This window comes from Leptidea sinapis, chromosome 1, assembly GCF_905404315.1.
Source record: "Leptidea sinapis chromosome 1, ilLepSina1.1, whole genome shotgun sequence".
NCBI lineage: Eukaryota > Metazoa > Arthropoda > Insecta > Lepidoptera > Pieridae > Leptidea > Leptidea sinapis.
The window spans coordinates 16,663,838-16,802,320 of record NC_066265.1 but is presented as its reverse complement, the minus strand read 5'-3'; the positions used below and the strand labels follow the sequence as shown (position 1 = coordinate 16,802,320).

General features: G+C 38.0%; 8 protein-coding genes and 1 long non-coding RNA gene across 17 annotated transcripts; 5 read left to right on the top strand and 4 right to left on the bottom strand.

The window, feature by feature from the left end:
- The first annotated feature begins 23,699 nt into the window (after window positions 1-23,699).
- LOC126966125 (NHP2-like protein 1) lies at window positions 23,700-24,694 on the top strand. Its single transcript, XM_050810049.1, has 2 exons — window positions 23,700-23,973; window positions 24,229-24,694. Exons 1-2 carry the CDS (start codon window positions 23,971-23,973, stop codon window positions 24,616-24,618), a joined length of 393 nt encoding a protein of 130 aa, XP_050666006.1. The 5' UTR covers window positions 23,700-23,970; the 3' UTR covers window positions 24,619-24,694.
- On the bottom strand, window positions 24,685-28,229 carry LOC126965994 (chitobiosyldiphosphodolichol beta-mannosyltransferase). 3 transcript variants are annotated; one of them, XM_050809859.1, is made up of 4 exons: window positions 27,567-28,229; window positions 26,314-26,585; window positions 25,513-25,798; window positions 24,685-25,281 (listed from the first exon to the last, which is right to left on the bottom strand). In XM_050809859.1, exons 1-4 carry the CDS (start codon window positions 28,112-28,114, stop codon window positions 25,071-25,073), a joined length of 1,317 nt encoding a protein of 438 aa, XP_050665816.1. In that variant the 5' UTR covers window positions 28,115-28,229; the 3' UTR covers window positions 24,685-25,070. The 3 variants fall into 3 exon arrangements, with proteins under 3 accessions (XP_050665816.1, XP_050665833.1, XP_050665824.1); XM_050809876.1 differs by having other exon boundaries at window positions 28,004-28,183; XM_050809867.1 differs by lacking the exon at window positions 25,513-25,798 and having other exon boundaries at window positions 25,131-25,281.
- A 3,721-nt stretch (window positions 28,230-31,950) lies between these two features.
- LOC126966021 (RNA-binding region-containing protein 3-like) lies at window positions 31,951-33,420 on the top strand. Its single transcript, XM_050809899.1, has one exon. The coding sequence runs from the start codon at window positions 32,129-32,131 to the stop codon at window positions 33,416-33,418; it is 1,290 nt and encodes a 429-aa protein (XP_050665856.1). The 5' UTR covers window positions 31,951-32,128; the 3' UTR covers window positions 33,419-33,420.
- On the bottom strand, window positions 33,413-35,806 carry LOC126965957 (nucleolar protein 11). The gene is made up of 4 exons (XM_050809785.1): window positions 35,525-35,806; window positions 35,267-35,431; window positions 34,610-34,985; window positions 33,413-34,538 (listed from the first exon to the last, which is right to left on the bottom strand). The coding sequence occupies exons 1-4, from the start codon at window positions 35,654-35,656 to the stop codon at window positions 33,454-33,456; spliced, it is 1,758 nt and encodes a 585-aa protein (XP_050665742.1). The 5' UTR covers window positions 35,657-35,806; the 3' UTR covers window positions 33,413-33,453.
- Window positions 35,807-35,989: 183 nt separating this feature from the next.
- On the top strand, window positions 35,990-39,416 carry LOC126966129 (uncharacterized). 3 transcript variants are annotated; one of them, XR_007729665.1, is made up of 6 exons: window positions 35,990-36,236; window positions 36,654-36,856; window positions 37,122-37,205; window positions 37,841-37,909; window positions 38,382-38,455; window positions 39,192-39,416. It is a non-coding gene; the product is annotated as an uncharacterized LOC126966129 (long non-coding RNA). The 3 variants fall into 3 exon arrangements; XR_007729667.1 differs by lacking the exon at window positions 35,990-36,236 and adding an exon at window positions 36,260-36,570; XR_007729666.1 differs by lacking the exon at window positions 35,990-36,236 and adding an exon at window positions 36,260-36,583.
- Window positions 39,417-52,178: 12,762 nt separating this feature from the next.
- On the top strand, window positions 52,179-53,556 carry LOC126966073 (alcohol dehydrogenase class-3). Its single transcript, XM_050809951.1, has one exon. It carries the CDS (start codon window positions 52,310-52,312, stop codon window positions 53,438-53,440), a length of 1,131 nt encoding a protein of 376 aa, XP_050665908.1. The 5' UTR covers window positions 52,179-52,309; the 3' UTR covers window positions 53,441-53,556.
- A 4,903-nt stretch (window positions 53,557-58,459) lies between these two features.
- On the bottom strand, window positions 58,460-104,630 carry LOC126965929 (regulator of MON1-CCZ1 complex). Of its 2 annotated transcripts, XR_007729634.1 has the most exons (13): window positions 104,400-104,630; window positions 103,957-104,327; window positions 101,328-101,449; window positions 100,962-101,080; window positions 99,097-99,207; window positions 97,950-98,082; window positions 96,574-96,674; window positions 93,937-94,094; window positions 92,816-92,957; window positions 83,188-83,430; window positions 70,549-70,753; window positions 60,803-61,641; window positions 58,460-58,567 (listed from the first exon to the last, which is right to left on the bottom strand). XR_007729634.1 is itself a non-coding variant. In XM_050809727.1 (12 exons), exons 1-12 carry the CDS (start codon window positions 104,517-104,519, stop codon window positions 61,586-61,588), a joined length of 1,881 nt encoding a protein of 626 aa, XP_050665684.1. In that variant the 5' UTR covers window positions 104,520-104,630; the 3' UTR covers window positions 60,570-61,585. The 2 variants fall into 2 exon arrangements, 1 of the variants encoding a protein (XP_050665684.1); XM_050809727.1 differs by lacking the exon at window positions 58,460-58,567 and having other exon boundaries at window positions 60,570-61,641.
- Window positions 104,631-104,683: 53 nt separating this feature from the next.
- On the top strand, window positions 104,684-126,008 carry LOC126965878 (coiled-coil and C2 domain-containing protein 2A). Of its 3 annotated transcripts, XM_050809654.1 has the most exons (11): window positions 104,684-105,402; window positions 105,775-107,571; window positions 112,133-112,326; window positions 114,476-114,596; window positions 116,361-116,520; window positions 117,790-118,347; window positions 118,429-118,743; window positions 119,948-120,025; window positions 120,577-120,731; window positions 122,089-122,206; window positions 125,784-126,008. In XM_050809654.1, exons 1-11 carry the CDS (start codon window positions 105,020-105,022, stop codon window positions 125,985-125,987), a joined length of 4,083 nt encoding a protein of 1,360 aa, XP_050665611.1. In that variant the 5' UTR covers window positions 104,684-105,019; the 3' UTR covers window positions 125,988-126,008. The 3 variants fall into 3 exon arrangements, with proteins under 3 accessions (XP_050665611.1, XP_050665624.1, XP_050665619.1); XM_050809667.1 differs by lacking the exon at window positions 105,775-107,571; XM_050809662.1 differs by lacking the exon at window positions 125,784-126,008 and having other exon boundaries at window positions 120,577-120,746; window positions 122,089-122,203.
- Window positions 126,009-128,701: 2,693 nt separating this feature from the next.
- On the bottom strand, window positions 128,702-134,691 carry LOC126966123 (diphosphoinositol polyphosphate phosphohydrolase 2). Of its 2 annotated transcripts, XM_050810033.1 has the most exons (4): window positions 134,572-134,691; window positions 134,274-134,412; window positions 134,010-134,165; window positions 128,702-132,097 (listed from the first exon to the last, which is right to left on the bottom strand). In XM_050810033.1, the coding sequence occupies exons 2-4, from the start codon at window positions 134,370-134,372 to the stop codon at window positions 131,882-131,884; spliced, it is 471 nt and encodes a 156-aa protein (XP_050665990.1). In that variant the 5' UTR covers window positions 134,373-134,412; window positions 134,572-134,691; the 3' UTR covers window positions 128,702-131,881. The 2 variants fall into 2 exon arrangements, with proteins under 2 accessions (XP_050665990.1, XP_050665979.1); XM_050810022.1 differs by having other exon boundaries at window positions 134,274-134,685.
- Between the last annotated feature and the right edge of the window lie 3,792 nt (window positions 134,692-138,483).

Sequence of the window (138,483 nt, the reverse complement as noted above, 5' to 3'; positions counted from 1 at the left end):
AATAATCAGCATCACAACACAACACCTTAACATCAATATATTATATTACTGAATAAGTCGTTTATTTATTAACAATAATAATATCCCAGTGATGCTTGTTTTGCACACCGTAACAAAGAGACGCTGTGACGTCATCGACGTCAGGTCCAAGTATAACCTGTAAGGTGACATGTTTAACGCGACCATAGCACTTCTACAACCTTCTTATTTAGATTATATGCTAAACGTGTTGTGTCTACGCCAACCGCAGTAGCAAATGAAAAAAATTTTACTCCCATCATCTGTCTGATGATTACTGGATATGCCGAAGGTGCTCCGCCCAATGAGGCTTTTGAAATTGATGATAAAATTGTCGGGGGTTACGAAACGCATTTCCCTACCAAGCACTTATGGTGTCTAAAACTAAGGATGTGTGGAGGGTCCATCTTGAATAATGAATATATTCTTACGCAACACATTGTGTCGTAGGGTAAGTATATAATATTATATTTAAGTACTAGCTGATACCCCGCGACTATGTCTGCGTACACACAATATTGGGCTACTACGTTAGCGAAATTTCAATTATATTTAAAAATATATGAACTGTTATGAGATATTCTGTCGCGATACTTTATGTTAATGATGTGTTTTTCAAAGCCGTTGTACATTATTTTATGCTATCATCAATATCAAATCAGTTCTGTAGTTTCGGAGTCTATTCAGTGCAAACAAACAAACAACCACATCTTTCTAATATTAGTATAGATATGCTCCAACCATGTGACCCCGTTCAACGTAGAGCTTCGAATTTTTGGGACTTACCTTACTTCTTTGTTCAGTAATCTGTGACCAGCTCGATCGCTTGGCTTGCGTAAGGGCGATGTTTTTCCTTGTATTTCTACTATTGCGATACTTTGAGGGTTCAACAAGAATAAGTAAAATAGTCACCAAGAAAGCCCAAATGATTGAAAAACTGGAGTAGCCGTAGGCAGGGCACAAAGTTCGAGGAAAAGATGACCGTTGGGGCAGTAAAGTCCTCGAATTGTGACTACGTACCGGAAGACGCAGTGTTGAGGGCAGGGCAGGACCGATCGTCGTGGAGATTTTTAGGGGAGGCATTTGTCCTGCAGTGGTCGTCTTCCGACAAAACAGAACGAGTAGCATTATAGTTTGCTTTGCCACGCAGTGTACTTCTAAACAGCTGCTACGAAAAAAGGACAATCTAGCAAATGGATCTATATATATATATATACTAGGATCAAACACCACAATAAAACTACCCCAACTAAAAATACTAGACCATGGTTCTTGTCAAGGCTAACTCAAAATGTCATCGATTGACCAAAAATCTAATTTATATTACTTTTATTTAAATAACACTAGTTAAGAATTTATTACCATTAATTATAGCAACCTCAAGACTCACAAAGGTCGACAAAAAAATATGCCAATGCACGGATTATGTGCAAAATAAGCAAAAGGAAAAATATAATAACTCTAAGATGCTCGCCAGGCTTTGCCCAAACTAATAACTAAAACTTGAGTTAAATCCCTTGTTAAAGCAAAAAATCTACAACTAACAAACTAAACGCAGTATCACTATTTAAAAGTAATAAGCACCCCTCAAACGATGACGCTTAAGGCACAAAATTTCATACAATCCTCACAACTAAAACTGCAAAATTTTAGTTTGAGAATGATTACACTTTAAACTGATTGAATCTCATCGTTATACGTGTGTTGTTTCGATCTGAGAGGAGCGTTCGAGAGTGTGCATCATGCCAAAAATAGTAATAAATAAGTGTTATAATAATTTTATTTTGAACACACTGTATTGTGATATGCCTTAAGTAATAATATTCGAACGACTGAGCTCGGATTTTTAAGAATATACAAGACTTGAACAAAACAAACTAATAGTACTAGAACTCGGGGTTTTCTGCTTCCCGGATCATCCAATATCGCATCTGAGCTATTATAGTCTTGTATATGGTGGCAAAATTTACCTTTTTATTCTAATGTTATTGTAGCTGTTTCTCATTAAAACACGGAAGAAACTGCATTTTTTAAATTGAAACCTAGCTAGATCGATTTATCGTCACTCGAAATCCCCTGAATACTAAACTTTACGAAATCCTTGGAGCCGTTTTCGAGATTCAGATTGTACTCGTATATAAACAAAAATTGCTCGTTTATATAAAGTAATATGATTTATCATTTTTATATTTATATTTTTCAGTTGTAATAGTTTATATACCAAACTCTTGCTCTTGCATTTGCTCGAACTCTTGACATTACGAAGATATGGTGCTTCAATATTTATCTCCGAAATATTTTCAACCTGGAACTACAAAATGTGGTTTTCTAAAACAAATAAACTGTGCACAATAAAATTTGGAAAAAAAAAATTATGAACGATGCGGGATTCCAATCTACGACCTCCGGCATTCCGTGCCGGTGCTTTAACCACTGAGCTAACCGTTCGAGTACCGCATCGTTCATAAAATTTTGTTTTCCAAATTTTATTTGTGTATTAATCCTAGAAGTGAGGGTTATCACTTTAAAAACATAACATATTGTTTAAATAAACTGTGGAATCAACTTTCATTTGCATTGTCTTTCAGGTTGATACAAGTATCTTAAGGCCTAAAAGTTTGTTCAAATAATAATTTGTTTTATCTATATCTAGGAAAGAAGTTACGGTGAGGACAGGCATCACAGACTTGGCGGAATCTAAGGATGTAAGTTAAACATAAATACTCAACATCATTATCCATCCACAGTATTGAATAAATTGTACAACGATATTAATATGTAATACGGACAGCCATGGAGATTCTTTTTCTTATTATTCTTTTAAGTTGAACTGATATACTTCTATGGTTTTTTTTTAACTCGCATCACACCATTTATGTCTTCTACCCACATTGTCACTTGCGTCTAAAATAGCTCTTAACATAATATTTGGAGTAAATCTATATATTTTATCCTCCGCATATGTCAAATTTTCTTCAACATGACTATTTATATTCGTTTTATCATGTCTTCTTTGATTTCTTGATTATCTACACTAACACTGTTTCACAATTTATGTTATAAAACATTTTCTCATGCTTTGGGGACTCTTTTATTCAGCTTCATTTCCTATCTATTATTTTTGTGTTTCTTTATTCATTTAATATGAAATATAGAATTACAATTTATTAATATAAAACAGGCCAAAAACCACACAAGTTTGTACTGGACAAACAACTGAACAAAATGGAAAATAAACTGTAAGACTAGACCCCTTAGCGACATTACTTGCTTTTTTCTTACTCTGTTCTTTCAATGCTACCTTCATACTTACCAACTATTCAAAAACTTTTCAAATTTGCCTACACTTAAACTTCTTTCTGTTTCTGTTCCATCTATTATATCACCTTATGTTATTGCATTAACTGACTTTGGTACTTTACTTGATATAATTTTGTTCTTTTCGCTTCTTACGACTCAACATCATTAGAAATGTATTATTTGTTTAGAACCCGGGAAATGGGAATTTAGATTTATCGCTTATTGATTGTTGTCTTCTAGGCCTATGTTTACGGCCCATGTGATTAAGTTGTTTGGACACAAAAACAAAAATATCTAAAGAATCAGGTTAAAAACCAAGGAGAAAAGAGTTCTCAAATCAACGTTTTACTTAATGTTTTCCCTTAAGTCAGTACTTAGTATTTAATGATCTGATCTTTTGCCGTTTTTAGAACGCACCAAATATACCAGGAACATATGAGGTTTAACCAAAATATAACGCCAGTACTAATGACTATGAAATTGCCATAATAAAGCTAAAAACCAAATTGAAACTGGACGGTAAAATTAGGAAAGCCGTTGAACTTATAGAATCTGGTGCTGATATTCCAGCTGGTACAAATTTAACTGTTAGTGGATGGGGTCGTACTGTTGTAAGTATATTCCTATATTACACACAATCGAGCTGCAAAATATGAGGACGTTTGACCCGGAGATTGATTGTACTTCGGACAAAGTTGACAAATAATTGCATTGCAAACATAAACTTAGTATACTTGCTTGAGTAATAGTCGAACCCTGTGTGAGAGTGAGATAACTATCCTTACACAAAAATCTAGGTGTGAAAAAGAGACGGAATAGATGGACCATGAAACCGTTTTGAAACAATTTATCCATTTTTCTCCTTTCAAATTGGAACGTATTTTAATTTTAGTGTTTTTATCGTAAATGTTCTGTGTTTTAACGGATGTTAATTAAAAGATAATAATATAATGGTGTCATGTTCTGTATTAGATGTGTTGTTATCTACAGCAACAATCTAAATAAAGAAACATTTCACACTTATTTTTCTATACTGATTACGCGATGCTTATCTTCGTAGAACTTCGTAGAACATTTTCACTAAAATATTTTGTATTACATTTTATATACGGAGTAAACGCTCTATTTTCTCAAGATTATATTAATTAAAAATATATGTTAGAAAATAAAATTTTGTATACTTGAAAATACACTTCACTAGCACACTAGCACATATATAAAGCATATATATATGTGCTAGTGTGCTAGTGAAGTGTATACACTAGCACACATGAACATTTTTTTATTTAGTCTCGCCGTAATGAGGAGAGTTTTTGTCACTTTAAGAATCATTTTGCTATAAAGCACCATTCGATGCGAAATTTATGCAAGATGGTTTTTGGCTACTTATTTTTCGAAATCCAACGTTCCTTCATTAATTTATTTCCTTTTAATATTCGCCCAGCGAAGCGGGCGGGAACAGGTTGTTATTAATAAATATACTACTATTTAATATTTTAGTAGTATAGATTGATGTAAAGGTATTAAATTGGTGGGCTGTGATATTGATAATAATGATGAAAATCAATGAAAGAACCTAGGTAAGGTAAAAAAAGATTTTATTTTTCTGGTAGAACTATTATAGTAACACGGTTCAACAAATACTATAGAACTATAAACAGCAAAGTAAGAACGTATTATATATTATAACACGAAATTATCACGAATTATCTAACGGTAATGATACTGCACACTGTACTAACACAACAGGACGAGCACGAGGGGGTGAAAGCGGAGCAAGAGGGGGTTCTCGTTCCAGTGAGGTCCAGAAAATGTGAGCGTGTAACATTCTCACATTATTTCATTAAATAGAACGTCTAGTGCAGAGTGGTGGCTTAAAACAATTTAATTTAATTAATTTTAATGATTTTGGTAAATTTTAGGAGAATGGAGGAAGAGGCAGTAGATACTTACAGGCTGTGTCTACGACAGTGCTATCGGAAAAGATATGTAAACGACGCACAAGTTACATGACTAGAAAGATCTGTGCAGGAAGATCTGGAGGAGGCTACAATGCTTGAAATGAAATTAGTATGATTTCATTTTCAAATTTACAAAGATGTGTGTTCCAAACTGTTTACCATCAGGATATCAGTATCCCGCCAAACTGATCTGGCAGTGGGCAGGTCACATAGCTAGACAAAAAGAGAGCAGTTGGGGCAGTAAAATTCTCGAATGGAGACCACGTACCGGAATACGTAGTGTTGGTAGGCCCCCCACAAGCTGGACCACCGATATGGTCATGATCGCCGGAGAATGTTAGATGAGGGCAGGGCAGGACCAATCGTCATGGCGATTTTGGGAGAGTCCTGTTGGAGAGGTTGACATCTTCCGGCTGAAATTATGATGAATGATGAATATTATTTTTATTCGTGTTACACACATGCTTATTGATAGATAAAAATGAACTAGATGGTTTCTATAAAATATCCGTTTCATATTTACGTACACTGATGTAATCCTCATGTAGCTGACGCCCTAACAGAAGTTGAAACTATAGTTCATATTTACCCTGCTGCCGAGTAACGTTTATGACAACAAACGATGTTCCTTGTCTTGACTTTTGTTCGTGAGTGGTACAGTTCTGTACAGTAGTACTATTAGTTATTCGGGTTGGACTTAGTATCCCGTAGCACGAATTTGGAGGTAAAAAATATTGTACTTGATAGCTTTAGTTCACGATTATAATGATATCACGTTATTCAACATAATTGTTAAAAAAAAGTTTGTGTGGTAAAGGTACTATTACTATAACATAAATGACTTTCTTAATGATACCACAGATTGGGAATGGAGTGACCGCCCCCAGGCTATTAAATAATAAGTTTAATTGTACAATATTATTTTATGCCGTGGGGTATCCGGCAGAGTAGAATAGACCTCCCTCACTCTTACCGAGGCGTCGTAAAAGCCGACTAAGGTATTTTGACGTCCGTAATATCATCAAGCTTTTGACGTCTCCGATCTTAGAGAAGGAAAACTTGAAATAAACCCGGTATTCTGTCCCGCCGCTTAGGGGCTGGCTGTCAAACCCCAAAGACATCATACAGCCTAACAAACAATTACCGTCGGGAACATGGCTGTAGGAAAAAATACTGTAACTGTACCCCAGGGGGGTACCGGCAGAGCCGGAGAATCCCCTCCTCCTCCTGTATCTGCAGGACGAGGCTGCTCCTCGTATTCTGGAGCAACCTAACAGCTGTAGGTGGCGTCGATATTCGCCATACGTCACGCCAAAACCTAAGTCCAAATTGTTCTCGCCGGGGCGGAAAGTGGGCATCGGAATGCCGTTTTGCGACGTTGAATGTTAGAGGAGGAATGAATGAGAAACTGGAGGAAATTTACGAGTTAATGAATGAAAGAAAATTAGATGTGCTGTGTGTGAATGAGACAAAACGTAAAGGGAAAGAGATACTGACGCGCGGCCCGTTCACAGAAATATGGTCGGGAGTTCCAGATGAAGAAAATGGCAGTAAAGGCGTCGGTATACTTCTTTCAGAGCGAATGTCAGAATGCATGCGAGAGTATGAGTGCGTAAGTCCCCGCCTTATCTGGGTCCGATTGAAAGTAGGTCTGACACCTCTATTTTTGGTAGGTGTATACGCTCCGGACTCTTCCCATAGTAAGGCGGTAAGAGAAGAATTTTGGGATCAAACGAGAGAGGTTTTGTTATTGCGTAAGTTGAATGAACGTATTGTCATGCTTGGAGATTTCAATGCAAGGGTTGGAGTGGAAGCGTGATGGGTATGAAAATGTGCTTGGGACGTTTGGGGATAAGAGTGTGAATGACAACGGCGTATACTTGTTAGATATATGTGTGGAGATGGGTCTGTCTGTGATGAATACGTGGTTTCAGCATAAGATGATACATATGTACACGTGGCAAAAGAAGGAAGGCAATGTTGTGTTAAGGAGTATGATAGATCTTGTGATAGTCGATGAAAGAATAAAAATGAAAGTAGTGGATACTAGAGCCTATCGTGGACCAGATGTCGGCACAGATCACTATTTGGTAATTAGCAGAATAAGTGGTTTGTTTAAGCGCTGGCGGCACAGATCAAAAGGGTCAACTACTGAATTAGACCGTGTAAAAGTGGAAAGATTGAAAGATCAGCGAGTAAAAGAGATGTATAAAAAGCAATTGAGTGAACAGCTAGAAAAAAGCTGGAGTGATGTTAATGAGGAAAGTGTGAATGATGTATGGTCGGTATTTAAAACCAACATTATTAAATGTGCTGATGATGTATGCGGTGTGAGTAAAAGAAGGCGCAAGAAATGTCAAAATGCCGACTGGTGGGATGATGAAACTAGAAGAATGGTTTAGGAAAAGAAAAAAGCATGGCTGGATGTCTTGGCAATAGAAGCAACAAATAGAGCGAGTGGCGGTATGAATGAAGATAATGTTAAAGAAATCAAGGACAAATATAGATGCGTGAAAGCGAAAGTTAAAGAATGTATAGAGAAGAAAAGGAATGAGAAAAAGGTGAAATATAAGGAACAATTCGGCGCAAGTTTCCGAGATAATATAAAACTGTTTTGGAAACTCGTGAAAGAAGCGCGGGGAACAAATATAAATTCATCTATGAAACTGATTAGGAATGAACAAGGTGAGGTCATACATGAAGAAAGTATGATACTAGAGTGCTGGAAGAATTATTTTGAGAGCTTATACGAGAAAGATGTAAGTGAAAAAGAGCAAGAAGAGATAATAGATATGTTTGTGGACCCGAGTGATGAAATAGGTTTGGATGAAATTATGAAAGCGTTAAGAGGTATGAGGTCGGGAAAGTCTGCTTGGTGCTGCGAGTGACGACTGAAATGTTGAAGGCTGGCGATGGACTAATAGTGAGCCTGCTGCATCGCCTTTTTAATTTATGTTGGAAACAGGGCCAAGTTCCAGACGATTGGACGAAGGCAGTGATTGTCCCAATTTATAAAGGCAAAGGCTCGCAGCAGAAATGTCAAAATTATCGCGGGATCAGCCTTCTTAGTGTTGTTGGAAAAGTGTATGCTAGAATATTGATTGAAAGAGTAATGAATGTGACAAATGACAAGGTATGGGATGTGCAAGCGGGATTTCGGAAGGGAATGGGATGTACGGATCAAGTCTTTTCCTTACGCTGCATCACTGAAAAATGTCTGGCAAAAAACCAGAAAGTATATTGCGCGTTCATAGACTTGGAAAAGGCATATGATAGGGTGAATAGAAAGGAATTATGGAAGGTCTTATCTATGTATGGGGTGGACAATTTTCTGATAAGGGCTCTGAAATCTCTGTACAGGGATTCTCAAGCCTGTGTTCGTGTTAATGGTGCCTATACGGGCTGGTTTGATATCTCCAAAGGTGTCAGACAGGGTTGTGTAGCGTCGCCTTGGTTGTTCAACCTATTCATGGATAGATGCATGAATGATGTGAGAGAAATGCAATGTGGAATCAATATGGAAGCGTTGTGTGTTAAGTGCCTCTTGTACGCCGATGATCAAGTCATTTTTTCATCATCGGTAAATGAGTTGCAACAAATGATTGACTGTTTGAACGGGAGCTTTAAAGAGAGAGGTTTGAAAGTAAATGCAAGAAAGACGAAAGTGATGGTATTTGAGATGGATGAAAGGTTGACTGAGTGTACTATCACGATTGAAGATGAAAGGGTAGAACAAGTTACAGAATTCGTATATATGGGTAGCATGTTTACAAGAGACGGAAGATATGAAGGTGATATTGAAACGAGAGTGACTGCGGGAAATTGTGTGAATGGAGCGCTGCATGCCTTTATAAACGGTTAGACTGTGCCAATAGAAGCGCGAATGGCTGTACATAATGGAGTGCTTGTCGCCACGTTAATGTATGGAAGTGAGAGTTGGGTATGGCAGAAGAAGCATAAAAGCAGAATTAACGCAGTTGAGATGCGATCACTGCGTAGTATGTGTGGGGTAAGGCCTACTGATAGAATTCCGAATGCGGTGATACGAGCGCGCTGTGGTTTGAAAGAGGATGTTGTGACAAGGACTGAAAAAGGAATGCTTAAATGGTTTGGACACGTGGAGCGAATGAGTGAAGAAAGAATGACGCATCAAATATATAAGGCAAGTGTGTGTGGGCAAGCCGGTCGCGGGAGACCTCGTAGAACATTCGTCGATCAAATTGGGGACGTTTTGAGAAAAGGAGAGGTCCGAAGCACCCGCAACCGGCGAGCATGTATGAAAAGAGTAATGAATGTAGAGGAAGCGCGTGAGGTTTGTAAGGATAAAAGCAAATGGCATTCTATTGTCTCTGCCTACCCCGACGGGAACAAGGCGTGAGTATATGTGTGTGTGTGTGTGTGTGTGTACAATATTACTTTGTAAACATATTTTTTCGATGAAAAAAAAACCCGCTGAGTTTGTTGCGCCCGTTCTTCTCAGGTCTGAGGCATTCATTTTGGAATGGGTTTTTGACATTCAATAAGTGATGTCACATCCTATTTTGAATAAAAATATTTGAATTTGAATTTGCGCTATCCGTCGTATTTCGCTTATCTATATGTTTAACTGAGGATTGATAAATCAACCCTAAAAAGCTAAGCATTGTCAATAAATTTTTATATAATTTACCTACTGATAAACTACATTAGTTTATCAGTCGCTACGAAAACTTGACCTTGCACCTCCTGCCTATTTTCTTTTTTTTTTCAGATCTTTAATTATGTAATAATTTTGTAAATGTCCAGGACTTAAAAGAGACCTCGCAATTATTGCTTGATATTTTTATGTTTATTAAAATTTTATCGAACAGTACAGACACAGTGTAATGTAGCTTTTACACGAGGCCTTATAAGGGGCATATCTATAATATTTAATGGTTTAAAATACCAGCACCATATCAAGTCTTGAAAAAAATGTTAAACAAATTGAATTTGAGTAAGATAGTATAATTTAACCATATTTTATAATGATAAATCATAAATCCTTTATTTTGCCAGAAAATATGTAACAATGGGTATAAATAATTTTAAGGTATCGGCCATTTCTGGCATGCAAAATTATTATTAAGTATTAATTCATTTTTCATTTCATTTCAATCATTACAAAATTCTAGTTATTATAATAATTGAATTATCATTAATATACTCTATATTTTATGCACTTAGGTCAATTAAACAATATGTGTTATTAAATATAAGTCATTATCTTAAGACTAGAATTAATTTATTTTTTTAAAGTCAATTTCATTTATGGAATGAAAACATTTATCTATAAGATATGTAAAAAGATCCTTCTTAAATCGTTGGACGGGTAATACGGAGAATACGTAATTCTTTAAGCAGTGGTTCACACGAATCTAAGTAATGAACTTCTGTCATAGCTCTTAAGCATCTCTTTGGGCTATGAAAGCTCTATTAGCCTCGCTCCACAAGATGAGTCCATATCGAAGTACTGATGCGACATAACCATGATAAGCTGCCAGGGCTGTATTTAGTAAAGTCCTTTTACGTAATCTATAAAACACACAAACATATCTATGAATTTTTGGCATACTAGTAGACGTGCTCTTTCCATTTTAGATTATTATCTAGAAATACTCAATTGCATAAATGCGGTTTTTTTCAATATTAACTTGAAAATTATTATCCTCCAGCCAATTAACCACAGTATTTATTTCTTTATTAATTTAATTTTCATAAATATTAATCTCATTTTTATTATTACATATTTTCATGGTTATTGAGGTTATCAGCGAATAAATAACAGTAATTTTTGTCACACTAGGCAGGTCAATAATATAAATAATAATACTATAATAATATCTTTATTTGCAAAAAACATAGTATACAATAGTATTATAATATTATAATAATGAGCTCATATGTTTTGCTCGCACTATTCCAAAAATAATAATGGTCCAAAGTTTCTTGCGGAACACCAACTCTTTTTAATTTAACTCTAACTTATCCAACCAGATGTTGTGTGATACGAAGTCAAAAGCCTTACTCATATCAAAAAATATTACACACGTCGGTTTTTTTGAACCTATATTTACTGATAATTAGTCGACTTGTTTTTTTGAAAGCGAAATTGTTACTTGTTTATTATAATATAATTTTTTGTAAAAAAAAATGTTAAACAGCCATAATTGCTATCTCAAAAACTTTTGAAAAAAAATATATAAGTTCAATTGGGAGGTAGATATAAATTTCTTTTTGTCATCTTTTTTATGTAACGGCTTGACTACTGATAATTGTAATGCGTCAGGGAATTCACCACTTTCAAACGACAAATTGACTAGGTTAGTACTATGTTCTAACTGGTAACTAGTTCATCTCTGCATATTTTAATAATTATTGTGAGTATTTCATCATAGCCTACTTCTTTAGTACTCCGCAACAAATATTGTATTATTTTTAATATTTCGCTTTCTTTTACTGGATTGAGAAAAGGACAACTTCTAGTTTTATTTTGATTTATACTAGATGTCAACTTTCGGTTTGTCAAACATTTATCACTGCTATTAGTCAAATTTATGCAATAATCATTAAAACTATATTATGCTATATCTTTAGTGTTATTCATTTCATTGTTATTGTTATACTATAACTGATTTTTTTGTAAATAATTTTCCACGTTGTTATAACATAATTATATTTTACTGTTTGCTACATAATGGGTATTACTCAAATTTTTTTGATGTGGCAATACAATATTTTAGTGTTCTTGCATATTTTAAGTAATTATACTTATTGCTATCGTCTTTTTTACATATTTTATCAATATTACTAATGATAATGATAATGTGATCACTGCATGTGTTATTTTTGTTGATAGATTAATCTGTAATTTAGTTAAATTTTGCACGATTTGCTGTAACTGTTCTGAAATTTTATAACAATGTAGTGTATTTATTTTAAAATTACCTGATATGATAATTTTTCTATTCTTTTTACAGTATTTCCGAAGCAAAATTCTTAGTTTTTCAAAAAATATGCTAACATCAGATGTTCTAATATACAAATGATAAACAGATTTTTGTCCAACTATATCTATCCCACAACATTCAAATACTTTCGGTTCAGACAAAGTATGTAGGTATTCTAAATTTTTTGATACTATCCCTTGTTGTGTTAATATACAAACACAACCCTTTCTTTTTATTCTACTTTAATTTGATGTTACTAATAGTTTTTATTTTGTCAGCAAATTATTAATCAAGCAACCTATTAGAAGCTATGATCATCAGCTGTTATTCTGTTATTATAGTTAACGTCAATATTTATTACTAACTCGCACTTCCTTGGAATGCTGTAGCATTTCAGTATATAGCGTAATTGTCATTTTACATTTTGACCGTTACAAGAATTTCAGTATCACTACTTTGAATTTTTAGTTTTCTCTATTTAACCACATAATTTGTTATTATTATTAAATATGTTTATTTATATTGTGAACATCATAACAATTTCAGTACTATAATTAATAGATAAATCGTATTTTCGTCGAGTTTGAAGATTTAATTCTTTGTAGAATACTTATGTACCTATTGCTTTTATATTTTATTTGCACTAAGTATATCATGTTTTGGATAACACTATTCTTAGGGAAATAACCACACATTTTCGTATGTTTTATATTTATATAAGTGCATATAACAATTTAAGCACAATTAAAACGTATTTTTGTTGAGTTTACAAATTGATTTATTTATAGAATTATTATTTAATTTATACTTTATATGCGCTATATTATGTTAAGATAACATTTTTATTAGGAATAAGCAGTTTCTCTAGCGAATTATAACATTTTACCGCTCAAACACTACTGTTTTTGAATTTATATGCGGAGTACTTGTTTACATGACTACACTAGCGTCGCGGCCGTGCCTCCAATTTGTACGAGTTTTTTAAAAGCTATGTCTAACGCGAGCATAAAAGCAGTTTTCATGCTAAAACTGTTGCGAATGTTTTTATGAATATTTCATAGTCTAAAAGGTAATTCCATTGAAAAACTTTTAGTATACGACATTTATTCTTATTGTGTTTCATATATCAAGGTGAATAAATTTTTCAATAATCTAGGGGAAAATGAATCTTTTGTGGCTTTTGCGGGCTGGTGGCTATGACTTGTTTGATTTAATGACTACTGTCACGATAATATACTAACGCTCTGCGTATATACAAATAATATATGCTATAATTTTTTTTATGATAATAAGAGACGAGACGAGCAGGACGTTCAGCTGATGTCACAGAATTCAATAAATTTTCAAATGAGCTCTAGCTGTTATTGGATATGTACAAATTAATTTTAAAACTGTAGATTTTTTTATCAATTATTGACCCTACCAAAGACTGCGGCCCATGCGGCCTTCATCCCCTCTTTCTATAAAAATGTAGTAAACAATTATCCATACCTCTAACGCCTCTATTTTAGAGCTCCCTCGGATTAGGCATCTTACCAAAGATTTGGAAAAGATCCATTATTGTACATATTCACAAAAGCGGCGATCTTAGTTAAAATAACGATGAGGATAAGATCTGAGTTAAGAGTAACGATGAGGAAAAGATCTGAGTTAAGAGTTACGATGAGGGTAAGATTTGAGTTAAGAGCTATGATAAGGATAAAATCTGAGTTAAAATAACGATGAGGGTAAGATCTGAGATAAGAGTTACGATGGGTATGAGATCTGAGTTAAAATAACGATGAGGGTAAGATCTGAGTTAAGAGTTCCGATGAGGATAAGATCTGAGTTAAAATAACAATGAGGGAAAGATCTGAGTTAAGAGTTACGATGAGGATAAGATCTGAGTTAAAATTACGATGAGACAATTGAGACAGTGGATCCGGCTTTTAGAGCGAAATCCAAAAAATATAACTCATCATCTGACGTTTCGGGTTCCAACGGGGAATCCGAAATGGAATTAGGTAATGACTCCGACTCAAGCTCCGTAGCTTCGGTCAAACCAAGGAAAGTGATCACCCGATCAGCCCGTCCGCCTGTCCTTCAGGCGTACTTTGACGCGCAGGTGACCCCTAAGGTCCCCGCGGTCAGTCCTGACCGCACGGAAGCCCCTCAGGCTTCCAGTGCTTCACCGGCCCAGCCGGAAACAGCTCAACCGTCGAGAGCGGAGAGTGTCGCGTCGGATGCTGACGGCTTCATCACCGTCAGTCGCAAGAAGAAGCGCGGTCGCGAATTGCCTTCTCTTGATGGCACACCCGCCAAGAAAGCCGCGGCCACGACTGGCTCCACTCCCACGTCCGCGCCCGCGCCCGCTAAAGCCCGCGTACCGCCTCCGACCAAGCGCCCGCCTCCTATTTTTATAGGAGACCGAGGCCGCTGGTTGGTTATCAAAAATAGAATCCCGAAGACGCTCTCCTTCCAGGCGAGGGCGTACCAATCTCTCATCAAATTAGAGACCAAAGAGGTAGCGGACCACCGTGCCTTGACATCTCTTCTTAGAGAGCTGAGTGTGGGTTTCAACACGTACGCCCTGCCTGAGGAGAAGCGTCTGAGGGTCGTTATTAGGAACGTCCCCAGAGAGTTAGACGAAGCCGACATTCTGTCGGACCTCAAAGAGCAGGGTTACCCTGCACACGAGGTGCACCGTATGCGCGGAACCACCAACAAACAACCATTTAACATGGTTCTCGTCGTCCTCGACCTCACGCAAGAGGGAAAGGAAATTTTTAATATAAAATCGGTTTGCTCCCTTCAAGGCATCCGGGCCGAAGCTCCTCGCAACCGCGGGGGGCCTGGTCAGTGTCACAGATGCCAGTTATACGGGCACTCGGCACGCAACTGCGAACACACCCCGAGGTGTGTGAAGTGCCTCGGCAAACACGGCACGCTGGAGTGCCCTCGACCAGCGCAATGCGCGGAGCCCCCGGCCTGCGTCTTGTGCGGGGAGAAGGGGCACCCCGCGAGCTATCGCGGGTGTCCCAAGGCACCCAAACACAAGCGTCACCCAGGGCGCCGCCAGCCGCAAGGCAGAGCAGAGAAGGTGGAGTTCACTCCGACCTACAAACCTGCGCCGCCTCCGAAGGTAAACTGAGCCTGGGCGAGGTCTCCTCCGGCTGCCAACGCTGCCACAGAGGCCACTCTCGCGGCTCCCACGCCCCTCCGGCCACCGCTAGCGTCCCGCCCGGCGGCGTCGGTCCCGCGTCCGAGGCCACCGGCGCCCGCGTCCGCGGCAACAGGTAACCAAGGCGGCAGCGCCTTTGCCTTCATGTTCGAGCTGTCAGAGCTGTTCGACATAGATGAAATCACAGCCCTGGCCAGCAGGCTCGAGGCTGTCCGGGACGACCCGCCATCGCTCCTGCAAGTTATGGCAGACAACGCCAAAATTTTCCGAGCCCTCACCGATATAGGGCGAAAGTATAAAAACATTTGCGATGCCTAATCACGTAAGCGGACGGGTTAAACCACATACGCTCCGTATAGCGTATTTTAACGCCCAAGGCCTTAAGCCTTAAGGAGTTCGCTCACGAACATCAATTAGGCCTATTCTTAGTGCAAGAGACATTTCTAAAACCACGTATACGCGATCCGCGTATCGCTAATTACAACTTAGTCAGAAATTATCGCACCACCCGTATGGGCGGTACCCTCATTTATTTTAAAAGGTCTCTACACTGTATACCTATAGATGCTCCGGTCCTCACTAACATCGAGGCCTCTGCCATCCGAGTCAGTATGGCGAATCACCAGCCGATCACTGTTATTTCAGCTTTTCTTCCGCCCAACAAACAAGTATTAGACACAGATATAGAAGCATTACTCGGCCACGGGGCCGCAGTCATAGTGGGCGGCGATCTTAACGCCAAACACTCCAGCTGAAACAGTAGAGTCACAAATAGAAACGGAATCTTATTAGATTCGCTGACAGACACGCTGAACTTTTCAGTAATAGCACCCGACGAACCAACACGTTATACGGATGACGTCGCGCACCGACCCGACATTCTAGACGTTGCGTTACTTAAGAACGTAACGCTCAATGTAAATTCAATCGAGGTTTTTCACGAATTAGAGTCAGACCACCGGCCCGTCGTCCTACATCTAGGCCCACCGGTTAACTTTCAACCACCGACGAAAACAGTGATCGACTGGCAACGGCTGGAAAAGGATCTCGAGTCTATCAAGTCCGATGACCTTGACCTTATACCGGACGTCATCGACTCGGTCGACACGGCTCACAGTGCTATCTCTCATGTGACGTCACATATACAGAATAGGATCAAGGCCTGCTCCAGGCAGGTTCCGACGATGCAACCGCATCGCCTAAACCTGCCTCCAGAGGTCAGGAACTTACTCACACAGAAGCACAGAGCCACTAGACTTTACGATAGGTATCCGTCGGTCGAGAACAGGCGCCACCTCCGCTACCTACAGCGGGTGGTACGGGAACGTATCGCGGAACTCCGCGGCGAACGTTGGGACCGCTTGCTCGGCAACCTTAAGCCATCACATGTGGCTTTCTGAAAGCTGCCTCGCGCGTTCAAACAGGAGCCGCCCACTGTCATGCCTCCTTTGGACAGACCGGGACTGCAGCCGGCGCTCGATGACGATGAGAAGGCTGAATGCCTCGCCGATAGTCTCGAGAGTCAGTGCTCTCCAAATGCAGCAGCCGACCCGACACACGTTGACGAAGTTGATCGTGAAGTTGAACGTCGCTCCGCTCTGAGCCCTTCAGGCGATGTAATAAAGAAGAGAGACCTCTTACGAAGAGGTGAAGCTTATCATTAAGGAGCTTCACTCCAAGAAGGCCCCGGGGCCCGACACTATAAACAATAGGGTACTTAAAATCCTACCCTCGACTCTTATTACTTTATTGGTTACCATTTTTAATATTCTATTGTCTAATAGCGTGTTCCCCGAACAATGGAAGGATTCCATTGTTATCGGTATCCTAAAACCCAATAAACCTAAAGCTAATCCGAGTAGCTATAGGCCTATTAGCTTAATTAACTCGATCGGGAAACTTTACGAAAAATTAATTCTCGCGGGTCTTAATCACTACATCGCGGAGCTTAACCTGATACCCGACATACAGTTCGGATTCAGAACCGCTCACTCGTGTCCCCAGCAGGCTCACCGACTCACCGAGTACATTCTCATACGGCGTCAATTTCACGCTACCACGGCAGCCGTGTTTTTCGATGTCGCGAAGGCCTTCGTCAAGGTATGGCACAACGGCTTAGTATTCAAGCTGTATCAACTGGGAGTGCCAGACAGGCTCGTGCGCATCATTCGAGCCTACCTTACTGATCCCTCCTTCCGATATCGAGTAGAGGGCACCCTATCCTCACCCAGACCCATCAGGTCTGGCGTGCCACAGGGTTCGGTCCTCTCTCCCACTCTTTTCTCGCTCTTCACGAGCGACATTCCCAAGTTTCCGAGTGTCCAGCTCGCTCAGTACGCTGACGACACGGCACTCTACTTTGGCTCCAACCGCTCAACCTTGAGCAAGAAGTGCTTCAAGCCGCCGTCGATGAACTAGGCAACTGGTTCAGAAAATGGCGGATTGAAGTGAACCCCACCAAGAGTGCAGCGGTACTCTTCGGTAACGCGAATAGCATCCACGCTAAAAAACAACCGACCGACGTTATTAAACTGTATGAAACACCCATACCGTGGGTGAAGGATTACAAATACTTAGGAGTCACGTTCAACAGCAATATGAACTTCAAGAAGCATATTGATACGGTATGCAATAGAGCCCGATTTGTCCTCAGTCGCCTTTATCCACTTGTGTGTGGGCGAAGCAAACTTCCGCTCAAACTCAAAGTGACGCTGTACAAAACCATCGTACGGCCCATACTGTCATACGCAAGCGTCGTTTTCGCGCACACCCGACCGAGCTACTTAGGTCGTTTGCAAGTAGTTCAAAATAAATTCACGCGCATGGCAACCGGAGCCCCGTGGTTCATCCGAAACGTTGACCTTCACCGCGACCTAGAGCTTCCGACGATAGCTCAACACTTTAAAGAGATCTCGCGACGCTTCTTTGACAAGGCGCCTAACCATCCCAACATCTTGGTTAGGAAGGCATGCGGGTACACCCCCCTTCACCACAGTCTCAACCCAATAAGACGTCCCAGACACGTAACGGTAGACCCGGATGACGACATCACCATCGCGAACGCGACACCCACACAGACACGCACACACCGCCTTCGCAGTCGTAGGCGCGGTCAACCACCGCAAACCACTGACACTCGTCACTCTGACGATGGTCAGCGGCCCGCACCCTAGACACACCACACATTGTTTTGATACCCGACGAGACGCTAGTCCTCGTCCTGTAATCGTTTCACTACACTCACTCACACACGGACTGACTGACGGACTGACATACACCACTTACACAATCACAAACACACTCCACAAACAGACACAAACACAAACATACATGCACACTAACATTTACACTACTTGCACACATACAAACATACATACATACAATCATAAACACATACACACACACTTACATACACTACACTAAACATCACCACACTCGCCGGCGAGTGTGTTCTTCTCATCTTTTCATCTTCATTTTCATTTTCATTCTCTCTCCTTCCCACAAGCACACAGCCGGTCTGAGGTTCGAGTCTCCTTAGGAGACGCCCCGCGACTGTTGTTGCGTAGTGTTTACTGCCTCCACGGCCCACGTCCTACTTCGCTGTGAAAGCCAGAGATGCTAACAGCACAGAGGAGGTTGTAGTCGGTATGGGGTGTCCGCTTACGCGGACACTCGAGTCCGACATATTACGCCCCGGAACGGAAAAATACGTAACAGTATTTCCTCCTCTCAAAAAAAAAAAAAAAAACGAGTCCCGACGCTTCATTCGAGGACGCTTGGCCTTGCTGTGCGGTTGTGTAACGCGGAGCATATGACTGATCACGTGAGTATATCTGCGATCGTCGAGAGAAACTACGATGCTTGAAACTTTACTGGTGATCTAAACTGGTGATCTGTATGATTCTATGAGTTGATGTACAGCATTATGAAATGGTTCTTATCAGAGCTAATATTACGTTATACAAAATAAAATGTTCTTATCAGAGCTAATACTACGTTATATAAAATAAAATGTTCTTGTCAGAACGAATCTTTCGGCATACGCTTATTACAGTTATTATGCACGATTACTATTTCTACGATCTATAATGCTACGTTATAAGTTAGATATTAGACATTTGTGTTAATTGATATAACTTGTTGTAGGCAGACAGCTACATAAGCAACTAAACATTTTTTAGCAAAATGAAATTTCTAAAGAAAATTAATTTATTGTGAAAAAATAGGATAATTTAATACAAAGTATGGCCTCCTCTGCTATTCAGAACTTGTCGGCAACGAATAATCATTGAATTAATGAGACTGTTTATGTCATCTTGTGGTATTCGCTCCCAATGGAATTGTAGCAAATCCTTCAGCTGTTGGGTTGTTGTCACTCCGTCCAAGACCTACAAAACACGTCTCTGGAGCATGTCCCATGCATGCTCGATGGGGTTGAGGTCTGGCGAATTAATGAATTTGACAACACAATTGACTTTGACCAACATAAAACATATATGTTTTTAACAAGTATTGTTAATTTTATTGAAGTTTATGTATACTAATTATTAAAAACAAGTTTTGTACTCTATCCATGCTTGGTGGATAAAGTTTTAAACATTTACCGGACAGTCCGTTTTTATTCTAGTGGAAAAGAAGAAACTTTTTTTTAAAGGTACCCATGTCGTATCGTCCCGGAAACACCGCACAAGGAAGCTCATTCCACAGCTTTGTAGTACGTGGAAGAAAGCTCCTTGAAAACCACACTGTGGAGGACCGCCACACATCCAGATGGTGAGGATGATATCCTAACTTGTGGCGTGTCGTGCGAAGGTGGAATTCGGCGGCAGGAACCAGGTTAAACAGCTCTTCGGAACACTCCCCGTGATAAATGCGGTAGAAGACATACAATGAAGCGACTTCTCTACGCAACGCCAAGTGATCCAGCCGTTCACAGAGCACTGGGTCCCCCACAATTCGAACTGCTCTACGTTGCACGCGGTCAAATGGATCGAGCTGATACTGGGGTGCAACAGACCAGAGATGACAGCAATACTCCATGTGTGGCTGGACCTGCACTTTGTAGAGCGCTAGTATGTGTGCCGGCTTGGCTTTGCCCTCCAGATGACCACGAAATTGGCAATCCCTCGAGATTTCGAGACCCAGTATTCCGATACTAGGCGAGGCTTTAAGGGAAGTGTTGTCGAAGAGCGGTGATACGACAAATGGGGTTTTTTTAAGTGGTAAACGCGCAAACTTGACTATTCTGGGGGTTAAATTGGACAAGGTTTAATTTGCCCCATTCCGCGACCTTCTCAAGAGAGGACTCGATAGAAGACACAAGTTTCTCCCGGCACTCGTCGACGATTTCCCGAGAGAGACCTGCAAGGCCCATGTATACGGTATCACCAGTGCTGTCATCTGCATAACAATGAATGTTGGAGGCTTCCAATATATCATTGATATGCAGAAGAAACAGCGTGGGAGATAGCACACAGCCTTGGGGCACTCCAGCATTCACGGGCTTCGGGTTCGAGCAATATCCGTCGACAACGACCTGTATGCTGCACCCAGTGAGGAAGCTGGAGGTCCACTTGCACAAGCTTTCGGGAAGCCCAAATGATGGAAGTTTTGCGAGGAGCGCCTTGTGCCATACACGATCAAAGGCCTTCGCTATATCCAGGCTAACTGCCAGGCCTTCCCCCTTGCTTTCAATAGCCACCGCCCATCTATGTGTTAGGTATACCAGAAGATCGCCAGTCGACCGACCATGGTGAAAGCCGTACTGCCGGTCGTTGATCAACTGGTGACCCTCAACCCGAGAGCTGGCGGTTAATTATGCTCTCCATGATTTTGGAAAGCAGGGAGGTAAACGCTATAGGCCTGCAGTTTGCCGGATCCGAACTGTCTCCTTTTTTTGGATCGGATAGACAATGGCTGACTTCCATGAGTCAGGGACTACGCCTTTAGAATAAGAGTGCCGGAATAAACGCGTTAGCACCGGCGACAACTCAGGGGCACACGTTCTAAGCACGATTGGAAAAATGCCATCCGGCCCGCTCGACTTCCTGACGTCCAACGAAAACAGAGCTCACCTAACAGTTTTCTGTCTGAACTGTACTTCAGGCATTAAGCTCTGACACCGCGGGATGGTCGGCGGTGTTTTTCCGTTGTCGTCAAGAGTCGAGTTGGAGGCAAAAAGAGCGCACAAGAGATCGGCTTTCTCTATTGCCGTATGGGCCAGGGTGTCATTCCTCATGTGCAACGGCGGCATGGACGGCTGGCTGAAGTTACCAAGAGCATATTTCGACAACGACCAGAACTTGCGTGTTCCGGTCGGGTAATTGGAAAGCTGCTCGCCGATTTTGACGACGTGTTTTGACTTTGCACGGTCGATTTGCCGTTTAAAAATGGAGTCAAAGACGTAAGCTTTATTAGCAATATTTATCTCGGCTTATATTAAGATATTCGATGCTTTTATAATCGTCTCGCAAGCATGAGTAATGCATTAACTACATTTTACCTTTGATATCCAATGCAAATACAAAGAGAAATATGAGTCACCAGTAGCTGGAAATCTCAAATAAACAGCTAAGTAACAAAAAAAGGCGGTAAGCCTTCCTTCAAGGCTGGCAATGCTCCTGTGGTTCGTCTGGTATTGCAAGAGAATGTGTGCGGCGATGATCACGTATCACCAGGTGACCCGTGCCTACGCTCGTTTGTCCTCCTTTTCCATAAAAAAAAAATAATTGCGCCGTTGGAGTGATGGCATCTCGATACAGTGAATTCTGCTAAGAAAAGTATGGTACAACTTTTTGAATCAAATTGTTCAAATGTACTGGTCTCATTCTAACAAAATTTCTGAATCCATCGTCTATTCTTCTATTCTTAAATCATTCAATAAACAACGCCCCTTCTTGCTGTCGTCTCCTCAAAAATGATCGCTCCCACTTGCGTGGTTTTCACGAATTTCCTTCATTCTGTATGATGTACAAGTATACTGCACTCATTAAGCAAAGTTCCGCAGTACCTTCACTTTCTATTGTCTGTACCAGTAGATCAATTGTGTTGTCAAATTCATTAATTCGCCAGACCTCAAACCCATCGAGCATGCATGGGACATGCTCCAGAGACGTGTTTTGAAGGTCTTGGACGGAGTGACAACAACCCAACAGCTGAAGGATTTGCTACAATTCCATTGGGAGCGAATACCGCAAGATGACATAAACAGTCTCATTTATTTAATGATTATTCGTTGCCGACAAGTTCTGAATAGCAGAGGAGGCCATACTTTGTATTAATTTATCCAATTCTTTCACAATAAATTAATTTTCTTTACAAATTTCATTTTGCTAAAAAATGTTTAGTTGCTTATGTACCCTTTCCGCATCGCACGTGCCCGCGGGCACTGGTAATTCAAAAAACAATGAGTGCGGCTGTGAGGCACTCTTTTACCTCACCCAGATTTCACCCTTATTAGGTGTACAAGATGGTTTATTTGCCTACGCAGTTATGAACGAGTGAAGTCCCATACACATTTCGATCCGTTACGATTCAAGGCCACCAATATTCGACGTCATAGCTTTACGGACATAGCACTTTTGTGTTCACTTGTTCCCGGGCGGCGCAGCGAGCGGTCGTTATCAAGACTTTGCACGAAGATTGTTCTTTGTGGAGATTTTGGCTTTATTTTATAATGAATATATGATGTTCATTACAAAAACATAAAAGGAAATAAATAAAACAAGTAATTAATAATAATAACAATATTTATTCTAAAATATACCTATTTTTACACTTATTGTCGAATGAAAAGTCTGTGTGAAATAAAAAAGAAAGACAATATGAATAATTTATACATGGTCTTATAGCTTGTTTCAATAGCTTTCAGTGACAGTCACTCAAATCACCCTAGTTATAAGAATTTTATAAGTACACGTAAAATAATTCGCACGGGGAAAACGCTGCGCAAGCGCTAAACGCTTGCCGATCTAAGGTGTACATCGAGCGGCAGAGCGCGCCGATCCGGAAAGGATTTGTTTCTGCAGTATATTCTAATATTGTTAATTTCTGTTATTAAAAGAACTTATAACGACAACAGCTGTCATTTTTACATCATAAGACCCTAAAAGTATTATTTTAAAAATATAATACAACGTTATAATGTGAAAAACCATCGTAAAATTTAAATTAGTACATTACTTAGACTTTTTTGATGAGTGTACATATGTATATATTATACTCTGTGTTTCTTAAATTTCTTTCTTCGATCTTTTTTTGTAGTTTGTACTGAACGTAGTGTTTAAATTCTCTTTGGCTCAACGCTTGACAAGGCAAGCGAGACAACGCTGAAGTAGAATAGAGCCACGCTGCTTTCTTGAATTTTTAAATAATAGTTATTTGTTTTTGACCTTTTCTGTAAATTTATAATAAAAAATCGTGAATTAAATGGTAATTGTTTGGTTGCAATTGAGCTGACAATTCAAGCAATCCTATTCAAACCTCAGTGACGCGAGGAATCGCTGAGAGGTTGATAATATTATATTAGATCAACACGTGCTAACGTAGTAAATCCGTTTTAAATATGGTATGTTTGTTAATTCATTATATAAAAAACATCTTGTTATACTGCCTTTCTATACTTATCTCATAACTTTCACGTAACTATTAATTTTTTTGGTTATGTTTACGTTTGATTGCGTAGTATTGCTCATCATGCAGGTACACTAAACTAAAACTTTATTGAATTAGCATAAACTGTTATCTACTTTCATGTACTTTATTAAAATTTATCAATTGGCTATTCTATCAACTCACTGCTATATTTTTCTTATATTTTCAGTCAGAAGCCGAAGCTGCTGTGAACCCGAAGGCATACCCACTAGCTGATGCTACACTGACTGCTAAAATACTTAATCTCGTTCAGCAAGCTGCTAACTACAAACAGCTAAGGAAAGGTGCAAATGAAGCGACTAAAACACTAAACAGGGGTCTCTCTGAATTTATCATTATGGCAGCAGATACTGAACCTCTGGAAATTGTATTACACATTCCTATATTGTGTGAAGATAAAAATGTACCTTATGTGTTTGTGCGCTCAAAGCAGGCTCTAGGCAGAGCATGTGGTGTTTCTCGCCAAATCATCGCCTGTTCCATTACCATAAATGAGGGCTCTCAATTGAAGCCTCAGATTCAGAGCATTCAACAAGAAATAGAAAGACTTTTAGTTTAAGTATGTGTGTGACACAGTACAAAGTATTGTTATGTATTGGTTAATATGTGGGAAATAAAAACTATATTTACCAGAATTGATTATAATTATTCTTATACTGTCTACATACATTTAACATCATATAACAAAAAATAACTCATAAATAACCTCTTATTTTTTTATTCTTATGTATATATGTCTTCAGTTTAAACTTCTTTGCCATATCCATTAAATAATAGTGGTTGTAATCCAGACACAAATCAATCCTATCCATATTATAAAACTTGAGAAGACCTCGTCTTTTAGCTGGTCAGCCTCATTTTCACTTGCCTTCAGTATTTCCCATAACTATAAACCTCTCTTAACTTTAGTCTCACTTTCTCATTATATCTAGGTTTAAAACTAGCAATATATTATTTAATAATCATACTAGTATGTAAAACCTTTTTTTATTGTTAAATTTAATTTCTTTACTAATTAAAAAATTTCCTAGCTCGTAATTGCCAGTTATCCTCCCATCTTGATTCCTGAAATTTATTCAACTCATTTCGCATTCTTTGAGCAATTTCATTTTGTTCAATATTGTTGGGGAATTTATCAAACCATTTAATTATTTGTTTTGAGAGCTCATCACTAGTCTTGAATGTGTACCCGTTTGTTCCATCTTCAATTAGTTCATTAATGCTAAAAAACCAGTAGTATATATAGAAAAAGTAATAATATGTATAAACATGTAAAATAACTAAATATTTATTGGATGATCTTTATAGATAATTTTTTTAAGTTAGTATTAGCATTTATTCTTATATACACCTATAAATACTAGTTTATTATATGAATACTTCTTAGCTGACCACTAAGCAGAGAAGGATAATCTTTGAAAAAAAATAGATGTAAAATAAATCAATAATTTACCATTTAAACTCAAAAGCACATACAGGTAGTCCAGCTCCAAACATATCAACAACTTTCATAGGCAGATCCAAGCCTGAGGAGCTTGTATGGAGGCACACACCTAAGTCTGCACTGGCTACCATTGTCGGATAGTCGCAGGCATCAAGCCACGGAGTTACAACTTTTACATGTTGCCAATTTCGTGATGCTATCTGCTTCTGATAATATTCCTTCATGGGGCCTTTGCCAGTAATCACACATAAAAGCTTTGGTAAGTGTTTTGATAAGCTATAAGATGTTTCATATACTGTAATGATATAATATATATTTATAATACATTTATGACGACCCGTATAGCCCAGTACTTTTGTGACCCTGCCTACTAAGGTAGAGGTCCCAGGTTCAAATGCCGGTAGGTGTGTAGGTTTGTTTCCAAGTCATGGATTTTTATATGTATTTATATATGTTTAAGTAAGTATATTGTATTAAATATTATTTTTGTTTTGCACCCATAGTAGTGTCGATGCCTAGTTTGGAGCAAGATAATTTGTGTAAGAGTGTGTCAATATTATTATTTATGAAAGGTTTATTACAATAGATATCTGAAGTTATAAACAAAATATCTTGTAGTTTCATTATTTTAAAATACATAATTTTGAATAAAATGTTCCAAATTAAAATTGCTGGCACATATAAATAATTGATAATTACTGACAAATCTTACTACTTAAAAACTCCAATAAATCTTTAACTGCATAATTGAGTGTATGTTGTATTCTATGTGAAAATAATAATTATTACAGTTCTATCTGCTCAACATACTTTGTAAAGCTTCCAATAACACACCAAAATCTTCATCTGGCGTCCAGCTTGTGCTGCTAAAGAGCAAGCCAGGTCTCCCACTCCTTAAAACAATATCAGTGCCAACTATCTCTGTAAATAATGTTTTTGTACCAACATCAACACAGCTTTCTGCATTATTTTCCTTCATAAATTCACTAAATTGTGCTCCCAATTTTAAAAACCAATTATGTTTCTCTTGTACTGTTATTGGATGAAATATTTTTGGAGGTCGATCATACAGAACAGTTGCTCTGTAATTTATAAAATAAACTAATATTAGTGTTACATTTGACATACTTTTTGATCTTTCAGTGATTTCTCTCACAACTGGGTTTTATAGTTAAGTTGGTCACCTGGTGTTAAGTGATCACCGCCACATTCTCTTGTAATACCAGTGGAATAACATTAGTGTTGCCAGCCTTAAAGGAAGGTGTACACACTTTTTTTTAAGATATCCATGTCATATTGTCACGGAAACTCATTTCATAGCTTTGTAGTATGTGGAAGAAAGATCCTTGAAAAGCACACTGTGGAGGACTGCCACACATCCAAATGATGGGGATGTTATCCTAAGTTGTGGAGTGTTGTGTGAAGGTGGAATTCGGCAGCACAAATATTCTTGCTTTACCATGACTGTTACCAAATAAAATATTTATAATACAGTTCAACCTGAATAAGACAACTCTATAAGTGACAACAATATTCAGGTTCCTTCATTAAAGTCTACTACCACATCCAGTGTAGGAAACCTCAAGTCTTAACATCTAAATTGAAGTAAGACTCATTCAGACATAATTTATGTATTAACATAACTGCCCATTCAAAATTATTTAAATATGAGGACAAAAGGAAAAAATTACTGATTTCTTTAAATAAATGAAATACATAGAGAAAATAGTGTACTATTATTATTCCTTAGTACTTGCATCATTCTTCACAATCTTTAACTTCTTTAAAGGAGAGTAACTCCAAAAAGTATAATGTGACAAATTGTTTTAATGGTGAGAAAACTTTATGAGAAAGAATAACATTTGGGTCCCTTGACTTTTCTTTTATACAGGTTTGACTGTTTAAGCCTATATTTTGAAAATTAATAAAAACAAGATAATATATTTTAGCAACACATAATTATGGTAAAGGTAGTTTATTTATTAAGGCTTGTACTAATATAACTGGAGAATAATGTTCATAATGATATAAATGTCTTCATGTTATTTATTCAAATTACTCACACTATACCCCAATTTTCAATTAAGTCATCTTTCATGGCACATGTCACACACAGATTGTGATCAGAAGATTGACCAAAGCATTTCTCAATCCCAGTTGCAAGCCTTAGTAGAGGATGACTTGGCTTTAAGGACAGGGCCATTATTGAATATGCATAGTTATGCCAGTCTATAATAAACTTTGTTTTGGTAACTAAACAGTAAAATCTGCATACAGGTAACGTAGGGATTGCAGGTGGATTTTGGCATATAAGATAATCACAACTTCTAGTAATTAATAACGTAAGAAAAAGACTAAATGTTTGCCACAAAGTCTTTGCAAAATATTGAATAATTTTGGGAGCATTAAGTTTTAATGAAACCAGCTTTGTAACAGTTATATTAGGGTTATTCAGTATTTCAGGGAGGGGTGATGATTCCAAGTAACCTATTATATTTACATTAAATCCGGAATGTGCGAGCGACAGTGCATGATATTGCATTCGTGGACTTCTTCCTATATCACCTAAAACAACAACTTTAACAACTTTCTTGGAATAATTTTCTTCCATTTTTTAAGTTGTAGAGAGTGAATGTAAACTGTACTGAGCCGATATCAATGAATGAAGCAAAAATTAAGATTAAAATATAAATTAACTAGGTAGGTACTCTTAACGATTTGCCAAAATTAAAAATAACAAAGTGTTTTTTTTTAATTATGGGCAGGTTATAGTCTGTGCTATAGTCGTTTAACCTTACCACAGAACACTATTATTATTATTATCTATAATTATTTTAACCTTTCCGCATCAGCCGTGCCCGCGGGCACTGGTAATTCAAAAAACAATGAGAGCGGCTGTGCCGCGGGGCACTCTTTTACCTCATCCAGTTTTCACCCTTATTAGGTGTACAAGATGGTTTATTTGCCTACGCAGTTATGAACGAGTGAATTCCCAAACACATTTCGATCCGTTACGATTCAAGGCCACCAATATTCGACGTCATAGCTTTACGGACAAAGCACTTATGTGTCCACTTGTTCCCGGCCGGCGCAGCGAGCGGTCGTTATCAAGACTTTACACGAAGATCGTTCTTTGTGGAGATTTAAGCTTAATTTTATAATTAACATATACTATTCATTACAAAAACATAAAAGGAAATAAATAAAACAAGTAATTAACAATAATAACAATATTTATTTTAAAATATACCTATTTTTACACTTTTTTTCGAATGAAAAGTCTTTGTGAAATAAAAAAGAAAGACAATATGAATAATTTATACATGGTCTTATAGCTTGTTTCAATAGCTTTCAGTGACAGTCACTCAAATCACCCTAGTTATAAGCATTTTATAACTACACGTAAAATAATACACACGGGGAAAATGCCGCGAAAATGCCGGAAGCTTGCCGATCTATAGTGTACAGCGAGATCCGGAGCGCGCTGATGCGGAAAGGTTAACCTTTCCGGATCGGCGCGCTCCGGATCTCGCTGTACACTGTAGATCGGCAAGCTTCCGGCAATTTCGCGGCATTTTCCCCGTGTGTATTATTTTACGTGTAGTTATAAAATGCTTATAACTAGGGTGATTTGAGTGACTGTCACTGAAATCTTTTGAAACAAGCTATAAGACCATGTATAAATTATTCATATTGTCTTTCTTTTTTATTTCACACAGACTTTTCATTCGAAAAAAAGTGTAAAAATAGGTATATTTTAAAATAAATATTGTTATTATTGCTAATTACTTGTTTTATTTATTTCCTTTTATGTTTTTGTAATGAATAGTATATGTTCATTATAAAATAAAGCTTATATCTCCACAAAGAACGATCTTCGTGTAAAGTCTTGATAACGACCGCTCGCTGCGCCGGCCGGGAACAAGTGGACACATAAGTGCTTTGTCCGTAAAGCTATGACGTCGAATATTGGTGGCCTTGAATCGTAACGGATCGAAATGTGTATGGGACTTCACTCGTTCATAACTGCGTAGGCAAATAAACCATCTTGTACACCTAATAAGGGTGAAATCTGGGTGAGGTAAAAGAGTGCCTTAACTTTAGAGTTAAATATCCAGAGTATTTTATACCTCAATGTCATTCTTATTTCTTCACGTAGCTGTGATTATTAAGTATAAGTATAGGTAATAAGATTTTCACACTGCACCCGTCACCCTAAGACTACACAATACTCAAATAACATAAAAATCAGACACATATAGCAATATTCTTATATTTCTCTTGTAGATAAAATTTTCTTAATCTTCTATTTGTTTCTATAGATTTCGTAGTTAGGTAGGAACTGCAAAAATAATAATCATTCAGTACCTACTTACTCTATAGCCGGAACGTACATAAAAACCGAAACTTGTTTTGAAAATAATTTTGTTAAAAATACCTAAAAAAGAAAACAATCACTGTGTAATTACTATAAATATTATGTATCAGTGCACAAACGAACTCAACAGAGAATGGTGTGAAGCACAAGCAATAAAATACACAGTTTATATTGTTCTCCCAGAAAAATCAACAACATTACTCGTTCTATTTTAATGAATGGATTTTCTACGACAGCATGCAACATCCCTATTCAAGTTTTGTAGGTAGTTGTTATAACGCTATCAAATTAAAATGCTACCTAATATATTTGTTACTACTGCAGTATCTTGGTACTTTTGAATTTTGCAGACATTAACGTGTACAGTGTACTTTATATCTTGGTACCGTTCTGATTTCACAAACACAAACTAAACGCAGTTTTAGCCTTCTTCTTAATCAGTCACTCTAATCACTGCTGCACCTTAGTGGTCGCCGCCGCTAAGATAATGCGACATAAGTCGTCGTTGGTCTCCTTAGTTTTCGGTCGCACTGCCTCCCGCGCGATGTTCCTCCACTTTGGCGGTTTGTAGCATTGCGGGAGCATTCCACCACAGTTGTCTGCGTCACTGCTTTGATTAGATCCGTCCATCATGTGGGCGAGCATCCTTTCGCTCTTTTCCCCTCCACCTAGCCCTTACCGGTTGGTAGTGCAACCGCTCAAACAATACTTAATTTGGAGTGATCAAGGAACTTCAGAATTCATAGTTGTACAGTCGTCGATAGTCTTTCTTTTATCCACAGTTCTTTCAAGATGGAATTGTTGGTTTGGAAAGCCGTCCAAGGGAACTTCAGGAGTGTCGCCTCCAACACAACATCTACAAGGAACCAAATTTGCGGCGGTAGAGGAAGATTGGAAACACAGTCCTCATAAGTCGAACCTTTGTGGTTCTGGTGATACTTCTGTCCTTCCAGATCTTATTGAGCTTCTCGTGGTTATAGCACATTGCCTTGGAATTTCCAGTTCACAACCCTCGGTATTGGAGATAGTAGTTATAGCCTAAACGCTTTTAAATATCAGTACGTCAAATATTGTGCGTCCTACATATTTGACAAATTAACTCAGTTTACGTCAACTTACGTAAAACTGAGCTTTGTTTAACTCAATTTGAAGTGTAATTTGTGAAATCGTGGCTATGATGTACATGAAACATAGGGTAGGTACTTTAAGTTACACTAGACATAGAATATCTATACCATTCTAAAGATAATCGTCGACGCTTATTGCTCTAACCCGTAGCCTGTGAACAAATTATCTTCAAGGAAGCTCGGCGTCATAAATAGAACACGGCATTACTTCAAGCCCACCCTTATTGTAGCGCTCTACACCACGCAGGTTATAGGGCTGATATATGGAGTTTTGCTGTCATCTTTGTTATGGCGCACCCCAATTTCAGCTCTTACCATTTGACCGCAGAGCTGCTCAAATTGTCGAGGTTCCACTGTTCTGTGAACGGCTAGATCTCTTGCGGTTGCGTAGAGGCTTCATTGTGTGTCTCCTACCGCATTTGTCACGGGATGTTCCGAGAGCTATTCCTGCCGCCGAATCTCATCTTCGCACGACACATATTAGGATATAAGTCCCACCATCTGGATTGTGGCGTTCCGCCACAGTGCGGTTTTCAAGGGAATTTCTTCCGCTACAACCAAGCTTCCATGTGCGTTTCAGGACGATACAACATGGGTACTTTAAAAAAAACACGTACATGTTTGTAAAAGGCTGGCAACGCTCCTGTTGTAGGTAGCGAGAAAATATGGGCTAAAATGATCACTTAACATCAGTTACTTGTTAACTTGACCCTCTTTCTTAATAAAATCCCGTGTAGCAGAAATTTTCAACTTGAAGCGTTTACTTTCCCTGCATTTTAAATTAGCAATTTGGGAATTAATATTTTATAGGTTTAATTACTTCGATCTAGAACATGCAAGAAAACTTGAAGCATGCGAATATAGCGAACGTCCGAGCCATAAACTCTGAGATAGGAGGGAAAATGAAAAAAAAAGTATTAATAAATAATAGATTAGAATTTAAAGGTTATGTTTGTATTTACATTTTACTCTTACTGCAGTTTTTAATTCAGTACATAATTTTCTTAATAAACCTCCAATTAAAACGTTTCATATACAAAATACTCCTATGAAAGATCTACCAAGTTTTTTAAAGACAGCCTACCTGCTTAAATTTAAAATATAATTCACCAGAAGAATTATGTCTAAAATATTAATAATAAGACATTTACCCCAAAATTTATCCTTCCAAGACAAGCAACAACTTCTAAAGCACTTTGGTGCTGACAAAGTATGGGAAACAAATAAAAAACGAAATTATATATTTGCTTCATTTTCTACATTAGAGAAAGCAAAATCATCGCTACAAAGATTACATCAGTTAGAAATAGCAAAACGACGTCTCGTAGTAGAATATTCATTTGAAAGTCAACCATCCTCTGAAAAAGATCAGGAACAAGTAAAGGAAACTTCAAGTACAACAAATAAAGTTAAGGATTTTCTTCAAATTTTAAATGCTTGGAACCCTTCGGTTAACTTTTATCAACCACCTCTTCCATACCTTAAATATAAATATCCAAATATAGATACAAAAATTGCTGTCAACATTATATATTCACTATTCCATCATGAACCATTTTACATCCAAACACTACATCTCATGAATAAGATGAGTTTAAAAGAACCTTTTAGTGAAAACATAGAAGCTTCCATTTTTTTTAAAGATACCTTTAGACCTATGTTTATTGATGAGATAGCTGTGCCCCCTCCTGTTGTGTCTAGTGATGTAGAATCAGAAATTGAATCCTGTGATGAAAGTGTAAAACAAAAAACCATAGTTAAAATTAAGAAAAGAAAGCACACCCTACCAGTTACTAGAAAAAGACCTGCTGCTATATTGGCAACAGCAAATATTCCAGCAGCGAAGAAAGTTCACCTAAATCAAGAAGTATTTGACATCACACCTGTTGCAGAACCGAAAAAAATATCATTAGTAGTACATCAGAATGCATTAGTAAAACCATGCGAAGAACCAGAGATAATTGGAGAGCTTGGGAAATTTGCTAAAGAAGAAAAACCTGTCGAACATAATATTGAAACTATTGAACCTGACAAACCTACAATATCTAAAAGAGAGCTGTTACAAAATCGCATTTCACATAGTGATATGAAGATCCTTCCTGTATTTAGGCATTATCATCCTGGACAGCCATCACTGAGACTTTATATAAAGAATTTAGCTAAATCAGTAACTGAACAAGATGTTAAAAGGATATTCAAACGTTACATTGAACATTTACCAGAAGAAGAACAGAATGGTTTTGATGTACGGGTGATGCAGGAAGGGCGCATGAAGGGGCAGGCATTTGTTACCTTCCCTACATTAAAGTTAGCTGAAAATGCCCTAAATGAAAGTAATGGTTATTTACTTAAGGATAAGCCCATGGTTGTACAGTTTGCAAGAGCAGCAAATAAAAAGAGTGTAGATTGAAATATTTTGTTTTTATTTAAATGACTCCAATGAAATTATATTTTTAGAATCTCAATTGAATATGATGTTTTATCTTTTGGCTCTGACACTGGTTTCCCGTTAACTAGTTTATTCAAACTTGGCATTATTGAGTTAATTGAATACAATTTTTCTGTTAGGTTTGTTACTACAGCTCTCGTCTTCTCCAATACATAAGCTACTTTTACATCATTTGTCATCACATACTGTTGGTAGAAAGAATCAATTAATAATGCACACCAGTCATACAGTTTGCTTTCATAGTGAAATATTTTATCGGATTCCATTAATAAATATCCTATATATGTCATGAGAAACAGAACTTCATCCAAAGTTAAGCTATTCTTTATATATGGGATTATAAGTGCATCACTAAATGATATTTGTAGGACATAATTCAATAGTTCAAACCTAGCTTTACTCATTATGACTTCTTTCTTGGAATCTTTCTTGCATTGACATAAATTAGTAAATAGTTCCTCATTCATCACGTCAATATTATCTGGGTTAATTATATTAATTGAATATTTAAGAACTAATATTAATATTGATTCTGGAATATCCGTAAACTCTTTAATTGTTCTAAATACTATTCGAAAATCATTATTTTCTAGTAACGGTGGTATGGTTTGTGCACAGATGCTTCTTTCAGAGATGCCCACTTTCAACAAATCTCTAAGATCATCATTTACTTTAAATAAGAGATCCACTGGTGAATCCCAGTCAGCAATTTCAGTAGAATTGTCTAATGTTATATCATGGGATCCCAACAAACTTGACAAGTTCCGATCTGTCTCTAAAATGTAGGGTAACATTCCAATGTGGTTCGATGCTTCGAGGATGATTCTTCCATTAAAGCAGTACAATTTTGCACCTTCAGTATACATCTTCATTGGATATCTGCAGGAGCCAACACCCAATACGGTATTGTATGCTACAATAATAGCACCATCTTGATCTAAATTGCTGCCAAATAAAATGAGATGACTCTCCCCCATCCATGCAAGAGACACACCACTCTGAGTATTAATCCATGGTACAGTGCCAACTGTATTCCACGACTTGCTTAACAAATTATAGGCAGTCATCTTTGAGTCATTCCCTGTAAAATAGTAAATAATTAATATTATATACTTAATGGCCACACAGCAGATCTGATAAACACACACTTACACAAAAAGTAGACTTGATAGTTGTGTGCGCTTAACAAGTATCCAACTACAAACTGCTGTTCTGTTCTTGTAACTTTAACTCTATTCAGTTTCGCCATTTCGAGGTCTCCCAATTCATCTCTGAGTGGACAATTAATAATTTCATATCTTCCTTTCTGATTTTTAACCACATGGCAAATATAATCTTTATTTTTTACCGAGTATGCAATTACATCTACAAGTATGTCTGTGTCTTTGATGAATGATTTTACCTCAAATGTCTTTCTATTATCTATTCCATAGGTTAAGGAAGCACAGTTACCATTTTCAAATATTATGATAGAAGTCTTGTTGGATCCATTCACGAATGGAATAAGTTTTGATATATTTGCTGAAAACTTAAGGTCACATAATTTTTATATAAATGACACTAACTATATAAATAGCAATATGCACAATGCTTAAAGGAAAATCAGATGGTGCTACTCACCAAAATCAACTAACAGCTAATAGATTTTGAAACAAATGGTATTAAGGTAAAAACTAGTAGTTTGTAACATATTTGCCAATGTTTCTTTTTATACCAGTGACAGTTATGGCTAGAATTGACTTTTTCGTAATATGACCATACAACTTGAACATCGTAAAATATCATGTCTCAAGTTAGCTGGATACTTACTTTGTATTTTTTTAATTTATCTAAGTTGTCCTCTTCACTGGTCCACATTTTAATAGTATTTTTATTGAAAATACCTGCGTAACATTGCTTTTCCTTATCATAAATAATAGCAGATGTTATGTGATCCTTTGAAGTCCATCCTGCTATTTGTTTTTGATCTGAAAGCTTAAGTTTAAAATTAATATAAAATTATTAGGTATTGAAACTTTTAAAGTTTTACGAGGAATAGTGAAAGACTTATCGAATTATACGACTTACTCTGTATTTGTTTACAACGTTGCGGCCTAAAGTTACAATAATATTTTCATTTTCTCTATTTTCTGTAACACCTAGGAAACTTTTTTGATCAATAAGAGGGCAGAGCACATAATAGCTATGAAATTTAGCCATAGCTAAATCAATTAACACTTTAGCGTTGAAAAAGATAAAATGTGAATAACTAATTGATTACACTTGAGTATTGACCATACGAATCTTAACTTGCCATATTTTCAAATATTTACTTATTAACATTTTATAGGTTAACTCACGAGCAAGGAAATTGCTCATAGAGTAGGTAACTTATTATGGGGAGAATAGTCACCAGCAGGGGTGGGACAGTCGCCTTAAAGAGACGTTTTCCGAAAACTGTAGTGCCATCTGATAGTTGGTCCCAAAATTAAAGCCTTGTCAGCTGTCACTCGCTTTGAAACCTGCCCACTGGTCATAAAATGGCGGCTACTTCTAGCGTTTGCACTTTGCGCATGTATGTAGCTCTCGTGTTTTATTTTGCATATTTTTGGTATTGAAATCGAAGTGTAAGTGCGTCGAGTCGAGCCTTGTGTTCCTCCGCCTTGCTGTTGCGAATTCACTCCAAAAATCTCCTTATTGTGTGTATTTCTAGTTTTTGTGATAGAGACACTTTTGTTTGTGGAATTTATGAACTTTGGTGTAATGCCGAGACGTTGTGCTTTCGATTGTGCGCTCCGTGGTAAGTAAATTATTCTCTTAAATCTTAATAGTGTAGTTTATTGACTAATCTTGTGATAAATAAAGTATCATATAAGGTTTGTTCTACTCTCAGGTTCTACTACCAGTCCGTAGATTGAATTTCCAATCATGGTTAAAACTATTATAAAAATACCGGTTTTCTGTATCTTGCCCCAAAGATTAAATTCCAATCCCTCAAATCACCTTATGTCAGACTTCAGACTCCCCCTGACTTATATGGTTTAATAATAATTGACAGCTGTGCTGGCTTCTGACACCATTTTTATCAAGAGAAAAGTCAATATATGAGTCCAAAATCTAATACTAGCCCAATGGTCATAACACTAGGTTATCACAATTTGTCTGATGGCTTTAATAGTCACTCAATTTATTTAATAATGTTATTTATTAATTTCAGAGATTCCAATGCATAGTTTCCCAGATGCTGTCAAATTCCTGAGCAGTTTAAAACTTGGGTCAGTCTTGTTGGTGGAAACCCTTAAACATCTGATCTTGAATGTTATAAGAAGAAGAGAATTTGTGATATACACTTTTCTGACAGACACAGTAATCATAATGAATGGCTAAGCACATTGGCAGTTCCGATGCTTCATCTGCTTGGTAAGTCCCCTAATTTCACACATATTGAGTTAATATTCGATTCTATTCCTTACTCTGTCAGATTTAGTCACACCACTCCACTAAGAATCTTTGTTGAGTTGATGGTTTTTTTGAAGGTAAATTGTATCTTTCTGGAAACACCTGATTTTCTTACACAGTTGTGATTACAAAATTCAATGGTTACACTTCTAGCTGAAACTGGTTCAATATTTATGATAATCATTAAATAATGAAACAATCTTTACATATTCACATTAATTTTCAGGACAACTACAGAGTCAAGTAATCTTAGGACGAGCTTCACCCACACAACATTTACTGCCTACAATAGTACAGCAAGACTGTTCAGGTAAATAATTTTTAAAACTTATTTACAATGTCATAAAGGCTACTATGACATAAGTGACATTCTAAATGAAACCACAGAAATGGCATGGAGAGGCCACCCTCAGGGTATTAAATAATAAATTTTATTGTATAATTTAACATTGTCACCATATTTTTATGTAAAAAAAGAAGCCCGCTGAGTATCTTATGCCCTTACTTCTCAGGTCTGAGGTATACTTTTTCCAATAGGTAGTATTGACTTTCTGTAAGTGATATTATATCCTATTTCAAATAAAATATTCAGAAAGAATATAAAGTCAAACTCAATCAAAGGGCATTGACAATTTGATTTTGTTCTGCTTTTAATCCCATGTCTTTTATGTATCCCTTAAAATTATTGATATTTATGGACATACACATACAAAATTTTGATGTATTTCTTGGTTGTAATTTTAAAATCTTGGGCCCATAAAATGTTATTGATTGAAAATCCCACATTTGATCTTGATCTTTATGTCATGTTTTCATATAATATAGTCTTCATAATTTCATTTCAGTTACATAAGATTTTACAAATCACAATAAAAGTTCTCCGGTTCTCTGTGGCATACAAATAATAAATAATCATTAATCTATTATTATATTTATTATTTACAGAGCCATATGAGAGCAACTTTATTTTAGAAAAAGCATCAACTTCAACAACATTCCAACCTGTGGCTGCAGGTAAAATTCACATATTTTTTTCAATTTGTTGGCTATTATCAAAACTAATAAATATATAAATTAATGATTATATTTTGTTTTGAACACATACCAAAATATTATATAATATATTTCTATCTATTATACACAACTAAACCATAAATAAAAACAAAATTTTATAATTTTAAATTTTGTGAGTAGTGTCGGTATGTCTTTTTTTCTATAATGGCTTATTTTTGTTTTTTTGTTTAGTTTTGTTTGACAGCTTATTTCAACTTGTGATTTAATTTGAGCTCTAGACTCTTAAGAAATGCTGCCCTGGTTCTACATTTTCTGAGTGCTACTTCATTATGATTTGATTTTTGGTTTTATTTTTATTTTTCTCCATTATCGTCTGAATGAAACTGACAATTGAAATGATTTGAAAAGTATAGTTAAAATTCACTCTGACAAAGTGGGCAACAAACTACATAAGTATTATTTCCAATTTCAGATGCATCTCAAGGTGCTTGATGCTGGAACATAATTATAGTTTTATTAGCAAGCCTAAAATAACAGCTGGAAAAGGTATTAATATTATTATACTAATATTACAAATGGGAAAGATTCTGATTTGTTTTGAAAATATTGTTTTTATACTTTTTTATCCAAAAAGTGCTGAATAAATTTGTATGAAATTTGACATAGTTTATGATCTTTTGTCTAGGTGGGCAAAGTAGTTTCCTCATAGTCCCGGAGCTGGGGACAAAAATCAGCATGATTCTTGTAATGGCCCATCATTTATTTTGTAGTATGTGAGTCAGCAAAGTTAGGGAGTAGCACACCTGACAATGGCGGGCTTTGATGTAATATTACAACACTCAAGAAATTCGAAAGGTCTTTATTTAACAAACATTAACCATAAATGTGACAGTAATTTTATAACAGCAGATGAAACAGAAATGTCTTTTTTGATGAAGGCTGAATTGGTACCTGATAGGATTGAGAATAGCTAATGTCCGTGTGGGAATGAAATTTTGAATATATTTTTATTCATTACTAGCTGACCCGACAGACCTCGTGCTGTACATATTAAATTCTTCTTCTTATCAAAACCTTTACTGGACTTCCACAAAAAATTCAAGGCCGAAATTAGCCAAATCGATCCAGCCATTCTCAAGTTTTAGCAAGACTAACGAACAGCAATTCATTTTTATATATATAGACTTTAAGACTGAATCCCTTTTCATATTGTCCATTTATTGAATACCATATAATACATATATTATACTATACAATTTGTACATTAAACATTCTTTCACAGATCTAATGGCTCCACAGCGCACAAAGATCAAGCATCTTCAAGCAGAAATATCGCGCTTGCGAAAAAAAGGACAATATTTCAAAGCAAGGTTAAAAGGTGGTGCAGATCGATCAATCGAATTTTGTGAGGAAAATTAACATATGTGGGTGAAGACGAAACAAAAACAGCTGCCCAACAATATTATGATAAACATAAACATTATAAAAATAAAAAATAATATGCAAACATTGCTTTTTATTTCTCCCACCCAATTACTTCAATTACTCATACGAACATTACTAAATCCTGTCCTTTATGTTCTATGTTGTGGCAAAATTAAATAACTAACTCTACGCGCAATTCCAACATGGTAAAAAATTGTAATACCTACATTAAAAAGTAGAGTTGGTTATTTAATTACGTCACAACATTAAAAATGAACTTCATAATTTCGAGCTAATATATAGTTATTTTCGAGGCCAATATTCAGATGGCGCTAGTTTTCAAATAGACAGCTCATAATGCGTAGAGAGGGCTCTCTTTTCCCTTTATATTATTATACTCTTTGGTCATCAGCTTTATCGCCGATCAGGCGCCATCTCGTGAAACCGGAAGAAATTACATTTTTCTATATGTATAACTACACTACCTGTACGTGCCTGTATATACGTCTTATATGATTTAATTTTTATTCTAATATTTTAAACTAAATTAGGCATAAATAAAGCAAGACATCTAACTACTTCAATATTTATTTACATTAAAATTTATATTAAAACCATACTGTTATAACTTGTCGGTTTACTGCCGTAAGAGAAATTGCATATGTAATTTGTAGATAAATTCGGAAACTAGATATCATGAGGACTAATTTCATATATATCAAATATAGTTAGTAATTATAAACTCTGATGCACAAAACAATAGCAAAATACTTGACACACAATTGACAATTATTGTAACCCGCAAAGCAATTTTCAATAAATTTTTTCTCAAAATTTTGGCTCCCTTTATATTTCCCTAGGGTACTGCGGCAGTTCATAACGGAACGAATTTATCTACAGTGATAGCACTGGCAGTGCTCGCAGTGCATATATATAGGAACATACCCTAGGTAATATACCCTTAGAATAATAACGGTTAGAACATGAGTATTGATGAGTAGGCTCAAGCGAAAAAAAGCAATTTTAATGTGGTCTTTAAGAACAACATACGTTTCGCGTGTCAAGTTGTCAAGTTCCATGACAATCAGGGCGCGAAATTTAATTGAAAAATGATTTACAGTGCAAGTGTAATTGCAGTGAAAGGGTGTCACAATGCGTCTCATATTACAAATCCGATAAGAAAGTCACATTTCACACCTAAGTACTAATTCAAAACGTATAATTTAAGCTAATACACTCGTCAAAACAGCAAAATATTTTGTAAACAAAACAGCCATTAAAAAAATATGTTGCGAGCCATGAAAGTACTTTTTACCCCGAGTTCCTCCGTTGGGATATTTTTTTGTGTTTATCGGTAGATATTGATAGGAGGCTGTAATGTACGGCTCCACAAGATGTTGTAAGTATACAAAGTGAAAATTAAATAATCTTAATTCAACTAAGCTTAAACTAAGCGCTTTGAATAGTCACTATAAATATTTCTTTTAAATGACTGAATTAACCATAATATGTCCGGAAAAAGATGAGCTCGTGAGAAGAACATCAACAGCCACTATTTGTAATCAAATAGAGTATTTCACAATGACTGTTAGTTTGTAAGGTTCTGGATCTAATGTATGAATCGTGCTTAAATATTATAAATTATTTCATAAAAAGAAATAAAAAATAAACTGTTTAAATATGAATTATCTTTTTTTTTTATAGAATAGGAGGACAAACGAGCGTACGGGTCACCTGTTGTTAAGTGATCACCGCCGCACACAATTTTGAAGGTACCCATGTCGTATCGTCCCGGAAACACCGCACAAGGAAGCTCATTCCACAGCTTTGTAGTACGTGGAAGAAAGCTCCTTGAAAACCGCACTGTGGAGGACCGCCACACATACAGATGGTGAGGATGATATCCTAACTTGTGGCGTGTCGTGCGAAGGTGGAATTCGGCGGCAGGAATCAGGTTAAACAGCTCTTCGGAACACTCCCCGTGATAAATGCGGTAGAAGACACAATGAAGCGACGTCTCTACGCAACGCCAAGTGATCCAGCCGTTCACAGAGCACTGTGTCCCCGACAATTCGAGCTGCTCTGCGTTGCACGAGGTCAATTGGATCGAGCTGATACTGGGGTGCGCCAGACCAGAGATGACAGCAATACTCCATGTGTGGCCGGACCTGCGCTTTGTAGAGCGCTAGTATGTGGGCCGGCTTGAAGTATTGCCGTGCTCTATTAATGACGCCCAGTTTCTTTGAAGCCAATTTGGCTTTGCCTTCCAGATGACCACGAAATTGGCAATCGCTCGAGATTTCGAGACCCAGTATTCCGATACTAGGCGAGGCTTTGAGGGAAGTGTTGTCGAAGAGCAGTGATACGACAAATGGGGTTTTTTTAGTGGTAAACGCGCAAACTTGAGTCTTCTGGGGGTTAAATTGGACAAGGTTCAATTTTCCCCATTCCGCGACCTTCTCAAGAGAGGACTCGATAGAAGACACAAGTTTCTCCCGGCACTGGTCGACGATTTCCCGAGAGAGACCTGCTTGGCCAGTGTATACGGCATCACCAGTGCTGTCGTCTGCATAGCAATTAATGTTGGAGGTGTCCAACATATCATTGATATGCAGAAGAAACAGCGTGGGAGACAGCACACAGCCTTGGGGCACTCCAGCATTCACGGGCTTCGGGTTCGAGCAATATCCGTCGACAACGACCTGTATGTTGCGCCCAGTGAGGAAGCTGGAGATCCACTTGCACAAGCTCTCGGGAAGCCCAAAGGATGGAAGTTTGAGAGAGGAGCGCCTTGTGCCATACACGATCAAAGGCCTTCGCTATATCCAGGCTAACTGCCAGGCCTTCCCCCTTGCTTTCAATAGCCACTGCCCATCTATGTGTTAGGTATACCAGAAGATCACCTGCCGACCGACCATGGCGAAACCCGTATTGTCGATCGTTGATCAACTGGTGGCCCTCTAGATATACTAAGAGCTGACGGCTAATTATGTTCTCCATGATTTTGGAGAGCAGGGAGTAAATAGCAATAGGCCTGTAGTTTGCCGGATCCGAACTGTCTTCTTTTTTTTGGATCGGATGGACAAGGGCTGTCTTCCATGAGTCAGGGACTACGCCTTTAGAATAAGAGTGCCGGAATAAACGCGTTAGCACCGGCGTCAACTCAGGGGCACACGTTCTAAGCACGATTGGAGAAATGCCATCCGGCCCGCTCGACTTCCTGACGTCCAACGAAAACAGAGCTCGCCTAACAGTTTTCTGTCTAAACTGTACTTCAGGCATAGAGCTCTGACACCGCGGGATGGTCGGCGGTGTTTTTCCGTTGTCATTAAGAGTCGAGTTGGAGGCGAAAAGAGTGCACAAGAGATCGGATTTCTCTTTTGCCGTATGGGCCAGGGTGTCATTCCTCAGGTGCAACGGCGGCATGGACGGCTGGCTTAAGTTACCAAGAGCAGCTTTCGACAACGACCAGAACTTGCATGTTCCGGTCGGGTAACTGGAAAGCTGCTCGCCGATTATGACGACGTGTTTTGACTTTGCACGGGCGATTTGCCGCTTAAAAAATCTGGAGGCACGGTTGTATTTCCTCTTAAGAACTGTGCAGTTCGGATCCTTTGCGCCCAGCGCCGCAACCCAAGCTCGATACGCCTGTTTTTTGCAGTCAGATGCTGCTTTAACTGACGCATCGAACCAGGGCTGTGATCTGCCACCGATGGGTACTACAGAGCTTGGTATAAAAATATCCATGCCCTGCAGTATCACATCGGCTACTGCAACGGCGCAGGCATTAGGATCATCCGAAGGGAAACAAACCCTGCCCCAAGGGTAGGATGCAAAAAAGGAACGCATCCTATCCCAATCTGCTGACTTGTAGTGCCAAACGCGGGTCGCTGGTGGTCTGCGACGTTGGCGTCGGATAGGCACTACACTCCTGACCAGGCAATGGTCGGACGTTCCGAGAGGGGCGTCGACAAAGACCTGGTAACCATCGGGATGTGTAGTCAGCAGAAGATCCAATAAGGACGGCATGTGGCTATCCACATCCGGGAGCCGCGTTGGCGACTCGACCAATTGGGACAGACCATACGCCAATGCAAAATTATGCACAGATCGCCCTGCGTAGTCTGTGTTACGTGATCCAAGCCATTCGGCATTGTGCCCGTTGAAATCACCCAAGACTACGAATTCAGCGGAGGGGATCTGTGCAAGCACGTCGTCAATTGCCGCTTGAACGCAGCCCATGAGATGATCGGTTTCTGCGTTACCACTATGGGAGCTGTAGACCCACGCATAGATGCGGACGCGGTCCTCTAAATCTACGCGGAGCCAGAGAGTGGACAGGTCCCTACCCTCAAAATTGCCGAGACGGCGACAGCAGATATCCTCCCTAACGTACACACATACCCCGGCATGAGGCAAAAAATTGTGCTCAATTTTGTACCCGGGGTACGTTAAATATGACGTATCGCTAGGTCGAGATATCTGCGTCTCCGTAAGGAAACACAAGGCCGGCTGCGCCGTCTCAAGGTGGTGGTGGACGGCGTTTAAATTGGAGTGAATTCCCCTGATATTGCAAAAGTCCACGTTGACTGTGGAGCGGGGTGCCGTGGTGTTACTGCCTCGTTTGTCCTTGGTCATACGCGGTTCTGTGCCCTCCCCAGAATACGAAGGGCAGCCCGGGCTAGAGTGCTCGGGGAGGGATTCTCCGACTCTGGTAGAGCCGGTACCCTCCTGGGGTAAAATATTTTAAAGTTCCGCTGTCATATTCGGGTGGAGGGGGGGGGGGGGAATGGCCACCGGTCCTCGACACTAACCTATGCGAAACATAGCGGCACTAGGCCGCTACTTCACGCCGGTATTCTGTGCGAGTGTGGTAATTAACCCGGACGAGCCTGGCCCGATTGTGCTGACGTCAAAAGACGGCAGCGTGACTCTCCCACTTCTAAAAAGCCCTTAGTCGCCTCTTACGACACCCATGGTCCTGGGACTCCCCTATTCTTTTTACGCCCCGGGAAAAGTACAGGGTATTTATATTGGATGCATCAACCTTTAGAGCCTTGAATTCATTGTTTGTGTAAGGATGCTTCGTGAACATGATGGTGTGACTACTGTCATAATTAGTAATTGCATCCAACAAATACAATGATTCATTAACTTTAATAAATAGGTCGACCTGGCACCGCAAGCAGCTCCCGTTAATAAGCGCGATATTGCAATGATTGTCAATTATTTACGTATATTAAAATGTATTAATTTTTGGATTTCGTTCGAATCTCATTGATGCTGCTCGAGGGATAGTTAAAATACTAATTAATCGAAAAGAATAATGTTGGAAGTCAACTAAATACATGATAACATGTTTCCAGTATTTCGATGACAAAGAAAAGTATATTACTAAACCACTATTACTACGATACTACTGTAAATTATGTCCATATGCTCTACCAACGAAAAGGTAAAAATATGTTTGCTACCATTTTATCTTTTTTACCTATTATTAATCCATACTTTATTTTTGGATAATAATCAGATTATCGTCACTTTTTTTAGGGACTGCATATTTTTTGCAAAGACGAAAGTCAGAATAGTTATGTTATACGTACACTAATTTTGAAGACTCATTTGTATGTATGTATGCTGTTGGTCTTTTCATTAAATAAATAAATAAAGTAATGATGACCTCAATGATCCTCACGATTTGGTTATTACCCGTGAGCGTGTTGGCGAATGTAAGTACATGACGCTCACGCACACATTAATTCTAACGTTACTTATATATTGAAAGTAACTATGAATGAAACTATCGTTCTGAGTGTTATTATTCTATGATTGCATTTATAACAATGACGTTCTATACATATAGACAATTCACGTCATACAAAAACAAATTCGAAATATGGCACATGCCATAAATTATAAGAATTCTGAATATTAAAGCTCGAAATTAGAATAACACCATAGTAAAAAAAGAGAATTAAACTACTATTTTCAAAGGACGGGAGTGCCATAGAAAATGATGAGACATATCGCTTGCACGAAACGCGTACTAAATATTGATCACAATGATACAATCACTTAATGACGTAATAGCAGAGCTACCCAATATTAGGGTTGGGATCAATCCATAACTTTTATCGATAATTAACTATATTTTATAAATATGTATATTCTTACATCGACAGTTACTTACATTAATATTGGCAAACAGACTTAGTTCTGCGGCATACGCGGTTAAAAAGATTAGACAATTAACTGACATAAATACGACGCAATTAGTTTAGTTTATTTATTTCCATAGTATTGTGTCTTATGGTATATTGCTATGGGGCAACGCTGCTGATATTAATACGATATTGCTGCAGAAGAGGGCTATTCGCGCTATATACCTAGGTCCTAAAGAATAATTGAGAGCAAAATTTAAAGAAATTAACATCTTAACTGTTGCTTCTCAATATAATCTTGATAATTTAATGACACGAGAGTGGGTCAGGGATTGGAAATAATACTCCGCTTATAGGAACGAGAATTTATTTGCGTTCACTTTTTCTGAACTTGCACTTCGCCGGTCTGCCGCTGTTCCTCTTGTGGGCGGCGGTACCTTCAACGCGCCACACCGCACCGAACACTAAGTCTCTTCTATCTTCTTCTTCCTGGAACACTTTCACTTTTCACTACTTCTTCTTTTCTTCTTCTTCTTCTTTACACTTTCGAGTCAGAACTAGAACTGCCGTAGGCCATGCTTAGTACGGCTTATATACCCCCGGATCTGTTCTATTTCCAAATGATTCTCCCATTCCCTCTTTGAATTTAAATTGTACTAGAAAATTCTTTTAACTATTTTTATCCTGCTTACACATTTTCCATCCCTTTTTTTCTGTTCGCTTTGATCCTGAACTTACTAGAAATTTCCATTACTTAACAAAACCCAAAAATTTCCATACACTGGTAGGTGTATCGAAGCCGGGTCTACAGCGTCTAAAGTAAACACTTTTACGCTAGAGCTACGAGTATTGCTGACGGAGCTGTTGAAATTATCAATGTCTTGATGTTTGACAACTCTCGTCATGTACGTTGCTGCACGATATGACGTTGACAACCCTCGCCATATACGTGGAAGCGTTGCTACGCGACACTGCCCCCTCCCAAGACATGATCGTCCCGATCATCGTTGCTTCCGTAGTACTTAGCCACCCGATCGACATGTACGTTTTTCGGGGGACTGTGAGGGGTACGGCTGGATTCTGAGAGTCACATCATTTATTCTTGTGATTACTTTGTATGGTCCCTCCCAACTTGGTTGAAGCTTCGGAGACTTCCCCTTTCGCCTTATGGGATTGTGTAACCAAATCAGGGTTCCTTCTTCAAAACAAGGAACATTAGCTCTTCAATCGTAGCGCGTGTTCATCCGTTCACTTGCCTTAAGCCCAGTTCTTCTTATTTCCTCGTAGATGTCAATCATCTTATTCCGTAACTCATCCATATATTCTGTTATACTTTTCGGAGTATCCGAGAGTAAATCAGCTGGCAATCTCAATTCCTATTTAGAATCCTATTTAGAATAAAAATATTTGAATTTGAATATTAAGATTCTAATTTTAAGGTTGAATATGAAGCTTCTAATTTTAAGGTTCCCTTTGTTAATTTTAAGATGGACCTTAGCCGAGTTTAACTAGTTGAAACTAAATACGTTTACTATACGTTTAAATTATCTCAAAGAAAAAAATAATTTACATAACTACCATTTTCGAAGTAAAACATCTATAGGCGTGACTTGGGGGTAACTTAGAATTTTTTTTAACGGAAGTAACGCTCAGTAATAAGCCGTTATAATTTTATGGTTAAAAAAAACGTTTCAATATGCTCAGTAATATTTTTTGAAAAACTCCAAGTATATAATATAAATATTTAATACTACTTTTGTAATAAATAATAAATGTGTTTTCTGACATTTGCGACATTCGTTAATTTGTTTTTGGTTTTTTCGTCCATTATTAGGATAGGCAAAGGGCTCTAGCCCATACAGCCATATTCGTTAATATTCAATTACAACGTCATAATATTAATATCTGCTAATATAACCTTAAATTTCTTAATATCAATTATTTTATTTAATGAGTGAATATTTTAAAATGTGCGAATGGTATTAATGAGTTATAAATAGAATATAAATTGAAAATAATAATCAGCCAAATAAAAAGACGCAATCCCAGGAACATTTTACTCTTTCAAAATTTATTGAAATAGGCGTTACTTTGTGGAAATCCATAATTATTAAAATGATTTGAGTTTTCTTTAGTGTTAATTCCTCCAAAATTTGTCTTTAAATGACACGTGTTTCACCTCTACACGAGGCAACCTCTGGCCAGCCAAAATCTGGTTTCCAACGGCTATACAAAACAGTTAGTGAATAAATTGATTAAAAATAAACAAAAACATTTAATTAATTCAGAACCTTATCCCGTCCCACCACAATCAAATACAAAATATGTGGGTAGTTTGACATAATATATTGGTCTGATATCAGATAAAATAGCTAAAATATTTAGGAAAAACATAAAACATTATTAATGTGTACTTCCGAACGAATCACAATATCAATCGAATATGTAATGGCAAAGATCGATTAAATAATTCCGAAAAATCCGAAAGTTGTGACACTTGTAACAGTCAACGGATATGTATAGGTCAAACAGGTCAAAATTTCGCAATTAGATGAAAGGAACATATTGCCGCACTTAGGAATAATCATCCCGAAAAATCACACTTCGCGAAACATTTAATTGACACCGGTCACTTACTCGGAAACAATAATAATTTTAATATTTTAGATACATATGAAATGACAAATATTGGCGGGATTAACACTAAAGAAAACTCAAATCTTTTAATAATTTTACTCTTTCATTAATAAATTAGCATAAAAGAGAAAATCAAGAACCTGATAATGACCTCACCTGTAAAAAGTTTAAGTGTTTATTTTCTGATGAATAATATATAATATCAAAATGTAACATTATGTCATTCTATGTAAAATATATAAAATCTCTTTTTTCTTTCTTTTTCTTTCGAGAACTATTGGTAGAATACCACTCGGCATTAACACTCTTTTGATCTTCAAGTGGAATTGTGCAGATGGGACCCGTAGCTGAGAGGAAAAATGCGATCACTTTTTACCAAGGTTTCTCGCTTGCCTTACTTTTGTTGGCCTGTTCTCATTTTCAAACACCCATTCACAAAATTGCTGTTTTTTTCGGGTTCAACAATAAATCCACGTTTCGTCTCCTGTGAAAATGTCATATAAAGCATTAAAATGTCCGTGGTCGCACTTAATTAGCATCTGTGAGCACCATTACACGCGAGCCAATTTCTGCTCCGCTGTCAGTTCATGAGGGATCCAACGACAACAAAGTTTCCGAAATTTTAATTTTAGGTGTTATTTTTTCTGAATTTGGCTCATACCAATCCCCAATAGTCCTAGAATTGTCTCATAGGTAATCCGCGGGTTTCCTTAATTAGCCGCTAAACTACTGTTGCCACATTATTTTCGTTGACGGCAGTTGAAGGCCACCCTTCACGAAATTCGTCATGTAAAGAAACCCGACCTCTCTCAAATTCAGCAAACCATCGCCTCGCGGTGCTCAAGCAAGGTGCTTCTTTCCCAAAATCATTTTGAATCCGAGCGGCTTGTCTTGCGGAGAGAGAACTTACAAAATCATAAAAATTCATCGCTCTAAAATCTTTTCGACTGGAATGGAATTTCCATTTTGGTTGCGTACGTAGAACTTTGATGTGTGATAAAAACAATTGACAAATGATTTCCCGCCAATTGTTTTTTTTTATCTCTAAGAAGGTTGCAACGTTTCAAAAAATGTAACATTCAAAATTCAAATTCAGTGTAGTGTAATAAGTGCTTATGTACCAGTATGGAAACTAAGCCTTAATAAAATACTTACCTACACGTCCTTTGAACGACCTCCATTCCACCTTCCATTGAAGCAATAGGGTTGTCAAGTTATTTTTCTAACTGACTTTAAAAAAGGAGGAGGTTCTCAATAATTCGACTGTAATTTTGGAAAGAAGTTCCTTAAACGCATAACGGAATGTAAGAAAGTAAAGCGTAAGATTTTTATGTACTGTGTATGTAGGATGACTATAGAGTGTCTAATGTAATATTGCAGTTTACATGTTGACTGTGATGTCATATTATTAAACAACATTTTTTATACTTTTCTTGTTTTTCTTTTTAATTTTCTTTCATCAATTTTATTTGAAATATTGACGGAAAACTTTGAAATATGTGTTTTTAACTTTGTCCGTTGAAGTTTCACTTCTACCACAGTCATAAGAAACTCTTCCCTGGAGCATCTCACGAACACGTCTAGGCTGGGCAATTATCATTTTCGAGATTTTCGGGAGTGTCAAATACAAATTTGACACCTATTTCAAGATCCAAGATGGTGGTGTGACATTATCAATAAAATTAATATTCGTACCATTATTGAGATTTTTGTAAATGTCAGTGAACACTCAATTTTATTTCGAAAGTCCAGCATTATCGGCTTCAACACTCTCGAGAATCATGAAAAAAATACTCATGATAAAAAAGTTGATAATTTCTTGTAACTTGGATTCACATTTTGACAGCACTAGCTGGTTTTGCTTTCAACACCCACGAAAAGCATGACAAAACACATGTAGGTAACTATTTTTGTCCAAAAAATAAATAAATATAATAAGAACATCCTCAAAAACCAAACCACACTCATAAAAAATATTGTTAATTAATATTGATGCGGCCATCTTAGGTTAACATAGTGAATTATGTACACTAATTTATTATAATCGATCTCACGGATTTATAATTCGAATACCTACTTATTATTATAATAATATAACAAAAAATCCATCTGATATACTATAGTACTTTAGTTTAAGAAACGAACACCGGAGTTTTGAAGGAGCCGAGTTAAAATAGCCGTATACCACGCAATGCGCTGGCATTTTTAAGAAGATCGTGGAAATAAATAACGTTACACTCGACTCGTCTCGACCGCGAAAACCGCTTAGGGGCCAAGTTGGTGGCAAAAGTTTCTGACAGAAGTTCTATTTTCAAAGTTCATTCCGGCCCTAAGGTGGGAAGTAATTTGTATGAGGTTTGTCCTCTCTATGGAGGGAAGCAGCATTTTCCACCCAATAATCAGATCAAAACAACATTACTTTCCGAGTATGAGTAATGAAAAATACTTTTTTGACATTCATAAGTGTAATTTCCGTGACCTACATGAATAAAGTTCTTTTGATTTGATTTGAATTTTATGGTCATATAATAAATAAATAATTATCATTACATGCTATTCATTATTATGTTTAACACATTTACATTCCCAATCATCTGTTGGGTTTGTGACATTATGTCATACGATATAATTCCGTGAGGGGTAATTTTAGTCATAAAAGTAATATGACAACACCTAAGAATACTCCTGACAAAACTATTGCTATCTAAAAGGGGCACGCGGGGACTACTATAGTGTCAATATTCTAATAGTCAAAGTGCATTTGTGCCTGTTTGATATTCGCCATTTTGACACTGTTGGCCATGTAGCGAGAGTCTGCGGTACTTAAACTAGTGATGACAACCTAGTGGACAACATAGATGGTGGCAAACTATTTACAAAAAAAATGTTCATTTTATTACGTTGATTCTTGAAGTATAAATAACACGGAAAACGAACGAAATTAATTCAAAATGTAAAAATTCTTCTGAGTAGTGTACGTTCCTAAGCAGCCATTTGTATTATATCAAAATTAGTTCTCTGGACGCTCGCGAATGGCGCTTCAACTAGGCAATAAAAATTTTGCTATTAAACGGAACAGCCTGTCCAGTGGTATTTGTAACAGGTCAGTGGCATAGTCCTTTGCGCGTGCGCCTAAGCTATGTTTCGACTTTTGACACTTAACAACGACAGCACAGATAATATTTAATTTTTCAAGGTTTGCACATGATTCATTTGCTCTACATAGCAAAAAAATCTAAATATTAGTCTATGGTTACGATAAACGATACAGAATTCGAACATTTGTTATATGTTTTCTTCCACCGTTTTTCTGAAAAAGAATGGTAGAGTAAATAAAAAGATGGAAAATACATTAAACTATCATTTAAAACGGAAAACCAAGCAAGATTTACCTACCTTTTATATTTTTATCATCCACTATCTCTTTTTAAGTCTTTTAGTTTTGTTAAAATGTATAAGAGATATTTAAAACAATTGATTGTTGTGTATAAGTATAATGCCGCTGTAGATTCTACCTCCATCTTGAAAATGACCTGTTTACCGCCTAAGTGATTGGCATATCTCGGTAAACTCTAGTGTACCCGCACCACCGAACGCGGTAATCTGAGCAGTAATTTAATTCCATAATTACTGCCGCCAGACGGTAAGGTAATGTGGCCGTAGCTTTAGATTAGGGTAGTCCACAGAACACTATTAGGCTAACGAGGGGTAGTCTCGTTACAGCAATAGTGTGGGGTCGTCTTTCATTAGTGTAAAAGTGTTCTGTGAGGGTAGTTGCGATATATTCGGAGTATTGACATATCGTACCGGCTTCCGAATGTATCGTTGTCATTTTGCAAGTAGGCCTAGATTCTTGCCAGCCAATATATGGAATAATATCCCTCTCCAATAAGGAATCTGCAACATATACACGGTTTTCGTAGTAAACTTGTTCCATATTACATCATAAACCATAGTTAACGTTATCGCCCAATGTGAAAAGGCCCATTGAATAATAATAATCATTCTCTAGTCATTCATCATAATTCATATCAGTAATCAGAGTCAAGTGTCAACTGTCATGAGCGGTTAAGAGGTTACCTACTAAATTCGTAAATTGTAAATGCTTTTATATATAAATATTTTCGGCTAGTGTTAGTTCTTACTTTGGTATAGACACTACTTGAAAACGGTAGCGATGTCCACAGCCGGAAAAATTATTAAGTGCAAAGCTGCCGTTGCCTGGGAAGCTGGCAAGCCACTCTCGATCGAGGAAATTGAAGTAGACCCGCCCAAGGCCGGTGAAGTTAGAGTTAAGATCATCGCAACTGGAGTTTGTCATACAGATGCTTATACCCTGTCTGGGAAGGACCCGGAGGGTGTATTTCCTGTTATATTGGGACACGAAGGCGCTGGTATCGTTGAAAGTGTTGGAGAAGGCGTAACATCGGTGAAACCAGGAGATCATGTTTTACCTTTATATGTACCTCAGTGCAATACTTGCAAGTTTTGTCTCAACCCTAAAACTAACCTATGTCAGAAGGTGCGTGTCACACAGGGACAAGGAGTCATGCCAGATGGTACCCGAAGGTTCCGCTGTAAGGGCAAGGAGTTATATCATTTCATGGGGTGTTCCACATTTAGTGAGTACACTGTCGTTCTAGAAATTTCTCTGTGTAAAATCTTAGAGTCTGCTGCCTTGGATAAGGTTTGTCTATTAGGTTGTGGAGTGCCAACTGGTTATGGAGCTGCTATGAATACAGCTAAAGTTGAACCCGGTTCAAACTGTGCAATATTTGGTCTGGGAGCAGTGGGTTTGGCATGTGCACTTGGATGCAAAGCTGCAGGAGCTAAGCGTATCATAGGAGTTGATATCAACCCTGATAAGTTTGAAGTTGCAAAGAAATTTGGTGTGAATGAGTTTGTCAACCCTAAAGATTATGATAAGCCAATCCAACAAGTCCTAGTGGACTTGACAGATGGTGGATTAGACTATACCTTTGAGTGTATTGGGAATGTGAATACAATGAGAGCGGCTTTGGAGGCCTGCCACAAGGGATGGGGTGAGTCTGTGATCATTGGAGTGGCTGGTGCTGGTGAGGAAATCAGCACCCGTCCTTTCCAGCTTGTCACAGGACGTGTTTGGAAAGGAACAGCTTTTGGTGGGTACAAAAGTCGAGACAGTGTCCCAAAGCTAGTGGAAGACTATGTCAACAAGAAGCTGCCATTAGATGAGTTTGTCACCCACAAGATGCCTCTTACTGAAATCAATGAGGCATTCCACTTGATGCATATTGGGAAATCTATTCGTGCAGTTATTGACTTCTGAATTGTGTAATTTACTACCTCAATTTTTATTATTTATGTATATTTGATATCAGTGCATTTCAACAGTTTGTAAAACTGGATAAATTATGTATTTTTGAAATACATTGTAATAATTAATTTGGTATTTCATTTATAAAATAAATACTACATATATATATTTCCCAGTACAGTAAAAAAACATTTGTATGTTATGTTAACAAGTATAATATTAAGAAGCTGTATTAACAATTCAGTTTATGTTACATAATCATTGAGAGTTCAAAGTCAACAAAATAACCTTGAATACTATTAGTGTACTCAGTAACACTGAGCATTATTATATAACTTGTTAAGTGATATGTACTATATTAATGCCACATACCTAAACATTAATATTCCGTTTTAATGACAATTAACATAAATATTTTAATAATAACATTTAAATGTTCTGTAAATAGGTTTCATATTCACTAAGTCTAAGAAAATTGACTTAAAAAAAATGTATGTGTTTTTATTTATGTTGAAGTATATTAAGTTATATATTTTTTATATTGATTATAAATATTACTATCCTTAAATTGTAAAATATCTTATAACATAACATATTTTTTTTATTCTTTTAAGCTTCCAGTGACCACACTTAAAAAATACTAATTTTAAATCATTTAAAGTGGCAAGTGTTTGTATTTATACTTTTTTTTTATGGAAGAGGAGGACAAATAAGTGTACAGGTAACCTGATGTTAAGTAATCACCGCCATTGCCTTGCAACACCAGAGAAATGATTGCCGCCCTTATAGAAACGTCTACGCGATTTTTTTAAAGGTATCGTCCTGGAAATACTGCAGAAGGATGATCATTCCACAGCTTGGTTGTATGTGAAAGAAAGTTCCTTGAAAACCACACTGTAGAGGAACGCCACACATCCAGATGGTGGGGATGTTATTCTAACTTGTGACGTATCGTGTAAAGGTGGAATTCGGCGGTAGGAATCATATCAAACAGCTCTGCGGAACACTCCCGGTGTTGAATGAGGTAGGAGACACAATCAAGCGTCAAGCGACGTCTCTATGCAATGCCAATGTGAAATATTTAGGGTTATTATTGCATGTTTTTAATTTTTGTAATACTCTAAGTAATTTTATACTCAACTGTAACTGTATTATCGAAATATCTATCGAAATGAATAAATAATAATTTAGCTACATTTTGAGTAGGTACTATGTATGTATATATTATGAGTTCAAACGGCCTATGGCACTTAGACAGGAAGCTCTCGTTTGTGTTTTAATTCAGATGTAGCTACAGGTAATAGTTATTTACGCAACTGTTGTGTAATAAAAGGTATTAAAACACGAATGTGATACTATTATACATTCGTGTTTTAATACCTAATTATGCACTGTTCACAGAGCACTACGTCCCCGACTATTCGAGCAACTCTGCGTTGCACGCAGTCAAATGGTTTGAGCTGATACTTCATCAGAGATCACAGTAATACTCCATATGTGGCCCGACCTGCGCTTTGTAGAGCGCTATAATGTGGGCTGGTTTAAAGTATTGCCGTGCTCTATTTATGCCAGCTGCTTCGAAGCCAATTTGGCTTTGCTTTCCAGATGACCGCGGAGTTGGCAATCGATCGAGATTTCTGGACCCAGTATTCCGATACTCGGCGAGGCATTAAGCGAAGTATTTTCGAAAAGAGGTGATACGACAAATGGGGCTTTTTTCGGGTAAACGCTCTTCTGAGGGTTAAATTAGGTAAGGTTCTTTTTACCCCATTCCGCGACCTTCTCAAGAGTCTCGATAGATTTTTCATTCAATAGAGAAGACTGAAGATAGACACAAGATTCTTCAGACACTATTCCCGAGAGATACTTGCATGTATACGGTATCACCAGTACTGTCGTCTGCATAGCATGTTGGAGGCGTCCTAAATATCATTGGTATGCAGAAGAAACAGTGTAGTAGATAGTACTCAACCTTGGGCAACTCCAGCGTTCACGGGCTTCGGGCTAGACCGTGGATATCCTATATGCTGTGCCCAGTGAGGAAGCTGGGGGTCCACGTGCATAAACTCTGTGGAGGCCCAGATTTAAAAAATTGTTAAGATTCGAAAGAGTGACATCTCAAGTCAATTTCCCAATATGCAATTATTGGGGTTAAGCAGGTTATCAACTGTAAAGGTAGGTCCTGTAGATGAAGCTACAACCTCAGAGTTGAACAAGACATATCGAGATTTATGAACGTGACGTCACTCGAACGGTTGGCTCAGTGGAAGGGCGCTCGCACGTTCATAAATTTTGTTTTCAAATTTAATTTGTGTATTTATGTGATAGATTAAATTAAACATATTATGAATTTAATTGAACCAGACAGATTGAACATATTGTTCTGGGTATTTATTTCATCAATTCATATGACTTTAAGAAAATTAATTACATCAACCAAATATATTATTGCAAGGTAGGTAGGTACTCGATTCCATAAATGTCTGTTAATTTTGTATCTACTCTTATAATTTCTGAATTGTATTAATGTACTATTTGGGAGATTTAACATAATATGGCTTCTCAAGATGACGAGCGCTATGATACCTGATGATAATTGATATTTTGGGTGTTTCAACAATCCTGAGCTGCAATCCATTGTAATGGGCAGGCGGTATCACTCCCCATCAGGTCAATATCTAAGATTTGCCATCAAACTAAGTTTAGATAGGCGGTCAATAGCAGTACAAAGCTTGATTTCTTTCATTCTCAACATTTTCAGTCTCAATAAATATCTACCGCTTATAAAAATTGACATCATCCATGAACATAATACATACAAACATAAGGTTTTGGGGATCAATTATTTCAATGATTTTTAATTTTTGTCTGATCAATAAACATAAATAAAATTAAAGAGTCTGTTTGTTTTTTACTAAATGCATATGAAAGTATATACGATACCTATAACAATACAACAAATTTTAAAATGTTTGTCTGGCTGTCTGTTTGTTCCGGGTAATCTCCGAAACGGCTGGACCGATTTCGACGGGGCTTTCACTAGCAAATAGTTAATTTAACGGCAGATAACACACTTTTGTTTTCGAAAAATAATGAGGTTTCCAGAAAAAAAAACTAAAACTCATGTAACAAGAGCTTATCTCCGAAACGAGAAATAGCTTATTAGTTATAAAAAATGAAAACCCCTCACATTAATATTTTGACGACTCAGAGGTGCAGTTGGGATTGATGCCGTTTGCAATGCGAGACAATCCGGGTTCGATTATCGGTCAGGTAAACTTCATAATTTAACTTTTTTTCTGCAGTAGCCGGAGTCTGGGTGTCGTACTGGGTTCTCCGTGTGGTCCATTGTGTGTGTGTGTCTAGAGATTATTTTTACTATTAATACAATATTATCATACTAATAATTAGCTGCTATCCCAATCTGCTGACTTGTAGTGCCAAACGCGGCGGGTCGCTGGTGGTCTGCGAAGTTGGCGTCGGATAGGCACTTCACTCCTGACCAGGCAAGGTCGGACGTTCCGAGAGGGGCGTCGACAATTACCTGGTAACCATCGGGATGTGTAGTCAGCAGAAGAACTAATAAGGACGGCATGTGGCTATCCACATCCGGGAGCCGCGTTGGCGACTCAACCAACTGGGACAGTCCATACGCCAATGCAAAATTATGCACAGATCGCCCTGCGTAGTCTGTGGTACGTGATCCAAGCCATTCGGCATTGTGCCCGTTGAAATCACCCAAGACTACGATTTAAGCGGAGGGGATCTGTGCAAGCATGTCGTCAATTGCCGCTTGAACGCAGCCCATGAGATGATCCGTTTCTGCGTTACCACTATGGGACCTGTATACACACGCATAGATGCGGTCCTCTAAATCTACGCGGAGCCAGATAGTAGACAGGTCCCTACCCACAAAAATCCTCCCTAACGTACACATATACCCCGGCATGAGGCAAAAAATTGTGCTCAATTTTGTACCCGGGGTACGTTAAATATTACGTATCGCTAGGGCGAGATATCTGCGTCTCCGTAAGGAAACACAAGGCCGGCTGCGTCGTCTCAAGGTGGTGGTGGACGGCGTTTAAATTGGAGTGAATTCCCCTGATATTGCAAAAGTCCACGTTGAGCGTGGAGCAGGGTGCCTTGGTGTTACTGCCTCGTTTGTCCTTGGTCATGCGCGGTTCTGTGCCCTCCCCAGAATACGAATGACAGCCCGAGCGAGCGAGTGCTCGGGGGGGATTCTCCGACTCTGGTAGAGCCGGTACCCTCATGGTTTCCTCATTTATGCCATTGACAGATGTGAACCAAATTGGGAAGCATCAGCTTACAAATAAAAAAAGAATTAGGTATCAAAATCGGTTCATCCAGTTGAAAGTTCTGAGGTACCAAACATAAAAAAATAAGAAAACATACCGACGAATTGAGAACCTCCTCCTTTTTTGAAGTCTGTTTAAAAAATATAATAATAGCACTTTACATAGACTCAAAAAGAAAAAAAAGTATTTCTTAACAAAATTATTCATTTTTCGTAAATGTTGCGAACTGAACATGCGGACGAAGTCGTGGATAACAGCTAGTATTGAATAAATTTTTAGTCAACAATACATAAATTATTGTAAATTAGGAACCTACTGTGACAACAACACGAGTAGGTATATCGTGTGGAGGTCATTACAAATGCTATCAAATATGTGGTCGCCATTCGAGGACTTTACTGCCCTAACGGCCATCTTTCCGTTTAACTATGTGCCCTGCCAACTGCCACTTCGGTTTCGTAATAATTTGGACTATGTCGGTGACTTTGTTCTCCTACGGACCTCCTCGTTTCTGATTCGATCTCGCAGGGAAACTCCGAGCATAGCCCTTTCCATTGCCCTCTGAGCGACCATGAGCTTACTCATAAGGCCTATAGTTAGCGACCACGTCTGCGTACCGTAAGTCATCACTGGCAACACACACTGGTTGAAAACCTTCGTCTTCAAACACTGTGGTATTTGGGACGAGAATAAAAAATAAAAAGAATACTAATAATTAAAAAAATATATAAATTTATTTTTATCTAACCCATAAAGAAACAATGTTACAATGAAATAATCTTATTGATAACATTTTTAAATTGTTAGTTTTTGTAATTAGCTACTTAAAAATTAAACATTGCGAGGAATATAAAAAATATTATAGTGTAGTATTGTAGCGGTAGATAGGCACAGTTTAGACTTTAGACATAAACTTAAAACTTACCAAGGATAGTGAGGACCATACTTATTTAAAATATAGTACATTGTGGTACAAAGGTGCAAAGCAGGTTATTGCAAGCAAGCTGCCATTAAGAATTATTAATGTCACGAGTTTGCAATAACCGACCCATGAATCACACGATGTTTTTCAGTAAAGGTTACTCAAAACTTGTCACAGGCCGGACAGCTGCGCTGTGCGTCGCTAGACCTACTAGGGTACCTATCGCATTAAGGCCGGACCGCATTAGACTGACGGTGTTATTATAAAAAATAATTTAACAGTGGCTTAGACACGTGTTATGTTAAACAGTGTCTAACTATTTAAGCGACGTCTAAATATTAACGCTAAACAATAGAATGACATGGATTTGAAATATTTTAAAACATGTGTTTAACTTTTTTGTACTAACACCGTGAATGTTTAATTGCAGGTAGGTACCTACCAGCCGGGTACACAAGCATTCGACGCATTGGTACCATCGGATGATGATGATCAAAAATTGCATTTATCTCTCCATATGTACCTACATTGTACCTATCACAGCGATTCGGTTATCTTTACGACCCCCTCCATTTTAATATCACAACAATATTTAACACAAGTTGACGGGAAAATGAGATGTCAAAATGAATGTTCGTATTAGTATGGCAGTAGTTGGTGGAACAGCGTCGACGAAAACCTTAATATTTAGGCCAGTTCAACCCTAACAAGATTACAGGTTGTATGTTCACTGCTGAAAAGTCTACCCTTGTCGTATCCCCTCGTATCACTGCTCTAACAGCTACAGCCTGTATCGGCATACCTGGCTTCGATATATCTAGCCAAGTTCAGTTCCGTGGTCCTTTTTTTTTATGGAATAGGAGGACAAACGAGCGTACGGGTCACCTGTTGTTAAGTGATCACCGCCACCCTCAACACCAGATCCCCAATCACAATCTCTTGCAACACCAGAGGAATCACAGGAGCGTTGCCGGCCTTTAAGGAAGGTGTACGCGCTTTTTTTGAAGGTACCCATGTCGTATCGTCCCGGAAACACCGCACAAGGAAGCTCATTCCACAGCTTTGTAGTACGTGGAAGAAAGCTCCTTGAAAACCGCATTGTGGAGGACCGCCACACATCCAGATGGTGAGGATGATTCTAAGAGAAGACCAAATGAACCCGTTAAAAAGATACGCGTACTCGGTACGTCGAGACTGTTCTTCAGCTTAGCGTAACTCTCTAAGAAAAAAACGATTCACTCGATTGCATGAAACGTACAGTCTTTGATAGATTGACAGATGACGGCTATAATCTTGTAAAAAACAGAGATAATCAAAAATGTTTCAAGCAACTGTTCGCTTTCAAACTAAGCCGGATTATACTTCGCCGCCAATCGCCATACTGTTATTGCTATTATTTCAAACTTATGTCAAATGGCTGCACGTTTCATACTTAACTAAATTTCAACTTTTACATCCTCGTTGTATTTACATCCTCTTTGCTATTCTTCACTCTAAGCTAACTGTGCTACATAACTCTCAAATAACAAATTCGGCCTCGTGTAGAGTTAAACTGGTGTCAACTCTGGGCGGGGTTCCCCGTCGACGATCTTCATCATCAAGATACATAATAGCTTTAAGGGTAAATGTATACACTTTTAAAATAAAATCCCAGCCTCTGTTCAGTAATTATCTATAAATAAATTTAAATGTTTTATTAAAAATGGCTCTGTCGTAAATCCACAGGTGAATATGTAAGTCTTCCGACAGCCTGGGACTAGATCATGATTATTATATCGCAAAAAAAATACTTGGAGAGTTTCTTGCGCCTCTTTTTCTCTCTCAGAGCGCCATTTGTTTCCGAAGCGGTAGTACTGCCTAGTATATTAGAAATGATATCAAAAAGAATTCTAAACGAATCAACTTTGAGAAAATGCCTTTTATTTATATATCAACTATTCGCTGGATTCTTTGGCGTTGTGTAAAGATCACGCATCACGGGGAGTGTTCCGATGAGTTGTCCAATAAATACCACCCAATTTCACCACATTACGCATTATGCAGTCTGACAGTTTATCTTCATACCCCGCACAGCTATGTTGAAGATCAACTGCTGCGGCCGGTAGCAATGCCAATACAGTAATCCCAAATGGATACGACTAACAATGGGGTGAATTCAATTCAGTACTTCATCATAACTAGCCGGAAGACGTCCACAAAGGCCTCCCCCAAAGATTTCCACGACGATCAGTCCTGCGCTGCCCTCATCCAACGTATTCCGGCGATCTTGATTTTTAAATTTAGTACTTATAATGTAGCAATTCCGTATGTACTGGCAACACAAATTAGTTAAAAATCTTCGTATTCAGACACTGGTATTTTGGACGAGAAGATTTTACGGAACTTCCCGAATGCTGCCCATCCGAGTTGGATTCGACGAGTGACCTCTTTCCCGAAATTGGACCTGCCCAACTGGATTATTTGTCCAATGTAGGTCACTGTTGCTCAGCGGGCAATGGAGAGGGCTATGCTCGGAGTTACCCTGGGAGTCGAATCAGAAATGAGGAGATCCGTAGGAGAACGAAAGTCACCGACGTAGCCCAAATGATTGTGAAACTGAAGTGGCAGTGGGCAGGGCACATAGGTTGGGGCCGTAAGCTCGTCGACTGACAACCACGTACCGGAAGGCGTAGAGTTGGTAGGCCCCCTACAAGATGGACCGACGATCTGGTCAAGATCGCCGGAGTAGGTTGGATTAGGGCATCGCAGGAGCGATCGTCGTGGAGATCTTTGGGGGTGGCCTTTGTCCAGCAGTGGACGTCTTCTGGTTGAAATGATGATGATGATGTAGCAAATTTCGAGAGCTGCTGTTAATCATTCGAGGATGGATAAGGTGAATGTAGTCTCTGCGTCCCGCGTCCTGTGGCCCGGTATATTCCGTCACTCCTCAGTCATCAGCTGCTTGTAATGCTCTATGTAGACGTCGCATTGCTCGCCTGCAACAAAACGACCTGGGTTATCAGTCTGCTGATACCGTCAATATAAGTATTATTAAGTTATACAAAGGAATAAAAAAAAATGGTTTGTAATTAGTTTTTATTATAATATGTATTAACATCACTGAACTCATTTATGAAAGAAATTAATACAATGTCAAAAATTTGCAACAATTTGCAAAAATTAACAAATTTCGATAAATGCACAACCTTATTCATAAATCGTTAGATCCTCAAAATAGGATTTAAAACCACTTATTGAACATCAAAAAACTACCACCCATTCGAAATAGTATGCCTCAGACCTGAGAAGAACGGGCGCAAGAAACTCAGCGGGCTTATTTTTCTTAATTTAGTTACAATGTATGTATCGTAACACTAAAATTTATAATTATATAGCCTGAGGGCGTTCGATCCATTCCCAGTCTCAGATCATTTTCCACACAAACTTTTATAACAATTCTTTTAAATTTCGTAACACATTTGTTTTGTACATTTTCTGGGATCATGTTATAAAAGCATAGGTATACATCGGCCCAATAAAAGACTTACTAACTCGTCTTAACCGAGTAGTAGGCATAAGATTCGTAAAGATTCTTCAGTATTGGAACGTGCTTTCATTAATAAATATTATGTCCATAATTTAAGGAGAGATTTTTGAAAGTTTTGTATAGTATTTTTAATAACAATATAATTCTGTATGCACATGTACGATTTGTTAGCTATTCGATACTTTCAGTTTTGTAAATAAAAATTAGTAGTATAAAGCAAGATATTCTAAGCCTTCTGCTCCTAAGTAAGTAACGCATGACGCTTGATACAATTTAAAAATAGTTAAACGGGAGAGGAAAGTATCTACCGACACATCTACTAGTGCCATGTGAAGTTAGTTCTATTGCAGGCGCAGAATATTATTAACCCTTAATTACGCGCATTAAGAAAATCACACAAGTGGTCGCATGGGGTCACATCTAACCCGAAAGTTACGAATAAAATTGGCGTGGAAGGAACTAATAAAAAAAATATTTAATATAAAAAATAAATGGCTTAATGAAATCATAATATAATATAAAAATATAATTTTTAGTAAAATTAATTGAAAATATAAAACTACTTCTAATAGCTCTTAAAATTATCAAAAGTAATATTATAAATTGCCTAGGCCCCATACGCCTAATTAAGGGTTAAACAAAGTCTTGAAAAACTACTGCACCGATTTCACATGAACATGACAGCATGGTTCTCGAGGAAGGTTTTATTATGCAACTGCCCTGTTAAGTTTTTGTATACATAATATTTGTAAAAATTAAGGATATTTGTTGGAGGTTGCGGAAAAAATAAGCCGTCTGGGAGCTTCCAACATGAAACGCTGTCTAAGCCTAAGCTCGTTTGTCCTCCTATTCCATAAAAAAAAGCCCTTGATATAACAAAATAATGTATGGTGGAATTGTGTATCTTATATATGTCTACAAAAAAGTCCGCGATGGCATATCTCTTAATCATAACATACTATAGGTCTATACTATCCATGTGAATATTTAAAAAAAAATGGGAATTATAAAGCGGTAATGTAAGAGCTGTTTACACATTTAATGCGATATTAATCCTTATCATTTTATACAAATGATTTAAGTTTTCTTTAGTGTTAAATCGGCCAATATTTGTTTTTAAAACAATTCTACACGTGTTTCGCCTCTAAACGTCTGGCACGAGACTTGACTTCAAGATATTGGCGAGACAACACGTCCTGAGGATGCCTCGTGTAGAGACGAAACACGTGTCGAATTGTTTTAAAAACAAATATTGGCGGATTTAACACTAAAGAAAACTTAAATCATTTGTATAATAATTATGGATTTCCGCAAAATAACGCCTAATTCAATAAATTTCCTTATCATTTTATTACTACATACTCGTATTATAAAATCATTCAGAAATACGTTATTTTCTTTTTCAATTGAACAGCATCGGGTCAGTTAGTTTTATATAAAATGTTAGTATTTTTTTTATCTTCTTCTCTTCTTATCGAGTCGACGGTCACCTCAAATACGGGCAGCCCAAAAAGCCGCAACCGGGATAGCTCGGACGGTAGCCTCGTGTAGCTCCTCGTTCGTGCATGTTGTCGGGCACGCAGGGCACCCAGTCATGTGCGCAACTGTCTGTCTCGGATGACCGCAGATGCACTCCGTATCATGTCCAGAGATGAAACCCCACCTCGCTAAGTTTGCCCTAGATTTTCCCACTCCTGCTCTGAGACGGCTTAGCGACTTCCAGATAGGCCAACTGAGGTTGGCCTATCTGGAAGTCTCTAAGCCTACGGCGGGCTGGTATATGATTGAATAGTGGGTGCCGTCTGTCCTGTGTCTGTTTTGTTCTTTCTACCGAGCTGGAGACTGCTCTTCGCACCTCAGGGGGGGCTATTCCTGCCAGCTGGTACAGTTTTTCGGTAGGTGTTGGCTTCAGACAACCGGTTATTAAACGACAGGACTCATTCAGTGCTACGTCGATCAGCTTTGTATGTGCCGACCGTTCTCATGCAGGGGAGGCATATTCGGCTGCGGAGTAGCAGAGTGCAATGGCTGTAGTGCGCAAGACGGTTGGTTTAGCTCCCCAGGAAGTCGTAGTCAGCTTTCTCAGTATGTTGTTGCGTGTGCAGACTTTCTGCTGAGTATTCATGCAGTGCTGTTTCATCGTCAGGCTTCGGTCAAGGGTTACGCCCAAGTATTTGGGGAATCTATTATGGGATAATTTTGTGTTTTGCCATGTTAAGTTAAGTTCCCTGTTTGCGTCTTAATTACGTAGGTGGTATACGGAGACTTCGGTTTTATTTGGGTTTGGTTTCAATCCATTTGCCGTATAGTAGTCGCCGAGCTCGTTCAGGGATGTAGTTGTTGCTTCCTCTACACTCGTGAAGCTGTCCGCTTGAGCTGCTAGTGCTAGGTCATCTGCGTAAATGAAGCTCTTTGTGTCCCGTGCTCTAGGCTAGTCGTTTGTGTAGATATTGAACAGACTTGGTGCCAGGACGCTACCCTGTGGCAGTCCATTGCGCAGTTTCCTCCACCGACTCTTCTGATTTTGAAGGACAACCTGGAATTGGCAGTTACTCAGTAGCTGCCTCACAATCTGGCAAAAGGTGTAATCAGCCGTGATTTCGTAAAGCTTTTTGATCATTGCGCAGATGTTAACTGTATCGTAAGCAGCCGAAAGGTCCACAAAAGCGACACCGGTAATTTTCCCCCTCTCGAAACCATCCTCAATATGTTGGGTCAGGTTGAGAATTTGCGACGAGCAGGACTTGCCTGGGCGAAAACCTGATTGTTCGGGGATAAGCTTCTCATCGATGTGTGGTGTAAGTCGGCCAAGAAGGATTCTTTCAAACAGCTTGTACAGGTGGCAAAGAAGGGAAATTGGTCGGAAATTTTTTTAGGATCGTCAGCAGGTTTACCAGGCTTAAGTAACGCAACGACCCGGGCTTTGCGCCAGATTTTTGGGATGTTTTTAGTTTCTAGGCACTTGTTGAAGAGAGTACAAGATTTACAGTACAAGATTTATTATATTTTTTTTATGATAATAAGGAACGAGACAAGCAGGACGCCCTTACCATTACAATGCAGTCCCGCTGAAGATTCTTTTGGAAAACCCAAAAATTCTAAGCGGCTTGCAATTATTGCGCTCGTCACCTTGAGACATAAGATGTTAAGTCTCATATGCCCAGTAATTTCACTAGCTACGGCGCCCTTCACACCGAAACACAGTAATGTTTACACATGACTGCTTCACGGCATTATATTATATCTTCATGTGCATTCTAGTAGTTATATATTTCCAAGTCGAAGACCATAAGTTACATAAGCATGGTGAATTATTATGTCCACTTATCAGAGTGACCCAATACCGTCGATAAATTCACTCGTAAACAATTATATAAAAACTATAAAGTAGATAAAAATAAGTAATTGTTATGATTTCTTATCTGAATAACAATATCTATAAATATTTCCAGCAGCTTTGTTCATTTATAGATTTTTCGTATTAATATATGAAAATATAATATGAGTATTGATGTATGGGTGTGAGACGTGGAATCATCTCTCATCAACTTCAGGTTTTCGTTAACTGATGCCTTCGAATTATCCCCGGTATTCACTGGCCCGACAAAAATTCCAACGATCATCTTTGGCAACGCTGTCATGAAGATAAACGACCAACAGATAAAACGCCGCAAATGGAGCTGGATAGGCCACACACTCCGGAGGGATTCCAACCATATACCGAGGCAAGCCCTAGACTGGAATCATCAAGGAAAACGCAAACGTGGCCGTCCAAAGCAAACCTGGCGGTGGACTGTCATTGACGAAGCGAAGAGATCGGAAAGACCTGGAGTGAAATTAAGAGCTCAGAACCGATCGCGATGGAGATGCACTGTAGATGTCCTCTGCCCCGGCTAGGCGATACAGAAACTTAAGTAGGTAAGTAAGTATAATATGAGTACATTATTTGATAAAGCTTTCGCTCAGGCCTTTAACAGTTTCTGCGGCTATAGAAAACCTTAACATATCCCAAAAAAGCCAAAGTGTGTGAAAGTTAGCAGGAGTCCATAAAGAAGACAGGTTAGCATTAAACGCCCAAGAAAACTAAACCTCCGCCTGGATAGCGTCAGACCAAAATTTGGCAATCTGTTAGAATATTCTGATTCAAAGCAAGAGCTAAATAACCAAACAATAGAGATCACGGATTATATCTTGTTTTATCCACCACCAAGTTTTCGCATATAGAAATAAAGAAGAGACTTCAAACTCAAAATTCGGGGAAAGAGAGTTAATAAAGTAACATCGAAAAGCCCAAAACCGTGGGCGATAGCGTATTTAGGCGCTTTTATCGTAGAATGATCACTTTTGAGGGCCTAATGCTCTGCAATAAGTTAGCTGAGAGATTGATATGTAATCTCCAACCCCAACAACGTTTAAAAATCTGTAAATCGTAAATAACCATGTAATAACCATTACGTGCAAAGTGCTTTTTTTTTGAAGGTCCCTAAGACGTATCTGTTCGGGAAAACCGCAGCCGGTAGTTGAATCCTCAAAGTGGCTGTGCGAGGCAAGAAATTTCTAATAAAACGCGCGGTTGTGGAATGCCAGACGTCTACGTGATGCGGGTCGTACTTTGCACGCAATGTCCGGTGGTGGAATTCGGTCACTGGAATCAACCCGAACAGCTCCTCTGAGCACTCCCCGTGATAAATGCGGTAGACGATGCAGAGAGAACCCAAACTAATTTAAAGTTAAACATACTAATATTAAGCCAAAATTGAGGCTCGGTAGCTGTAGTATGATAGAAATGGTATACTTGACCAACGTCAGGGTGTCGAATTTACGTGTCGGTGTGCGCGGGCATCGTAAGAATTCGCTCTGATAATTTTTCCCTAACGCGTCAAAAAATAGGACACAAATTGACAGTTGGAGAACAAAAATATATAAAGTCACAATGTCATGGTGTCTTCGCGGCGAATGTTGCGTGATCGATACCATCGTAGGTAGGTTGACCAATCACCGCCGAGGAGCGTCATGGCGTCGTGACCGAGCCGGCCGCGCTAAACGATAAGATAAACATAGTAATTATTGACGGTCATGTGTTATCCGACGTGATAAATGTTGCCAAAGTAGATATGGAAAGTAATGTCATACATAATAATAAGCTGTTTCTACAGGGTGTTGAAATAAAACGTGCATAAGGCAATCTAACAGCATATAGTCTTAGATCACATATACCTCAAGATAGACTATGACAGCTGTGAAAACGAATATAGTCTTAGATCACATATACCTCAAGATAGACTATGACAGCTGTGAAAACGAAAAAAATAGACTTTAGAACTAACCTCTATTTTGAGCAATTCACGCACACTAACACAAAGTGTCATGCAAATCACTAGTGTAAGACGTAGCTTGTCACGCCCACTAAACTAATATTCCTGGCCTGTTTTTATCGGTTTTCTAACAGCAAGAGACTGTATCTAGACGTATAAATTAAGTTCTGATTATTTGTCATTTAAAGTATTTAGTATTTTCTTTGATTAACGCCTTTAAATAAAACACTTTTAAAGGATTAAAACGTGTAATTGTAACCGTTTATACATTAGATTTTTGCGTAAAAGTTACAGTTTTACTTTAGTTAACCCGACTTTTCATGACCATTTCAGATCTCGTTTCCAGGGGGGCTGCAGATGAAATGTGTCAAAGATAGTATTTGTCATACCTAGTTCTAGTTGTCATTATGAAGTTTAGCGCCATTTATTGCTTCGGAGGTGGTATTTGTCTGTCTACGTCAAAATGTAACTTATACGCATAAATCTAATGTAAAAACAGTTACAATTACCTACACGGGTTTTAATCCTTTAAAAGTGTTTCATTTAAATTTAAAGTATTATTCATAAAATACAAAAAGTAATATAGTTTAAGCTTAGAGCGGAGTGTGCTACAAACTTCTATATAGGTAATTAATTCCTAGAACGTTCCTTCCTACCTAAAACGTTCCTATAACCAAAACAAATACCTATCAACCTTTATTTTAAACGCACATTGCATTACATATTGTTACGAAGGTCACATTCTGTAAACATAGTAGTTTACAAAACATGTTGTTTTCCTTTCTTGTTACTATCTAAACTTTTTCAGTACATTCGAGAATAAATCCTTACTTGTAGGTATACCTAAATAGAAGCACACTTAGGTTGAGATCTACTACTTACGTAAAACTTAGCCAAATTTAAACTTAGCATAATCTTTAATTACGTTTTTATTGTAAACTAGCTGATCCGGCAAACATTGTTTTGCCATATAAATTATTTTTAGTGTTTGACTGTTTTTTCTCAGACTTACTTACTTAAAGCCGACAACTACGACCACGAAAAAGTCTTTTCAATTTTCGGGTAAAAATAATATAGCATAAGACATTCACAAAAAATGTGGCTCTCTGTGTGTAAGAAAATTTTAAATCATTTCAGTAGATCCAGAGATTAAAAAGAGAGAAAGTATTTTATTTATTCATAAACATTTCAATGGTTTTAAATTATTTTGCTATTCGGAATGGAACATTATAGTTTTAAAAATTATAGCCTATGTGTTATTCTGGTGTGTAAGCTATATTATTGTATAGTTTCATCAAAATCCATTCAGTACTTTTTGCTTTAAAGGAGTACAAACACACATCCAGACATACAAACTTTCACATTTATAATATTAGTAGGATTGACATCTGAAATTATACTGAGCTTTATCTAAGATCTAAGTTCGCGTTTTTGTCACACTTAGCTAAGATTTACGTAAGTAAAGTCTCAGCAATGTCTAAGTTCACTCTACTGGGCTAAGGCTGAGATCTAGTCAGCCTCGTTGCGAGATTCTAAGGCCGATAACGGTTCGTTCGCGGTCCGATATCGATCTGGTAAAATATTATTAACGGACGTTTTCAATAACCTATCTATCCTTAGTTTATCTTACTAGAGGTAAGACAAATCTATCCTTTTACGCTTACTTACATTTCAATAACCTTTCAACATAAAGCATTGGACTATAACTATACTGGACATAACTATGGATAGATCTTGTCATTAAACTGGGATAGCAATGTATCCGTAACTAGAGAAACGTTATTGAAAACGGCCGTAAATGAAATGTGTGCATTCATACTATCAGTAACAGTCAAGATCCGGTTGAATCCCATTCTAGTTGCGATCAGTGTGAAAGAAATTTATGTTTAAGCGACATTGAACTTGCCACGACATATTGTATCAATATTGTGAATGACCCTCACAATACATACATATAATATGAATATATTCTATGTTAGAAAAAATATTAGATATTGAATTCAAGAAAAATTGTGATTTGAATTCATTCAATTCAGTAAGAAAAAATAAACAGTACGCGCCGTTTAATAATTAAGCTAGAGTTAAGGGCTCCTACATAGGTATTATATTCAATTTTACAACAAAATACTAGAAATATATTAATGTAAATTAAAGGTACTTGCCTGGTTTTGCTCAGGCCACCAAAAATTGTATTCTTTTATATTAAGAAGGTTAAGCGATATCTATTGTTATTGTATAAATAAAAAGGTGGGCTCGGATTTTCTTATCAGTTCTTCTCCCTATGTGAAGGCCCCTTTACGAACTGAAGTAGCTTCATGACGTTTACCAAGCGTTGTTGCAATATGTTATGTTAATCTCTATGGAAAATAATAATTATTTACCATAGGTATTAATACCATAGAATTAGAAATATATATTTCTAATCATAGAATAAGAAATATATATTTCTAATCATAGAATTAGAAATATATATTAAGTATATATTTCTAATTCTATGGTATCAAATTAGAAATATATATTTCTAGTTGAATGCTCTTTGGTTCCGGTTAAGTGAAGTTTATGGTTACCCGTTGTAGCGACAATTACATCAAATATAATTAATAGTACATTTGAAAGATTTCATTAAATAATTGAAAAAAAATATCATTCAAGTTGATTCTAAGTAAAAACGATGTACAAACCAGTGTGATCTTTTGAAAAAGTAAAATTCAATTATTTTATTTATACATTGAATGATATTTACAAATAACATAAGAAAATTTATTGAAGAAGGCGTTACTTTGCGGTAATCCATAATTATACAAATGTTTTGAGTCTTCTTTAGTGTTAATTCCGCCAATATTTGTCTTTCAAACATTTTAAAAATCGTCTCGTGCCAGATTTTGGCGATTCAACATGTCAACCTGAGGATGCCTCGTGTAGAGGCGAAACACGTGTCGATATGTTTAAAAGGCAAATATTGACGGAATTAACACTAAAGAAAACGTAAGGAACAGAATTTTTCTTTCAAATTTAAGAGTATGTATCAGAGGTGCGGATACCTTTAAGGAAGTGCGGCGAGCCCCGGGTGCGCTCGTTCCGCAGCAGCAGTGCGTGGTAGACCGCCAGAAAGGCAGCGGGGTGCTGGTGCTGTTGTGCCGCTGCCAGGACCTTGCGGGCTGACAGAGACCCCCACGCGCCCAGCTGTCGTGCCGCACCAGCTGCGCTCACGGGCTCGTCCCAGCTCAACAACACCTCCACTATCTCCTGCACCAATCCACACCACCGTAACAATAACATAATAAACTGGTCTAAACTTCTATTTAATTGCTATCGATACTTTTTTTTATGGAAAAGGAGGTCAAACGAGCGTACAGGTCACCTGGTGTTTAGTGATCACGGAATCACAGGATCGTTGCCGGCCTTTAAGGAATGTGTACGCTTTTTTGGAGGTACCCATGTCGTAGCGTCCCGGAAACACCGCAACAAGGAAGTTCATTCCACAATTTAGTAGTATGTGGAAGAAAGCTCCTTGAAAACCGTACTGTGTAAGACCGCCACACATCCAGATGGTGGAGATGATATCCTAACATGTGGCGTATTTATTACTCGCTATATAAATAATTAAGGAGAATTGTATGGACCCTGGGCCACTTATAAATACATGATATTTGTGTCCCGATAATAGTTATTAGCATAAAATAAAGTTCATTCACAATTTTTTTTTCTGGTTGGAATCGCATATTCAAAGAATAACAAATTTAAAGAATGTTATGTTAGGTTAGGTAGTTAAAAAAGTAGCGCTCGTTTGTAGAAAAAAAATGAGAGAGAGAGAAGCATTTATATGTTCGAAGAATGACAAATAACGTCTATTCGTTTTGTTTTTGATATAGTTTCTTTACTTGCTCAGTGGTGATGAAATAAAAACACGGTAGTTAAGACTGTAACAATTAAAAAAAAAAAACAATAATATTTCGTTTGAATTTGGAACATGTCACTCTTTTATGAACATTCATCAAGCTTTCTTATTTTCCCGCTAATCTGTGTATCAATAGTGTTGTGATATTGAAATGGCGTGGGTTAATAGAGAGAACCGAATCGTTGTGATGATGAGATAACATTGCATAATGATGGCGCTAACAGAATATTTTATACGTAAAAGGCAACCAAAGCAGCGATGGAAAGAACTTGGAAGATATCATGTCTGAAATCATTTAGAATGCCTCCGTCTATGAATTATGAATGACGTATTGACATATGAAAATATGTAGCGTATATTATTATGTTTTCCCAACTTCTTGTTATACACATGCAAAACTAGAATTAAATCTATTCAGTAGTTCTTTTTGATTACCCCGACAATCGACATACATACAGACATACGGGCAAAATTCTATAAAATACTCTTTTGGTTTCGGTATTGTAAAATTTAATAAGAGTTTTAGTTTTTATTTATTTAAAGTAGAATGTTTAGTTATGATTCGGAATTTATTTAATCTACATACATATAAGAGATTTCCAACTATCTATTGACTCATCACGATATCTCTGGACCCATATGATAACGTAGACTTGAAATTTGGTAGGAATATTCCTTTCGCCGAGTAAAGATCAGAGTTTTTTTTATTATGAATAGAACTACGTCTGTCGGGTCAGCTAGTATATTAAATACCTAATGCCGAGCTGGAACAATTGGACGTAGTTAAGCAGACAGGACTCAAACCACATACAGGCACTTTTGAGTTATAGGCCTTAGAAGTTTCAGCTCTAAATAAACTTCCATAGAAATAGCCAAAAAAAAAAACAGCTTCCGTGTACACTATAAAAATTACTTAATAAAAAAAATGGGCCGTTCACTACATAACAGATTAGACCTTCAGGAGTACAATGGCATACTTAACTCTATTTTGACCTAAGTCTGGTTTAAGTCCCTTCTGTTTAACTACTAACTACGACCAAATATCTGAGCTTGTACACGTCAGAATTAATGTAGCTCTCTTACGAGAAGACACGAGCCGAAGACGACGTCCCTCAAAATTGCCCTGTACTTTTCCCGGGGCGTAAAAAGAATAGGGGAGTCCCAGGCCCATGTGTGTCGTAAGAGGCGACTAATTGCTTTTTAGAAGTGGGAGAGTCACGCTGCCGTCTTTTGACGTCAGCACAATCGGGCCAGACTCGTCCGGGTTAATTACCACACTCGCACAGAATACCGGCGTGAAGTGAAGGCCTAGTGCCGCTATGTTTCGCATAGGTTAGTGTCGAGGACCGGTGGCCATCCCCCCCCCCCCGTCTCCACCCGAATATGACAGCGGATCTTAAAAAGATTTTATCCCAGGAGGGTACCGGCTCTACCAGAGTCGGAGAATCCCTCCCGAGCACTCTAGCCCGGGCTGCCCTTCGTATTCTGGGGAGGGTACAGAACCGCGCATGACCAAAGACAAACGATGTAGTAACACCACGGCACCCCGCTCCACACTCAACAAGGACTTTTGCAATATCAGGGGAATTCACTCCAATTTAAACGCCGTCCACCACCACCTTGAAACGGCGCAGCCGGCCTTGTGTTTCCTTACGGAGACGCAGATATCTCGACCTAGCGATACGTCATATTTAACGTACCCCGGGTACAAAATTGAGCACAATTTTTTGCCTCATGCCGGGGTATGTGTGTACGTTAGGGAGGATATCTGCTGTCGCCGTCTCGGCAATTTTGAGGGTAGGGACCTGTCCACTCTCTGGCTCCGCGTAGATTTAGAGGACCGCGTCCGCATCTATGCGTGTGTCTACAGGTCCCATAGTGGTAACGCAGAAACCGATCATCTCATGGGCTGCGTTCAAGCGGCAATTGACGACGTGCTTGCACGTGCCCGTTGAAATCGTAGTCTTGGGTGATTTCAACGGGCACAATGCCGAATGGCTTGGATCACGTACCACAGACTACGCAGGGCGATCTGTGCATAATTTTGCATTGGCGTATGGTCTGTCACAATCGGTTGAGTCGCCAACGCAGCTCCCGAATGTGGATAGCCACATGCCGTCCTTTTTGGATCTTCTGCTGACTACACATCCCGATGGTTACCAAGTCTTTGTCGACGCCCCTCGCGGAACCTCCGACCATTGCCTGGTCAGGAGTGTAGTGCCTATCCGACGCCAACGTCGCAGACCACCAGCGACCCGCCGCGTTTGGCACTACAAGTCAGCAGATTGGGATAGGATGCGTTCCTTTTTTGCATCCTACCCTTGGGGCAGGGTTTGTTTCCCTTCAGATGATCCTAGTGCCTGCGCCGTTGCAGTAGCCGATGTGATACTACAGGGTATGGATATTTTTATACCAAACTCTGTAGTACCCGTCGGTGGCAGATCTCAGCCCTGTTTCGATGCGTCAGTTAAAGCAGCATCTGACTGCAAAAAACAGGCGTATCGAGCTTGAGTTGCGGCGCTGGGCACAAAGCATCCGAACTGCATAGTTCTGAAGAGGAAATACAACCGTGCCTCCAGATTTTTTAAGCGGCAAATCGCCCGTGCAAAGTCAAAACACGTCGTCAAAATCGGCGAACAGCTTTCCAGTTACCCGACCGGAACACACAAGTTTTGGTCATTGTCGAAAGCTGCTCTTGGTAACTTCAGCCAGCCGTCCATGCCGCCGTTGCACTTGAGGAATGACACCCTGGCCCATACGGCTAAAGAGAAAGCCGATCTCTTGTGCACTCTTTTCGCCTCCAACTCGACTCTTGACGACAACGGAAAAACACCGCCGACCATCCCGCGGTGTCAGAGCTCTATGCCTGAAGTACAGTTCGGACAGAAAGCTGCTGAGGGGAGCTCTGTTTTCGTTGGACGTCAGGGCTGGTTGGCATTTCTCCAATCGTGCTTAGAACGTGTGCCCCTGAGTTGACGCCGGTGCTAACGCGTTTATTCCGGCACTCTTATTCTAAAGGCGTAGTCCCTGACTCATGGAAGTCAGCCCTTGTCCATCCGATCCAAAAAAAAGGAGACAGTTCGGATCCGGCAAACTACAGGCCTATTGCTATTACCTCCCTCCTCTCCAAAATCATGGAGAGCATAATTAGCCGTCAGCTCTTGGTATACCTAGAGGGTCACCAGTTGATCAACGACCGACAATACGGGTTTCGCCATGGTCGGTCGGCAGGTGATCTTCTGGTATGCCTAACACATAGATGTGCTGCGACTATTCAAAGCAACGGGGAAGGCCTGGCAGTTAGCCTGGATATAGCGAAGGCCTTTGATCGTGTATGGCACAAAGCGCTCGCCGACACGCCACAAGTTAGGATATCATCCTCACCATCTGGATGTATGGCGATCCTCCACAGTGCGGTTTTCAAGGAGCTTTCTTCCACGTACTACAAAGCTGTGTGAGCTTCCTTGTGCGGTGTTTCCTGGACGATACGACATGGGTACCTTCAAAAAAAGCGCGTACACCTTCCTTAAAGGCCGGCAACGCTCCTGTGATTCCTCTGGTGTTGCAAGATATTGTGGGCGGCGGTGATCACTTAACAACAGGTGACCCGTACGCTCGTTTGTCCTCCTATTCCATAAAAAAAAATGGTAAGTAATTCGCCGTATCCTAATGGATCCTATATTGTAATCAATGCAGTGCCGCTCAGGACACCTGATCTTGCCATCTCAATACGCTCCTCACTTTGCACTATAACACATTATATATATCAGCTAAAAGCAGTATGTAAACTAAGTACAAACGTTCGAAACGACTCACGCACACACACGCAGGTCTCAACAAGGCCCCTAACAGCCGTTCCCAATATTCAGTCTATCTCTTACTTTAGATAAAAATCGTTCACTTTTCTGTCCCAATTTATCGACGGTAACTCACCTTATCTGTGCACTCTGTCTGTCAATGGGGCGACGTATAGCTTACCAGAGAAGTTTTTATGGAAATTGAAATTCACGCGTTCCAATATAAGGCGATATGAATGACTTATCCGGTATATTGGGACAGCTTCAGATTATTGACAGCTAATTACTGACAGTAGAAGGTAGTAATTTATCTCTATCTGTAGATAGCACATTGGGAACGGCCATAAGCAGACATCAGAGTGCTGTCAATAACACGAGTCCTGCGTGGGTTTCCACATTGCTTTAGCTGATACTTTTACTTACCAGTGGGAGGCTCCTTTGCACAGGATGCCCGCTAGATTATGGGTACCACACCGGCGCCTATTTCTGCCGTGAAGCAGCACTGTGTAAGCATTATTGTGTTTCCGTCTGATGGGCGCCGTAGCTAGTGAAATTACTGGGACAAACGAGACTTAACATCTTATCATCTTATGTCTCAAGGAGAAGAGCGCAGTTGTAGTGCCTATCAATATTATAGGCATTTTAAATAATCCTGAGCGGCACTACATTGTAATGGGCAGGGCGTATCAATTACCATCAGATGAAAGTCCTGCGCGTCTCGTCCCTTATTCCTAATAAAAAAATCTGTGACTATAATGTTTAGCATTTGTGTTGTGTGAACAATAGGTACTAGGTTATCATAAATATACATAACAAATTATTATTACATTATTATTATATTACGATAAGTGATAACATATTTTTAGTGCCGATTTATCTCCTATGGCAATTAAATACATACTTTAAAAGAATCAGCTATCAATAAAATACATTCAGCTCGAACTTCGTTCTATATCTAATATATAAAATTCTCGTGTCATGGTGTTAAACTTTGAACTCCTCCGAAACGGCTTGACCGATTCTCATGAAATTTTGAGTGCATATTGGGTAGGTCTGAGAATCGGACAACATCTATTTTTCATCCCCCTAAATGTTAAGGGTGGTCCACACGATTTTTTTTTATTTGACATTTTTTTTAAATTTGTTTGTATATGAGTCAGCATAGTAAATACATACAACCTCAAATTTTCAACAATCTACGATCAACAGTTACTTTTGTATCTCGATTTTAATATCGGCAATACAACGTTTGCTGGGTTAGCTAGTACCCACATAAAATATACAGTTTGTTCAATATAAAACGTGATCATATTGTGTACAATATTTATTTCATCACTAATGCCTATTTTAATAATAATAATAAGTTTATTAAAAACAAAATTACCCAGTATACTTATTATAAAACAGATAGGTACAATGATATCTAATACATAAAATAAAGGTAAAAAGTAAAATATATACAAAACTTATAAACTATCTGGAAAGGTAAATAAAGCTCTTCCCAGGCGTCTTGGTAGACCAACTCACCAAGTCATCAAATGGCACCGTCCATAGGGTATATGCATGTAACTTATATTTACTTGAAATATTATTTTTTCTAATCTTTATTATTATTTATTTTATCTTAAATAGTTTTAAGCTATTGCATAGCTTCTATCTCGGGCCTTGAGTGTGGAGACCGAATCCAGAAATTCCGTAACGAAAATAACCTAACACTTACTATATATATATATATATATATATATATATATATATATATATATATATATATAGATATTTCGGCACGGTCATTACAGTTGCCGTGGAACAGCGGTTATCACGTATGCTTTTTGTGCAGAAGGTCCCAGGTTCGAGCCTGGGGTACATCTTGATTTTTTTTAATTTCTTTATTTTTTTTATCACGTTTTCTTAATTTTTATTATTATCACAAGCATTTTTATTTAGTTTCACCCGTCCCGTTGCCTGTCTGTAATCAAATCTTGCAAGTTAAATTTTATTCACTTCCCGTTTGCTTATCTTAAAATTAATTTTATCAAAAAGAATACCGCATAAATAAAATAAATAAATAATTATAATTGCATAAGTTGATAAAAAATGCTATGCAAAACCGCGGCAGTCCCCGAGTGCCACACGTCTTTGTTTTTTAATTTGTGCTGAATAATAAATCTATACTAATATTATAAAGTACTGTTACTGTGTTTGTTTGTTTGTTTGAACGCGCTAATCTCTGGTACTACTGGTCCGATTTGAATGATACTTTCAGTGTTGGGTAGTCCATTTATCGAGGAAGGCTATAGGCTATTTTTTTATTTTCAAAATTAGGGATCCGTAATAAAATTGCTATTTTGTAACACAAGGTGTAAAATCGAAAACCTTTTATTTGCGTGCGCTGCAAAAACTATTGACAATAGAACAAAATGATGTACAGGCTATAATATAGACAATATTTTATTACTTATAAAAACTATCGCGTGAATTATACTTTAAATGGCAAAACAACGTTTGCCGGGTCAGCTAGTATTATACAAAAGTGCAATAAATACGCGCGAAATATAAAACATCGAAACGCAATGCTATTGGTTGAAGCGTAGTGTGACGTCAGAATCTATCCCAATAATCTATATTGTACTAATAAATGTATGGCCGGTTTTTTCCTTCGGTTATACTGCGAAAACTACTGAACCGATCAGGATAATTCTTGTACAATTAGATGCAACATGTTTCGTATTACTGCACGCCTATTGTCGTGTATGACTTTTTGAGAAATTTCATCCAAAGTTGGCAGGTGTAGAAGCACTGGCATTTTGTCCCCTCTCTAGGAAAGAGAGGGGACAAAATATGCGTATTGCCGAGATATTATTATTCCTCTGGGCATAAATACGGTCATTTCGTTTGTTAAAATGTTGCTCAATTGTTAAAAAAATCTAAACAAAATTGTTTTCGGATGAGATTTTTCTGAGTCCTCCCTTTGCGTACCGCTGCTTATCAGTTAAGAAATGACCAGTATGTCTCTAATAAGCTGCAAGTCCTATGTAATCTTTTAAAATACGCGACATGGTTCTAGGTGCTCTCTTCATCTTTCGAGATAAAATCTTTTGCTTTCGCTTCTTTTTGCTAGTTCGAATTCTTTCCCTTACTGCGTGGGAACACTACGTGGACGGCCAGATCTTATTATGTCACAAACAGAGGAGGTCTCATTGTACCTATTAATAGCCCGGTACACAAACATTTTATTAATACAAAGCGTATGGAGAGTTTTAAAAATTGCATTCTGCTCCATACCTACTTTGTGTAATGCAATCACAGCGATTTGGTCTTTATCACCTCACTCCATTTTAATATCGCAAAATATTCTACAATGTTTTGGCGCCAAAATGAGAAAACTCAATCTTTCATTTTTATATGGTTATTCACCATATAAAAATGACAGATTCCAAATTCATATTATGTAACATTTTGTTTATTTTTAACTAGCTGACCCGGCAAACGTTGTTTTGCCATATAAATTATTTCTTGGACATTGCAACATTCATTTCAGAGATACGGAACAATCAGACAGACAGACAGAAAGACAGACAAAAATTGTAATAAATGTTATTTTGGTGTATGTGTACCGTTTATATATTCATAATATCCAATTTTTATTTATATGTATAGATAATTCACACAATATTTTTATAAATTATAGCCTATATGTTATTCTGGTGTGTAAGCTTCATCAGAATCCCTTCAGTAGTTTTGGCGTTAAAGAAGTTCAAACATACATCCAGACATACCAATTTTCACATTTATAATATTAGTAGGATAGTAACAGTATTTATGGCCAGACTAAGTATATCATACCCTCTATAAAGGTTGGCAACATTGTTAAATTTCAACTGATGTTCCTATAGCGCGGTGGTGATCACTGACCATCAGTTCAGTTAGTTTACAAGCAACACAGGCACTAGGGTAATTGGAAGAGAAATAGACCCTGCCCTCGGGATGCAAAAATACGCTTTTCAATCTGCTCGCTTGTGTAGGCGTACAATTGGCAGTACAGAAGGCCTACCATCAACTTTTAATTAGCGATGCGATTCCGATGCAGTTCAGTTTAGGTAGCTAAACTGAATCGCTGAAATTCGTACCATGAAGTGCCTTTTACTGAATGGCGTTTGGATGTGAGAAAGAGATGATGCTCTACAGTCGTTGCCTAAGTTTGTCTCTCTTACTCAAACCATATGCGTTGCGTTTCGAAACCTAAAATGATATGATTTTAACGATTTTATTTATAATATTTTTTTGCGTAGAAAATACTAAAAGTATATTTTAAAATTGCATTTATAGCGTCAAAAATATAATTTATAGCGTCAAATTATAAACCTTTTTGTACTTAAAAAATAATAGAACTATATAAAAATATATAGTTCTTTGAATTATAAATAAAATGTTTGCTTAGGTGTTTTCGTAAACTTAACGAGTTATGAACGCACTTCGATTGATGTTTGATTTGGCAGGAGCACCGAGTACATTTTTTTAATTCGTTCTTGCGAATAGGCTATAGCCCGGGCCCATTTTGCCTCGTCTTTAGTATTTTTATTTATAGTATTTTGTTTTAGAAAAAAGTCCAATAAAGTATTCCCATCGCATCTTTCATCAAAAAAATTTTACTTCTCTGTATGTTCCACTATTTTTTAAAAGTTATTAACAACAATATTCACTTTCTTTAAGGAAGTAGCAACTTTCTTCGAATCACTCATTTTGACACATAAGCTATCCAGTTTAAAATATTATTTCATGGTACGAATGAATGAACGATTTAAATCAGTTTGCGATTCAATTTCTTGATTTGACGTCAACCTAAAATGGATAGCTCTAATGACGTCGTGGTACGAAATAGCAATGGGTACCACAACGGCGCCTATTTCTGCCGTGAAGCAGTAATGTGTAAGCATTACTGTGTTTCGGTCTGTAGGGCGCCGTAGCTAGTGAAATTACTGGGCAAATGAGACTCAACATCTTATGTCTCAAGGTGACGAACGTAATTGTAGTGCCGCTCAGAATTTTTGGGGTTTTTGAGAATCCCGAGCGGCATTGTATTGTAATGAGCATGGCGTATCAATAACCATCAGCTGAACGTCCTGCTCGTCTCGTCTTTTATTATCATAAAAAAAAAGCAAAGCAGTTCATTTTAGGTTGTCAATTGAGTAAGAGTTCATGTGGTGGAGTGTCAGGTGCACGGGTACGTACCGGCGGCGCGTTGAGTCGTCGCATCATGTCGAGCGCCAGCTGCGCGGCGGCGGGGTCCAGCCGGCCCAGGCTCAGCAGCTGGCAGGCCAGCGGGCGCTGCGCGTCCAGACAGCCGCGCCGCACCAGCGAGCGGAGGCGGCCCGCCGCGCCGCGCGTCACTAGCGTGCGCACGCACAGCTCGCCCGCGGAGTGTCAGGTGCACGGGTACGTACCGGCGGCGCGTTGAGTCGTCGCATCATGTCGAGCGCCAGCTGCGCGGCGGCGGGGTCCAGCCGGCCCAGGCTCAGCAGCTGGCAGGCCAGCGGGCGCTGCGCGTCCAGACAGCCGCGCCGCACCAGCGAGCGGAGGCGGCCCGCCGCGCCGCGCGTCACTAGCGTGCGCACGCACAGCTCGCCCGCGGAGTGTCAGGTGCACGGGTACGTACCGGCGGCGCGTTGAGTCGTCGCATCATGTCGAGCGCCAGCTGCGCGGCGGCGGGGTCCAGCCGGCCCAGGCTCAGCAGCTGGCAGGCCAGCGGGCGCTGCGCGTCCAGACAGCCGCGCCGCACCAGCGAGCGGAGGCGGCCCGCCGCGCCGCGCGTCACTAGCGTGCGCACGCACAGCTCGCCCGCGGAGTGTCAGGTGCACGGGTACGTACCGGCGGCGCGTTGAGTCGTCGCATCATGTCGAGCGCCAGCTGCGCGGCGGCGGGGTCCAGCCGGCCCAGGCTCAGCAGCTGGCAGGCCAGCGGGCGCTGCGCGTCCAGACAGCCGCGCCGCACCAGCGAGCGGAGGCGGCCCGCCGCGCCGCGCGTCACTAGCGTGCGCACGCACAGCTCGCCCGCGGAGTGTCAGGTGCACGGGTACGTACCGGCGGCGCGTTGAGTCGTCGCATCATGTCGAGCGCCAGCTGCGCGGCGGCGGGGTCCAGCCGGCCCAGGCTCAGCAGCTGGCAGGCCAGCGGGCGCTGCGCGTCCAGACAGCCGCGCCGCACCAGCGAGCGGAGGCGGCCCGCCGCGCCGCGCGTCACTAGCGTGCGCACGCACAGCTCGCCCGCGGAGTGTCAGGTGCACGGGTACGTACCGGCGGCGCGTTGAGTCGTCGCATCATGTCGAGCGCCAGCTGCGCGGCGGCGGGGTCCAGCCGGCCCAGGCTCAGCAGCTGGCAGGCCAGCGGGCGCTGCGCGTCCAGACAGCCGCGCCGCACCAGCGAGCGGAGGCGGCCCGCCGCGCCGCGCGTCACTAGCGTGCGCACGCACAGCTCGCCCGCGGAGTGTCAGGTGCACGGGTACGTACCGGCGGCGCGTTGAGTCGTCGCATCATGTCGAGCGCCAGCTGCGCGGCGGCGGGGTCCAGCCGGCCCAGGCTCAGCAGCTGGCAGGCCAGCGGGCGCTGCGCGTCCAGACAGCCGCGCCGCACCAGCGAGCGGAGGCGGCCCGCCGCGCCGCGCGTCACTAGCGTGCGCACGCACAGCTCGCCCGCGGAGTGTCAGGTGCACGGGTACGTACCGGCGGCGCGTTGAGTCGTCGCATCATGTCGAGCGCCAGCTGCGCGGCGGCGGGGTCCAGCCGGCCCAGGCTCAGCAGCTGGCAGGCCAGCGGGCGCTGCGCGTCCAGACAGCCGCGCCGCACCAGCGAGCGGAGGCGGCCCGCCGCGCCGCGCGTCACTAGCGTGCGCACGCACAGCTCGCCCGCGGAGTGTCAGGTGCACGGGTACGTACCGGCGGCGCGTTGAGTCGTCGCATCATGTCGAGCGCCAGCTGCGCGGCGGCGGGGTCCAGCCGGCCCAGGCTCAGCAGCTGGCAGGCCAGCGGGCGCTGCGCGTCCAGACAGCCGCGCCGCACCAGCGAGCGGAGGCGGCCCGCCGCGCCGCGCGTCACTAGCGTGCGCACGCACAGCTCGCCCGCGGAGTGTCAGGTGCACGGGTACGTACCGGCGGCGCGTTGAGTCGTCGCATCATGTCGAGCGCCAGCTGCGCGGCGGCGGGGTCCAGCCGGCCCAGGCTCAGCAGCTGGCAGGCCAGCGGGCGCTGCGCGTCCAGACAGCCGCGCCGCACCAGCGAGCGGAGGCGGCCCGCCGCGCCGCGCGTCACTAGCGTGCGCACGCACAGCTCGCCCGCGGAGTGTCAGGTGCACGGGTACGTACCGGCGGCGCGTTGAGTCGTCGCATCATGTCGAGCGCCAGCTGCGCGGCGGCGGGGTCCAGCCGGCCCAGGCTCAGCAGCTGGCAGGCCAGCGGGCGCTGCGCGTCCAGACAGCCGCGCCGCACCAGCGAGCGGAGGCGGCCCGCCGCGCCGCGCGTCACTAGCGTGCGCACGCACAGCTCGCCCGCGGAGTGTCAGGTGCACGGGTACGTACCGGCGGCGCGTTGAGTCGTCGCATCATGTCGAGCGCCAGCTGCGCGGCGGCGGGGTCCAGCCGGCCCAGGCTCAGCAGCTGGCAGGCCAGCGGGCGCTGCGCGTCCAGACAGCCGCGCCGCACCAGCGAGCGGAGGCGGCCCGCCGCGCCGCGCGTCACTAGCGTGCGCACGCACAGCTCGCCCGCGGAGTGTCAGGTGCACGGGTACGTACCGGCGGCGCGTTGAGTCGTCGCATCATGTCGAGCGCCAGCTGCGCGGCGGCGGGGTCCAGCCGGCCCAGGCTCAGCAGCTGGCAGGCCAGCGGGCGCTGCGCGTCCAGACAGCCGCGCCGCACCAGCGAGCGGAGGCGGCCCGCCGCGCCGCGCGTCACTAGCGTGCGCACGCACAGCTCGCCCGCGGAGTGTCAGGTGCACGGGTACGTACCGGCGGCGCGTTGAGTCGTCGCATCATGTCGAGCGCCAGCTGCGCGGCGGCGGGGTCCAGCCGGCCCAGGCTCAGCAGCTGGCAGGCCAGCGGGCGCTGCGCGTCCAGACAGCCGCGCCGCACCAGCGAGCGGAGGCGGCCCGCCGCGCCGCGCGTCACTAGCGTGCGCACGCACAGCTCGCCCACGGAGTGCTGCACGATCAGCTCGTGAGCGCTCAGCGACGACAGGTACAGCGTCACCACCTGCCGGTCAAGTAGTTACAATAATGAACCCACAGTCAAAGATCTTAACATAAATCAAAAGATTGCTCAAGTCAATGTCAATCACCAAAAATACAATTCAAATACATGCTAATTACATAAAAGTTTACACATTTTAGTTATTTATGCAACTGTTGTGTAATAAGGGATATTAAAACACGTATGTGGGTTTATCCATACTAATATTATAAATGCGAAAGTAACTCTGTCTGTCTGTCTGTTCCTCTTTCACGCCTAAACGGCTGAACGGATTTTGATGAAATTTGGTATGGTGATAGATGATAACCTAGAAATGGTCATAGGCTATAAATAATCACGCCATCGTTCTTAGGGGGTAGGCAGTAGGCAGACAGATATTGATGAAATTTAGTAAGGTAAATACTAATTGATGAAATTTAGCGAGCGAAGAGGCGGTGCGGCGCGAGGGGAGGGCCGTGCCCAACTGTCGTCGTCGTCGCACGTATGCGAATATTGAATTATTGCGTTACGAAACTCTATTCGTTGCGTATTTTTGGTTAGGTTTGTCAGGTGCATAGTTGTTTAGGTTCAATACGTTATTGATTGATTTAGATATTTAGGTTATAAGTAAAAAGGTTTGCTTTATCGAAGTTTTTATAAAAAATTGTCTTACGTTGTAGTTTTTAAAACTACCGATTTTAAAAATCTTTAATTATTGTTTTATTGTTTTCGATATGCCACGCAAACGTAAATCCAATCTAAGCCGTAGTTCTAGCAGAGCTCGAACTGCAAAAGTTGCTAGAAGCCAAGAATCTGAAGAGCAGACTCAGACGCGTCAGATGTTAGATTCTCAGCGTCATGCGACTCAAAGAGCTTCTGAGACCTATACGCAGACTCAAGCCCGTAGGACCTTAGATGCTGAGCGCCACGCATCTCAAAGGGCCTCTGAGACGTTTACACAGATTCAAGCCCGTCAGGCCCTAGATGCTGAACGCCACGCATCTCAAAGAGCCTCTGAGACGTTTACGCAGACTGAGACCCGTCAGGCCCTGGATGCTGAACGCCACGCATCTCAAAGGGCCTCTGAGACCTATACGCAGACTCAGGCCCGTCAGACCCTGGATGCTGAACGCCACGCATCTCAAAGAGCTGCTGAGACAGTGGAACAGACTCAGACACGTCGAGTTTTAGATGCCGAACGTCACGCGCAATTGATTGCGGCAGAGACTGACGAAGATTCACAAAGACGACGTCTTTTAAATGCTGAACGGCAGGCAGAAAGAAGACGTACGTTTTCAATGAGTACGTAGGAGGCATTTAATGGTGCCGCTTTTGAGTATGACCCTTTGATCGACTATGTTAATCACCGATTGGTTATCATTGGGAGAATGGATAAAAAATGCAGATATTGTGAAGTACTGAAATGGAAAGAAGAAACTTCAGGTATGTGCTGTTCTGGTGGAAAGGTAAAATTACATTACTTGGCGAGCCAGAGGAACCTCTTAAATCTTTACTTTTATACGACAGTAACGAATCGCGCCGGTTTTTAAGCAGGATTAGAAAGTAAAATTCTTGCTTTCAGATGACGTCATTTGGTGTAGATAAGGAGGTCGTAATGCCTGGATTTTCACCTACTTTTACCATCCAAGGACAGGTGTATCACAGGGTTGGTTCCTTACTTCCCGCAAATAATGAACAACCAAAGTTTTTGCAACTTTATTTCATGGGCGATGAAAAAAACGAAGCTGATCGCAGGTGTCAAAATATACAAGGGATCGAAAGGGATACTGTTTTAAAAATCCAGAGAATGTTGCATGAACATAATCGCCTTATCAATACTTTCAAAACAGCACTAGAATAGAATGCCGGGAGAGGATTATAGGTTGGTGATGCACCCCGATCGCACACCAAGTGGGGAACATGAAAGGCGGTATAATGCACCGTTAATAAATGAAGTCGCAGCCTTGGTTACAGGCGAACAGTTTGCTTTCCGTGATATAGTTTTACAGGCCCGAGATGACACATTAACCAGGGTGCCTGATACTCATAAATTTTATGATGCGTTGCAATATCCGATCATATTTAGTAAGGGACAAGAGGGGTACCACTTTCAAGTTCCTCAAATTAATCCTGTAACAGGTCTTCCCTTGCATAACAAAAAGGTTTCATGCATGGATTTTTATGCCTACAACATGATGATACGAGAAAACAACTTTAACATTGTACAAAGATGCAAGCAACTGGCCAATCAGTTTTACGTTGACATGTACGTTAAAGTTGAAAGCGAGAGGTTACGGTACATATCATTAAATCAAACTAAACTAAGAGCAGAGAATTACATCCATCTTCAAGACGCTGTGGCAAATGACGCTAATTTAAATCCAAATAACTTAGGTCGTATGGTCATTTTACCATCTTCATTTGTAAATAGCCCGCGGTACTTACACGAATATACTCAGGACGCGTTTGTTTATGTGCGTACACATGGTCGCCCTGACTTATTCGTCACCTTTACTTGCAACCCAGCCTGGCCCGAAATAGTCAATCAGTTGATGCCGGGGCAAAGCGCAATAGATAGACATGATGTAGTCGCAAGAGTTTTTAGACTAAAAGTTAAAAAACTAATGGATGTGATTAATAAAGGCCAAGTGTTCAGAGAAGCGCGCTGCTTTATGTACTCTGTCGAATGGCAGAAACGTGGACTGCCACATGTCCATATATTATTGTGGTTAAAAGATAAGTTACGACCCGATCAAATAGATAACATAATCAGCGCTGAAATACCGGATCCTAACATTGACAAGACTCTCCATGATATTATTGTAAAAAATATGATTCACGGTCCATGCGGACCCGAAAATCCACAGTGCCACTGCATGAAAGACGGAAAATGCACAAAAAAATTTCCTCGCAAGTTAGTGAAAGAGACCGTTCACAACGACCACGGATACCCGCAGTATCGTAGAAGAGCGCCAGCAGACGGAGGTCGAACAGTAACCGTGAAGCTCCGAAATGGTAGCTACGTTACGGTTGATAATAGTTGGGTAGTCCCCTATTCACCAATTTTATCAAAAATGTTTAACGCCCACATAAATGTTGAGGCATGCAGTTCAGTACGCGCCATCAAATATATTTGCAAATATATAAACAAGGGTAGTGATCAAGCTATTTTCAATTTTAGAAATACTGATCTTGCGAATCCCGTAGATGAGGTACAAACTTATCAGTCTGGTCGGTATGTCAGCAGCAACGAAGCCGTGTGGCGTCTGTTAGCATTTCCGTTGCACGAAAGGCATCCCACCGTGACACATCTCAGCGTGCATTTAGAAAATGGTGAACGCGTTTATTTTAATGAACACAATTTCCACGAACGAATAACTACTCCGCCAAAAACCACACTCACTGCTTTTTTTGATCTTTGTATCAGAGATGAGTTTGCAAAAACTCTTCTTTATGTCGAGGTGCCGAGGTATTATACTTGGGATGCAAGTAGGAAAACTTGGAAACGCCGCATTCAAGGTACTTCAGTTCACGATTGGCCTGGCGTCAAATCTGGAGATGCTTTAGGACGAGTTTATACAGTTCATGTTAGTAACATGGAATGTTTTTGTCTACGCATGCTTTTACACCATGTGCGCGGACCTACCTCTTTCAATGATCTAAAAAAATACAACACACAAGATTATCCTACATTTCGAGAGGTATGTGAGGCAAGAGGATTACTGGAGAATGACAACCATTGGGATGTGACACTGGAAGAAGCTGCTCAATGTAGATCAGCAGGCAAGATGAGAGAGCTATTTGCTGTATTAGTAGCGACATGTGGTCTTTCAAATCCTCAACAATTGTGGGATAAATACAAAAATGATATGACCGACGATATATTGCACAGATTACAAGAGCAAAATCCCAATGTCACGTACAGTGATTTAATTTACAATGAGGGTCTGACAAAAATTGAAGACCAGGTTAAAACAATTTCTGGAAAGGATTTATCAGATTATGGAATGATCAGACCACAGAGAACCGAGGAAATCAGTAGCGATTTAATACGGGAACTAGATTACGATACTGCTTCCTTACAACAACAATTGACAGAGTCTGTTCCACGTTTGATCCCAGAACAAAGGTTAGTATTTGACAATGTTTTCAAAAAAATCGAAGATGGCGAAGGTGGTTTGTTATTTTTGGATGCTCCCGGAGGCACGGGAAAAACCTTTCTTTTAAACTTGCTTTTAGCGCAAATCCGAAAAGATAAAGGAATTGCTGTAGCAGTTGCCTCTTCCGGAATAGCCGCCACTCTGCTCAATGGTGGTCGAACGGCACATTCGGTGCTTAAACTGCCATTAAACTTAGCCCATGAAGAAATGCCAGTCTGTAATATAAGTAAAAACAGCGAGCGTGGACGTATGTTGCAGCAATGTAAATTATTAGTTTGGGATAAGTGTACTATGTCCCATAAAAGAGCAATTGAAGCTCTAGATCGGACTTTGAAAGACATCAAGAGTAATCCAAATATCATGGGGGGGATGGTGGTACTTTTAGCGGGCGATTTTAGACAGACTTTGCCGGTTATCACTAAAGGCACCCCCGCAGATGAAATAAATGCGTGTTTAAAAGCGTCAACGTTATGGGTGCACGTAAAAACGTTTAGTCTGTCTACAAATATGAGAGTGCAACTACACAATGATGTACAATCTGGACAATATGCTGCTGCTCTTCTTAAAATTGGAGAAGATCGTATCGCAAAGGATGGTAATCGCATGATTACATTGGATCGTGAATTCTGCAATGTTGTGCATAATCCAGATGATCTAAATAACTTCGTCTATAGCGAACTGCTAACTAATATGAGGAATAGAGACTGGTTATGTGAAAGAGCAATTTTAGCGCCGACGAATGAAATGGTGGGACAGATAAACGAGCAAATTATGTCACGCGTGGAAGGTGATATTGTTGAGTTTCTCTCTGTAGACACTGTAATGGATACTGAACAAGTAACATCATACCCTGTAGAATTTCTTAATTCTTTAGAACTGTCGGGAGTACCTTCACACAAACTGAGGCTGAAAGTAGGCGTTCCTGTCCTTTTAATGCGGAATTTAGATGCACCAAGACTGTGTAATGGCACACGGTTGCAAGTGACACACCTCGGTCGCAATATTGTAAAAGCAATCATTATGACTGGAATGGCAAAAGGAGAGAACGTTTTAATCCCCCGTATACCCATAATTCCGACAGATTTGCCATTCCAGTTTAAGAGATTACAGTTTCCGCTGAAAATCGCATTCGCTATGACGATAAATAAAGCTCAGGGGCAAACATTAAAAGTAGCCGGCATTAATTTAGAAAAGAGTTGTTTTTCTCACGGACAATTATACGTGGCTTGCTCACGTGTTTCAAGTCCACAGAATCTCCATGTGTTGGCCAGAGAGGGAAAAACAAAGAACATAGTTTACAAAAATGTACTACAGTAATAAGGCCTCTTATTTTTAGCTTCCTACATTATTATACTACTTACATTAAGTTAGTACTTCCTACGCAGATGATGTTACGGATGTCACACTGTCTAACATCGGGGGTTGGCAGGTAGGTAGTTAGTAGTATTTTAAACCGATTTACATTATTTACTTTTTATATTTACTAAGGGAACATTCGGAGCTATCCATTATGTAGCTTAGGTTGCTTTTGAACAAATTTTGATGTGAAGTTGAGGACTGGAACACGATAGTGGGACATTGTTGCAGGGGGACTTATAGCCGGGAGAAAACAAAAAAACTTATGCGGACGAAGTCGCGGGTAAAAGCTAGTCCTCTATAAAAAAAGATTATGAAACAGCTTACAGCTAACATTAAAAAAGCCAGTCCTAGTAACTATTACATGATCCAAAGTAATATTCTAATGAAAACGGATGATGTAATGTTGTACTGAATTTCATTATAACAATCGTTTGGATGATGTAATGGTTATTAGGACATTGGGTGTTTTTATGTTGGCAATAAGCTAACTGTTTTAGAATTTTTAATAGAGGCTTTAAAGCATGTAGATAAATATTTTAAAAATAATGCAATCCAGTAAAATAATACAAGACTGAACCATAAAATAATAGAAAAAGTAGTTGAGTAAAGACTGGTTAAATATCTGGAGTCTAATAAGATATTGGCTAAGAATCGGTATGGCTTCCGTAGTGGCAGATCCACGGAGGACGCAGTAAGTGACTTAACTGATTTTGTAACAAATAAATGGATAGTAAATACAAGTGCGCTGGTGTTTCCCTGGATCTAGCCGAGGCTTTTGATACTGTTTCCCGGCCAATACTTCTTAAAAAACTTTAAGGGTTGGAGTTAGAGGCTTGGCTCTAAACTGGTTCCATTCGTACCTTGAGAATAGAAGACAAAGAATAAGTATGGGCCAACTCACTAGTAATCTAGTAAATATCCGTTATGGGGTTCCTCAGGGTAGTATTTTGGGGCCAACGCTCTTCTTGGTCTATATAAATTTTAAGACTTTTATTCCATGGCATTAAATATTGCGCGTGTCTTTACTTTGCAGATGACACTGCTGTGATATTTTATGGAAAATCATGGAGTGATGTAGTTTGTGCAGCTCAACAAGGATTAAGTAAAATATCACAATGGCTTTAAAATAACCTCCTCACTATTAATGTCAATAAAACAAAGTATATAAGCTTTTAATACATCTGCACGCTCTACAAAGCAAGAACCTCTACATATTTACCTGCATGATTGCTTAACATGAAATGCACAAAGCAGTTGTACCTGTGCACCACTTGAACGAGTCTCACACATTAAATATCTAGGTGCACGAATTTCATTCATGAAAGGTTAACTTGGTCATACCACATTGATGCACTTTGCAAAAGAGTAAGAAAGGTGTCACATATTTTCATAAAACTTAGGTATATTGCAGACACACAGTTAATCGCTATATTATACTATGATCTATGTCAGTATATCCTGAGTTATAGTATTATTTCATGGGGAGCCGCAATAAAGACACTTCTAATTAAACTAGAAAGAGCCCAACGTGTAATATTAAAAATAGCATACAATAAGCCGTGGCTATATTCAACAGACACCCTCTACTCAAAACTAAACCATCTTCGAATAAGACAATTATTTATCTCCGCTACACTACTTAAATTCCACAAAACTGCAAAAGAACAGGCACGAATTTCTCATAGGGCGCAAATATGGGATCGTTCAAGGGTGTTTTCTTTCTTTGCTCGAAGAACATATTATTTCCTGGGGCCTTACCTGTACAGTAAATTATACAAACAAAATAGGAGTTCTATAGAGAAGACTAAACGCAGTTGTAAAAAAGTGATATTTGAATGGTTAAAAGTTTTAAACTGCGATGATACAGAAAAACTTATAAATGTACTAAACCAAAAAACTATATAATTGAAATTATTATACCACCGTTATCAATTGTCTTTTCTTACTAAGCACACACACAAACACATACACACATCCATACATACACACACACACACACACACACGCGAATTACTTCCATTATTTTTATTTTGTACTAAGATAGGTGAAAAGAGTGGATCTCACGTACAGGGAATCCTAGTGTGAGGCTAGAATACTTGTAAAATTAAAGTTACTTACTTTGTACCAATGTATAGTTTGTAACAGATATTTTTGTAACAACTATGTAACTAATATTGTACCCCAATAAATTATTCTTATTCTTATAAAATTCATAAAAAATAAAAACTATAATACTATTCAATTCCACATTGCAATTTCGTTTACATAATCTTCAACACTGTAATAAGCCTTCGACATAAGTCTGCGTTTAATGATAGATTTAAATTTATTTATTGATAATTCAGATACACTTTTTTGTCATTTATTCTAAAATTTAATACCATTGCATGCAAAATAATTGTTTATTTTACAGAGCCTAGTAGGGGGCAATGTATAAATTGTGGTTGTCACTTATTTATTATTTATTTATTTATAGGTACTATTAATCATTTACAGAAAGAATCTTAAAAGCTAACATAGTCCCGCAAAACTGTTTGGACAGTTTGTCTGCAGGATCAAGTCTCTTGTAATACATTAATGCTTATTAGAACATTGAATTTATACAAGTGTAATTAACAAATATTGATAAAAATATAATAAAAAATCTAATTTTAATTTTAAGGCAGTGTTGACAGTAAATATTTCTTAAGTTTAGTTTTAAATTTTCTTCTACTGGTTTCTAGTCGGATGTCCGCTTATGTTAATGTATAAATTATAATATTTATGCACGTGCAGGAGATTGCTATAAATATATTAATAATAATAATATATCTTTATTAAAAGGTATGCACCCAGTTAAAATTATAATAATATATGTATAAAGTAAAATAATATAATACAATTAAATTTAATTTTAAATAAATTAAAATACAATTCTGAATACAGGTCTATTTATTTCCTATTAGCCTCCTGGTGCACTGAACGCCAATGCTTGTTAATTGAACAATCCAGACACCCGGCCAGCGTGCTCAGGAGGTCTACTCGCAAAATCGACAACGATACATTCGGAACGATACGATAATACTCCCAATATATCGCAACTACCCTACTCTAACAAATGTTCGAATTCCTTATCGTTTATCGTTACCATAGACTAATATTGTGATTTTTTTTACGATGTTAGTGTGAATGAAATATGTTCAAACCTAAACATTATCTGTGCTACGTCGCTTTTAAGTGTCAAAAGTCAAAACATAGTTTAGGCGCTAAGCACCATGCCAGACTCTGCACCACCAATTTGGTTATCATTAACACATAATGTAAATGTTAAAAAAATATGTAATGAATATAATATGACCATTTAAAATTGAATAAATAATACAAAACTCGCGTATAATAAAATGTAAAAAAAAAGTAACTCAACCCTTCTCGTGGACTTCATATTTCTCAGGCGGCCATTTGCATTATTTCTACGCAAAAAAGGATCAACAACATGACTTAGTAGTAAAAAAATCCTGTTGAATAGTAAATCACATATAATTATTTCAATAATATTTATTAAGTATGTATATTGTATGGCAAATATATCTATACAACTTGAAACGATATTCGCATCGACAGCCTAGAAGGTGTCGTCGAGATTATCGTAAAAGTGACGTTTGATTATTTGTGAAATTCGAATATTCGTCTCTGACATATTCAACTAAAAGTAGGGTTAGGACCGATAATATCGAATAATGTTTCGTTCGTTCAATCATCGTTTCGACATTGAATACGATGTAGCTAAGAGTAGGATTCGACACGACTAATGCCACGATTTATCGTATATCGATTTTAGGAGTATGCCCCCAGGTTATATTGGCCGCCCAGCCTTCAATGGTCTTCTCTGAACGTTGTTGTTACAAACCAACCTGCACAAGGTGTTTGTCGTCTGCGTGAGTCTGCAGCACGTGGCTACACATGTCAGACTGAGATATGACCACAGGGAACGACTCGCTCTTCTCTGCGACGTGGCCTGCCGTGTTCTTCGCTACCTCCGCATCGGCCCATTTTCTGTAAAGAAAAAGGCACGATGACTTTTAGAACAAAAATTATTAAATAACTAATGATATCGACATTTTTCATTTGCTTGTCATTCGACAAAGAGCTCCTTCAGATTTTTCCGTTGTCGAGCTACTACTTTTTGGTAAGCTTCCCGTCGGATGACTTGTCTTCCTTGATTGGATGCCGAAAATAGTCTCTACCTACGATACGATACCAGGTGTCCTGTGACATTTACACTCAAAAGCTGCGGAAACATCAGTGGAAAAGTTCTTGTGAACTCAATTTGCAATACAGAGTGTTGCGTTGATTTGGCAAAGAAAATGATGCTTATCAGTTATTACCATTGAGATTCCACCTGGGTTGATCATAAACTATTTTTTATGGGACAGGACAAACGAGCGTACGGTTATTCATGGAGTGATCACCGCTTTTTTTAGGCCTATCGCAGATGACACACTTTTTGTACTATCGAGTCTGCGGCACACAAAAAGTCTGCATTACGTGCAGATATTTCACAGACTCAACGCACACGACGTACACTTAAAAAAAGAAGAAGGAATAGAGAATTTTAACTTCATCCTATTCTTTCAGAAAGATAATTACTCTGCCAAAGATGTATCATACAGTGCTGGTCCTTTTTTTATCTCATAAATCAACATCGATACATCGATGTCTAGCGCCATGATACATGTCACTCAGTAGAACTGCAGACTACAGACAAAAGTGAGTGTCGTCTGCGTTAGCGCGTGTTGACGCGAACGTTATATTTTTTGCCGCACTTTTTGTACGGCGCGGTCTGACTTTTTGCGCGACGTATGCGTTACTGCGTATTATTCTATAGGTTCTACTATCACAGACTAAAAAATGCGTCACGGATAGTCTGCCGTCTGCGATAGGCCTTAGTACTGATGTCGTATCGTCCTGGAACACGCGTAAGAAAGTTCCTAACCATGAAGTTATTGCTACTCTAGCTAGTTAGTTAGTAGACCTGTACACAGCGTTGATCTCGTCAAACACCTGGCCCAGCTCCACCAAGTAGACGCCGGCGTCGCTCACCAGCTGGTTGAGCGCCAGGTATATCGCCTGCTTTCCGTGTTCCAGTCGCAGTAGCACTCCGATCACCTTCGCGATCTCATCTCTCGGTACCTTAGTGCCAACAGAATACGCATTCAATTATAGATTGATTTTGAGACGAGATATTTACCTCTATTCGAGGAATTGCATGTTTGTCCGATATTTTGACGCTATTTCAAGCGCCACATTCACGATTTCCTTACTGTTATGTCCAAAAAACGTTTTGGTTTAGGCTGTATCTGCTTGGCAAACTATGAACCCAATCATATACAAAGACTTGATCATGGAACTTTCTAAAGAAATATATAGCAAACCTATGGCCTACCATTGTTTATTTTTTTCAAAAGATTGTATTGAAATATAATAAAATTCAGTATTACTTACAACCTTACAAGTTAAGTACCTAATTGATCTCAGAAGACAGATTTTTTATGTGAAGTATAGTTTATTTATCAAAAGATTTTGTGATGAATATTGCTAATACTAAAGTAAAACTGCCTTTAATAAAAACTGATTGTACCAGTGCTCAATATAAAGATAATATTTTGTTGATATGAAGAAGATAGTCGTATTGGAAATGTACTGGAGATACATACTTAGAAAAATAATCTTAATATCTTCGATTGATTCTCAAATCTCGACACCTGCATTAGTATTTCCTCCCTGCAATGCCTGAATTTTATGCTCTCGGATACCAGTTTAGGACATATCTATAGACTAGCCAGCAAATCTGTTGATTTTATCGACTTTCACAAAAGAGTCGTCCCATGCGTGAGTTTGTCCGATGACCTTAAATAGAGAGCGCTGGCGAGATATTAGAGACTTCCGAATGAAGCTCCACCACAGCAGATATTGGCCTATTATAACATATTATACGCAGAGTAATTTTTCACTCGCCATAAGTAAGGCTTTAGACATTACTGTTATAGTGTGTCTTAACATCACATGTCTCAATCGTAAGACTGCCATGACTGTTTTTATTATTATTGTAGATATAGACCATAAGTATATACATATATACTTATGCTCATTAAATCTCTTCATATATATTCTGTGGCGTCAAGCATCTGTTGATTTGGCTAGCTAGCAGTGACAGTTTAAACGCGCTGACAATGACAGATGCTTGTCACTGACAGGTACTTCTACAGATCATTCATTTTCGCACGGGTATAATATATTGGATTGATTCGAGGTGGACACAATTAGTCAGCCAGGCTAACTCAGCCTTGCGCAACTCTAGACGAAGTGACGAGCGCAATTGTAATGTAAGCCAGAATTGAAGTTTCAATTAGGAATCCTGAAAGGCAGTACATTGTACTAAAGGGCTGGTCTTACTTAATACCAGGTAAAGTCAAAGTCAAATAAACTTTATTCAATTAAACAAAACCAAAGTATTACGTTATTCAAAAGAATTGTTAAAAACCGTTTGTGTGGTAAAGGTTACTATAACATAAATGACTTTCTTAATGATACCACAGATTGGGAATGGAGCGACCGCCCTCAGGCTATTAAATAATAAGTTTAATTGTACAATGTTACTTTGTAAATGTTACTTTAATTGTAAAACATAGTTTGATGAAAAACAAAAAGCCCACTGAGTTTGTTGCGCCCATTCTTCTCAGGCCTGAGGCATTCATTTTGGAATGGGTGGTAGTTTTTTTGAGTTTCAATAAGTGATGTCACATCCTATTTTGAATAAAAATACTTGAATTTGAATTTGAAAAAAAAAATATAGGCTTAAATTAAGCGCTTTTGAATCGTCAATATGAATATTTCTTTTAAATTACTGGATCTACCTTATGTTCGGAAAAAGTTGAGCTTTTTTTTCAATCAATAGAATATTTTACAATTAGTTTGTAAGGTGCTGCATCAAATATATGAATCATGTTTAAATAATATAAATTATTTCTTATTATTTTCCACCAGTGTTTGTTGTGCCAGTGATGACTTACGGTACGCAGATGTGGTCGCTAACTATATGCCTTATGAGAAAGCTCATTGTCTCTCAGAGGGCAATGGAGAGGGCTATGCTGGGAGTTTCCCTGCGAAATCGAATCAGAAATGAGGAGATCCGTAGGAGAACATAGTCCAAGTGATTGCGAAACCGAAGTGGTAGTGAGCAGGGCACATAGTTCGTCGGACAGATGGCCGTTGGGGCAGAAAAGTCCTCGAATGGCGACCACGTACCGGAAGATGTACTGTTGGTAGGCCCCCACAAGATGTACCGACGATCTGGTCAAGATCGCCGAAATACGTTGGATGAGGGCAGCGCAGAGGACGGATCTTCATGGAAATCTTTGGGGAGGCCTTTGTCCAGCAGTGGACGTCTTCCGGCTGATGATAATTTCATAAAAAGTAATAAATAAACTATTGTATATTGGATGCTTAACTTTTAGAGCTTGAATTAATTTTTTGTGCAAGGATTCTTCGTAAACATGATGATCGTTATTACTGTCGTAATTAGTAACTGCATCCAACAAATCCAAGGTAAGGTTGCTCGTCTCGACACTTTTCTCATAACATAAGGTAGCTGATGATGAACGGACATTACCGAATGCAGGAGTGACTCGGGAAGCAGGCTGACCCTCCACAGACAGCCGAGCCGCGCGTCTATAATGAAGTGGGGCTGGAACACCACCCAGTTGCCGGAATCTGGCCATTCAGTAGTCAGTAGGTATTTGTATAAAAAATAAAGTGCACATATAAAACTGAAAACAAAATTTTAACGATGCGGGACTCGAACCCGTGACCTCTCGCGTTCCGTGCGAGCGCTCTTCCCAACTGAGCCAACCGTTCGTGTGACGTATCATTGATAAAATCTTATAGGCTTTGTTTAACGTGAATTTAAATGTTTGGGAAGTAAATTGAATTAAGCAATTATTAAATTTTCCAGGTTTGGCTGATGGCAATATCTAGTGGACTCAGCGGCCTGGTGGGGAGGTTTGCTGTGAGTGTGGTTGACATAGTATATATCATATGTGGTTGACATACATATTGATTTTATTTAAATAGAAAAATTCTTGAATTTTAGTAACATAACAGGTTAACTGTCATTCCAGAAAAGTTATTTAGTTTCTACCACATACTTCCAAATTGTAGAATTAATCTCCTTCGCTGACTAAGGATTTCTCGTATGTTACAAAAAGTAGGTATGGGTCGCGGTGACCACTATATACTGTCAACTACCGGCTGCAGTTTTCTGGACCGATACGACTCAGGATACCTATAACTTTTTATTTATTTATTTATTGACACACCAACAGCATTACATACAAAACATTAAAAATAATTAAGGTAAAAATAATGGTATGAATGCCAGTTACTGCATACACCACTCTCATTGCAAGACATTAATTTAAATACAAAATACAGTTCGACCTACAAATTTAACAATGATTTTAAGCAAATTACTAAAAATAATAGATACAATATAACGAAGAAATAGTTTGTATGAATATCAACTAACATATTATTATTATTTACAAACAGAAATGTGCGGTTAGTTTTTTTTTCAGACTTGTCACTGTGTCATGAAAAATATCAAAATCTTTTATGGCACCACTAGAGCATATTCTCAACTTAAAAGTCCGGCAAAGCATCTCTTGCCCCTAGTGTTGCGGATGTCCATGGGTCGTTGCCTCACCACTTGCCATCACGTGAGCCTTTTGCCCGATTGCCCCCTCTTTTAAAAAAAACACAGAAAAACTCGCAGCAATATTACATACATTCGAGAATGTTCCCAAACAGTGTAGTAATCAAAAACGAATAAGAAATAATAATCAAGTTGTTTATAAAATGCTCGGAATGTCTACTGGACCTTAGTTTGTAAGTCATAAGGCCGAGATTACTTTACGCCGGTAATATTCTACGTTAGGCAAGACCATTGCAACAATATTGTTATTCCTGTTATATATTTATAAAGGATACACATGGGACACGGCTGTTCATCGATAAAAGCTGGCTTTAGAGAAACTCCCGGCACCACAGGAACATGGACCGCCATTTTGTTTTCCACCTTGCACTGCTCCATTATGTCGAATATTTGTGATGTTTGACTTGACTGAAACAACGACACTTCATCATCATTTATTTATTTATTTATTTTCATGTAATCTACAGCACATCACAATTGATACACATTATAATTACATTATAAAGTAGAAAAATAAGGCCAAAGCTGATTACAGTATATAGGTATTAAGCAAAAGAAGGAACATTTTATGCCAGAATAAGATAATACTATTATAAGTTACTTAGAAAATAAGGTTACAGGAGTGTGTGTGCGTGTATGTAAGGTTGTGTGTAGTGTATTTGAGGGTGTATGTAGTATGTGTGTGTGTGTGTTTGGATAATCATTAGAGTCGATGTATATTTCTTATTTCTTTTTTTAGCTGTACTATAGACAAGCAAAACATATCTAAATTAAATTTATTCTCTATCTATGCATTAATACATGATATTTTAGATCATTTTTGAAGTTATACTTCTTTAGGCGCGTTATGAAAAAGTGATGAGAGTGAAATTTTAAGATGCGCGCGCATCACTGTACCTAACACAAAAGTAACAGGGTGAAGTTGGTTCTTAAAAATTTCTGACGTTTGCAACATTCCTTATTTTTTTTGGTTTTTTTGTCTATTATTAAGATAGGCAAAAGGTTGAAGCCCGTACAGCCGTATTCGTTATTTAATAATTAATTGTCAAAGCCATCGTTGCAAGATATTTACAATATTGTAGCACGAGGCACACGCCCACTTTTTTTATAATGTTGCCATGGGGACAGGGTAGTGTTCGTTTTGGGATAATGAAAGATTACATAAAGAAGACGTGCAGAAAGCTAATAACATTGAAACAAGTACTACAAAATAAAATAATCATTGTTAAGTTTCATTTAAATGAGAAAATTTTGTATTAAATGAAGAAACCGAAGTAAAGATAAATAAGTCCATCGTCTGAGCTCTATTAAACAATTCGTTTAAAAATTTGTTGACACATGTCTTCTTAGGGCTGCAAACAAATACAGCCTACTACCAATAACTTGTACAGAAACGGGTTAGAATTTTTCAAAAGATAATACCTGATGATGTATGATGACTAGGTTGTCAACCACACTCACAGCAAACCTCCCCACCAGGCCGGTCTTTAACACATGCTGAGTCCCCCCACTAGATATTGGCATCAGCCAAACCTGGAAAATATACATTCAAATTTACGCTAAACATATAATTAGTCGAGTGCCAATGTTTTGGACACTCTTTTTTCCTCTAACTCTACTTTTAACGCCCGGCATTGAAAAGCACTGCCAACAATTCCACGGTGATAGGTTTATGCCTGAAGTACAGTTAAGGCAGAAAACTTTTTTTATGGTTTTTTATGGATGAGAGAACAAACAGAGCGTCGCCAGCCCATTAAAAAAGTATACGCGCTTTTTTTGATGGTACCCATGTCGTTTCGTCTTGGAAACACCGCACAAGGAAGCTCATTCCACAGCCCAGTCGTATGTAGAAGAAAGTACCCGGGAATCTGGCCACATAATGGTAATTATTTTTCTCATCTCGGATCTGGTTTACCCCAGTATCAGCTCCAAATGTTTGTTCGTTTGCAACCCATAGCTGTTTGAATTGTCTGGTATCAAGTGTTCGCGCAGTAAGGTCTTCGAATGGTGACCACGTACCGGAAGGCGTAGTATTGGTAGGCCCCCCACAAGATTGACTGACGATCTGGTCAAGATCGCCGGAGTAGGTTGGATGAGGGCAGCGCAGGACCGATCGTCATGGCGATCTTTGGGGAAGGCCTTTGTCCAGCAGTGGACGCCTTCCGAAATGATGATGCTGATGAAGTTTTCGGAGTTGCTCTCTCTGCCACACAGTGGACTTGCATAAAAATGATGAATCCATAGAATGCTAAGAAGCATGACTCATTTCTATAGTATAAAATATTTTCAGCAACGCAGCTAAGTGCTAGCCGGTGACCTTCACACAATTTTTGAATTTATTTCAGGTGTGTGTAGGTTTTCTCACAATGTTTAACTTCACAGTAAGAGCGTCGAATAGAAATACATAATTCGGAAATGAAAAACACATTGGTATCTAACGGGTAAGAGGCCCAGACGAGAGGCAACAGTTTGCATTTGCACCTCTCTGTTTATACAATTATGGTATAAATTTATGGTGAAATAGAGGCGTCATCTTTATATAGGCGGTATCTCTAAATTACAGAAGAGGGCTATTTGCGCCATTTCTAACTCAGCAGGCCTAGTTACAAACGCTTTGTATCGATTGTCTTTCTACAATTGTCAACGATTCGGAGTAAAGGATTGTAGAAAACGCTAACTTGGTAACCAAGTGGACACGACAGGGTCAATCACTCCTTCTCGAATATTTTTAGAAACAAACAAATCTATATTTTAGTATTTTTTTATAGTTTTCTAGTGGGTCTCAGCGAACGCTTAGTGATCGCACAAAAACTTAGATAGTGCTTCGTTATCGCTTGTGAAAACTGTATCTTGGCTACCATTTAATATAATATGTAGCGATTTTAGTCTGTGGTAGCAATGAACATTGTAGAAACGATTATATTTCTATTCTATCATTTTGGACTATGTAAACTTATCTACAAATTTTCTATTCGTTGGTTTTGACCACGTGACTTAATGTTATTGTCAATCCGATATATTTGATTAGGTTTCTATAAGCGTTAACGATTGTAGATTGTCAACATGGCTAAGCCTGCAGGTCCTTGAGAATGATTTAAATGAAATTGAGAGAAATTAAGATGCTGTTGCTTCTAGTTAGTAGTTGTCTATTTAGTTACATATGCATACTAGAAAATTTTCTAAAAACTGTCAGGAAAAAGTCAAGCATGATGTAAGATATGATCTTTATCCGTACTTTATATTATCTAACATAGTCACTCATTTTTATATCTATAAATTATATTAACCTCAGTGGGGCCTGACACAGAGGTGGCGGTGTTGCCATGACGGAAAACAGCGCACCAGGTGCTGTCACACAGGCGCAGCACAAACACGTCCCGCTCAACCACTGGTCGAGATGACTCCACTAGAAACATTAATGTTATACAAACATTATGTATATTGTATACTTTATATATGATGTATATATAGATATATATATAACGAGTTTTGGATTTAATTGGTCAGAAAAGCATTTTTGATTAGTGACTTTAGTGAAAAATTATTCTGATAGTTAAAGCATCATGCACAATGTACCTAAAGGCAACACCTTTAATACACAAAACAAAATATGTACAACAGACAAATGATATCAAATCAATTTGCATACTCACATTCAATTTTCTGTAACTTAGTGATTGTTGATGTACCAAGTGAGAAAGGTTGCAACAGAGCACCATTATTTCCTGCCAACACGACTATTTTGCTCTGAGCACACCATGAAAACCATGCACCACTGTAACATAGGTAGGTATATTACAAAACACTGATTCAGAATTGGTAATGATCAGTCTAATAAAAATATAAAAAGTAAAGGTTAAACTTAGTATCCCGTAGCACGAGGGGGAAGTGGAAAGGGGGGCGTGCCGCTTCGCCCCTGATACTACTCCCATTACAAGGTAATGCACCGTTCCTGAGAAAAAAAGCATTGTAACCTAACCTAAAATTATTACATTTTAAAAATTGGGAAGGTTCCCCGTGCGTAAATTGGGGGGAAACGCCTACAATTAGGTTCTGATGGTTGTTTTAACTGTTCTAACACAACCATTTTTTATAAATTGTCGTTGATAGAGCATTGGTGCACGATTAAAAAATTCTACCCGCCCCCCCCCCCCCTTCCGAATTTGTTAATGGAGGGGAAACGCCTACAATTCGGTTCTGACAGTCGCCGGCGGCTGTCACGCTGCACTCGGCTCGTTCATTTATCTGTTCTAAGTTCTAACATAACCTAACCTAGCCAATTTTTATAAATTGTGGTTGATATAGTTATGGTACACGATTATACTGCTACCACTCTTATTACAAGGTAATAGACCGTTTTTAAGAAAGTAACGAAAAAAATTCTAACCTAAAACCGATAGAACACGGAACAAATAAAACATTACATGAGCACTGGCATGACTGCAGGAGGCTAAAACTTATTCATATTTATGTTCTAATTTACCTAGATTAATGAAGTCTCACTTGTTAATAGGGATTTATTACTTTTACAAAAAATGTGGTAAAAAAAACAATAAAACCTTTTTATAAATGTTTATTATTATAAACATAATTGATTGTTTTAATTAATTCCTCAAAGGGATCCTTTTTTTGTTTTTCTACAAATGTTCTCCACAAATATTCGAACATCAAATTTGTGAAATTTTCTTTCTTATTAAAATTGCCTTTATGGAAAAATCTTTTGATGACAAGCCACTGTGACTCAATTCTTTGAGTGTGTCTGTAGCCACAAATGGGTTCTCTGGATCACTGGTTTACCTTGTGATGTCAATCCATGATCCCCCAGACAATCATATGTATTGCCAAAAGTCTGTATGTATGATGGTGCCCTCAGCCACATGCTTTTTTGTTAATGGCACCAATACATCGGCAGAGCAGACATTGTCTGGGCAGACTTCTAAATAGAGTTCTTTGCTTCCGTCTTCTTTATAGAAGCCCAGCACCCACTGATCTTTAATATAACGTCATGAAACAATAAAAAAACTTCATTTAAATTTTATGACATGTTATTTTTTTCGTGCTTTTTGGTTAGTCAGAACTTACCTTTATTATACTTCCTCTTGCTGAACTTGCTCTTGTCAATCTGGACAACTTTGCTTGCTCGTCCATTTGGTATAAAACAACTGCCTCTCTACAATAATTAAACCAGTCCATTATGTTTGCCCTAAAAAGGCTCTGTAAAATTTTCTTTCTGGGTATCATAATAGCTCCACCTGCATGCATAGGCTTACATTAAATAGAATACTTGTGATACTGTAATTCTAATAACATCAAACCAAGTACCATTTCCTCAGCTAACATTAGACTTGACTCTGCATGCTTTTGTACTACATATAAAAGAGCCCACAGTTCGGTTGGATGAGTTGGTTTTTTGTAATAATTGCACATTTTTTCACTTGGAATCATTCCTTTGCTCTTAGCAAAGGCAAGAGCTTAAGAGCCAAAGGCTGGCGAGTTTCCAGTCGCTGATATACTTTAACTAAATTCCACATCTCTTTCAATTCTTCAACATAATAATGTTTTACTGGTGGTTCATCAACTTCAAAATAATCATGACTGGTTGAGGTTCCTGAGGTGAGCTGAGTGTAGTTGAGGGTTGGAATTCCTGACTTTTCAATGGCCAGGGCTCCGTAGGGGTTGTTTGGTGGCATTGCTCGATGTCCAACATCTTAACAGAACTCAATACAGTAGACAAATTTAGTTAGTTGAGAAAGCAGAGAATGGGAGTCTAGTGTACGAGGGCAGGTCAAATGTAAGTAATGTAAGCAAACAATCAAAGTTCAGCAAAATGTCGCAAGAAACCACAAATAACACAAAACAGAACACAGGAACATACACATAATCTTGAGAGAATTGGAAATAAAAGAAAAATAATTATTGTTTTTTTTGACTGGCTTTATTATAGTTGTAAACTCTATCTTCTAGCCTTTTTAGTCTAAAAGTTATAATTGATAAAGCCATCTAGTCTGTTGACTACTTTTTATGTTTCATTTGACCTGATTTTCATTTACAATTGACAGTTTGTCGACAGCCTTCTGCAGCCATGTCTGTGTGCATGTTTATGTACATGATTGACTCATTTTAGTTTAGAATCGTTTTTCGATTTTATCTTGAAAATGGTGTATTACCTTTTAATAAGACTGGTAGCATTATAATCGTGCAATAAAGCTATATCAACTACAATATTCTTTACCTCCTATTTCGTGCTATTGGATACTAAGTATAACTTCAAAACTAACATACCTAAAAGATGTGCTCTTTAAAGTTTTCAACTGTTTCTTTTCAGGCATTATCTGAAGCAATTCAATACCATGATCAGTTATAAATGCAATTTCATTTACTTTTGGCCACACAAATCCCAATATCTTTGCAGTTTTCCATTTACAGGTGTGACTATACTCTATATTCGTCGGAATTAGGTCCTTAAAATTCACAAACTCTACAGATGGAATTTGACCATCTAAATTCCGTTGAATAGCTAATATTTTATGATCTGGGGAGAACTTTATAGATATTATAGGGCCTTTATCTTCCATTCTAAATGACGTTGATTTAGAATCATCCATTCCATTAACAGTTACTCCAGTCACACCGCCAGACCTCACCGTAAATACCTGCAATAATCAAAAGGCTTCAGACACTACACATAATATTTAATTTTCATCTATAAACAGAAAAAAACGGACCTGCCCATTTGTGTCGTCAAAAAATACATTAGTCACTGGACTATCAGCGTCAAATCGCTTAGGAGGTTCAGTTAGTGTCAAATAGTATTTATCTGTATCCTTTAAACTGAAAACAGCCATTCTTTTGGCTTTTAATTATTATTAATACGTGAATAACGAGATCACACTTTCAATAACAGCTGATATTTGTGATTGTGTATTTTGATTTCTAAACTTTTTCTTCGATGACAATGTCATGTATGACTGATGACACTAGAGGAAAATCTACAATATTAACGTTGTAAACATGAACAAGGTTAGGTAAAAAGTTGAGTTAGGCTAAATTATTGCCGTACCTACGTACGCTACACGTACAATAACTTAATGTTTTATTATATAAGCGTACAATAGCAAAAATATGGTATCCTATGTGAATTATCAATTAAATAAAGTGTGTAAAAATATAATTTAATTTAAGAAATTGATGAACATAAATCGTTATCTGAAAATGATTGCCATGGCAATTAAGTACGGAGGAATACAAACAAAACTAAATTATTTTGTAAATGTTAGTTATTAGCCCTTTCTTAGATATTGTGCTGTGAATTATAAATATAATGCTTAGCGATTCCAAATAAAAGATGTCAGAAATTATAGAACTACATTCTTATGGTGACATAGCGGCGGCTACGAATTCCGATGAGTATCAAGAAATTGATATTTCTAAAGGAAACAATGTTAATCCGAAAATCATTATCGACGATCATTCAGAAAGAGATTTTTTCATAAAAATGGATGCAAATTCTTTAAAAAAGCCTCGGGTAAAACACAAAATATCAAAGAAAGGGACTTCAAATATTATGGACTTCATAACTTCTGAAATAATATCGAATTCTGATATTTTGGAGAAAAACATTGTAAATATTGAAGAATTGGATGAGGAGGAAAAGTCCTACCTACAGAAGTCGTCGAGAGCATTATCGATGTTGCCAGTTAAGCGTCGTTTTATAGATCTTGAATATGGGTAAGAATGATATTATATTTTATAGGTCGTTACCTACATTAAATTAATCGAACATTTGTAAAGCGCGTTGATTGAATGCATTTTATTGAATGCCCTAGCTGATCGTTGATTGAGTAGGAATCATGTTGCAAGATTTCCTTTCTTCTTGGTCGCATTCTTTATTATTGAAGGTTGTGTCCGTTAATCAAGGTTTTCATAAAATAGGTCACTAAATTACAAAGTGGTAGGCGAGTGAGTGTCTTGATCTGGTCCGACCAGTGGCTAGGCCTTCTAACCGTTTTAAACCGTTTCCTATGAGAACATTTGCTTTAATCAAAACATTGCTGTATCCCTGTTATAAAACTTTATTCAAACTTACCAGTTTCTTTACAGTTCCAAGAGATACGAAATAAATCCTACACTGTCTGGTGTTAATGTAAATACTGACTCTCAGAAGCATTCTCTTGCTGAGTACACCGAGCCTCGCTATTTCGATGATATTGTTATTGACTACGACATTTGCGAAACAAGACGGAAATCAAAATACTTGGACCTCTCTATAAAATATTTGAAATTTACACATCACCATAACTTTTCTCTTGAGGAGCTTTTGGTATCTAAATTAGAAGAATTATATTCAGAATATATTCAGATAGCAGAGTCTCTTAAAGACTTATTACTCAACATAGAAGTGGCTCGAAGAACTAGGGATAGCTTGAAACAGAAATTCCTAAAAATAAGTCCTAAGAAGAAAGACAACACCAAATACGATCCTATTATACAAAAATATACAAAGTCCTTATTGGATAACAAAGATAATTATTTTAAAAAGTTGAAAGAGAAACGAAAATTATCAAATAGTATTTCTTCTATATGGTCAGATATAAGTTTGGTAAGAGATAAATTCAAAAACGTGCAAACACCGCATGTATTAAAAATAGATAATATTTCACTAAATGATCAAGAGATATCAAACAAATGGAACGATTTATTTGAGTTGGAGTACTCAGATATCCTCACCAAATTGGAGTATGACTATGTTAAAAAATATATTGAGTATACATCGCAATATACCCAAACTGAAAAGGAAAGGAGTAAAGTTAGAAAACCCAAAATTCAAATAAATCCTGAAGAAATTAAAGAAAAAGCCCAGGAAACCGTTAATTTCATATTAGCGTGTGAAACTAATATGACACTGCACTATGATGAAACGATTCTTAGGAATATACTTAAAAACAAACATAAAGATTCCAAAAAAAATTACTTTAAAGTATACGTTGATAACTTCTTCGTGTGTATCAGTGACGTTTTTGCAATTGATAACTATTGTAAAAAGAAATTGTTGGAGTCTTTGACCATTCAGATATTGCCAACAAATAATATCCTATATATTATATTATATGAAAACAACGAAGAAGTGTCATCATGCTCAATCGATTTATTAAATAGGAAGAAAAACAAAATAGACTTAATGAAACATACCCTGATTTATGACAAAGTTATAACACCCGAGCTAGGAAGTGTAGGAAGTGGCTATACAATAAAAGATATTTTGGCAGTTAATAAAATCCGACTAAAAAGTAGTAATACGTTTGAAGGAAAACTATTCACGACCTGTAATGTTCTCATAAAAGTTATTTGGAATGATAATTTAAATGAAAATCAAAATGATTGTATTAAAGAGCAAATTAATACAAAAATACATATTGAACGAATTATGCACGGAGTTGAAGAAGGTAATTTAAACAGTCTTCTCAGAATTATAAGTGATTTGTATGATTATGAAGTAAGTGATAATAATGTAATCAATTCAGTGAAGGAAATTTCAAAAACGAAGCTGGAATACGAAGAAATTTTTTCTATCGAAGAATGTGCAGAATTTATTCGCTACAAATTGTTACTTTTACGAAATAGCGGAGCAAATACAAATTTAAAGAATCAAGCTATTCCCCTATTTTCAAGTCAAGTATCAACTGAACAATTAAATTGTTTACAAGCAACAGAGACGACTGAAGACGTTGAATATATGAAAAGAAAAATTGATGAAATGGATCCAATAGATACACAAAGATATATAGGCATTCAGTTTATTAACAAGCTTAATGAAAAAATATCTAAGGAATTAAACGAACGTTTGTCAAGCAAGACACATAAAGATGTAGTTAAGGATTTTAAAGACTTAAGCCTAAGGTAGTGTATCTTTTGAATTATGTAGTTATATTCAATATCACGTTCTATTTGATGTTCGACAACCAAGATTAGCAGGCACCCGAGCTTTTTCACTCTTTGTGCTTTTTGAAGAAATATTTTGTTTAACACTAGTGGGCGCCCTCGAATCAACTCGCGAAAATTTGGTTAGGTAGCAATCTGTACTTAAATTTGGGGTTTTTGATAGTTTCATGGTTTTTTTACTTGGTCTAATTGTTTCGAAGAGCAATCAGAAAAAACACACAGACAAAATTGAAAAAAAAAATGGTTATCTGGTAGAAGTGATATTTCAAGTGATAAGTCAGGCCGCACACCAGACCAACATTACTACGAACAATCTGGTTTTCATGTTTGCATGTCATACGTACGGACGCGGTAAATATGACACTGTAAAAAAGTTGGGGCACAACTTACACAAGCATACAAGTTACACAAAGAAATTGTATGTCTAGTGTGCGGTCCGACTAAATGTCGATAATATTTTGGATTTAATTATTATATAAAGGCATTTATTTTCTCAAAATTGATTCCTTTATAATTCTTTTTGATGTCATTTCTTATACTACTACCGCTTCGGAAACAAATGGCGCTCTGAGAGAGAAGAAGCGGCGCAAGAAACTCTCCCAGCATTCTTTTTTTTGCGCTCTTTTCAATAAAAATATACAATATTGTACAGTCATTTCTATCGCTATAAAATAATCACAATCTAGTTCCAGGCTGTCCGATCATTTAGATATTCAGCAGTAGAGTAATAGGATTTACGACAGAGCCATTTTTTTATAAAACATTTAAATTTATTTATAGATAATGCCTGAACAGTGGCTGGGACTTTATTGTAGAAGTGGATACATTTACCGTTAAAGCTATTATGTATCTTATGAAGCCTACTAGAATTAGTTACAAGCAATCCCTTATTTCTAGTGTTATAATAATAAAAATCACTATTAAGAGCAAAAAGGTGACGATTTTTGTGAACATATATTAAATTTTCATAAATGTACTGACAATGAACAGTCATAATATTTATTTCTTTAAATTTTTCTTTGAGAGACTGTCTATAACCAAGCTGATATATAGCACGAACAGCTTTCTTTTGCAGTGCAAACACTATATCAATGTCAGCAGCATGACCCCATAGTAATATACCGTACGTCATGATGCTGTGAAAATAACTAAAGTACACTAATCTAGCGGTCGCAACATTCGTGTACTCTCTAATCTTTCTAACTGCATATGCCGCAGAGCTGAGTCTATCTGCTAGATGGGTAATATGTGGACCCCACTGAAGCTTTTTATCTAACGTGATACCCAAGAAGACCGTAGTGTCAACAAGTTCCAATCTCTGGTCATTTATAAGTACGTTGGTTTGTACCTCCGCTGTGTTTGGTGTAATGAACCGTAAACACTTTGTTTTTTTACTGTTTAAGTGCAGATTATTCGTCTCAAACCAACGCACTATCTTTGAGAGTGCATTGCTTACCTCGTCATCAATATCCGCACGTTGCTTCACTTTAAAAATAAGTGAAGTATCATCAGCAAACAATACAATCTCATGGCTATCATCTACCACAAACGGTAGATCGTTAATATATATAAGAAATAAGAAAGGACCGAGAATAGAACCCTGTGGAACACCTATTTTATCCCACAGGTTTATCCGAAGACCGTTTGCCATTTACATCGACTATCTGAACTCTTTCGCTTAAATATGATTTTAACAGATTTAGGGCTCTATTTTTCACTCCATAATGTTTTAGTTTTAGGAGTAAAGTTTCATGGTGGACGCAGTCAAATGCTTTTGACAAATCACAAAAAATGCCCAATGCATCCTGTGACTCTTCCCAGGCGTCAAAGATGTGCTCAATGAGTCTAGTACCCGCATTAATTGTTGATAAGCCCCTAGTGAAACCAAACTGATTTTTGTTCATTAATTTACAAAAATGCATTTGTAGCTGTTGAAGCAAAAGTTTTTCAAAAATTTTACTAAAAACAGGCAGCACTGAAATAGGTCTGAAATTAGCAGGGTCAAAAGAACTGCCCGATTTAAACAACGGGATAACTTTGCTGTATTTCATGAGGTCAGGGAACACACCCTCATCTATGCATTCATAAAATATTATTGCTAATTCAGGTGCTATAATGTCAAGTATGTATTTTACAATATTAGTCGAATGGCCCCATAGGTCTTTTGTATTTTTTAGGTTAATTAATTTGAAGATTTTTATTATATCGCTACCTGTAACATACTTAAATTTCAAATCAGTGGAAGATACTGGTACGTGTAATTTAAGCATATCATATGCTGCTTTTGGCGAAGAGTTAAGGTCTTTGGTCGTGACAATCGGGATTTCGGAGAAGTATTTATCAAATTCATTTGCAATTTCTATTTCCGAATTTATAACGCGATTATTAATATTTAAACAGATAGAGGTGTTACGGCAATTCGATCTACCAGTTTCATTGTTAATTATACTCCAAGTCGCTTTTACTTTATTACTACTGTTTTTAATTTTATCTGCAATGAAACGTGTTTTCGCTTCATGACAAACTACTTTAAAGAGCTTGGAATATTTTTTTACATATATTTTAAATTCTTCACTATTATTGTAATGTTTCTCATAATAAAGGTCATATAAGCGTTTACGACTTTTGTGGATACCCATTGTTGCCCAATCATTAAAACAATGTTTGTTGTTTACTTTCACCGTTACTGGAGTAAAAATCCTGTCAAATTCCTCACAGAAGGAATTGAAGACTAAGTTATTGTGAAAATTAGCAGTTTCACCACAGTGTAAAAATGGTATCGTATTTACCAAATTATTTCTAAACCTCTCAAGACGGCTACCCGTAACTGGTATAATCGTCACCTTTTTTGGTCTGACATTGTCCTATCTTGTATTTACTTTTATAAGTTGCCCACTATGGTCGGACTGAAGATTATTAATTATGAGTTTACTAGTAATAGTAACATCTGTAAAAATATTATCTAAACAGGTTGCTGTTGTAGAAGTGATTCTAGTAGGTTCCCAAAATACATTGAACAAATTAAAACTTTGAAATAAAATTTTAAGGCTAGTACAATTGGCCGAAGGTTCAAGCAAGTTTATATTAAAATATCCACACACTATAATTGACTTGCTGGTTTTGCTAAATTTTGATAGTACCTCCTCCATTCTATGTTGGAATTGTTCATATGATGCAGTGGGGGGGCGGTATACACTTACAATAATAAATTGCTCTAGTTCTATACAAGCTATCTCAATTAGTTGTTCTATAGAGAGATTAACAATATCTCTTCTATTTTTACATTTTAATCTATTATTAATAATAATTAGGGAACCTCCATGTATTGCCCCACTTCTAGAAAACGAACTGACTACTTTATGTTCTCTAAAACTAAACTGGAGCTGATGACTTTTACGCCAATGTTCTGTTATACATAATATATCTATATTACTTATAGTTATTTAAGCATAGAATACGTATACCTAGTATATTTTCAAACAGGTCACACTTTAATTTTCAAGACTTCATGTCTGCTGAAAAGCATACATATTATTATTAAAACTTATAACTTCCGGATTTTTTGTCGTTCGCACGGAATCATAGCCATCAAAATTAACGTCGCACAAAATTTCCATTGTAATAATTTCGAATTTGATCCTAGGTATCCCTAAAATTTTGGCAAACGATACCTTTACAATTTTTGTGGTGAATATTTGGGGTCTGAAAAATGATCTCAATTTAGTTCTCTGCTCCCGAGAACTTAGGGAAAATCTTAATTGTTACAATGATAATTTTATGTAGCAGCCATTTTGGATTTAAATAATTATTCCAAATTCGTTTTGTACTACTTCGAGAATCTTGTAAACAATATCAAAACTTGCCAAACTCTAAATAAAAAAGGCTTTTGCACCGTGCAGATCACATCCACTGCTGCCCACCATTACTTGCAATACGTCGTCAGGGTAATGCACTAACGGCCGTTCCCAATATACTATCTACAGATAGAGAAAATTACTACGTTCTACTGTCAGTAATTAGCTGTCAATAATCTAAAACTGTCCCAATATACCCAAAGTCATTCTTATCGCCTTATCTTGGGACGCGTGAAACGCTATTTCCATACAAACTCGCTGGTAAGCTATACGTCGTCCCATTGACAGACAGCGTGTACGGATAAGGTGAGTTACCGTTGATAAGTTTATTGGGACAGAAAAGTCAACGATAGTTACGATTTTTATCTCAAGTAAGAGATAGACTGAATATTGGGAACGGCCGTAACACTATCATGTATAGTGTTAGTGGATTACCTACTGTTTATTATATGGAATACAACGTACCATAAAAATAGTGATAAGCTATTTTTTCCATTAATTTACTGGGTATTTATTGTATTGAAATCGGGCGATAGTTCCGAATCGATGACTTTTTTTGAATATGGACGAAAGTCGCCGTTTTTCATATTTTTGAAAACCTTATTAATAATTATTGTAAGCACGATGCACATTGTTAATAATCAATTCGTAACCATCTGTTCCAGGAGTATTTTTACGTTTACGCCAAAAATGGTATTAGCTGAACCATCTGGTGCAGTGTTGAAGCATCAGATGGAAGAGCGGCTCGCGACCGAGCAGGACATCTACGTGACAGTGCTGCGTGCCTTTAACCTGTATGAGCGTGGTGCTCTAGCTGACGACGAGCTCCTGGAAAACGACGCTGACAACGACATAGCAGGTATTGTGGGCAGCCGCCAGGCAACATTTATTAAACCTTATACATTCTAAATAAAATTATTAGTTAATTATTTTCGTCACGAAAGGATACTCTGGTCTAACTGAGGAATGGGTACTGCTTGAGGTTTCGTATTCAATTTGTTTAAATGTTTAGTATATTCATCGCAAATTTCAAGAACTACTTACTTCAAATTAAACAAATTCTGGGTGTGTGGCAATCCTCCACAGTGCGGTTTTCAAGGAGATTTCTTCCACGAACTAAAAAGCCATGGAATGAGCTTACTTGTGCGGTGTTTCCAGGACGATACGCCATGGGAACCTTCAATAAAAGTGCGTACACCTTTCTTAAAAGCCGGCAACGCTACTGTGATTCATTTGTCGTCCTTTTCCATAAAAAAAATATGGTACTAGAAACTTACTCCAACGTTTCTATCAAATATCAATCGAGCATCTTTCTACTGTCCTTCCACATCACACCATGTGGCTATATTCACAAACCAGTAACAACATAGTAACGGACACTATACTGTATGTATTTTTTCATTTCTCATACTCGGAAAGTAATGTTGTTTTGATCTGATTATTGGGTGGAAAATGCTGCTTCCCTCCATAGAGAGGGAAAAACTCATACAAATTACTTCCCACAATGATTTTTAAAAATAGAACTGCTGTCAGCTATGAAGAGTTTTATGTAAAAAAAACTAATTTAAAGAAATGCCATGTGTCTTTCTAAACAGCCAGTGTGAACTTAGCGCAAACTTCTTTGAACAGAATGAGCCGCATCAATTACGCGGTGAGTTCCATATTTAAAATTTAAAAAGTCGACATAAATTGGCGGGATACTGATCTGTAATGTACCTATCTGTGACGGAATTAAAAAAATATGTAATAATCTTTTATGCTAAGATTGGAATATTAAAAATGAGTTCAAGCGATTCTGAAATGTTGACACCAGAATCAATTAGAGCCGAGGCAAATTGTATTATTGAAAATCTTTTGCCAGAAATCTCAAAAGAAAGATATATAAACACATACAATGATTTTATGAAGTGGCGAGTAGAGAAAAGTATAAAATCGTTTTCCGAAAGTGTATTTCTTACATATTTTAATGGACTGTGTAGCAAACTACAGCCTTCTACGCTATGGAGCCGATATTCAATGCTCAAGAGTACACTTAGTGTAAAACACGATGTAAATTTGAAAAAATTCCATAATTTAACTCCTGACGAGATATATTTGGCAGTGAAGGTAAGTTTACCTAAGTATGTATGTATTTATTCTAAAAATGAACGTATTTATTACACAAATACTAAAAAAATACGTGTTTCACAGGTGGTATGATATTCGGTATAAGCGGCGCTTGCAGAAGATTTTGAAAGTCAAGGCCAATTTGGCAAATATTGAGCGCTCGTTTGTAGTACAAGAAGGGTTTGCACAAATAGTAAAGAAATATCAAAAAAAGAGACCTAGTGATGGAAAAACGGACCGTTTTTTTCTCAACTATCAGAAGGGAAAATGCTATAAACAAGTGATCGATAAAAATAAAATCTCAGGTATGCCGAAGCAGATAGCAACTTATTTGAATTTACCAAACTGTGAGCAGTTTACCGGACATTGTTATAGACGAACGTCAGCAACACTTTTAGCCGAGACTGGGGCAAATATGACAACGTTAAAAAGACATGGAGGCTGGAAATCCAGCACAGTCGCCGAAGGCTACATTGAAGATTCAGTCCAAAATAAAACTAAATTTTCAACCAAATTAACTGAAACTATAAAAATACGCCCTAATTCGCCTCAGCCGACAACTTCAAGGGAGTATCCGCCATGGAATCCATCGTCTGATGAAATACCTCCCACTTTTACAGATATCCAGAACAGCCAAATTTGTCATAATATATCAAAGAGCATAAACATTCCAAACAAAATGTAACTTTTAATTTCACGAATTGTCCTTATTTGACAATTAATTTTATATAGGTGCTACTTATATTATTATATATTATGAATAAATAGCTTAGATAAACAACTAGTTTTATTTTCCTCATATTCGAAATGAAAAGTACAGTGTTTCCGGACTATAGCCGTCTAAATACCTCGGGAAATGATTCTTTCGACCCTCGGTTAACAATCTACTATTATTGTTGCAGGTTTTAGAATGAGAACATTGAGGCCTTTCGTGAGGATAAGTTACAAAGACGCGTCGGTTCAGAGCCCAACGGCCGTGGGTTCTCATCCAACGTGGAACTTTACCGTCAGAATGAACACCAAGTACCAAATTATTTAAATTTCATAATTGAATTTAATTATATAATTATTCACGATTTTATGTAAGCTACATGGGTACATAGAGTGGTACAACAAATATATTAAAAACTTAAAGTGTACATATATATGTACGAGGGGCATACTGAAATGATCGGGAATAAAAAAAACCACATGCACAGTATAGGTAAATTGTATTTTATTATTTTTTGAAGTATTCTCCGTTCAACTTAATGCACTTTTCCATTCGTGCAAACCAATCAATAAAACAGTAATTCCAGTCTGAAGTTGATGTTGACAAAATGGCTGATTTGTACACTTCCACAGCTGCTTCGGGGTCTTCAAACCGTTGATCGCGTAATAAATCTTTCATTCTAGCGAATGTAAAGAAATCGGTTGGGCTCGGGTCAGGACTGTACGGAGGATGGTCCATCAGCTCAACGTTTTCCTGCTTCAAAAAAACATTTGTATTCCGAGCCGTATGGGAGCTCGCATTTTCGTGATGTAAGATGATGCGACGTTTCGGGTTATTTTTTCGGAGTTCGGCTATCATTACTGGCAAACAAACCGTTATATACCACTCACCGGTAGCCGTTATGCGATCCTGTAAAGGAATTGTAGCAACATGCCCCTTTTTCGAGACAAACGTAGCGGCCATTTTCTTTGACACGCTGCGGGAGCGAACCACTTTCGTTGGTTTGACCTCGTCTTCGAAGACCCAAACTTCTGACTGATGTTTTCTTTCAGGTTCGTATGAATAAATCCATGATTCGTCACTTGAGACGATATTATAAACGGCATTTGACTTCCCTTCGCTGAAGCGTTGCAGAGTATTCCGGCACCAATCTACACGAGCCGCCTTTTGCTCTTCGGACAAATTGTGGGGTACCCATCGGGAAACTAGCTTTCTTACACAAAGTTCATTATGTAATATCGACTGAATTGCACTCATTCTGATACTGATAACAGCCTGAATCTGCGCGTATGTCACATGACGGTCAACTAATACAATAGTTCGCACAGCTGCGATTTTTTCAGGCGTGACCGCTGTTCTTTCTCGACCTGCAGTAGAAACAGTGCTGAGCGACATACTACGGCGGCGGAACTCGGCATCCTACCAGCGGTATATTGTCGTTTGACTCGGTGCTTCAACATCATAAATTGAAACAAGTTCACTGAGACATTTATCTTGAGATAAGCCGCGACGAAAATTGTGATAAATTATGGTGCGAAAATGTACATGCGTGCGCTCCATTTCTGTCAACGACGTGTCAACTTTAAACCAACATAGTTTTTGTTTTTGAATTTTTTCTTTAATTGTATGAATGTCATTAAGGTTCTAAGAGGCCAATATTCAAATTCTAAAAAAGGTTTTATTGTAACTCAATCAGAAATATTCTATTCCCGATCATTTCAGTGTTCCCTTCGTAAATACACAAACTACTGCAACGATTTTCGTGCTGTTTTCATCAATGGATAGCGTGGTTCTCGAGAAAGCTTTAAATATATAAATGTATACAGAAATGATATTTGTTGGAGGTGTCGGAAAAAAATAAGCCGTCTGGGAGCTTTCAACGTAAACGCTGTCTAAACCCTTTCAGATATAACAAAATAATGTATGGCGGAATTGTGTATCTTATATAGTTTAAGTTTAATTGTAACGATTTAGGTTTTACACTATTATAATTTAGGTTGAAGAATATTATGTCACTAGTCACTAGTTTATCATCGAGTACTCCAGGTGAAATAAGTTTTGGTTTTGGTTGACAGGCTGAAGCCACTGTGCTCACTGCACGTGAATATATACGACGAGCACAAAGTTAGCGTGACTGAAGAAGACACCGAAAGACAAACATTCGTGTATAGAAGCTGCAACAGGTGGCTGGGCACACTGTCAGTTCCAATACACGCGGTGCTTGCCAATGGCGCGGTAGGTCATCTTATGACATTATAATACAATACTTTTCAGAAGCTCGGGCTTGCCCTATTAGATTCTGATAGGGACGTCCCTGAAAAAAAGCCACACACTCCGATAGGATTTTAATAACAAACAAAAGTAAAAAAAAATGTTGTGTGTAGAAAGTACACATGTCAGAAGTGAAAGTTCATTGGAAAACAAATTTTTAAGTCTCGTTTATATTAATTATCCCAATCTGTTCTCTAAACCAAATGTGTTTTGCCAATATAAGTTTGCGTGGCGGCCATCTTGTATTTTAAAAAACAAAATGGCGCGTAACCGAAAATCGTGACGATTTGCTATAAAATCTTTCTCATACGTCGGAAATTTCACTTCAAAAACAAATTTTAAAATTATTAAAGCAGTTCAAAAGGTTTATTGGTGAGGCAGGACACAGATAACACAAGAAAAATTCAAAACAATATCTGACATTATTAAGCATTAAGCGTAGACAATGATTTGAAATAAGGCCACTGAAAACATACCTGAAGCTACAAGACAATTGAAAAGAGGGTCAAACTACAAACCCAAAACAAAAATTATAGGAAAGTAAAAACACTTTCGAGCTAAGAAATAACATAGAATACATGAAAAAGGCAATAACGAAGGCTAAAATATTTTGAAATCGGCATAGCAACAACCGGCGATGTAAAGGAAGCTTTACACGTGGATTAAATTTTTTCTCTTGTTTGTTGCTCAATCTGTGACACTCTCGTACTGAGATCGATTATATATTTTCTCGTAGGTTGTTGGTTTCTGCTTGAAGCGTTGCACATGCTGTTACACTGTTGATTCATTGAGGTCTGCAAAAAAAAAAATCATAATGATACCACAGATCGGGAATGGACCGATCGCCCTCAGATTGTTAAATTATACATTTTATTGTATTAAATTACACTACGAGAAAATTTCATTTGAAAAAGAAGCCCGCTGAGTTCTTGCGTCCATTCTTCTTAATTCTGGGGCATACATTTTTAGAATGGGTGGTTGTGAGTGATTTTTAAATCTACTTTGAATAAAAATACTAAAATTTGAATTTATTAAATTTTCTTTTTCATTTGGGAAAATTAAAGTGTAGCCCACGTACCTACCTATAATCATAGTATAGAGATAGAGACTTAAATCTATAACTTAGCGTTTAATAATGAAGTCGCAATTGAACTCTGCAAAAGAAATTTGTCGATAAAACAACATTAATAGAGTATGATCGTGTTGTAACAAGTCTTCCTTTTATTTTTGCAGTTACGTGGAACATTCAAAGTAACAACGCCACCGCAAATATTAGGATATGAATCGAGTTCTACAGAAACCTCATCGATTATTCCTGAAATCAAGCGTCTCATGAGAAAAGACAGCGCGTTTCTGACTTTGGAGATCAAGACATCTCTCTCGGAATACGGAGGCTGTCAGATCTACCAACAGCCATTTCTAGAATCTGATCATGTGATAAAACATCTGAACAGTTTTGTCACTGAATTTATGAATGACTTTCCTAATAGAAACATATCTTTGACGTTTGTCGATAGCTCAGGTAGAAATAAATGTGTCACAGAATTCATTCAGTCAATAAGTTTGCCTGGCTCAGAAAACTTTCCACGTGATCCACAAAGAATTAGAACATCGTCAAGAAGTTCTATTGTATCTAAGAATTCTCAGAAAAGATTTGCTGACGTTGATTCCAGAGACACTGAAGACAAGGAGATAACTCTAGAGGAACTTATGAATTTTGCACTAAGATACGTAGCATTGATACCTACCTACGAATTGGTGGACTCTCATGTTGTCACACTGAAAGGAGTTGTAAGAATAATATTTGAACTAATTTCAAAAATTTTACAATTTGATTTCGAACTTGATCTAGAATCCTTATTATGTTTGCAGGAATTACTCAAAGTTGTATTCGGCTCTCCGTTGGATCATAGCCTACTGCTTGCTAGTTACTTTGTACACTTAGGCATCAGAGCCTGGGTGGTCATTGGCTTTAGTTTGCCTCGAGGCATAAGCAGCTATGTTCTGGTGAAATACCGAAATAATCACGTGATAATGTCGGGTGAAGACGAGTGCGGTGGCGGCTGGTTCAGCAGGAGGGATGACGTAAGCTTGGCTGTCTTTGACGCGGTCAGCGGCGAACGTCACGATGTGAGGGATGTGGGATGTCCACTGAAGACTGTTCATTTCGCGTTTGATTGTGAAAATGTAAGTCCTTTGAAGTTTACTTCACCGTGTCGAATCTATGAACAGATATATTCCTCGAATATTGCCATAACCTTATTCTAATGCATCTAGGAGCAAGTCAATGACATTTAAAAGTATAGATAGGTTACCTTGACAACATTCGGTGTTTGTAAATGATACACTAACGCACACATGAATAATTTAACATTGCAATAACACACTACATTACTATATCACGTCAAAGAAGGATAGTAAGTGCAATTATCGCAAGTGAAAAAGAGATAAATGTAACTTGCTAATTGCTTCGTAATTTGAATAGAAAAATACAGAATAAATCATCAGATATGAGTTTTTACCGTACACCCTGATTTATGCCTAAAATACGATTAATCATGAGTTCATGTAGTAAAAGTTATAAAGTAGTAAAACTGCATTGAAATTAGGTCAATAAAGTGTCATTGTTTAAAGTTTACAATTATTAGCCAAATAGCACTCACTGTCTACGTCCGCTACCTACCCTAAAACTTGTTTTTGTAGATTGATAATTCAGCTACCTACAAACAAACTTGTTTATTAAAAATGATTACATCTCGTATTACATTCACTGGAACATCGTCTTATTTACATCATTTCCTAAAATATACTAAGTACTTTGATCATTCCGCAACAGACAGCATCAATATTTTGTCATTTCTGTACGTTAATCTATGTCCGCACTCGAGAACTGCTCGGTTTGGATCGGCTTACGTTCAGCACGCTATGTCATGGCGTTAAATTTATTTTGTTAGAGAAATAATGAAATTAAAATAAAATGTTATAATTCAGGATTTCTTAACTGTGGTAACTATGTAATTGCATATTTTTTTTACTTCCATAATTAGTGTATCTTCCCATAACACAAATTTTAATGTTGTACTTATATCAAATTGTAAGCAATTCTGTCAAGAACAAACGCGTGCGTACCGTTTTCGTATTGAGAGAGTGACTACGCCCAAAGGGGCCAATTGCCTCCATTTAGGCGATTCATCCTCGGCGCGCTAGTGACATATCTACCTCTTTTATTACTATAATATCATTGCGAGCAAGTAAGCTTTATATAACTATTATATAATTAAAAAGAATTTTCGGCATTTTTTTTTCGCACCAATAATGGATGGTAAAGAAAGAAGACTCATAAAACGTATTGGAATTTATTGTATTGGTAAAGCTGCTGTTTCCTCTACAGATCTGGGTTAACCAGCAGACGTCGTTGAACTGTGAACACGTTTCGTTCGAATTTCACAAATCGTCGCACTGGCGATCGGTTAGTATTCGTACACAATTATTTGAATTATACATATTACATTTCTAACTCGCCTATAATGTTTAAATCAGTGGCGTAGCGTGCCTTGGTGGGGCCCCGTGTAAAAATTTGCTTGGGGGCTTATGAAGTAGAAAGGTTTCTCACAAAAAATATTTACATCAAATTAAAAGAAATATTTATTCATCATAATTACCTATCTGTCCCTTTTTCCAAAATTTTTACATCAAAATCCAAATTGAATATACACTCTCCTTGCCTTTTTTCGGTAAGAAGCAAAAGTTTTTATGATTTTTGCTTACGCACGTCGGAGTCCCTCGTGGCCAGGGGGCCCCGTAGCAGATAGCTACGACCCTGGTTTAAATTAAATAATGTTCGTTCTTCTAATAGCGTTGTTGATTAATAATTAAAATGATTTTTTACTTGAAATCAGTTTTGTAATCAGCTATATTTTATCATGACTGCCTTGAAAGTAAGTTGGTAACTAACTATTTAGGGAAAAGCAAAGAGTTCTTTGAATGCAACACTGAATAGATACATTTCATTGCACCTAGGTGTTTAATAAATCCGTGTTCGTCGTCAAAGAACCTGCCGTGTCCTACGCGTACAGCAGTGCAGTCGACGTGGACAGTCTGAGGACACATTTGGAAGAGCGGATCAAGGACAAAGTGCAGAAATGGCGATGGAACGTTAAGACTATTTGGAATAGGTGAGCTACCACGAGGTACCCCCTAATCGAAGATTTTATATTATTTGTCGACAGTGTCGATCGGTATGACGAGTGTCTTGGCTTGCGAACAACGAGTTGCGCGTTTCGTTGAAACTCAAGAAACTCTTGTTATATTCTTAGATCACAAAAGCCTGGCCAATGGAGTTTCAGGCGGGCAATTGAGCAGAATTGAATGTAGATTTTGTATATTTTTTATTTAGCATTTGAGTTTCTTTGGGTAACAATGTGTAATTGGGAAGTATATAAACTTTTATGAATTCGTTAACGTCCATCAGTGTAAGCAAATTATACTTAACATGAATTTTGAAAGAAATTAAATTTATAAACAAAATCTACGATGCGGGACTCGAACACGCGACCTCTCGCGTGCCGTGCGAGAGCTCGTCCAAAGAACCAACCGTTCGAGTGAGAGTATCGTTCATAATTCTTGATGTCTTGTTCAACTCTCAGGTTCTGGTTTCATCTACAGGATCAACTTTACAGTTGATACCTGCTCAATCCCAATATTTGCATATTAGGACATTGACCTGAGATTTCGCTCTTTGAAATCTGAACAATTTGTAATACTTTAAAAGTGAAAACTCTTTTCTCTTAAACTATTCAAAAGCTTCAAGTAGAGTTCTATCACGTTACTGTGGTAGGTAGGTATGATTAAAGACTCATACTCTCTCATATTTCTGCTAAAGGACTTTTTTGTATCCAAGCCCATGATAAAGATTATGTTATTTAGTATGGCTATTATTTCTGCTGCGATATGCTCAAAGATATTGATGACCTTGTTTGACCAAGTCGAAACGGAGGTTAGGTACCGTTGGGCCTCTTTAACTGCCCCGAGAGATCAACTTCTCACGAATTTATATCAGGCAGCCTCATAGCAGTCCTCAAAATATGATTTTGAAATTTCTTATTGAACGTCAAAATCTTCCACCCAATGGAAATGATGGACCATTTTTTTTATTATTAAATTACATTACAATAAAATTTAGGCATTTATTAAACGACCTGGAGGTGATTGTTAGAAGTGACAGTAATTTAGAAAGTCATTTATATTATAGTAACCTGTAGCATACATTTTTTAACAAAATCTTTTGAAAATTTTAATACGATTGTGTGATAGAACCACTCGCGCCGAGTCAGCCAGTATGTATATAAGTATATTTATTCTTATAGAAGATTATTATTATTCTTCCACATTCATCCTTCGCACTACCGACACATCTGAAAACAAAGCTCAGCTAATGTGTGTTAGGTACCATAATGCGCGATTGTTGGGTTTCCAAATCAAAAAATATCAGTGATCAAGAATTTTGCTTAGATGAGAAATATAAAATTATAGATATTTAAGTGGGCTTCTGCGGGAAACTCTGCCAAGCTGGGAGTGTTGGAGCTTCCATCCTAGGGAAGAGAAGCCGACTCCGGGACAACGACTGAAACACCTGATGACGACCTACAAGGTATTTTGGAGATATGTACTACTTAGCTGTTAGTTGTGTCAAAATATTTTTGATAAAGTTTTGATGCATCCAATATACGATAATTTATATTTATTCAGTTAATTCTCTATTATGTTTTATGAAAAAATATATATTAATTAAACACGCTTCATATATTGGATGCAGCACCTTAAATACTAATTTGTTATGTATATTACATTCATAGTAAAATACTCTATTTGATTGAAAAGAGTGGCCGTTGAGTTTCTTGCGTGTTCTTCTTACGAGCTCAACTTTTTACGAAGATATGGTAAATTCATTTAAAAGAAATATTTGTAGTAACGACTGACGATTCAAAAGCGGTTAGCGCGTACATTCGCTGCTAATCTTAGAAAGGGAAATCATTACAGTGCGGCAATTCGTAAACGTCTTGCCAGTAATGCGGAAACACACCTAGCGCGTAATTTTTGGGATATCTTATATTATATTCTCGTGTCATGGTGTTAAACATTGAACTCCTCCGAAACGGCTTGATCGATTCTCATGAAATTTTGAGTGCGTATTGGGTAGTTGTTGTCTGAGAATCGGACAACATCTATTTTTCATCCCCCTAAATGTTAAGGGTGGTCCACCATTGATTGAGTCAGCATTAAAAAATACATACAACTTCAAATTTTCACCCATCTACGATCAACAGTACTTTTGTATCGCGATTTTAATATCGGCAATACAACGTTTGCTGGGTTAGCTAGTATTATAATATATATATTTTAGATTTGCTCTATTCGCGTGTTTATCTAGTGCCAGAGGCGATTATTTTCTAAATTATTATAATATAAATATAATATTCTTAAAATCTTAAATTATTATAATATAAATATAATATTCTATATATTTTTTTGTATTTTTTCCAGTTTTAGGACTTCATGTATTATGTTATTTGACTTTGAATAGTAGATTAGGATCTATAGGTACGTCGGTAGGTACAAAACATAAAATCAAATTACTTCGTAACGAGTATCGTTTTTATCGTAGTTTACGGAAATAATGCCACATGTATCGGGAGCCGCTTACATAGTAGTCTATGTAAGCGGCTCTGACTGTAGTCAGCGATACAAGAAAATCTTGTAACGCATTATGAAGAGTATTGTGATGATTATAGTTTAAAACTAAACACGTGGTCAGTTACCTAGTTGAAGCGGCATCCCGTAGTCTTGAAAGACAAACTTTTATTTATATTGAAGAGTTATAAAAGGAAGGTGCTTCAACAACAAGCGTTATGTCACACAAATTCACCGTAGATCCTGCACTAAATACTTTTGAAATAAAAAACTCTCTTCGAGGTTCGCACTTAACCATATTATAAATGATAATAATATAAAGATTGGTGACTATATTTAAATAGGTACTAAAACATTAAATTTCACCATTACGCGTATCCACTACGAGAGCGGCACTGAAAATTTCGGGAAACAAGGAAGTCACACAACATTACTATTTAAAAATGTATTTATTGCTTTTCGAAGTATTCTCCGCGAAATTTGACACATTTTCCATACGATGGAACCAATCATTGAAGCAACCATTCCATTCGGAAGTTGGCGTCTCCAAAATGGCCGTTTTGTAGGCGTCCACAGCTTCTTCAGGTGATGAAAAACTCTTTCCACGCAATTTATTCTTTATTTTAGGGAAAGTATAGAAATCATTAGGGCTTAGGTCGGGGCTGTACGGCGGATGTCTAATAATTCTATGTTTTCTTGCTCTAAAAACTCTTTTGTTCTGTGAGCGGTGTGAGAACTCGCATTGTCGTGATGGAGGATGATGCGGCGTTTGCAGTTCTCTTTACGGAGTTCAGAAACGACCTGTGACAAACAAATGCTAGCATACCATTCTGCATTAACCGTTATTTGTCCCTCAATAGGAATAGTCGCAACACGGCCGGTTTTGGAGACAAACGTGGCCACCATTTTTTTTGCAACACGTGATCGAACAATTTTTGTTGGCTTTAACTCATTTTCGAACACCCATACTCGTGACTGGTTATTTGTTTCGGGTTCGTACGCGTATATCCAGGATTTGTCACCTGATACGATGTTGTATACAGCATTTGAGGAGGTTGAGCTCTCGAAAGATTCCACGCAGGATGCGTTCTGCGAGTTCTGACGCACCAAGTAACGCGAGGCGCTTTTTGCTCTTCACAAAGCAAATGCGGTATCCATCGGGAACACAACTTTGTTACACCTAATTGTTCATGCAAGATTATTTGTATTTGACTCATGCCAATGTCTAAATTTCCTGAATTTCGCGGTATGTCACATGTCGATCTTCCTCAATCAGCATCAACATTTTCTTGGGTGACTGCAGTTTTTGGACAACCTTGACGGGGATCATCACTGAGCTTGACACGTCCACGTAGAAATTCAGCAAACCAGCGATAAATTGTGGTTTTGGATGGGGCTTTTTTCTGTTTTTCTGTTAAACCACTTCGAAAGTCATAATAAATCATCGCTCTAGAATTTTTTCGAGTCAATTCCATTTTCTCAACGACTAAACAAGTTTGACAAGACCGAGAATCTTTTTTTAAATAAATAATGGTGATAATTAATGATTTTTAAAACCAAGGAGATTTCAATTAAAAAGATTTTAATATGACAGGAACAGTGGAAATATTCCATTCCCGATACTTTTAGTGCAGCCTATGTAGTACTTAGGTACATTACGATATTAAATATGTGTTTCAATGAACTATATCAAGTTAATTTTCTTTTGTAATATATGATTACTTCATACGTAAGTAAATATTATCAATGTGTTTGTTGTTCAAATATTTAGAATTAGAGGAACTAAAATATAACTTCTCTGAAAACCTTTAAATATTTAGAAAAATTAAGAAGGTATTTTTTTATAATTAGTAATCAATAATACCTACCTACTACCGCTGTCAGATATGTTATTTCTTAACCGACTTTAAAAAGGAGGAGGTTATCAATTCGATCGGTATTTTTTTTATGTATGTATACCGATTACTCTGATATTTATGATCCGATTTACGTAATTCTTCTTTTGTTTGATACGAAATTGATGCCATTTGGTCCCATAAAAAGTTGCACAGCTTGGCCCAGTAGTTTTCATTTTATGAACATTTTTGGAGTTTTCATTCAGGTTGATTATATATTATTATTAACTGACACTTAAACGCATAAAATAAAAAAAACTACGTTTAAAAAATCCGACTTCAAAAACTGACGAGTACATAGGTACAAATAATAGTATTTTATTAATATTAAAAGTAAAGGTTTGTAGAAGAGGTGTATTAAATTAAATTTTTAGTTATTTGATACTTATCAGCTTTTGAAGTTGGTTTTTTTTAAACGTAGGTAGTTTTTTTTATACTATTTTATGTACTTAACTATTATTAAGTTTTTTATTAAAATATCATGAAATAATGTTAACAAAGGCTATTTTTATTATAATACATTAATTGTTAACTCGTACTTAATTTGATACCTACTTGTTTCTCTGGCTATAAATCACATTCGCTGTGTCGCCTTAACAGTACCTACCTCTAAATTCAATGTACCGCTTGTAAACATTTCAGATTTTCGGTTTTCCATTGAACATGGCGTACGTGAACACACGCGCTGTGGTGTCCCGAGTGAAGGCCTGCTTGGCGGGCGCGGTGGGGGGCGTAACCGGTGGCGCGGAGCTCGCGCTCGCGGTCGAGGTGTTCTCGTACCCCAACCACGTGGTCAGCGTGTGGGTCTATCTGGCTGAGGCCACGCTATCCACACAAACAATATAGTCATTGACAGTTTATGCAAAACCTGTGTTTTTTTTGTCGACGATACTCCCTTGAATATTAAATTTAACTACACCTATGCTTTAAATCCTCTTTATAGATTCTAAAACAGTATTGCCAACATTAAAACACCTAATGTCCTAATAACCAACCATTAAATCATCCAAACGAGTGTTGTAATGAAATTCAGTACAACATTATATCATCCGTTTCCATAATAACACTGCTTATGATGATATTATGGTTACTAGGACTGGCTTTTTTAATGTTAGCGGTAAACTGTTTCAGAACCTTTTATAGTGGATTCATATTATGGGTGTAGATAGTCTTGTATACAACTGTTTATTAAAACACTCATGTGATACTATTATACCATATAAACCCACATTCGTGTTTGAACACCCCTTATTGCTTGCACAACGGTTGCTTATATAATATGAGTAAATATATATTATACACACACAGCTGTAGACTTGACCCCTGCTCTCTTCCATTACAAGTTATTGAGGACTGGAAAAAGCAGTTTTTAAGTTAGGTAATTTGTCACGTCGGGCAGGGATCCAGTGCTCTTTAACAGGTGCTTCTCGTAGCAACCTGCAAGTACTTTTTATAATGTTTTATTTAAAATCCGCTAATAAAATCAAGAAATAAAATAAAATAAGGGACGATTCTAGCAGGACGTTCAGCTGATGGCAATTGGTAATTGATTCGTCCTGCCCATTACAATATAGTGCCACTCAGGATTCTTTGAAAACTCAATTATTCTGAGCGGCACTACAATTGCGCTCGTCACCTTGAGACATCTTAAGACACCTTAAGATGTTAAGTCTCATTTGCCTTCTACTCTCCTTCGGTGAAGTTCTATTTTTCGTGGAGACGCTACCGTAGCTATAGGTAAAGGCTAGGATTTTGTAGCGTTGCAGTTTTAAGATGAGTACTTGGCCACCTAATAGCTGCGCCACAACGTATTATAGACCATGTCACAAGAGTTCGGAGCACGAACCCGTGCCTAACCTGTCACTCTACAGTCTTTGGCATTTTTTTTATGGAATAGGAGGATAAACGAGCGTACGGGTCACCTGGTGTTAAGTGATCACCGCCGCCGTCGTATCGTCCCGGAAACACCGCAGAAGGAAGCTCATTCCACAGCTTTGTAGTACGTGGAAGAAAGCTCCTTGAAAACCGCACCGTGGAGGACCGCCACACATCCAGATGGTGGGGATGGTATTCTAACTTATGGCGTGTCGTGCGAAGGTGGAATTTGGCGGCAGGAATCAGGTTAAACAGCTTTTCGGAACACTCCCCGTGATAAATGCGGTAGAAGACACACAATGAAGTGACATCTCTACGCAACGCCAAGTGCTCCAGCCGTTCACAGAGCACTGGGTCCCCGACAATTCGAGCTGCTCTACGTTGCACGCGGTCAAATGGGTCGAGCTGATACTGGGGTGCGCCAGACCAGAGATGACAGCAATACTCCATATGTGGCCGGACCTGCGCTTTGTACAGCGCTAGAATGTGGACTTGAAGTATTGCCATGCTCTATTAATGACGCCCAGCTTCTTCGAAGCCAATGTGGCTTTGCCCTCCAGATGGCCACGGAATTGGCAATCGCTCGAGATTTCGAGACCCAGTATACCGATACTAAGTATAGGCATTGTCAAGGTATTGGCCGCAGTTACATTCGGCCAGGGGCGTGCAATCAATATAGGCATAGCCTACCTCAATATAAACCCAAATTAAAATTATTTAGTACCAGTGTTATAGTTAATTTAATTTTATTATATTGTATAACCAAACTTCCATTAAACACCCCACCAGTAAGTTTTACCAAGGTTTTACCTTACGCTAAACCTTTGGTAGGCACTTTTACAAACGCATATTATGGGCGGCTCCATAACAGAAATTATTTAGAAAATCATTAAAAAAAAGTACGCGTACCTAGGTTACGGAGCTACAATAGGAAAACTAATTAACGTATTCTGATGCTAATAAAAAAGCAGACTCTATATGTTATTTTTCAAGAGTTTAGTTTAAAAAAATATAAAATTCTTTGGTTGAAAAAATAAGATGAATTAAATTAAAATTATTCAGTACAATACCAAAATTTCTAACTACATAATTTCCTATAGTGACACAAACTAAAATATTTGTTTTTTTTTTATGAAAATTAGGGACGAGTCGAGCAGGACACTCAGCTGATTGTAATTGATACGCCCCACCCAGTACAATGCAGTGCCGCTCAGGATTCTTGAAAAACCCAAAATTTCTGAGAGGCAGTACAATTGCACTCGTCACCTTGAGACATAAGATGTTAAGTCTCATTTGCACAGTAATTTCACTAGCTGCGGTGCCCTTTAGACCGAAACACAGTAATGTTTACACATTACTGCTTCACGGCAGAAATAGGCGCCGTTGTGGTACCCATAATCTAGCCGGCTTCCTGTGCAAAGGAGCCTCCCACTGGTTGACTAAATGGTCCCGAAACTATACGCGAAACACAAACAACTTCAATATTTTGACCTCAAAACCTAGCGCTGTCTAACTCAAGCACAATTAAGACTAGATTGATCTTTCTTGCTGGAAAACTAATGCACGCCCCTGCATTCGGCTGTATAAAAGCGCTCCAATTCAGCTTGCTGAGAAACCACAACATTACCCAATAACCAAATGTTCCAGCATTATTAGTAATAGTGATAAAATAACAACACATATCAGAAGAGCAATATAAAATGTATTATTTAAACTCAGTAGGAATCGTCATTTAAAACCAAATTCAATTAAATAACAACAGAGATTGTAGGTATGCATGTCTTTTAGTTTTAATGCTAAAAATTAAATTAACATTTCATTGCTGTATAAAAATATACGTAATAGTAGAAAAAGAATGGTGTTATTTACGAATTACTTACGCGTTGATCGGAGTGGGACAAGGCCCATGTTGTGTTGCCGTCTGACGAGATATCTCAGTAACTATATTTACACAGGGTATGTTCCGATATGCACTGCGACCACTGTACAATGTGACGTCAATTTAGTATACTGTGAAGCCGTTCCTTTATAGCCAGTTATAATGGTTATTACTATTTAAAACGGAACGCAATCCCGTATACTGTCAGCCGGATTTTTTGACGCAGAATTCAAATGAGTGTATTAGTTTTCTATTTCATTTAAAAAAAACTGTTGTTGGAGTACTGTTAAATTAAAAATATTTTAATTAAGGCTTTAGGCACTCGAGTGATTTGACTGATCACGTGATCAAAGTACTGCGAGTACCTTACCTCGAAAACGCCAGTGCTCACAGTAGAATATGGCGGCGATTTATGACGTCATATATTTCCCTACGGTACTACGGTAGTATACAACGGAACGAATTTTTCTACAGTGATATTGATTGTGCAGTGCTCGCAGTGCATATCGGAACATACCCATAGTTCGTTAAGGTGCAGTACCGCCTTAGCTACCCCTACTTATTAACTTTGCCAATTTGAATAAATAAATTTAATCATTAGATATCTTTTCAGTTATAACTAGTTGGTTAAAATTAATATCATATATGTTTACCATTCAATGCTTTAACAAGACCTTATTCTCATTCTGACTATTATATCACTCCCTAATACTTTTCTCATGTGAGCAATCAGCTGTCTTTATCTCGTTCATTTGTTAAAAGTTATTGTAATGCTAGGGCCGGATCTGCGTCTCTTTTTTTATGAAAATAGGGGACGAGACGAGCAGGCGGTTCAGCTGATGGTAATTGATACGCCCTACGCAGGATTCTTGAAAAACCCAATAATTCTGAGATGGCGACCCGATGATGGCGTCGTTTGTAAAAGATTAAGGAAATTGTGTTGTGGCCATCTTGAATTACTGCACGATAATTCGCTTAAAATTCTGAAGCCAATAATCTGACCACCGTATAAGCATAACTTTTAGCGAGTGAAACATACGAATCTTGAAATCTAGTAAAATATACGCATCTCCGGCCCTATCATAAACCATATAACTTTTTCGCATTTTGATAGGTACAAATATCTATATAAAATATATATTTATATATCCGCACATCACTTTACATTTCTATATGCTGTACAGTTGACAGATGATCAGATAATCCTCCCAATATCAAACATCAACATGCCATTTATAAAACAATCGAACATGTGTATTGGTGATTCCACACAGGACAGATGTAAATGAGTCAATATTATAATAAGATTGATAGCAGAGTTTGTCTAAATAACATTTTCAAAATATAGAACCAAACTTATCTGAAATGATGGTACTATAGCTTTTAACATTTTAAATAATTTTTTGTATGATTTGCTGTGTGGAACCACCATTAAGGATACAGAGTTAAAATCATGCCATTCAATAATAATTCTAACATTTCATATAACTTGTAATGATCATGGACCCAAGAGTAGAGGGAACATATTGCTCGGATATCTCATTAAGCTGTGAGGGGTGGTTTTATGATCGGTGTCCAACTCAATGGAATTTCCTATTTTTAAATGTGGACAATCAGAAATATCTTGTAAAAACAATAGCAATGAATATCATAAAATATGACAACACATCACATATGTACAAAATCAGTTTAGTAAACTTATATACTTTAGAACTCGCTTAACACGCCAGCCACTTAAAAAATGATTTCATACATTTCTTAACGTTTAATACGATACGTCATGCGTTTATATGCCTAATACTTCAACAACAGAAGAACCCTTGATACTGCATGGTTTTCCTGGATATTCTTCCATTGATGACAATGAAATTAAATGATTGAAGATCTTATTGAGAATGTGAATAACACACAAAAAAGTGCTAAAGTTCAACTCCGATTGTGTCAATCGCTGAGGCATTATCAGCTGTTTGTGATTTAAGACATCTTACAACTTCTTTAAATCAAAGCAAAGATGTGTTGCGAATTATGTTGAAAATTAAAAATCTTTCTGTCAAAACAAAATAAAAAAAAAGTATTTAATTTAATTTATAAATGTATCCTTTAATACATACATATATGATATTAGAACATAATATTATTATTTTTATTTCCCGATGTTGGTTGGGTCTCTATGAAATTGTCTTAAGCGGGTTTTACTGTATTATTGCTTATGATAATTTACATGTGGCAATATAACATTGTCATGATAAAATATCCAATTACATCAAGATATTGTTTTAATTTTAGGAATAAAATGATACCAAGACTAAGCCTTAAGCCTCTTAATTTAGTTAAGTTATTTAATACAGAAAAAGAGCTCATTATCTGCTTATATGTTGTTTAGTGATTTTCAATTATTGTTACAACTGTATTAGGATACACTTAAATGAAATTAATCATTGCACTTTTAATACATTCATAAATATCTTATTCCAGAGTCCAAGTTGGCAAAAAGGAAATATCTATAGAATAAATTAAAATTTGTCATAACAATTCTGGACTGATCTCTTAATCTGTGCTGAGTGACATAATATATTAAGCAGAGTCAAGGCTCAGGTTCAGGCATGCAGTAGTACAATAGTAGTGAAAGTATATCATCCGACACTGTCAGATGAGTTACATTAAGACGGCACTGCACATGTCAAGCAGTGCTGCTTTCCGATATCATAACAAGTCGCATTTGCCATCTGGAATTCCCATGTATCTCAAGTTCAAAGATTAAAATATAAGATTACATATATTTTTTTTAAATTTAAACACTGACAAATGCTCACATAGTACAACTTCGGTTAATAAGTGGATATTTTACAATTTCCATTTGTCTACATATATTCAGAATTATGGTATTATCAATATTAGAAAGCATTTCCAAATGGCAAATGGAAGTTGATTATCACCACCGGGATGTAGAAAGTAAGAGTTGAGTGTTAGCGCAGTGTTCCTGGCTCTAGCTGCCTGGGTCGTCAGGCTTGTTCTGTCGCGAGCGCTTGAGCTGCTGCAGGTAGTGCCGTTGGATGGGCTTGTGCAACGCAAGCTGGGCCAGCGCGTCATCGATGGAGAACCACTGCCGCTTGCGACCCATCAGGCGCGAATCTTCCCACTCGGGCAGCTCCTGTGTCACCATCATCACATACACCTCGGTCCTGTGCTTATGCTCGCGGTTCTGAAATCGATTAACCAATGTGTTACACATTTTACAAGCTTCAGGAACATGAGATGTTTTATCAAGTCTCAGAGGCAGACAGTGAAATACGATGGTTTCAAAATAAGGATTGGATTGAACTTATTCAATCTTTGGTCAAAGATTAAATAAGATAAAATTAAATTGATCAACACCATTTATTTGTATAATATAACCGGATCCTAGTAAAGTATGAATCGATCCAATGAAATGGTGTTGTCTGAGTGCATCTGGATATAGCTCTCCCACCGAAAACGGACCTTCTCTTTATGGATGTTTGTCATAATAAGTACATATGTATACTCAATGTTGACAAGACAAAACTGAGGAATCCATAATTATATAGGCAAATATATATTATGTGCTTTCTTTTCTATATGTTCCTCTGCTGTTGCAACCGAGTATGGGCAGTAGTAATGTCTTACAGTCAGGTGACTCAACCTCTATTTATTTATTATAATATTTAAAAGCATTTCTACTTCACAAATTAATACTTTAAATTGTACAAATAATACATGAATTGTCTATTACATTATATGTTTGACAGATTAAATTTATGAAGAGGAATATAGTATAAGGAAATGTTATATAATGTAAGTTAAAAATGATTATGAAAATATCAAATAACTGCTTATGAAACAAAATCATTAAACACTAGCTGACCCGGCAAACATTGTTTTGCCATAAATTATTTTTAGAGTTCAACCGTTTCTTGGAAATTGCAACATTGCTTTATTTTTCCAATAAAAGTCCCATCAAAATCGGTCCAGCCATTTCAGATACTTTCGGAACAAACACACAGACAAACAAAAATTTTAAAACAAATTTATTTTGGTGTTACATACACCGTGTACATATTCATATAGTAAGAAACGGTTATTTCAATATTACAAACAGACATTCCAACTTTATTTATATGTATAGATGTACCTATATATGTTTATCTGTGTGTATGCTGCTTTCCCTTCGATAAAAACTAGAACTTTAAGAACCAAAACAAATTCCATCAGGAAATAAGGCCAAGTTAGTTTCTTCAAAGAAATTGGGGTCATCTAGTGATGATGCTAGTGCATAAGACATATGTTTGTTTTCCGAGTCATGGATGTTTAAATGTATTTATGTATGTTTATTTGAATTTATATATGTTTAAGTAAGTATATTGTATTAAATATATCATTGTCTTGTAACCCATAACACAGGCTATAGATGCTTAACTTGGGGCAAGATAATTTGTGTAAAGTGTGTCAATATTATTATATTATATTATAAGAAAATACTTGAAGCCTACTCTCACCATCAGTCAGGTATTGCTCACATGTTGTCTTTCATTTAAACATTCAAGTGATTTTTAATGTGTAAATGAATATTTTTCATTTAAAAAGTGATAAACTTTGAGACACTTTTTTAGCTCCAAATAAAGATACAGAGATTAGAGCTGTGTTATTAAATATAAAAAAGTCTAAATTCTCTAAAGTCTCTTAAATATAAGAATACTTTATATCTTATAACAGATATCTTAAGCTTTCCTTTATTTCCTAACTTAATTAATTTCATTCTAATTTGATTAAGTTAGCACAATTAGTTAGCAACATGACAAATTAATTAAATAAATCTGATCAAAATCAAATTAAGCTTAATTTGAGCTTGCACAAATTCTCAATCTTAAATGCAGTTCCAGTAAATGGCATGGGTATTGTTTACTTAAGTTATAAACATAGTGGTTGTAAATAAAGGCTTTGGTATAATATAATATTGTAATATTTTATGTTATTAAAGTAATTTATAAAGTCCAAGCTTTTTGATGAAGTTCATCATAAGCACACATTCAAGATTGTTTAACAAGGGTTAGAAGGATACTTTAGAGCAATGTGTCAATGCTAGGTTATGTGGTCACCTCGAATACGCCCAGACAGCGGCCCAGTTTGCCGATGACGCCAGCCTCCTCCAGTACTTCACGTACCGCTGTCACCGAAGGCTCCTCCTCGGGCTCCACGCCGCCTCCGGGTACTATCCAGTTATCCGGCCGCCGAGACGATGTCACTAGCAACACCTACGCAACGTTCAACATACACGTATCATTCTACCGCTTCGATTTCAATATCGACTCTTTTCATCACTACACACACTACTAGCATAATATACAATGATATTTATTTACCTCGGTTTCGGCATCCGACCGAACACAGATGCAGGCTGCGCGTCGTCTAAACCCTTCGTCGTCGTAAATCCGTATTGAATTAGGCTTTTCTTTCACCATTTCGATCAAACACGTAAACTCAAAACTAAACAGACGATCACTAAAGAAAAGCGGACATATAGAATGAAAATTATAAATGTAACAAAATATGATCAACAAACGCCATAACCGAGGTTTCTGCTAAACGTAAGCATTATTGACTAACTTATGAGTTACACAAAGTATATATAAAAAGTAACTATATTAACAATAACACTACAATTAGAGCAATATTTCAGCTATAACTAGCTTTTGGTCGCGTAATTCAAGCCCATTTTGTATGGTGCCTGACGTTTCTCTCTACGAAAATCGAAATAATTTTTGGAAAGCAATGCATAAATTAGGAGACAGAGCAACTATCAGCTGACAGCCGGAAGTTTAATGTCACAGAGTAACTACTAAGCAGTACATATCTGATTTCTGAAGATCAAATTATTTTAATATTATGTTGATAAATATTTTGATGTGATCTCTCCCACACTAGCTAATTCTATTAAACTTTCGCACATACTTAACTATAAATTCCTAGCCTATAATAATATATTGTAAAATTTAAGAAATTATTAATTCGTCTAACAATATTTTGGAAAAATTGGGCTAATTCCCTGACGTTAATCAGGAGATAATTTTTTAAATTATTATAATTTTTATTCAATGTGGCTTTAACTAAGCGCTTTTGAATCGTCACTAAGAATATTTCTTTTAAATTACTGAATCTACCATATTGTGTACGAAAAAGTAGAGCTCGTGAGTAAAACTGACAAGAAACTCAAAGGCCACTCTTTTCAAACAAATAGAGTTTTTTATAATGTCTGTAATATACATAACAACCTAATTTCAATTTAACAAAATTCTTGCTCACAAACCAACTCTACAAATGATTCTCTAAAATGCCAGCACCATAAACTTATTAAACTATAATAAGTAATATGGCAATTACAGTGGATTTATGTTATTGTATCTATGTCAAGTAACTGTCTATTTTTTTTAAACCTATTCGGTTTGCGAGACTAAGCCTATTTGTTAAACCTTCAATATGGTGGCCCATTCCAATTTGAAATCAAGAGTAATGCCAAGATACTACCGGTTTCACCATCTGCTTGATAAAATATTCCCTTCTACATTTTCAACATTTGTAGATTTAATAGTTATGTATATTTATTTTATGACTATTTATACTAGTTATTGGCGCTAAGCCGGTACACAGCATTGTTTAATTCTTCATATAAAACTTGGCTTCGTTTCTCTTATATGAGAGAAGTGTGATCCGCAAACAATACTGTCTTGTGTTTTTTTACAAGGTGAGGTAGATCATTTATGTAAATGAGGAAGAAGAACGGTCCAAGAATAGACCCTTGTGGTACCTCCATAACGACAGGAGTCCCAGGAAATGTCTGGTCGTTCACATCGACCCTGCGAATTCTATTGTTTAATTATGAGATCAGAAGATCGAGCGCAGATCCATTTGTACCATATTGACATAGCTTCCTGACCAGCGTTGATTGTTGAACACAATCGAAAGCCTTAGATAAATCATAGAAGAAACCAAGTGCATTCTGTGATTCCTCCAAAGCCTCAAAAATATTTTTATAAGTTCAACATCTGCATCCGTAGTCGAGCGTCCCCTAGTAAAACCAAATTGTTTTATATTATGAAGTGCTTGTAACTGTTAAAGTGTGTAAGCATTTGGCTTAAAATATTTTTTCAATAATTATACTAAGTGTCGGCAACATCAAAACGGGACGATAGTTATTCGGGTCAGAAGTGTACCCCCGATTTATATCTTGGAGTACTTTTACTTTATTACAGAAGGTAAGGAAACACGCTATGTTCACTACAACTATTGCTAGATAGGAATTCAATTACCGAACTGTTTTTTTTACAGATATACACCTATATTTTTTGCAGATATGCATATATCAGCAATTTTTTTCATTTCTAGAGGTCTGAAAGTTATAATTATTTCTGCTGGGCTAACAAAACTGAATTTGATTTTTTTTACATTATTTAACATTTTTCAAAAGAAGTGACTCAGCAGCACTGGTGGAGGAGCACACACTGTTTTTCTGCACTTGAAGCCCGATGTTTAAATTATACTTCGACGACTGCGCGCGGTTCATTGAAATATAATATCTTGCCGGAACTACTCTCGTAGTTTTTCAACAATGGATATATCTTTATTGGTAAGGCTATTGTTGTGAATACATAGCTTGCCTGGTTAAAACTGTCCACATTTGTGACAGGATGCTGTTTTGGCCTTTTCTTGCCTGGCGACCAGTAATTCTGAAGGGTTAACATGTTTAACGATACAGCGTATCTGCAGTCGCTATTGAGGTCGACGTAGTAGTCGCCTGTTTATCGTCAATCGTTTTATTGACAAAACGATGAACTCCTCATTGTTAAAATAAAAACAAACGAGCGTACGTACCTGATGGGAAGCTATCACCTCCGCTCACGTTCTCTTGCATTACTAGAGGTTTGACAGGAATGTTGCTGGCCTTTTAGGTAGGTCATGCTTCTTTTAAAGGTATTTGTGTCATATCGTCCTGGAAACACCACACACGGAAGTAAATTTCAAAGTTTGGTAGTACATGGGAAAAAAGTTCCTTGAACACCGCATTGTTGAGGATTGCCTCACATCTACATCTATCGTAAGTAAAAAAGATATGCGGAAAAATTCCTCAAAACTACAAGAAATTGGTTTAAAGAGTCATCTCGTCAGTTTAGATAACTAACTAATAGCACACTATAACACGTACTACCGGTAAGTACACTGCGTTCTGTAATTATTATTCATTATTGTTTGCATAGATGCCGCTTAAGCGAACTGAACAATATGGGTATTATTTTCAAAGTTCTCGAGGTAGTAAAGACAAAAATTGGGCTCACTTTTTAAGTCTTAATTTGGTTAAATTATAGTCATTTGACAGCTAAGATTATGCTGAGTTTAAGCTAAGAGAGCCCAATCTCTTGCGCCGCCCTCATCCAACGCATTCTGGCGATCTTGACCAGATCATCCGTCCATCTTGTGGGGCACGAGCCTACCAACGTTGTGTCATCCGGATCGTGGTCGTCACATTGAGGACATTAAAGCGGCAACTGCCATTCGTCGGGCTATGTGCCCTGCTCACTGACACTTCAGTTTCGCAATCATATGGGCTATGTCGTTAACTTTGGTTCTTCTACGGACCTCCTCATTTATGATTCGATCTTACAGGGAAACTCTGAGCAGAGCCCTCTCCATAGCGCTCTGAGCGATCATGAGTTTCCTTATAAGCCACATAGTTAGCGACCACGTATGCGTTCTGCACAACACAAAACGCGTATATAGACGTACATAATAACCCTAATTATTATTACACATCCTTCAAACTTTCTGCGTTACGACAGAACAAAACACAACTGCTACACGGGCTACGGACAATATACATGATGGTGTGTGTAGGTACGCTAGTAAAGAGAGCGAAAGAAAACGAAGATGGTTGTTTTAAGCTTATAGTTTCGGTGATATCAAGGTATTCCATATTAGGATACTATATACCTTATTTGGTGAATTTTCTCTATTTTATATGTGTTGTGTACCAAAATTATTCAAAACGAATAAACCCAAAAATCTTGAAGTCAAACTATAAAAGAATACAGAGAAATAAGACCATAATCTCCTACGTTTGCAAACATAAACATCCATTCCATACAGTTGATAACATCTTCTGGCGCACAACTGTGTCCTACATTCCCAGTTGCCAAATTACCACATGGATTAAAATGGTGAGACTTGGCTGAGGCCGTATCACAGTGCGGGATTATACCGTATATTGTTCTTTGAAGGGACGAGACTATGTGTAGGTATTATGTATTGCTTGTTGGAATGAAGTTCTATGTTTTGGATCTAAGTGTCAGCTAATATATATTATATACATGGTCAGCCTTTCCGACTGCCAGCGTTTAAGGGTTAAAAGGCATTTATTTTCTCAAAATTGATTCCTTTAGAATTCTTTTTGATGTCATTTCTAATATACTAGATACTACTACCGCTTCGGAAACAAATGGCGCTCTGAGAGAGAAGAAGCGGCGCAAGAAACTCTCCCAGCATTCTTTTTTTGCGCTCTTTTTAATAAAAATATACAATATT

Bases quoted from the DNA above. Each gene is read 5' to 3' on its own strand.
- LOC126965994 (XM_050809859.1), bottom strand. From the start codon at position 28,114: ATGGAAGAAAATTATTCCAAGAAAGTTGTTAAAGTTGTTGTTTTAGGT. The intron at 26,586-27,566 runs GTGAGTAATTTG...TATAAATTACAG, and splicing joins ATTGAAAATTGGGGTATAGT to AGCAACTGTTCTGTATGATC. The intron at 25,799-26,313 runs GTATGTTGAGCA...ATATCATTACAG, and splicing joins GTTATTGGAAGCTTTACAAA to TATATGAAACATCTTATAGC.
- LOC126966021 (XM_050809899.1), top strand. From the start codon at position 32,129: ATGTCTAAAATATTAATAATAAGACATTTACCCCAAAATTTATCCTTC.
- LOC126965957 (XM_050809785.1), bottom strand. From the start codon at position 35,656: ATGGCTAAATTTCATAGCTATTATGTGCTCTGCCCTCTTATTGATCAA. The intron at 35,432-35,524 runs GTAAGTCGTATA...TTTAAACTTAAG, and splicing joins ACGTTGTAAACAAATACAGA to CTTTCAGATCAAAAACAAAT. The intron at 34,539-34,609 runs GTAAGTGTGTGT...ACTATTTTACAG, and splicing joins CTATCAAGTCTACTTTTTGT to GGAATGACTCAAAGATGACT.
- LOC126966073 (XM_050809951.1), top strand. From the start codon at position 52,310: ATGTCCACAGCCGGAAAAATTATTAAGTGCAAAGCTGCCGTTGCCTGG.
- LOC126965929 (XM_050809727.1), bottom strand. From the start codon at position 104,519: ATGGCTGTTTTCAGTTTAAAGGATACAGATAAATACTATTTGACACTA. The intron at 98,083-99,096 runs GTATTATCTTTT...TCGTTGTTTCAG, and splicing joins TAGTCATCATACATCATCAG to TCAAGTCAAACATCACAAAT. The intron at 92,958-93,936 runs GTCTACTAACTA...TTTTCTTTACAG, and splicing joins GAGATCAACGCTGTGTACAG to AAAATGGGCCGATGCGGAGG.
- LOC126965878 (XM_050809654.1), top strand. From the start codon at position 105,020: ATGTCAGAAATTATAGAACTACATTCTTATGGTGACATAGCGGCGGCT. The intron at 118,348-118,428 runs GTAAGAATAATA...TTATGTTTGCAG, and splicing joins TTGTCACACTGAAAGGAGTT to GAATTACTCAAAGTTGTATT. The intron at 120,026-120,576 runs GTTAGTATTCGT...CATTGCACCTAG, and splicing joins AATCGTCGCACTGGCGATCG to GTGTTTAATAAATCCGTGTT.
- LOC126966123 (XM_050810033.1), bottom strand. From the start codon at position 134,372: ATGGTGAAAGAAAAGCCTAATTCAATACGGATTTACGACGACGAAGGG. The intron at 134,166-134,273 runs GTAAATAAATAT...AACGTTGCGTAG, and splicing joins GGTCGGATGCCGAAACCGAG to GTGTTGCTAGTGACATCGTC. The intron at 132,098-134,009 runs GTGACCACATAA...AATCGATTTCAG, and splicing joins GCTGTCTGGGCGTATTCGAG to AACCGCGAGCATAAGCACAG.